Source organism: Maylandia zebra, linkage group LG18 (assembly GCF_041146795.1).
Source record: "Maylandia zebra isolate NMK-2024a linkage group LG18, Mzebra_GT3a, whole genome shotgun sequence".
Classification (NCBI taxonomy): Eukaryota; Metazoa; Chordata; class Actinopteri; order Cichliformes; family Cichlidae; genus Maylandia; species Maylandia zebra.
Genome location: NC_135184.1, coordinates 22,528,057 through 22,672,235, shown reverse-complemented (window position 1 = coordinate 22,672,235; position 144,179 = coordinate 22,528,057). Strand labels below are relative to the sequence as shown.

General features: G+C 41.6%; 1 protein-coding gene across 2 annotated transcripts; it reads right to left on the bottom strand.

The window, feature by feature from the left end:
• Positions 1-50,324: 50,324 nt before the first annotated feature.
• epha4b (eph receptor A4b) lies at positions 50,325-129,653 on the bottom strand. 2 transcript variants are annotated; one of them, XM_023154643.3, is made up of 19 exons: positions 129,457-129,653; positions 115,597-115,661; positions 110,121-110,321; positions 108,865-108,972; positions 108,398-108,749; positions 90,383-90,538; positions 87,728-88,063; positions 86,822-86,934; positions 85,456-85,618; positions 82,440-82,548; positions 69,422-69,489; positions 68,580-68,705; positions 68,254-68,439; positions 60,505-60,566; positions 57,710-57,919; positions 56,152-56,301; positions 55,767-55,960; positions 54,757-54,897; positions 50,325-54,576 (listed from the first exon to the last, which is right to left on the bottom strand). In XM_023154643.3, exons 1-19 carry the CDS (start codon positions 129,569-129,571, stop codon positions 54,477-54,479), a joined length of 2,955 nt encoding a protein of 984 aa, XP_023010411.1. In that variant the 5' UTR covers positions 129,572-129,653; the 3' UTR covers positions 50,325-54,476. The 2 variants fall into 2 exon arrangements, with proteins under 2 accessions (XP_023010411.1, XP_004542514.1); XM_004542457.3 differs by having other exon boundaries at positions 54,757-54,894.
• Positions 129,654-144,179: the final 14,526 nt, after the last annotated feature.

Below are 144,179 nucleotides of genomic sequence, written 5' to 3'. Positions count from 1 at the left end.
CCCAGGCCGAATTAGATTTGGGTTTCGAGGCGAGAAAAGGAAGAGACGCATGGAGGAATTTAGCTATGAGGCTCATAAATAGTTTAGCCACCCAGAGCAGATTCATCAAGTAGCGTGAGGGATAAATCATATTCCTCCCCTCCTTCCTTTACCCCTCCTTCCCCTTCCTTGGCTCCTGTCTCACCCTGAAGAGAGGCATGGAATAAAAGATGCTACATGGTAATCCTGAGACTTCCGAGCACCTAATACCTACTTGTGTTGCTCAGATCCTTGATAGGCATCTAACTGCATGCTCCAAACTGCTTAAGTTTTAGACATGTGCTTGCAAATGCACATAAATGAACAAAACTGCGCATCCACTTATGTACACATTTTTTACCAACATGTTCAGTGCACTTTCTCTTGCCTGTGTCAGGGAATCTAGCATCAGACAGTATTGACACTAATGAAAAATCATCATCTACACGTAGGTTGATATACTCTACCCATATGGAAAAGATATATATAAATCTTATAAAGTTTGTATCTGTCTTGTGTGAAACTTGTATGAAAAGCATATAAGTGTGAAAACAGATATAAGATCCCTTGAAAAATTATATAATGAAACTTGTATGTTTTGGATACTTACTAAAACAATGTATGAAAGTAATGCGAAAGTGGCCACTTTCATGAGTAAATCATAAGTTTTTACTATTTCTTTTCCGTATGGGTAGTTTCTCCTTTCTCTCTCTAAAACACACACACACACACACACCACACACACACACACACACACACACACACACACACACATTCTTTTTTTTTTTTTTTTTTTGTGCCTGTCCCGTTTGGCTCTTTTGCCATCAGAATTGTTGTCTAAAGGCAAAGAAAGATGCCCAACGGATTTACTTTACCAAATTGACCATCCCAGCCTTGCCGTAATGGTCCATTTGATTCACCTTTTATTGTTTATTTTATTTTCACTTACTGAATACGGGACAGACTTGACTGGGGGAAAGAAGGGGAGAAAGAAAGAGGGAAAGAGAAACAGCTGGAAACAGCTGAGAAGAGGGACGGGGGAGAAGTGCAAAAGACAAAAACCAACAGAACGGGCAGAAAAAAAAATGCATATATCAATCACCTGGATCACCTGTTGAGAAAGAAAAAGGAAAACAAGCAGAAGAGAACAAGAGTAATAGAATAAACAACATCACAATGATATATGGGAATATGACAGTAAATACTAAATATTAAACATTATTGTGCAGCACATAAGATCAACAGAACACAGTGTGCTTTGAGGTAGGAGCCAGAAAGGGTGTAGTTTGTGGGTGTGATCACCCGTGTGTACACCTGTGAACATGGACGCGCTTGTTTTTTTTAAAAGGTTCCTTCATGTAATGATCTGCTAGAGGGTGTGGGGGGGCCACAGCCCCGTCCTCCAGGGCATGAAGCAGGTATGGAGGAGATCAAAACTCCAGACATCCAGAGGCCCCCAGAACACAAGAGACCAAGGAAGACCAACAGAGGGGCAGCCGCGCCACTGTCCCAGAAAGAGCTGAGGAGAGTCCCTGTCATGAACCGAAGTTCCTCGCACAAGCTGGACCCAGGAGCAGAACACACACACAGAGGTACGAGAGAACAAAAAATAAACTTTATTATAACTGAGGGTGTCCCGGGAGGGTAGAAGGGAAAAAAACACACGGAACCAGAGAAACCGAGGGACCGGGAGGCGAGTCGCGCTGGAACGCCGAGAGCGGGACTGTGGGAGGCTGAAACAGAAAAAGGAAAAAGGATTATTGGGGTGCGGAGAAAACGGCAGCATACGAGGGGAGGTAGAGTACGCGTCTTACGATGATAGCGGGGCCGAGGGAACCGGAGGGAGGGGTGAGGGTCCGTGGGGAGAAGCTCCAGAAAGGTCGAGGCAGCTGGGGCTGATCGTGATCCAAATTTCCGGACGGGCAGGTGGACAGGCTGGTGGCTCAAACACGCCGAGCTGTGATCTGAGTACACAGGGCAGAGTTAGTGTTAGTTCACACGGATAGGTTTGCATAAGGGCTTTCCCGCAGGTGTACGTTACCGCTGAAGGACGACTACGGACTGGCGTGGAGCAGCAGGCTGGGCAGGATTAAATAGTCCACCTGGTGATCCCCTGGGATGGGATGCAGGTGTGGAGATAGCAGCCACGCCCACGGGAGTGGGCATCCCATCAGCACCTCGGACGCCGGGCCACGGACCATGACAGTCCCAGATGAGGGCTCACTCAGCAGCCGTGGAGCAGAAGCCAGGGCGAGTTGCAGTGACGCGCCTGTGAGCTCCGCCGGCAGCCAGCCGTGCCTGAGTGACCGAGCCCCAGGCCGAGAGGCCAGGGGCACCCCACCTCCGAAGTGGCCCGAGCGAGCCCCAGGCTCCAGGCCCCGATAAGCGGCCGCCAAGGAGTGAGTCGGTGTGTACCTGGACGCCCATCCCCAGACACAAAGAACCACCAACGCACCGATGTCTGAGGGAGTCTGCCACTGGCAGGGGAAGTGGTGGTAGAGGGAGATAGGCCTCCAAACCTTGGAGGGCCTGAGATGTCCCCAGAGAGGTGGCGCCTGACACCCAACCTGACATATAGACACAGACATACAGGCAGACACATATACAAACATCCATTCCCACCCTCATGCTCTCATATGCACTTACTCCACACTCAACCAACGTGAAGACAGACATAAAGAGACGCTGTACACACGATCACACTCCCCAAGCGTACTCTAAGAACTGGGTCTAGGTACCCTTGCCCCTGGAGGGGGGAACTGCACCCAGACCCAGGTGGTGTTACCCTTTTCCCTGCGGTGGGGGGAGGCAGACCGCCCCGACTCTGCAGCAGCAGGGAGGCCCCACACTCCAGACCGCAGTCGGACGGCCAACTCCTCCTCCTAGCCCCCCCCCCCCCCCACGCTCCAGCAGGCCGCAGAGAATGGGGGTGAGAGAAGACTCCAAACCTCCCTCCACCCGCTCATTGTAGTGTTGATGCATGTGTGTTCTAAGGTGCATTTAAAACCCAGGAGGGCATGGAGCTACCTGCCAGAGAGCAGCAGGTAAGCGCATGGTCCCTCCTGCTAGCCCTCAATGTCTACGTGTATTTAAAATTGAGAGGTGTCAGGAAATCTAGCATCAGACAGTATTGACACTAATGAAAAATCATCATCTACACGTAGGTTGATATACTCTACCCATATGGAAAAGATATATATAAAACTTATAAAGTTTGTATCTGTCTTGTGTGAAACTTGTATGAAAAGCATATAAGTGTGAAAACAGATATAAGATCCCTTGAAAAATTATATAATGAAACTTGTATGTTTTGGATACTTACTAAAACAATGTATGAAAGTAATGCGAAAGTGGCCACTTTCATGACTAATCACATATAAGTTTTTACTATTTCTTTTCCGTATGGGTAGTTTCTCCTTTCTCTCTCTAAAACACACACACACACACACACACGCACACGCACACGCACACACACACATTCATGCTGACATACCGACTTCACGCAGCAGACCTTTTCCTGTGAAGCATGTCACGTAAAACCCGAGCAGTTCAATCGATAGTGATATGTTGCTCTGGATTGTCCAGTGACGTGACAAATATCCCTGTATGCTGCTGCGAGCAACAATTTCCCCCAAATTGAAAGGCCCTGAGGCCCTCTAGGCACTGGTGTTATTTGGCTGCTGTTTTCCCCTCATGGCCATCCAAGGAGGATGAACCTCTCTATATATCATCTCTGTCTCTTTGGATAGAGCCCAAGCTCCATCACCATAGCAATGGGTGTTTAGCCTACATCCCAAGAGACATAGTCATTCCGCAGATTGCCTGAAAGAATGAGATTGTGTGTGTGGCGATGGGTTTTGAGGCTTTGAAAGTGTGTGTGCATACGACTTGTGTTCCTGCTGGTGTTGCCTCCATTTGTCGGTATGAATTATAGATCAGGGTAGCCGTGGGATTTACGATAAAGGCCGAAGAGTCTCCCAGTCACACACCTGAGCCCTGTCGTCTAATTTGAAGCAAGTGGCAACAACTTTGAGGCAACCTGTTTCATAGCAAAGTGCTGAGATGACCACATGACTTTCAAACAATGTATCCTTTTCCAGTGACTCCAGGTAGCTTGTTCTTCACCTCTGCTCTTAATGTCAAATGCATGCAAATGTATATCCATGCGTGACTCATATCCCCTGCCCCCAGTGCTCTCTAACCTGTACTATCTCCTCTCATTTCTTTAGCTCCCTGTCTGTTTCCATTCCTCTGTGCTCCAGACACACTGCTTTCTCCAAACTGCAAGCTGTTTGCTCCTTCATTACTTCATTACTTCACTCTCTCATTCCTCTTCTTCCCAGTGTCTCTCACAGGAGGACTACAGTGGGTTTTCATTACTCAGCAAGCCAATCTTAATCAGAGTGTCCTTTGTGTGCTCTCATTAGCTCAAACGCACATAGTCCCAAACAGATGAATCCAGGTGAACTGCAAGAAGAAGAAAAGAAGAAGAGTGTGTGTGTGTGTGTGTGTCTGTGTGCGTGTCTGTGTGCGTGTCTGCAGTCAGATCCCACATTTAACAGTATTTGGCCTGCTGGCTCCATGGAACAAACTACAAGATTTCTGATTGCACCAATGTATGAATAGCACAAATAATAGTCCCGTGTATTCACTGCTAGTAAGTGTACGGTGGCCCCTAGAGACAAAGCACGTACAAACTCCAAAACACATGCAAATTCCAAAACACATGCAAACTCCAAAACACTTGCAAACTAAAGAACACACGCAAACTCCAAAACACTTGCAAAATCCAAAACACTTGCAAAACCCAAAACACGTACAAACTCCAAAACACTTGCAAAACCCAAAACACTTGCAAACTAAAAAACACTTGCAAATTCCAAAACACGTACAAACTCCAAAACACTTGCAAACTAAAAAACACATGCAAATTCCAAAACACTTGCAAACTAAAAAACACGTACAAACTCCAAAACACTTGCAAAATCCAAAACACGTACAAATTCCAAAACACTTGCAAACTCAAAAACACATGCAAATTCCAAAACACAACGGAAGTGCTCCAGGACGCTAGGGGCAGTGTTGAGCTCGATTTGCAAAATAAACGGCAAGTTTGTCTGTATGGGACGGTCTAGTCTCCGTCGCGCTTCCCAGGTTGCCTAGCAACCGTGATACTAACCGCTGGAAACGTGTCATACAACTTGGTTTGACAGAAATGAGGGAGAACATATTTTGTTCATTTGTTTGTTTGTTTCTACATGAGCTTTGTGTGATTTGATAAGTATCTGAGGCTGAGACCACAGGACAGTAAAACATGATTTTTGGGCTTCATTTCTGTACTGAACAGTCATTTCAAGATTAATTAGTAAATAAGAATTAGCTGATGTTGTTCATGAGACTAAAGTCATATCACTTTGGTAATGTAAATATAATATGGCCAATATTCTAGTTATTATATTAATCATTATTAGCTATTACAGCAGTGAACATGAACTCTGTGTCAAATACTGAGCTTCAGTACAGATTCAAGTTGCAGTTATTTATATGTCTTATCACCTTAAATCTTCACTCAAAGACAAGTATCTTTGACAGTGTATATATAGGTGTATCATATATAAGAGACAAATGTTGTTCCTTCATGCTGGCATTACTAAATTTGGCTCATTGCTTACATATATTTATAAAAAGAAAATGTACAAGCTGTGATAACTGTTTCTGATAAAATGAAGAGTAGACTGATATATGAAATATTCCTTTATTGGGTGAGAAAATCAGACCATGTCATAACTGCTTTAAGTCATACAGAATAGATATCAGAGCCTTAAACAGGCTGACTTCTGCTGAATGGGTCAAACTGGGCAGAAAGTATACAAACACATAACATCCTTGTAAAATATGATGTAACACTATAGATCAACTTAGCTCAGAATATATAAAGCATATAAACAATTACAGCAATATGATGCAACAAACACAGCAGTGCTACTGATCCAAAATACTCAAAGCTTCATAGAACTGAAACAAACATTTATTTTTAGCTCCATTCTGCTGCTGATACATACTTTAGGTTTCTGAATATTACACTTGTTGCTGCCTTTCATAGTGCGTAACTTGAAGGCCCTGAGTACTTTCTCCCACACTGAAAACACTGGAATGATAAAATTATTTGAACATTACCTAATAAGACTGATTCAGGACAGACAATTAGTTATTTTAAACTTTTCTAGCAGTCCTTCACAAACAGGGAACAGTCTGTCTATTCTCTCCATCTGTCAGCTGCTGCTGGCTCTTCCTCCTCCTCTTCCTCACACACTGTTGAGTTTGTCCTGGTGGATCATCAGGGGTGCAAAGCCTCACAGATGATGTGCAGCAGTGGGTCCCTCAGTCTGTCCTCACTCTGGACACTTGCAGTCGTCACACATGGAAATCAAATGTGTGATAAGCTGCAGGATTCAAACACAAGTGTGACTTATAAACACATGTTCATATTTTTATTACACAATCAGAGAGAAAGAAACAGAGAGAGTGCAGGACAGACAGACAGGTGACAGTCTCAGGTGTATACACTGCTACAAAACAGCACAAAAGAAGGAGGATTTAGTGTTTGTGTTATTACGAAACAAGAGGAGTTCCCAGATGGTACAGTGGACACACATGTGTGACTCCTGTGATTAAAGCATCTTTCTTTCAGCTTAACGAGTGAACCGTCAGCTCATTCAAACACACGTTAAAGTCCGTTTGGCTCAACACCACCGAACAGAGGCAGCAATATAACATAGCTAACATTAACAGTGCAGTGAATCTTCCTTGTGCTGTGATATTCAGGACTGCAAACCGAGCAGCATCACTGACTTTCAGCTTGTTGTGTTTGTGGATATATGACTGACTTTAATTATCCACAAAATCATCACAATCTCTGTAAGATTAAGGTCGACTATATATATATTTTTAAAGTAAAGGCTTTAAAACCAAGTTAATTCTGAAAGTACAGACATGACTAATGTCACATAACTTTCCCGACATGTGGCCAACAATAATGGTTTAATGTTTTTCATTAAAAAAATATTTGCGCATAAATAAGTGACATAATATTCAGTACTTACTTCTGAAAGTTTACACTTCCTCCGCTCCGCTTCCACCGTTTTTTTTCGGCAAAATTATCCACACCACCACCGCACTATGAAGTCTGGGATATGTTGGGCCATGAAGGCTACACCGACCCATCCTTAAAATTCAGGGAAATTATGGACGCATTTGAGGGCCGCATTTCGAGCAGCCTTTGAATTGGGAAAGCCTTCTCTTGTCGCTGTGACGTAATCGGCCTTAAAATGCGGCCTTTAAGGCTGCAAACCCCAAATCCGGTCATTGGTACTTCCTGGCTTGTGTAGTTACTAGGTAACAAAAGCTCAACACTGCCCCTAGCGTCCTGGAGCACTTCCGTTGTGTTTTGGAATTTGCATGTGTTTTTGAGTTTGCAAGTGTTTTGGAATTTGTACGTGTTTTGGATTTTGCAAGTGTTTTGGAATTTGTACGTGTTTTGGATTTTGCAAGTGTTTTGGAATTTGTACGTGTTTTGGAATTTGCATGTGTTTTTTAGTTTGCAAGTGTTTTGGATTTTGCAAGTGTTTTGGAATTTGTACGTGTTTTGGATTTTGCAAGTGTTTTGGAATTTGTACGTGTTTTGGATTTTGCAAGTGTTTTGGAATTTGTACGTGTTTTGGATTTTGCAAGTGTTTTGGAATTTGTACGTGTTTTGGAATTTGCATGTGTTTTTTAGTTTGCAAGTGTTTTGGATTTTGCAAGTGTTTTGGAATTTGTACGTGTTTTGGAATTTGTACGTGTTTTGGAATTTGCATGTGTTTTTTAGTTTGCAAGTGTTTTGGATTTTGCATGTGTTTTGGAGTTTGTACGTGTTTTGGAGTTTGCATGTGTTTTTTAGTTTGCAAGTGTTTTGGAGTTTGCATGCGTTTTGGAATTTGCAAGTGTTTTGGAGTTTGCAAGTGTTTTGGAGTTTGTACGTGCTTTGTCTCTAGGGGCCACCGTATAAGTGGGTGTCATGTGCCCTGCTCCTTTTTCTACACAATGAAGTATTTACAATAGTGCACATCAGAATATGTGGGAAATGTCTGACAGTTGTCTGAGAAATTGTCCAAAGTTCGTGTGCGAACACACCTTAACAGGGTGGCTCATACTAGAATAAGCAGTGAGACATCGCACATATTATAATATATAATGTGGAATATGTTGTCTTTTCCCCGAAACCCATTAAGTTGTAGTTGCTATCTTGCTTATCTGCAGTGGGCCTGTGGGAGAGCAAAGCTGCCACACAGAATACCAAGTATGAGTACATGCATATTTACACTTCTCGTTGTTTTCTGTTTGCAAAGAAGCATCATTGTGGAGGCTTATAGTTGAATCAGGGAGATGATTTCAAAGGCTGTATCTTTATACACGCATTGTTTTGAGGCTGAGTTAGCTGTAGCACAGTGTCTTTGTGTTTGTGCTGTGTTTGTGTGCGTGTGTATGTGTTTATTTGATTACTTTTGTCTACTTAGCAATTAATTTGGGAGAATATAAAGTACTTTTTTTCTTGCATGTGCCTCAGAGACCTCGCTGTGTTTGATTGTCTTGAAAATGAACTCCAATGCACACACAAATACACACACACACATATGAATTTTATCTCCCCTTGTTTGGAACCTCCAGAGAAGAGACAGTCTGTAGCTGGCTACCACCTTACCACTGAGACAGAATCTTGTTTAGCATTTAGATTGGCCTGATCAACCACCAGTTAGCCACTGTGTGTGTGTGCGCGTCTATGTGTGTAGGCATCTATGAATGTGTGCACCAGTACATATGAAAATGCATAGGCTGCTCTGTTTTGTGTGCATGTGTGTGTATGTGTCAACACGTGTCTGCACACCTTTGTGCGACAACTTTTGCTTATATATTGCACAGCGGGTGATTGGTTTTTGTGTGTATGTGCACATGTGTGCATGTGTGTGATGAGCCATGCCTCACAGCACTTGGTGAGCACTCCAGGCCAAGGTTGCCAATGAGACTTAGTAAGGCAGTGAGCCGGGGTCACACAAAGTTACACATTAATCTTTTAGAGGAAAACTTGGCACCACCATCACCAGAGTGCACCACAGCTTTACCGCACAAGAAATCCCCAGCACTATCTACCTTAATCCTGCTCATACCTGCAGGTGAAAAGCTAAAATAAAATATAATAATCATAACCATAACACTGTGCAAATTAAAAGAAAACAATTTTATGTGTTTTTTAAAAACTTTTTTTCAGGGAGTACATATATGTTCGCTATGATCATCCCTTGTGTGTCTGATGTACAAGGGGAATATGGCGGTGCTTTTCTCCAATCCATAATTGATGGGGGATTTCAATAACACTCAATCACTCAGCTGTATTTAAGGGAGGAGGTTTGTAAAGGTTAATGGGATTCTGACTACAGGCATGCACATGCACACACATGCAGGGTTAAATTGAGTGTGTGTGTTCTCGGCTTGTGTACATTAAAGTTAAAACCCCATAATTTAAGATTAAAAACATCATCTGTATGTGTCCAAGCACATTGCACCAACCTGCAGTTGGCCACACACTATTTGTCATAATACCACTGGGTGTTTATGTGAGTATCTGTCCGTGCACGTGAGTGGCACTGCCTCTCACCTCTCGTCTACCCCGAGTTCAACCAGAGTTCACAGTCTCCCCTACGCCACTTAATGTGTGTGCTGAGGAAGAGAAAGGGAGACACGGAGATACTGTGTCTGCGTCTGTCTTCCGTTCATGCCTCGAGTCTCCCCAAAAGCCACTTACGTGCTCACAAAGTTATAACTGTGTGGAAAGAGACAATTAGCGTGTGTACGTGTGTTCACTGTTGTGTTTATGTCCTGCCCAGGAGTGCGTGTCGGCGTTTGTGACAGATGTCCGGTCTCTGAAGACCTGAGGTTCTGCGATATTGTTGCCCCTGAGCGTCTGTTTTATAGCTCACTATGACATTATGGTTTCAGCTCTATTTCCCTCTATTACACAGCTGACGGATGTGCGGTGTTTGACAAATTACATTAGCTTCTTTTAATACTCCTCCAGAAGAGTTCCACGTGCTTACTACAAAGCAACCGTCCAACTTCTGTCCTGTCGTTCGTGTAATGCTTTGCCACTGGGTGATTGTGAGCCAGCCAGGAAAGATGAGTATGATGCATTTACTCTGTGTGCACACATGTGTGTATCGGGCTTAAATAATTCAGCCCAGAGGTGGTGTGCTGGTAATGGTGTGCCCAAAGTGAGCCCGTCTTTCTCTTCCTTTCAGGAAAACACACATCACCACAGTCACAGCGATGTGCACCTGTTGTGGTCTGTGGGGAAGAAGGCAGTTGTGTGTTGATGTTCATGTGACGGTAGCAGTGTGCAAACAGGACGGAGAGCTAAAGCAGATTTGACAGGCTGTCCACAGCACTAACGCCACAAATGGCTGCTTGGATGGAAATATCTTCATCATCCCAAACAAATAGGCTGTCCCTCATTCCTGCAAAAACTCCTGCAGTGAATCTTGCAGGTAGACACCTTTTTTTTCTTTCTCCCAAACCATCACTTTTGTTTCCATGATCTCTGTTCCTCTAGAGTGAGAGAAACCCCACATTCTGCACATGCATGTGTGGAAAAATAAGTGTATGTGTGGGGGAGATCATAAGTGAGGCAGACACGTGGCCTTTGTTTGAAAAATGAAACCGCTCTCAGCTGTATAATATTACAGCAATAGAACGGCAATCAGACGTTAATTGAATCTGGGCTATGACTTTTCTGTGTTCTTACTCAGCTGAGCGTCTCTCCAATTTTCCCTTTCTGTCTGTCTCCCTCCCACTCTCCTCCGTTTCAGTGACTCTTATTTTCTCATTTTTCCTGTATCACCAGCTAGCTCACTTTCTAACTATCCCAAACATGTATCTCCTGCATCCTGGCCCTATCTCATTTGAACTAATATTGCAACATTAAGCGTGGTCCCCTCTGCTGTTTCACTTATACCAGTCACATTTCATTAAAAGGCCCTTTGGTGAAATGTCACCATCTCAACTACCCTTTGACGTGGGCCACTGATTTCAGAATCTGGACCGATGGGTGTCTTTGTGCATGTAAGTGTCCTCCCATGCATGTCATGGAATCTGCACACTTTCATACTGTCTGTTGCTCTGCGTCTGCATGCCTGTGTGTTCATTTATTCATTCTCACACTAAAGCTAACACTACTTATTACACGACAATATGCGTATGTGTGTGCGTGCGCGTGTGCTTCTCCTCCTTCACGAAAGCGGAGACTATCTATTCAGCCTGACCTTTTCCTTAATTGCTTAGTTTGGGTTCTGTCGCAGCTCATTTCAGGAATAGCGGTCTCCCTAAAATGACTTCTGACTCCCAATTGTCTCCGGCAAAACCTCACTTTACCTGTCGCAGGAGACATCCCAAAGACCCAGGTTTGAGCAGAGATGCAAAGGCACACATGTACACCGGGAAAACCGGGAAAGTAAGGCAATTTGTTTTTACTGTCACTCAAGGTCATTTGAAAGTATCGATCATGGAGAATGGGGTTTTATGTCATATCTGCATCCTTCTTTATGTTTCATTATGTTTCGGTAGCTAGTTCACCTTCAGTATCTATGCTTTGTCATTTGTACGTTGTCTATTTTCTTATTATCCCTCTTTCATATGCTCCTTTAAGGGGTCACCATAACAGATCCCCAGTATCTTCCTCAGTCACACCAACCCTCTGCATGACCTCCCTCACTACATCCATGAATCTTCTCTGTGGTCTTCCTGTTCTCACCCTCTTCATCATCTTGCCACCTCTGAACCTGCCTTCCTCTTCTGTTCCTTTGTCTTTGGCCAACAGTAGTAGTTTGCTACTAGTAGTAGCTTTGAAACAGATCGCTGATAATAAGCTGGATGGTCCATGTTTTCCAAATATGAGGTGATTTGATTGTTAATGATCTCGTACCACAAAATCACAGATAGTCTTCGTCTTCTTTCTCTTTTTCAGAGCTATTTTCTGGATTTAATGCATTTGAGTTACTCCTGTTTTACAACCTTTGCGGCAAAGGGTAGCTTTACAGTGCAGGTAGTCAATGCTGAATTTGCATTGGCATTGGCGATGGAATTTATAGATTCATGCATACTAAACAAAGGCAAATGAGATGTGCTTTTAAGAGTTTAATCAATGCCGGGAGAGCAACGTTAAAAATCTAATTCTAATCAGTTAGTTTAATTTAGCATCAATGCATAAAATGTAGTGCAATTAAAGGGCAGCGTAGACTAAACAGGCAAAGTTTATCTGGAGGTGATTAACTGAATGCAGTTTTTCATTATTCAAATCTTTGAGATATTTGGGTTAGTGTTCTGCTGAATCTTGCCATTTTTGCATGAGGTCTAGGAGACTTTTTTTCCCTTTGAAAAACGACTTGGAGGAGCAAGTAGTAATTTCTTTAACTGCTCAGACACTACAAGAATGAATGTGTACTCTAATAAGGACACATTTTCAGGCTAGTAGAAGAGATATTTTGAAAATGGCAGACTGATATGGGCCAAGTGCTATGGTCAGTTTAGTGAGAAGAAAAGAAGAAAAATTTGAGATTGTCTTGTTTCTCTGTGTTATTCCGTTTGCTTCAAATTGAAGAGGCAACTGTTTCCTCGATCCCATCATCTAATAAAGGGAATCTAAAACCACTGCTTCTCCTTCTTAGCGCACACGGTAGACTAATCAGCTTGCACTTTATTAACCTTGTTAGGTGCACCTGTAGCGTACTAACTCCAGCTCTTGGCACAGTTGCCAGCATTCAAACCAAAGCACTCCACAAAGCTGGGAAATAATGGCGCAGGTTGATTATAGGGTTCATCTGAAAGACATTAATCAGATGAAGTATGATCTAAATCTGTAGTTTATTTGTATAAATTGTTTAATGTTTACATTTGTGCTTAATTAACTGGTTGATTTTATTAGATATTTAAAGCTGGCCTTTAAGATTGTACTTGTAGTCTGAGCAGAATGTGTTCTCAAAGAACTACAAAGCACTATCTCGGACATATTGTCTGGGCTCTAGTTGACTTCTCTAAATGAGCATTTCGGCGCTGCCAGCCTACCTAGGCTTTCCTCACTATCTCGTCTCTTCCTTTTTCTCTGTCTAGCTGACAGTCTAATTGTCATGTGGGCAGCCTCTGCTGCATGGATTTAGTGTCGCGCTTGCCTTAATTTAATTGAAAAGCTGCGGAAAGGAAGGAGGAGGGAAAGGAGGGTGGGGATGAAAAACAGATAAATAAAAAGTGGAACCAATCTTTGCCGGGTGCGCTGGGCGGTAAAATGGCTGTGTGTGGTGAATAATGCATGGGGGAGATGGATAGGTCTGTGTGGTTAGAGCCCAGGACTGCTGGCGCTTCATTACTGAGGTGTTTGTATGCTGATGCTGTGATGCTGGTTTCTTCGCTCTGTGACAGAAAAGTGGCTGCAGAGGTGGCACCTCCCTAAGCTATTGCATATTTTGTCATTTATCCCCTCTTTAGGCTTTTTTTCCTCCCTCTTCTGTAAATTTTAACACTTCATTTCCCACAATATTCTTCACTCTTGCCTTATATGCCTTAAATATTACCTCATATGCTCAGATGGTCACACGCACGCACACACAGACACACATGTACACAAAAACAGAGCTAGTTTATGGGAAAAACAACCTCTGGGAAGAAAGAAAAGTTCTGCTTTTGACCTTTGACACATGCTGCTCCTGTTCTGTTTGTCCTACAGCTCTTCTATAACAGTCTCTATACATTATTATTTCTGCTGTAGAGGTTCAATAATGGTATGTTTGTTTTAGCTTTAACCACAAAGGGTGTGGGACATCCCGCTTTTTAACCAAAAACATGTTTATATACCTAAACGTAACCTTATTAACTTAAAAAAGCTTTGCCAGGCAGGTTTTGAAATCTTGTCTCGTGGTTGGGTTTGGTTGTAGTTTTTTTCTTCTTCACAGGAAAATTGCATTGAAGTTTGATGAGAGTGCATTAGCGAATATATGCTGAAGATTTTAGGTTCTCTAAGACCAAAGATGCTTGAAAAGGAGTAAAATGAAACAGTGATGTAGCAAAAAATATTGCTACATCAGTGTAGTATATAATAATATTGTATTATATACTAATATATACTAGTGTAGTATGTAATAAGAGTGTGTTGTCTACTTTAAAGAGAAAGAAGACAGCTGAATTGTTCTTGATAATTAGATCCACTGGAGCATTGGATTGTGGTTTTTTTCCTTTACATGATGCAATGATATTAAAGCACAAACAAAAATCAATCATCAAAAACATATTTTAACGCTCTCCGATATTAATATGAATACCACCCAGTGATTTAATTTATAGCAAACTACTGTACAAAGAAAGCAGGTGCTGTGTTCTGTTTGTACTCACTTTGTTTTCAGTACTGTGACTGTTACATTTGAGCAGGGAATGCTGCATGTTAGTCAGACAAAGTAAACACCTCACAATGCAGAAGGTACTCTGGAGATTTTTGTTGTTTTGAAAATCCAGGAGACGGGCGAGGTTGCGTTGCTGTTGTTGTCTGTCTCCCACCTTTTCTGCCTTTTTTCACATGAAAGAAAAGCAAAGATGTAAATGCAAATATAGGGGAGGATGTCACTTTACCTCAAGCTCTGATTGCAGAGATTTTGATTTTAATTATCTTGAGGCCGACAGCGCGTTACGTAGCTATCAATAGATAGAGCAAACGTGGAAAAACAAGTCGAAATTTTCCCCAGTGGTTACTCCCGGAGTAGAAAAACAGTGCAATATGATTACCCCGTACGCAATATCAACCCTTATGCACTCATGTTACTTTGACTTACAAAAAAAGAAGAAGAAAAAGAAGAAAACGAACAACTCAATTCTGTCTTGTAGCTGTGGTGGGATTTTGTGAGAACCTATTGGTATGCTATGTCGAAGCAGCAGGTATCTGTAAGGACAGGCTTATGGTGTTCCAGCATCCTGTAATGTATTCCTTTTCATTATATTCAACCTCCCAGCCTGCTCTCATCAGTGGATCAGGAGTGTGCCGTCTTGGAGGCATACTGAGATATAATTACTTTCTAACTCGTGAAGAGCAGAGAAAGAGAGTGGCAAAGAGGCAGGGGGAGGATGGAGGAATGAACAATGAAGTTTAATTATGCTTTATGGCAACAATTATGGAAAGAAAACAGTAAGTCAATAGGCAGAAACACTGTCTCATTTTCTCTGCTGAGGTGGACTGGGTTTTCCACAGGACCCGAGGCAAACCAAAATAAGAAACAGTCAAGAGGAAACAGAGAAAAGAGGGAGAACTATGCGGGATCGTATTTATTAAAGAAACAGGAGAACTGGTGCAAACTCCATCTGCAATCCCCCCACTGCTCCTCCGTACTTCCTCATGCAAACCAAGAGCACTGCTTTTGTTAATTGCACCCTTTGCAGGAAATTAGGAGACCATAGTGGACTCCACTTGTAGTCTCTCCACCTTGACACCTCGTAGGTGTGCAGTTTTGCCCTGCTCTGAGAATTCAAGGAGCTCCACATGCTGCATAAATCCTGCCACTTATTTCCAGAGCGCTGGGATCACTGGGTCACATTTGCAGTGTTGCCTACATACAAAGTCGCCCACACAAGTACACAAGCACACTGTGCGCTCACACACACAGACAAACACTCGCTCAGTCAAAGGTAGATTAATTAAAGGGAACAGTCTAATTAGTGCCAGGAATAATAGAGAGGCTTGTACATGGGGATAAGAACAGAGGCAGGCTGTCAGTGTGTTTACACACACACACACACACACACACACACACACACACACACACACACACACACGCAGACATTCTAGGACACAAATCCCCATCTCTCCTACATGACTTTTCCATTTTATTGATGCCCTTAAGAATAAATAGTGCATCAATTTGTTTGCTGGTGTTTACCTGTGTTGAATCAATAATGCACTATGTAACACATTTGAGAGGGCACAAGTCTTTTTCTTTTTCGCTCCATTGTTCACCATCGTGCCTCTTTTGTGTCGGACCAGAGCAGACAAAAGTGGACACAGCTGAATTTTTCAATTGCCCAAAAATGCCTCGTGGACTGTTGAACTCAAGCGCCAAGGAGCCAATCAGTAAGATGGTTTCCAAATGCAAATATACAGTTCAGACTGCACAAAAGTACACACGAATACATGCACACACACACACACACACACACACACACACACACACACACACACACACACACACACACACACACACACACACACACACACCTGGGGTTACAAGAGGCAAAATTTATACAAAAAGTAAGATGCCTTGTAGCAGAAAAACCTCTGAACGCCCTCCTCTTTCTTTTTCCTCCCCCTTCATACTCTCATAGAGGCAGACATGAAAAAACAGAGCGTCTCTCTCTCTCTCTCACACACACACACACACACACACTGCTGATTTTATGCTAAAGGCTGCATAAATATGAATCAGGGGTGACAATGGCGTGCAGAGTGGAGCCCTGTGCATCCTATTTTCATCATTTACCTCAGGCTAAATGGATTTGGAACACCGTTGGATGGCTCACCTCTCACATCGGTTTGCCTGCTTAAATGTGAAAAATGGTACAGTTCCAAACTCAACCTTACTTCCTTTCATTTTCCCCCCATTCTCTCACTCGCCTCCGCTCCAGCACTTACTACCACCGATTCAAGGACTCTTTGGGAAGAAAAAAAGATGACCAAAAAAAATTGCAGAGGTATTATCACTAAATTAATATGCATTCGCGCCGACGGAGGTGGTTGATGTGCACACATTTCACTTGCAAATGGAGTAGAAACGGCATTAACTGTTACAAAGTGACAAAAGTGGCTAAAAAAGTTTTTTTTTCCCTAGTTTCATGGTTACTCGTAAAAGAAAAGTTGTTTGCAGTAACACCGTATTAAAATGTTTTTTTACCTAAATTAATGAAATAATTTTTTGAGGAATGTTTTGGTTTTTGCTGATTTATTTGGAGTCTAACATGTTTGTCTCCGAGCTTCACCGCAGTGCAGTGAAGGTGACTTTAAGTTAATGTTTAGAAAAAACCTTTAACGTCTTCCTTAGTCATCTTCCCCTCACCTGCGTCTGTGGGAGTGTTTTTGTCGTTCTCACCTCCTCGTTTTCACTAACCTCTTCTATGCGCTTGTCCTTTGTTGCAACTCTTTACCCTTTCTCCCAGGTCCTCTATTTCTCTCCATGACTCCTTCTCCTTCACTCCCTGCTGATGGTAACATGTTTATCCATTATTGATATTCTGACTGGGCTCACTTCCCGCCCCCCTGTTGCCCCACTTTCCTCCAGCCTGCCCTACTTCACCAGAGTCCTCATGAGACACACACACACAAATGTGCAAGTTTGTGTGTGAGACAAAAGTTGTGATAACCTTGAGTGTTTGTTGAGGGGTGTGTGCTTGCGCGCGCCTGTGTGTGCGTTCAAGCCAGTCAGACAGAAACAGGGAGACTAAGTGAGAGTCCACAGGCAGCAAGAGCAGAGTTCCTATATTTAGGTCCATATAAGAGACTGTTCCCGGCATCCAACTGTGCATACACAAGTCTCAGTAATACATTATTCTCTCAGGTATTTCATCTGTGACCCTGCAGCTCTGTGGTGCCGTCTCCGTGTGCCTTGTGTGCACATACATGCAGTTTCACATACATTAAAAACAGCATTTTCCCCCTAAAAAAGCCTTTCACAATTTTTAAAGTTCTTTCTCCTGTTTGTTTGCTTTTTTTAAATTTATCTGTGAGATTTATGTTACGTGATGAACAAAAAATGGCTTTCAGTAGACTTTGTGAAGCTTTTGAAACATCAACACATCTTTGGGGGTTTACTGCAATTAACAGTTGGCTACCTTTTCCTTTTATACTCATGGGTCTATGTGCAAGGGCTGTGTGTGCGTGTGGATCACGGGAAAATGAGAAAAACATATGAACATACATCATGCAACACGGATATACACACATACTGACTGACGTGTGTGCGTTCATACTCACCCACTCCGAGGCCTTTGATAAGCCAGACTGTGGAGTGTATTAACTTTATGATTCTTTGAAGAGAAAACATAAAAATGTTTGTTTTGCTTGGAGCAAAAGGTTTGTTTGTAGCTGTCACTGGATTTGGCTCATTTGGGCCCTCCCAGTTGTGGGCTGTTTTTGAAGCTCTTATCAAATAAAGATTTCACAGCTTCTGCTTTTCTCTAGCAGCAGATTGGCGTTAAGCTCTATTGAATCATCTTCCACTTTTATGTACATAAGCTTTGTGGTGATGTGTTCATTCGTCTAAGTCTGGTCTCCTTGAATGTCCTCTGTAAGACTACATTTGCACTTGAGTATTTGCTGAATAGATTAGTAATATTAGTGCATGCCACACACACACACACACACACACACACACACACACACACACACACACACACACACACACACACACACACACACACACACACACGCCTCAAAAAGATCTTGTAAGTATATGCAGAAAAAAGGAAGGGGGCAAATACCTAATGTGTGTGTATAAATTTTTCCCTCATGCTGACTTTTAATTGTTCAGTGCTTCTGAGAGTGTGTGTTCAGTCCAAAGCAATTGATCTGCAGAGTAATGATTGGTGAATAGTCCGAGGTCTTCAGAATCACGGTCTGAAACTTTTTATAATTACCTCTGGGAGCACTGGCAATGATGACGGGAGTAGGAGACAGAGTGAGAGCAAATATGTGCAAAGCACACACATGTGAGGCTCATCTCATGGCAGTAAGAGGTTTCAGAGATTCTTGAGAGCAGATGGGTTTGTTGCCCATTTGTTTGTCTGACTGAAAGAATACACTGATCCCCACTGTGAAAGAAAAACTCAAAACTCAACAGGCCATCGCATGGTAAATCAATTACCTTTGAAATGTTTTAATATTCTTTCCAGTTGGGTATGGGTAAAAATATAAATATAAATAAAATTTTAATTTCTTTGAAAAAAATAAAGAAAGCATGACTTCTAAATATTCTGCAGAAGCCCTGCAACACACTGTTCAGTGTTTCTAATGACAGCTGGGATAGGCTCCAGCCCCCCACAGCCTTGAACTGGATCAGCGGTAGAAGATTGAGAAGAACAGGAAGTGCACGGTCTGTATGTCTAGAATAAAGGTAGCGAGTGTTTTTATTTTGTTTGTGCCAAGATTGGAGTTCAGGCCACTTTCTCAGAAGTTGTTAAGCTATTAAGAGGAAAGCAGCTCAGTGTGTGTAAGTTTGTGTGTGTGTGCTGCGATCCAATCAACATCTGACATCCTTGTGCAGGGTAAAGGCCAGAAACAAACACACTCACACACACGCTTCTGAGTTATCAATGCTAACAAGTACAGGGGTGCAGTGAGCTCCCAGCAGAGTTGCAGGCTTTGGAAAATTGTTTAAGGCCTCTGTCATTGTTTTCTTCTTCTTTGTGCATGTCTGCTTTAACGCGTCTTTTCCTGTCAACCGCACAACGTTCAAATTTGAACTGATCCAAATCCAATAGATAAAGGTGAGAACTGATTCAGTGTGTCTTGTGAAGTGACGATGCTCATTTCAGGGGTATTCATGCAAATGGACTTGCATACACAAGCACACAAACACATTCGCCTGCAAACACGGGGGAGATGAACATCATCAGTACCTCCAGCGGTAAAAGCAAATAGCTTTTGTGTCGTTGTTAAGGTATCATCATTTCTCTTTCTCTTTTATTTCTTATCCGTAAAGAGATTACATCGGAAAAAAGCCGGCAGATGAAACCGTGGAGCAAAAGAGCAGAGGGAAAGGGGATAGAAAGAGCGACTGTGCCGAAATGAAAATAGGAGATTACTGATCGACGGGTAACACAGGATGAATATTTGATTCAGCCTTTTGTGATGTTTTCCCATCTGGAAACACATAATGTTGTTATATTGGTGTGTTAAGAACAAGCAGCGCGGGGAGGTTCAACGCAGACGCAGAGGATTATTGTTAGATAGAACATTTAAAAATCAGCAATTTTGAATGTTGCTGGGGCACCGGAGAGGCTCTGTTGGTGGTGTCATGGTGAAATTGTGTTTCATCTAACAGAGATTTCAGTGTTTGTTCCCTTTTGAATCAAATAAAGCCTTTGGGGCTTTTGAGGCACTTAGTGCTGAACCTTCTAAACTACCACATTGTTGCTGTAGCTTCACACACACATATATAACTAGTGTCAGTGTGAGCCATACTTTAGAAGATAAACCAATGTAAACTATGGTACTGATTTAGAAGGGATTTATTACACTACGTGTGCATTACTGGGTTGAAATTACTGCAGGATAAGGATCATGTCCTTGTACTGGAGATCATCTGTAAGCAGTGGTGCATATCAGAGGGCTGATGACATATTAAACATTGATGCAACTTTGAAAATAACGTATTAGGAGTTTATTGGCTTTGAGAGGTAAACGCTGGCAGGTGTGCTTGTGTGTGTGTGTATATACAGACGTGCAGAGACACACTCACCAGACATCCCTGTCCTTGTAATTGCTCCTCTCATTGCCCCAAGGCACCGTGAGCTGGCATATAAGCTATATAATAAAGAGTATTATCCTGGCTGGTAATGTATTCCTGCCTCCTCTAGCCTGATGACAGCTGGAATTGAGCAATGCGTGCTGCAGAAGGTGATCCACACTAAATTCCTTTAGGCAGCTTAGAGGTCTGTGTCATAGTCCTGACCTTCTCCTGACAACTAGCGTAATGAGTTTTGGAATAGCAGCATCTTTCATGAATGAACAAGGTTGCTATTTAGGTTATTACTTTGAAGTCTCTACACCTAAGGCTTTGATTTCAACCGTCCAGGAAACCTCTGCCTCTCTATATCCTCTAGAGCCAAGTTCGGCTGAGACAATTGAAAAAAGCAGAAACTTCACTTCCCCTTTAACCGTACTTTCTAATCACAGAAGTTAAGCGAGATCAAGGACTTTGAAAAAAAAAAGTGCACAAACAAAAGCAGCAGCATGCCAGTCGAGTAAAGTGATGTGTCCCATTTTGCTCTGATCCGTGGCATGAAAATCAGCTCCAATCCATCTGTCAAGTTGTAAAGGGAGCTGCAAATAGAGTTTTCCTGCCACTCATTTTGTATCCACCTGTACTTGTACAGCTGTGCTTTGACACAACACGGTGCTTTTCCAGTGGAGCAAAAATGCCTGCAGTTTTGGTGATTCTTTGATCTGAGTGAAGCAAACTGTCAGCTGTGCCAGGTTGAAGTGTTTGGTAGTGTTACAACGGAGAGACAGGTGAAGTCAGTCAGAGACAGTGGAAATAAAGCCACAAATAATCCATCCTTTTACTTGGCTGTAATATGTTGCTACTCTACAGTATATAGCAGGACAGCTTTCACGGAGCTGTGACAGATGGAAATGTGACTGGTCACTGACTGTATATAAAATATGAATGCTGTGACCTTGATGCCACCCATTGGTTATTGGATTAGACTTAGAAGCCTCAAGTTTGGCCAAGATGGCAACACATATTTTGCAGCCAGAAATGACCATAAGGGGGGAACGTGCAGCATTATGAGCTAACTGGCTTAACAAGGTGCATAGATACTGTATAGATAGCATAAAACATAAATGTGGCTTCTGGGGCAGAAAAAAGTTTGTTAAACCTGCATCTAATCTGGAGACCACCAAATGGCGATAGCTGTGGTGGCAAAAGGACTTTAAAAGGTCCTGTTATAATCTATGGGAAAGCACAGACTGGAAAGCGTGTTGTTTTTTAAGTGCTCTATAAATAAAGTTGGATTGGAATTGAATTTATTGAATATTTAAAATGCTTCAGACTGCAGCAAACACTGTCAAGAGGTTCAATTCAATGGTTTGAATTAGTTAATTTTTTACAATTGTTGTATTCGGTTGCAATGTTTTGTTCACATACAACAATTACAGTAGTAATTACACTGATGTCTTAATCGCTTAAAGCTCATCTAAACTATTATCACATGCACAGCCTTTGTTAAATCTGACCCATCAGGTTAATAATTTCATAAAATGTTTGCTAGTTTGAGTCACATTTCAGTAATTTAATTATTTGCATTTGCTGTCAACAACAACTAAAGACAGCTTAGCCTCGGTTTTTGTTAGAGGTTTTTTCATCGTGTGCTTTGAATTTTAATGTCTTTTAAGCTGAGGGAAGTTTAGATGGCTGTCATCAGGAATTAATCCAGCATTCATTTCTGCTTCTTCAAAGGGACACCCAGCTGAAAGTCACATTACTGCTACATGCACCTGCTGTATGCAACTGCCTTTAAAAATGCTGTTGATAATTCCTTGTTTTGCATATATAAATATCAGCGTGGTGGTCTTCATAGTTTGGGATTTGTGTCAGCTGTTTTAATGATGGATCTAAATTCAGGTAAATGTGGTTTAGAAATATATGTATATATATATAGTAGGGGTGCAACGATATTCGTATCGATATTGAACCGTTCGATACAGTGCTTTCGGTTCGGTACGCATATGTATCGAACAATACAACATTTGTAATTTATTTTATCAATTTTCCTTCTGACGATGCTGTCTGTGTTGAGCGCTCAGTGAATCTGTGTTCGACTACTCCGCCTAGGCTGCACTGTCGAGCGCAGATCCACTGAGCGCTCAACACAGACAGCATAGTCAGAAGGAAGAGCGCAGGGCAAGCTAGCGAGACAGAAGTTAAGCTCTCCTTGCAACAGGCAAATTGAACGTCATTCAGATCTGGCGTTTGGAATTATTTTGGTTTTCATGTGACGTATGACCCTGAAGGTAAGCGAGTCATGGACTAAAGTAAAACAGTATGTTGGATGTGCCATGCAATGCTCAATTACATTGGTGTGAACTAGTGTGTTAGCGCAGTTAGCTCGTTAACGTGTTGGCCGTCTAGCCCCATGCACGGAGTGATCGGCGGTAGCTCGTTAACGGAGATTTGCCGTGTTGTGGCGTTAAGGTCATTTCAACGAGATTAACCTGAAAGCACTAGCGGGAACACAACGAATATGACTGCACATTTACGCCGACATCATCGTAGTGCAAAGACAAGTGGAAGCAGACAAAAAAAAGCAAGCATGCTACTAACTTTAGCCGAGTCATTTAGACAGCTGTTAGCACATGATTCTCCTTATGCTGCTGAGAATATAGCCCAGAAGAAGCGGATAGTATAGCTTTTATTTTGGAAAGAGACATTTCTCTGTAATAAACTCTCTTTTCCAAAGATGAGTGATTCCTCAATCAGATACAGGGCTTGCAATATCGCTAGCCCGACGTCCCGGAGCTAGCGATTTTTTCAGTCGGGCTACCAAAATCTATCTCTTCCCTGCCCGTCGGGCTATTGTAGGAAAAATATATGTCAATGCTTCTGCATTCTTTCGGAAATGTAGCTGGGTAATTATGTCATTGGCATCGGTGAGCCACTGTCAATATGTGACATATTGAAATCGCGTTTGAATTTGCGCTTGTTTTTTTGCTTTCACTTTGCAATCGTGCGAACTGTGTATAGAGAGCGACAGCACTGATCTGTGAGTGATGATAATTTGTGCACCAATTCCTCTGACATCGTCTTATTAATCGTTAGCTTACTATGCAAACATGACAAGTGAAATCTCCCGCAGCAAGCTTAAACATGTGAGAGGTTGATCACGCAGAGAATCACTGAGCTTATGTGAGTGCGTGTGTAAAAGCATTTCAGTTCTGCTGAGCCAAATAAGACAGGTCAGGGTGAAGAAGTGACAGCCAAAGAAAAGCTTACCACAAAACGGAGAAGTTATGACAAATCAGACTATAAGGCAAAAAGAAAGTGCAGCTTTATGGTTTCATGGACAAAAGAATTTCTGTGGCTGCAATATGATGAGCTAAATAACCAGGGCTGCACATACGTGGTCCGCAGGTGCGCATTCGCTGTCAAAATAAAAAACACGCACAAGGGTTAGGGTTAAATTTAAAAACTGTACTTTTGAGTTAAAATATATATTTATAATTTTAATAAATGACAAATTAAAAATGCATGAACATTTTTTTGTATCGAAAAAATATCGAACCGTGACACCAAAGTATCGAACCGAACCGAACCGTGAATTTTGTGTATCGTTGCACCCCTAATATATAGGTATAGATATAGATATAGATATAGATATATATAGATATATATAGATTGATATATTTTTGAAGTTTACATTTCATTACACAACAGGAAGTGCAATTAAATCACTTATTAAAGGAATTATTCTAGTAATGTTATCCTGTTATATGAGGCGATATGAAGTCTAAGAGTATGTTACACTTATTAATCTACTTTGACATTTAGCAAAGCATCAACAAAAAACATGAACTACTGATAAGTATCAGTGGAATCCTAAAACAGCTTATACTGTAGATGGTAAAGTCTGATAACTTGCCATTGTTTAATGCAAAATAGATGATCTCATGTAATTTACTTCTTAAATAGAACAGAAGAGAATGTTAATCACAATACAGACAGCTTCAGTGGTTAAACAAGTTTTTTTTTTCTGCAACGGGTACATCGTAATAGATGAGGTGTGTAAAAAATGATAGTGTAAAAGCGAGCGTGGCTCCTGCTGTATTCTTCAGTGGTCTGAAGGTGTATGATTCATGCACCATCGTGCTTTTTGTGTCTGTGTGGGCTAATGTTTGTGTGAGCAAACTGATACCGGTGTAAAAATGCCCCAGCGGTATACTTTCGATGTGTATAAAAGAAAAGTGCTGGGGGTTTGCGAGGAGAGAGGGGAAAATGTGAGAGAGAAAGTGTGCGCGTGTGTGAAAGAGAACAGAGGTTATTTAATGATCAGAGCAGTGTAATTACCTCCCAGTGTGTTTCAGCCTTTTAGATGGATGATTATTCAAGGGGAGAAATCTCATTTGCATCTTGTACAGTAATATGTAAAAGTGTTCATTCTACACTAAATTAAATTGCCACATTGATTTTTTCCCCTCCCCTTACTTAAAGCACTTTTTTGTCCTTTTTCAGCAGAATTATGGTTTTTAATGTAAATTTATCTGTGAGCCAAAAAAAACAAAACAAGAGAAGACTTACTACATCCATCAGTTTGTATCTCATCGTGTCTCGGGGGTTCAACTCGCAGATCATTAACAAGGTTTTATACTCTGTACTTTATGATAAGGAGCTGGGAAAAGAGACACCATGCAGGGAACCTGTGTCACGGCCTCGCTAAAACTAGGCAGGGAGTACCAGTGAGAATGAACAGTTTCTTGCCATAATTATCCAAACATCTGCAGTACTTAAAACTGCATGTCCTCCCCTTTTCACTCTCTGTAGTGTTAGATTTCACACCAGCCACCCACACATACATACACGTAGACTTACACACACCTACACCTGCTCTTACACACACACACACACACACACACCTCCCCTTGGCAAGTGCACGGTTGGCTATCAGTCTCTTCAAAGTATGAAATCAAGGACCCTACTTTCATTCACAGCACCTCCAATTACAGTGGGAATGAAATAGCACAGAGTGAGTGTAATGACAGCAATCTAAGCCGTGTGTGGGGAGTGGAGCAGCACATCTTACTGAGCTCATGTCACATTTGTTGCTGTGCCACCTGGGGACAAACGGAGAGCCAGAGGAAAAAGAAGGATTCAGGGGGTAATATAACATTAGGCTTTATTGGATTGTCAGGATAAGAATGCGTAAATAAAGGTGGAGAACAGAGAGAGGTGTGGTGAGATTAAGAAAAAAATAGAACCCCAGGATGATTGACAGCGAGCCATCTGTTGATCTTCATGCTTATTTGTGTTGCTCTGAGCCTTTCCCCTCCCAGCTAGTCCCCTGCGTGGCTGACTGGGGGTCAGCTGTGACTGATACTCTGCGCTCCTGTTTTCGGCTGACAGATGGGCGCAGGGACCGACTCTGGTGCAGCCTGAAAAAGGATTCTCCATGCCTCTGTGTGCTGCCACAGCCATTTTACGCAGCTGTCAGTCACAGACAGCATGGTTGACTTTATCAGTTGTACTGCGCTTAACGGTGGAGGTCTGCTCAGAACTGCTGCTGGGTAGGAGTCAAATGGAAAAGACAGTGAGGCTGGGAGGCGACGGAGAAGATGTAGGCACAAAGCAAATGGGTAGAAGTGGGGGGGAAAAGAAAAAGGGTGAAGGCAGGTATGAAATGGAAAATGAAGGAGAGCTATGGCATGTTAGATATGAGTGCAGAGTAATTAAAATGACATCAGACGGCGGGGCCACTAACACTGTCTCCTTCTGTAGACGCACACTTAATGAAGATGGCTTCCAAGGCCTTTGGCTCCGCACCAAGAGCAGAGGGGCTAAAGATGAAGTACAACAAGAGAATCAATTCACTCCTCCCTCCTTTCTGCTTCCACTCAGGGAGAGATTTACAAGCCAAGTTATGACAGCATACAATAACGGCAGCCATATTTTACTCCTGCTGTCTGACAACAGCATCCGTGGCCAATCAAAACTACCACAAAACCAAAGTTGTTATCACTGATGGGTGTATGCGTGCGTGCGTGTGTGTGAGCACGCATGCATGCATGTGTTTGGGTGTTGAAAACTGCTTGTCATTGCTAAATGTGATTGTGCCACACTGAGTTGATCTGCTCAATTTATTGCTGTCAGAGATAAGGGATCCTGAGGATAAGGAGACTTTTATGGGAAACACATTAGAAAAATAAACACCCATAAAAGAGCCGGTTTCAATCACTCAGAGATAAATTGAATGGAAACATGATCGGGAAATGCAGTATGCTCTTAAAAGTTCACCTAAGTCCTAAAGGGGGGGCAAGGGAGATGGAAAAAAGAAAGAAATATGAGCGCGCAAGAGAAAATACGGGATACTTTTGGAGCCTGGACAGCCAAACAGAATGAGGGGGGAAAAAGAATGAGAAGAGGAGATGCAGAGAAAAGGGAAAACAGCAACCAGAGAGTTACTTAAAGCTGGATGAAAGTGTGCATGGATCAATAGATATGGATGTGAATAGGGAGACTTTTAAATAAGGCTCTCGCTTGTGTCCTCAGATCCTGTTTCACAAAGAAACTCAAACTCTGCAGATCAATACCCAGCTCATCTCTCTGGTCTGAGTCCTGTAAAGCCTGTAGCCAGTGGCTCCTTTGTATGCCACTGTCTGTCTGTTTGTCTCTCACAGCACTTGAAACCCACTCAAACAGTCTCTTTATCTTTGCATTCCCTGGTTCCCTCAACATCCACACCACCTTTGCTCATTTGCTGCTTGTTTATCCATTTCCCAACAAAGTAACCATCTTTCGAATGACTGCCAAGCAACGATTTGCCATATTTCGATTCCATTTAAATACATGCCAGTTCTGCTCTTCTCTATGGCAATTTGGTATAACAATGGCAGTGATTCCAGTCTGTACCCAATTCAAGACAGAAAAAGGCTTTATATAATTGCTGTTTTGACATCTGGTATCGGGTAGGGCTTGGAAACCTTTAGAAGCATTTTGGTAGTTTTATAGTCCTGACAGCAGTTGGATTTGCCATGAAATTTTGTACACGCATTTAATGCCACCCCCAGGATGAAATCTAATAGCTGGCTTGTCATATAACTTTTTGCATTGAGCGCCATTATCAGATCAGATTTTTCGATTCATCCTGTAACGGCCAAAAAGAGTTAGCTTGATATGTTGATACAGATATTTGTAGATATGGTGAACTTAGAAAACAAAGCAGTGCTAGCCAGCCAGTTGCCTGCTAAAAAAATAAAAATAAAAATAAAATATGCAGCAAGGATGAGACAAAAACATAATTAAAGAAGACAGATGTCATTTAATAAAAGACTTACATTTGCAGTACAGAAGAACACACATTTTTCATTAATTCCTGACCAGCTAGTGTGAGTCATCGACAGCCCTGGGAAGTCTGTTATTGAGATGCAGAGAGACTGCCAATGGTTAGTTTAAACTGAGGCTGTGCTCCACTGCTTCACAGTAGCCTCTGGTCATGTGTGCATCGATACTCCGAATATGCTACATTACAGCTCTGTTTGACCCGAGGCTTTTTGGATTTTGCTGGGTGTATGCGTGTGTAAGCACAGGTGTGTCAGCATGCACTCCTGGTACTCAAGAAACATTTTATTAGTCACATCTGAGTCAAACAAGCAAAGACACTGTTTTTATGGACCAAAAAGGGTGTTTTGTTACACATGTGTTCGTTTCTCTGTGTGCGAACATACAGATGTAAGGCCATCTCTCTGCCCGCTTTCTTCCTTGTTTTTCTCATTAGTAAATCGTCATTATGCTGTGGCGGTCAGTTCCCACTGTGCAAATGTCACCAGAGCCCTCTCCCTGTGTCACCTCTGTCTGCTTCCTGCTGTCCACTTTGACACCTCTGGGACCCTCCATGCCCTTTCTCTGACAAGGAATCCTGATGAACATGGTATACACACACACACACACACACACACACACACACACACACACACACACACACACACACACACACACACACACACACACGTACTTTTGCACATGGGCATACAGACTCACTGATGAAAAAATATACAGATACACACACATTACCATACTAGATGACACCTACGATGTAGCGCGTTGTGCCTGTGGTAAATCTACTTCACACTCCGACAGCGAATCGCTTTGACACAACCTACCTACACAACAAATCCAGCATGGCCAAATTAACACTGTCAGATTTGATTTAAACACTACTGTCGTGTCTATATGGGTCCACACCAGAGAGTGTTAATTTAACTCTTTTTGGAGAGTTGGTATATTAGCTCTGATTTAGTGTTAAACACCAAATTTGTCTGGAGTTAATAATTTAACACTTATTAACACTAACTAGAGTTTATATATTAACTCTCATAGAGTATTTTATCTTAACTACATACGAGTTATCTTCTAATTAATTCTAAAAGGTGTAAATTTGACTGTTCTGAATTGTGTATTATTGTAGTGTCTACCTTACAATATAAAGCGCCTTGAGATGACTGTTGTTCTGATTTGGCTCTATATAAATGAAATTGAATTGAATTTATCAAAGGGTCTGACGTAGGTGAGATTGGTCAATGCAAATAACAGCATGCTCATTACTCTTTTCTTCAATACGATATGCATGTCCTCCATTAATCACTTTGTGGAACTTTAACATACTTCTGCACTCCCCCATTTTCCACCTTTGCAAGCATATACTGTGTGGAGATTCAATAAAAATTTGTTGTGCAGTAGTTAATTGCACAAATAATCTGGTAAACAACTGCAGCACAGTAAAAAAGAATCATTTTGAGCCATAACTTGTGTAAAGTATTTTCCTAAAAGATAATTCTAGATTCCAGATTTCATTGCCCATATTTAAAGGCAACATTATACCCAGAACACATTTGTTAAAATGGTGCTCTCTGAAACAATTGAAGAACACAGACAACAGTTAATGCTGAAATAAACATTATGCCAACATTTCATGATTTAAACATTGTTTTAGCTTTGAGTTTGAGTTTGACTGGATATTCATATACAAACATTTTTTTTCAACACTATAGTATTTGCCTGCATACAATAAATTTCAGCGAGCTAAAACAGATTATTATGCTATCACTGAGCAACATGGCTAATGCCTTTCACACAGCTTTACTTCAGCTCAAAAAAAGCCACAGAAGCAAAAGCTGATAATAATGATTAAAACAATCTCAGAAAAAAACAACTTAACAAGCATGACAAACAACTCAGAAATATGGAGGGTAACACGTTCTTCTTGCTTTAGCTTCAGTTGGAACCTGTGATACTGGGGGTTGCGTCTGTGAACTTACTCTGCTAGTGTTGTAGCCCCTGTAGGAGTTCAGAGTTAAGAGGTCAGGAGTTAATATTTCCATTGTAACACCTCCAGATATGATATAGAATCGCTCGTTTTTAACACGATTTTAAATAATATTATTTTGCACCTCAGAGTTTCATGAAAAGAATGTGGCTCTACTTAGAGTAAAATTGACTCTACTTTTCCACAAAGTCTATTAACACCAAAACGTTTAACACTTTTAAATTTGCTGTGTACTATACAACACAATACAACTTTATTTATATAGCACATTTAAAAGCAAAGGTACATCAAAGTGCTTCACAATAATACATCCATCCATCCATCCATTCGCTTCCGCTTATCCTTTTCAGGGTCGCGGGGGGCGCTGGAGCCTATCCCAGCTGTCATAGGGCGAAAGGCAGGGTACACCCTGGACAGGTCGCCAGTCTGTCGCAGGGCTAACACATAGGGACAGACAACCATTCACACTCACATTCACTCGCACATTCACACCTAGTGGCAATTTGGATTATCCAATTAACCTATCCCTACAAGCTGCATGTCTTTGGATGGTGGGAGGAAGCCGGAGTACCCGGAGGGAACCCACGCAAACTCCACACAGAAAGACCCCGGCCTGATGGTGGAATTGAACTCAGGACCTTCTTGCTGTGCGGCAACAGTGCTAACCACCGTGCCACCGTGCTGCCCTAGCACTAGCACCAACAGTAGCAGATGGGAAGCACTAATTAGACCAGAAGTGTGGGCTAAATAAAGTAGGTATCAGACCTCAATTCGGAGATAGGGTCAATTCATACATATAAAATATCAACTAGGAGGCTAAACAAAGATCCAATAATAGGATTAAAATAGACGAGATGAGAGCACTGGCTAGTCAGGAATGCCAGATTAAATAGGTACGTTTTCAACCGTGATTTGAAAGTTTGGATAGAGTCCGATGCATGAATAGTAGCAGGAAGGCTGTTCCAGAGGTTAGGCGCACCTGAGACAAAAGCACGATTGCCTCTGGTCCTCAGCTGAGACCAAGAGTAATTGACTTGATGATCTTAGCGCTCTAGTTGATCATTGAAGTGACCTGGAAAGTGTTATGACCGCAACAAAGATCTGACTAAAGACAAACCTAAATACTGCTTCTTATTGTAGCTGGCTATTAGCACCATGGTATTGATCTGCCATGTGATTGTGATGCTTTCAGTATCCTTCCTGTAACAGTTTACAGTACAGTCTGTTGTAAAAACATTTTATTGCCATGGAAGACTCAAGAAATGTAAACACTTCAGTTAAATTCAAATAAATACTCATGTGCAAAGTGTTAAGGCCAATGTGTGAACCACCTGCCACTGGAACACAAACAGAGAGGTAAATGTGGGTAAGAGCACTGTGTAATAACAAAAACTAACCATGTCTTTTTACTATTTTTAATTTACTTTTTATATAAATAAAAGAATTGATACAAATATGTAGCTACAATAGTAATGAGAAAAGCCCAACAATCTGACTATGAGCAAGCACTTGGCAACAGTGGGAACGAAGAACTCCTTTTTAAGAAGAAGAGATCTCCAGCAGAAGCAGGTTCAGGCCATCTGCTGTGACCAGCTGAGCAGTGAGGCGAAAGAAAAGTGAAGAAAGGAGAGACAAGGACAAAACATAAACTGTAGGAGGTGAGTGAAAACAAGGGAACAACATGAGTGGAGGAGAAATGGGAAGTCCCTCAGCAGCCTGAGCCTATTTCAGCGTAACTAAATCCAATTAAGTATTTTACTGTCGACATAAATCATATTTTTATAATAACACATAAAAAAATTAGTAATTCAGCATGATTAATAAGATTAATAAGACACATCAAAACTCAAATGATAAAACACGTTTTCTGTTAGTCGGTTTAGAAAGAAAAATGAATAGAATGTATGTTTTGTTGTTGGATAAGCCTTTCCTGCCTATATTATGCCTTCTTATTTGTGTAGCCCTTTGCTATGCTTACAGGCTCCAAGAGCTTTGCGAAAACGCCCACAGTCTGATAACAGTAAATGAAAACGACATTGCTGATGTTAGAGTGGCAGTGACAACAAGGGGAAAAACTCCCACAACAGCATCAGCAGGAAGTAATAGATCCTGTGCTCTGATCTTCATGTGCAGAGAGCTATTCAAAACTGTAAATAAAACTATATATATTTTTAGCTCTGATTATGTATTTTCATAAAGTGGTAACTCTACAAAGCAGTTATCTAGATAGTGTATCCATACCTCAACAGGGCTTTTCATTTTTGTGAAGTTATTGCATTATAATGCCTCGTGTGAATCAGTTTTTTAAAATTTAGATACGTTTAAATTTCTTTTTTGTAGCATTGTTGGCACTGAAGTAGTTTTTTGCTGCTCAAAATAATTGGGCTGAAGGAGGAGTGTGAGGCAGCTTTGACCCCCGCTGGTTGCTAAAGGGAGTTGTTTGACTCCGAGCTGACCAAGCCTGGCTGCTCGCCAGCATGCCCTTACAGCAGTCTGGCTCTTGCCTTCCATGTTGTTCATCTCTGTAGAGAAGCTGCTCCTCAGAGGAGAGTATATAAGACAAGAGAGCTGTGGGGGAAACCCCGCTGTGCAGCAGTAGACTGTAGTTCATCTGATGAGAGGATTTAGAGATCAGTAGTTAAAGCGTTGTAGGTACGTAGGCAGAAAGCTGGAAGAATCTGAGAGTTGTTGAAACAATAGCTTGTCTTAACAGCACTGTGGTGTTGAAAGATAAAGACATGGTGTTTGGCACATGTTTACTAAACCTTTTTCTTGTTGCGCTGATCCCCTATGCAACAGTTCAGTGCCCTTCCAAAATATGCCTGTCTGGAATTAGCTGATGTTTTCACAAAGCCATCAGAGATACGAAATAGTGGCATGGCTGAGAGTTACAGAGTCGACACAACATGCAACAATCTGAAGTAAATGTCGGTCCATTTGCTCTGGCAAAATCCTGCTAGATTTTCCTACAGGTTGTAAATTAACCGCTGGAGATTGATCACAGTGCATGCAAAGAGTCACACACTGATATATGCAGCCTACATTGTATGAAAAAGTTTTGCTCTCTTTCTGATTTCTTTCTGGTTTTTTGGATATTTTTTAAACTTCCATGATTCAGATCATCAAACAAATAAACAAAGACAACCTGAGTAAACACAGTTTCATTGTTTCATTCATTAAGAGGGGAAAAAAGCTAATTGGCCCTGTGTGAAAAAGCAATTCTTCACCTTTGTTGAATAGTGAATTAACTTTGATTAACCACATTTTTCGAAAAACTGAGTTTAATTTCACCAGCCATAGGCCTGTTGATTTAAGAAATCACTTAAATAGAATCTGTCTGACAAAGTGAAGCAGGTTCAAATATCTCAAAAAGCAACACATTATGCTACAATCTATTGTAAAGAAAATCAAGAAGGGTTACAAAGCTATTTCTAAGGCTGAGAGCCATCTGAGAGCCATTATCCACAAATGGAGAAAACATGGAACAGTGGTGAACCTTCCCAGGATTGGTCGACCTGCTAAAATTACTCCAACAGTGCATCAACGAGTCATGCACTGCTAACAAAAGAATCTAGAACAACATCTAAAGATCTCAGTTAAAGTCAGAGTTCATGATCCAACAATAAGAACGAGATTTTGAAGGTGAAAATCGCTTTTGGCTGAAGAGAACACAAAGGCTCGTCTCACATTTGCCAAACACATGAAGTAGTGTTTGGCAAAAGAGTGCTCAGGAGAAAAACCGAACTTTTTGGAAGGTTTGAGTCTCATTGCATCTGACATAAAACTAGCGCAGCATTTAATAAAAAGAACATTATGCCACCAGTGAAACATGGTGCTGGTAGTGTGACGGTCTGGGGCTGCTTTGCTGCTACAGAACCTGGATGACTTGCTGTAACCATGAATTCTGCTCTTGACTACTCTTGAGTGCTCAGGTTATGCAGCAGAACAGTGATACGAAACACACCAGCAAGTCCACCTCTTAATGGCCCACAAAAAACCCAAAATGAAGGTTTTGGAGTGGCCTAGTCAAAGTCTAATTGAGATGCTCGAAAACCCTCCAATGTCGCTGAATTAAAACAATTCTGCAAAGAAAAGTGGCCCAAATTGCCTTCACAATGATGTGAAAGATTTATTGCCAGTTATCACAAACACTTGATTGCAGTTCTTGCTGTTAAGGGTGTCACAACCAGTTATTAGGTGTAGAGGATATCTTTTTTTCCCTTAATAAGTCATTTAAAAACCACTTTTTTTCAGGTTGTCTTTCTTTAATATTAAAATTTGATGATCTGAAACATGTCTGTGTGTTAACTCAGGAATAGGGTGGATACTTTTTCGCAGCACCTTAGGCTATCAGTATGGTGAGCCAAAATACGATCACAACAGTTCAAAATCTGTCAAGAAGCACAAAGTGCACAAACTAAAATCAGAAATATTACTGGACTTAAATGATTGCTAAATCAGACAATCGGGCACTCAGCATGACTTTACTTAGTCGTCCTTACACAATGTAACTGCCTCCACCAACACTGGGCTTTGTTTAATAGGAAATACTAAAAAATAAAACAGAAACACACAAACACAAAACAATCCTCAAACAGAATTTCGAATGAGTTAAAAAAGAAGGAAAATAATGAGGTCAAGGACCTTAACACTAAGGAATATATTGATCTCATTCAGATGAAGATAACTAATCAGTACCTCTTCTTTTTACAGTCTTTGTATTACTGTATGTTTTTAGCCTGTGTAGTCTGTATTGTGTGTTATCTGTGACAGCACCAACCAAATCATGCCATCAGTAGCCATTGATGAATGTGCTAGAACTTTGAGCCCTACACTTAAAACATCAAAAGAAAGACTCCAGTAATTGCAGGTGGTGTGTTCAGGGTCAATTATCCATTGAAGTGAACATAAAGGAAGAGCGAGTGTTTAACTCTGTATTAAGATTGTGTATAAGTCATTTAACCTTTAGCTTTAGGCAATTATGAATTGCCCTGTCATGTTTGACCAATGCTACTGAACGCTGTTGTTAGGACTGTATTAATTGGACTCGTCAAAAGCCATAATTTGGTCACCGTGAGCCTGCATCTGCATCCCAGGAGAGGTTATCGCCAGGGATCAGAGCTGAATGGTAATGAGGCTGCATGGGCAGGAGAGATAAACCCAGAGACACGTATGTATGAGAAAGAGAGACTGTTTTGTTGTCTTTGTGGGTGCATGCGTGTTGCAGAGGTACACTGGAGGCTGTGTGTGTGTGTGTGTTTGGAATTTAAATGATGACACCACCTACTGCGGAGTACACTATTGTTCACAAGCATAATACATTCCCTTCACGTTTTCCTTTTTCCTCCCCCTCTTTGAGTGTGTTTATGTATTTGTTTTAATCCCATCATGGAAACACAAATCTGTTCACATTGTCACATTAATGATTGTTAGCGCTTACTTTGGGAGCAAAACGCTCCTCCACAAAAAATACAACTTTTTCTTTGGTCTAATCAACATAGCTATACACAGCTACGTGTAAAATATGTGAAACAGCTCGTGGTGATTAAAACACAGAGCTCCTGCTATTTTACACTGATTAATGTGTAATGCTGTTGTTCATGTGACTGGGAGCATCGGCCAGCTGTTTGCAGTGAAAAGGCACTGATAAACGAACTGTACACATGCTGTCTGGCTCCAAATGCTAAATAGTGTAGTTACAACTACCTGCTGAACATAGTGAAGGATTTAGTTGCTAAAAACCTGTAAATTTTTCTCAAGAGTTGCTGAAGACTAACTGAAAAGAAACATACGCTTAAGATGTAATTTATATCTGCCAGATGTGTAAATAGGTAACTGCTTGCTATCAATTCAAGCTTACAAAAGCTTAAAAAAGTGGATTAATTTTCTGTGCATTTTAGTACACAGGAAATTCCCATTTTTGCTCATCAGCAACCCACAATATTTAAGTGAAGACACTGAAAATAAATGTTTTACATGTTCATGGCCAGATACATAATTTGTTTTACTTATCCTTGAGCTACATCTAGAGCCTGATTGGAGTGTGATAAACTGAAATGACTGGGTGCAAATTCCAGGGAGCTTTCCATGGTGTACCAAAGAGTACACAAAGAGCAAAACTTTTTTTTGTCTTTTGTAAAGTCCACTCATTAATTGGAAATAGACAGATTTTGTACCTTTAATTACCAAAGGTCCATGAGTTCTAGAGTTGAACAAACTTAATGAATGAACAGCAAGGGCTTTATGTGGCCAAGAATCTACTGATTAATAAGACAGAGATTGTGTGCATAGGCTGAAGAACCTGCTTGAAGGACAACCATCTCAGCAGCAGACATCAATCAGGACTTTATGGTACAGTGTTCATGGATAAGTCTCTTTTGACTTCTCAGTTGATTAAAGAATTCAGAGATCACGAGAAAAAACATTCTCTTGTCTGGGGAAGATCAAACTTTGCTCTGGAGGGACTTCTGAGCAGCAGGAACAGCAAAACTGGTCAAAAAGAGTGGAGGTTGAATGCAGAGAAATACATGGAGAAAAAAGTCTGCAGATCTCATTAACCCAAGACTGGGTCAGCAGCGTACCTTTCTGTGTGTATTCACTGAAGCATAATGCCAACACTGGCTTCAGGACTGTCGTCAGCATCAGTAGAAAAACATGAACATGGCACTTCACAGATGATAATGCAATCTAATGAATCTGGAGAAGATAAACTCCACAAATTGAGGTGACTTGCGTATACTCAAGGTGGTATTATTTCCTCTCTGAATTCATTGCATTGCGGATTTAAGGGTAAGGTTAGAGTAAGTATTTATTTCAGGTCATGAGTGATGAGTTTTGGTATCAATGGGTGTGATTGGGATAAGTCAGAATCCAGGGAATGATTAAGAGCCAATAAAAATGTATCATGAGCCAAAACAACCTTGTGTCAATTGAAGAATTGCTGGGTTAGTCTTTGCATGTCATGCAAACAGTTTTGCCTTCTTGGAGACAAATCTGTTACTCCAGCTGCACACTTTGGATTAACATAAGTTACGTTATATCGAGAAACCAGAAAATAATGAAGATCACCTTATCACAAGGACTTTTAATTTCTTGCTAAATTACTTAATCATGGGTGAGTGGAATCATTAGATTGCAGTATGCTAGTATAAAGCCTTAATGTATGATGTCGGGGTAAAGCCTTAGTGCATAGAGTTTTGCTGAGTGTTGACTGTGTGAGTCTATAACATCAGCGATGCGAGGGCGGTGGGAAGGGTACATTGCTGCCACACACATTTACAATAAAAGTCAGAGGAAACATGCACACACAACGCATTGATTTGTTTGCAGCTGCTGTTTGCTGTTATGGATCGATACAACACAATGACCAAAACCTCTCTTTCTTTTTCTTTTTTTTTTTTGCTGTCATCAAATGAAACATAGCTTATAAGCTCAAAATGTATTAAATTACCTGCTTTGTGAAATAGAACGTTGATGCTTTTTTTTTACTTCAGGTTGGGCTGTTAGATGGGTTTTCAGCAGAGTCAGCTTATTCTAAATAATTTTTCTTGTTCCAAATCTGTAATCTTTCCACACAATTCATTGTCTTGATGCTTTATTCCCATTCCGTCCAACAATCATGCATACAAATAACATGCATTCCCTAAATTTGATCAGGTTTCCTCTCCAGCTTCAACTGTGTGGCCTTAAAATCGGCTCTTACCATCCATCACACTTTACAGCACATCACGCATTATAACAATCTGGGAGCACCTAAGAGAGGCAGGGAAATTCTGAAACAGCTATGGTGGGAGGGAGAGGATTAAAAGGAGCAAAACAGCAAGGGAATGTGTGTGTGTGGAGGGGTGGGTGGAGGAAAAAAAATTGAGGAGTGGGGGGGAAAAAAGCATCAACCTTTTCTAATCAATATCCATTTCCCCGGGCTGTCATGTTGTTGCGAGAGTGGCTGTTGCATTACCAAACAGAGAGCGTCTGATCCTAAATAAAATATCACCTTCAATGCAAACCATCCCATTCATCTTCATTTAACAAACGCTCAGCTTTTGGCAATACCTTTTATGCACCCTCCCTGCCACAGTTAGAATGAATATGTCAAAATGACAGTTCCTGGCACCTGCATATGGGAGCATTTCTTCACAGAACAACACTTGACTGTTGGTTTCATTATTGCATTGCAGAATTCATGCAAGCAACATGCAATTTCATTTACAGTTCATGACTTATGAGCATATGAGCAGCATATTACATTACAATAGTTTTGCTTTTTTATAATGAATTACTATGCAGCAAATCCAAATAGGTTTTTTTGTGTCTGCAGGGCGTTCAATTCAGTTCAGTTCTTTTAGCGCCCAATCCCAACAACAGTTAAGTTATATTGTAAGGTAAAAACCAAGTAATATTCTGGATAAAACCCCAACCATCAAACGATCCCCTGTGAGCAAGCACTTTGCGACAGTGGAAAGGAAAAACTCCCTTTTAACAGGAAGAATCTAGCAGAAGCAGGCTCAGGGAGGGGCGGCCATCTGCTTCGATTGGTTGGGGAAAGAGAAAAGAAGAAATGGAAGAGAGAAAAAGATCGCAAAGGGAGTCAGGACAAAACACAGACTAAGGGAGAGAGAGAAGAGAGTGAGAGTATGCGGTCATTATTTGCTTTATTGGTAAATTCAGTAAAACACTGTATAACATGCACTTTGTGTCTGTGTGTGTGGGTATGTGCTATAAGTGTCCTAATGACGCAACATCAGTTTAAAAAAAAAAACAGTTTGTGCGTATAGCTGCGTATGTGTCTGCTTGTGCATATCGACTCCTTTAAATACATCTCGACTGACAGCTGACCTTATCAGCAGAAAGCAGGACCTAATTTGTGTGATGATAAGTCTGAGAAAAATATCTGAAGGCACAAATTGGCTGTCCCCTCTCTCTCTTTTCCCCTCCTGGTTTTCCCTCTTTTTCTCTCCTTTCTTCCTCCGCTCTCTGTCCATCCTGAGTATGAGGACGGTATTATGTAAATCATCTGACTGTGTATCAAAAAAAAAAAGAAGAAGAGCATAATGTCATTACTGACATGCTTCCGTGATTCTCATGGCTCTCTATCAATAGGGTCTCTGTAGAGGAGAAGAAAAAGAGAGACTCCTTTGGACTGGTTCGTCTCTCTGCTACTGCTCTTGAGTTTAATGCGAATGAGAAGAAAATTGAGTTTTTCGGATGCTGTGCAGCAATTCTGCTCATGTCGCTTGCAGCCTTTCTCTGATTAGTCATCGCAAATGCCAATATCACTGATCAAATTCAGCTGTTATCATTGTACGCATTAAGATTTCGTTTCTAACAGCAATTTAGCTGATGTCTATCTGCAACTGCACAAGGTTAAAAACTAGCAGTTGCAGCATGGGAATATGCTGAATGTTGCATCTCTAATGAGATTTTGCACACCTGCAGAGCATTTAGTTTGCACAGGGTCCCTAAACCATTCCTGTGTATACCTTCCTGCTCTCCTCATTTGCTCAGTACCTTTCTTCACAAGTAGGCTTAGCACATATTTTTAACAATGTGAAGAAAAGAGCCTCTTCTGGTGGAATTAAAAAAAGAAAACAACTCCCAAAACATTGGTTTGGGTGCATGAAATCAGTTCTGGAAGTCACGTTGAGAATGCAGTGCAGCTGCTCCAAGTGGGATTACGACATGATTTTAATGTTTGTTCAGTATTCCAAGAACAAAACCGCACAGCAGAACCAAATCAGAGTTTGGCTGTAGTTGTAGCAACAGTAACAAAGGACACAATGGAGGCTTAACCGGTTAACGTTAACACAGATTTCAGTTGGGATAAACACTGTGGTCGGGCATCCTGACAGGGGAAGAGTTTAGCTGTTGTTACTCGTGTTTATGTTTACTTAACCTTTTTATCATCAGTTTTCAGTGCAGATCGAGGTGACTAGAATTTTTTTTTTTTAAATGTGTGGACACATGAGGTCTAAACTGTTTTTAAGATAAACTGCAGACATGAAAAAGAAAGCAAAAGAGCCCTTCATGTATGAAAGCACTCATTTGTCCATCTTTGTGCTGTCCTCTGCACTCTGATCTGTGGAGCAGAGACAGGACCCTGATCCTCAGAGCTGCATCTCCACTTCAAGTGCTGAGGCAAATGACCCGCTATGGGGCAGGAGGGTAGGACAGAGGATTATATGCATGCAAGCACATGCAGGCACACTTGCGCATAAAACTATAAGAGGGCTTGCGAGGTCTTAACTCATCCTTGGGGTCTGCCCCGAGATGTCATCTCCTCCAGCAGGCAGTTGCTAAGCAGTCCATTTCAGCCTCTAACCCTGCCTGGGGCCAACACCTTTGAATAGAGTACTAATGATGCCTTCTTTATGTCTACGTTTTACTCCCTCTATTTCTCACTGCCTTTATTACTATTTATCTATCATATTTACCCCTCATACTATACTGTACAGTTTTTGCTTTTTCATAGCATTTGTTTATAACACTGCCCGTCGCTGGCCGCACCTGTTCAATATTCCTGTTTGTGAGCATGTCTGTAATTATGTGCACAGCCTCCCATTTGCAGCTGAACACATCTTTGTAAACCTCAGTGTCCATTAACATTGCATTTACTGTCTCTGTATCATTAAGGACCACAGACGTGTGTCCTAGTAAAAGACTAGGACATAAACTGAAGTGATGTAGCCACGGTCAGACTCACATTATTCTCTGTTCTATTTCCATGGCTGCCTGGGAGCCTAAAAGCCTTCATAAATTACACTGTTATTTGGGTCAAACCTCTGTTAGTAAGCACGTGGCAGATTTAGAGCCTCAACTGCCTACCCTTAGCTGAAAATTTGAGCTGCATGTGTGTATAACCATGTTACTACACACACACACATGCATGCACAAAAAATGCACTGTTGTAATGATATAAACAATGAACATTCATTCATGTCACACACAGTTCAACAGCAAGAAACAGACGGGGAGAACAGTTTAAATGTTTTTTTGTTTTTGTGAGCAGACCACAAGAGGAGTTGGAGTCAGCAGTTGCACAATGTTTTAGGAACCCATCTTGTGTGGTCAAACATCAACTATCCCAGCGTGTGAGCTCAGTCCATGTGGTTATGGATGGTGTGTGTGTGTGCGCGCATATGTTGGTGGGCCTCCAAAGTCGCTGTTAGTTTTCCATGACATTTTACAAACCCCATGCTTGTGGTTTTACACTTCAAAAACCCACCGAGAGTTATTCCTCTCTCAAACTTATAATTTGACTGTCCTGCTGTTTTTTTTCTTTATACCTCATTTTCTTCAATTCTACTCAAGCTGCTCTGTGATTGTGTGCGTACTACTATGAAATGAATGGGATGATTTAACTGAATAGGTTGTCTGAAAGCTACATTGGTTTATAACTTAAACATTGTTAGTCACTATCTATTAAAAAAAAACGTAACCAGAAGGCTGTTAACATCATGTTGCCATAGCTGCAGTACACAGACAGCTTTCGGGTGCAGCACTGAGTTGTAGGATGTCAGAGAGCAATACATAGTAGGGGTAAAATGTGCATTTTAAAATGACTTTTTGGATACAGGAAATTATTTTGCCACCTGTGTGTACAGGTAAATTCATTAGTATATCTTACTGATTTTAACATTAAGGTTGGAACATGTTCATGAGTGCGGGTTTTTACCAGGTATAATGTTTGTAATATTAATCGCTAGTTTGCCATGTTAATAATTAGCCCTAAACAAAAGGTTAGCATGTCTTCTTTTCTGTTGACCGCTCCTATTAAGAGTCACCACAGGATCATCAACCTCCATCTCACCCTATCCCTTGCAACTTTTTCTGTCACACCATTTCTCTACATGTCCTCCTTCACAACATCCATAAATCTTCTCTGTGGTCTTCCTCTTTTCCTCCTGCCTGGCAGCTCCATCTTCAACACCCTTTGTCCTTTATGTGCACTATCCCTCCTCCGCTCATATCCAAACCGTCTCAGCCTTGTCTCTCTAACTTTGTCTCTAAATCAACCAACCCGAGCTGTCCCTTTGATATACCGGCTTCTAATCCCGTCTATTCTGGTCGTTTCCAATAAAGGTTAGCAGGTATTTACCAAAGTATTCAAAATTTTGACCTGACTGTGGCAGAACCAGAGCAGTAGATCTGGGGCCAGCTAAAAATTTGGATTCTCACCTGAGACAGGAAAACTTAAAACCAGCAAGATGCCAGTGTGTAGATGTTATGTTGTTTTAACAGTTTCCTTCTTCATCCAACCTGTAATCATTTTATATGCAAGAATCTGAAGATTTAAATTCTACTTAGGTTTAATGCTTGCAATAGCTACTTTGCGACAAGTGACATTTTAAAAAAAGTTATAATATAAACAAATAAATGAATAAAACTTTTTTTTTTTTAAATTCCTTTATTTATGTATTTTTTTTTTTTTTTGCAGGGAAGTCAGTTTAGGTACTTTTTATACTCAAAATTTACATTTCCAACACCATTTTGATGAGCTCTGATTAGCAGCACCTCTCAGCCATGCTTTCCTTTTAAGACACTTCGCAAATTCCCAGAGCCATCACCAATCAATCAAAAAGTAGACATGCCCACCTGTCAGTGATGGCCGTTATGTTGATGACAAACTGTAGGGAGTAGGAAGAAGAGGAGATATGAAAGAGGAAAACAACCAAATCAAGGTAGTGATTTATATAAAGAAAAAAATGCATCCATACATCCCAAAACTTCACCAAATCCTTCATGTAATCAATCATAGCTCCTGACAGAGTAAGAATAATACCACAGCATGGAGACAATTGTGTAACAAAGGCAGCTTTCCCAACCTAATGATGTCTCTCAGCTTCAAATGTTTCCAAACTGACAGTAAAATGTTGAGAGCGTTCCATTTAAAACTTTGGAAAATTTGACAGACCACTCCACATGTCTGGAATATCATATTGTGGTAGCTACCCAACGTTCTTCAAAGGATCACAACTGTTACAAAGAAGTACTTTATGTTGGCTCTGATACTTTATTTAATTGGGATTCTGGTGTGCTATGACACAATCGAAAGCAAAACAGTAACGCTGCAACAGCTGCTTCTGCAACACCGTTACTCCATAATCATTCCAGATGGGAAAAAAAAAATGATTGTAGCAGTTGATGAAGATGAAACAATAAAATAAAAGCAGCGTGTATATCCAGGCTAATGCACAGAACACAACCATATTGTTTTAATGCCTATTTTGCTGTTAAGACATTACAGAGGGCCGCAGATAACCTTGTTTAATGGGCTACAGAAATGCAAATAGTCATTTGTTGGCCCCACAGGTTCTGCAAATCCATTTAATTTAGAAAACAATACCTTTGGATGCTCCAGCAGTAAAACTGCTTCCCCTGGCCCAGCCCCAGCACAAGGAGGGGGTTGCTCCTCCCTGTAACACCAAAGCTTGATTGATGGCACTTGAAGAGCTGTGTTTGATTATACGGGATAGGAGAAACACATAAATACGTGGTGTGTACAAAAGAACTCTAATGTCTCTGCACCTCACAAACACATGTACACATGCAGGCATCAGACGTAGGAAATCATGCAATGTACTGCAATCAGCCGTCAGACAGACACACACACACACACACACACACACACACACACACACACAGTTTACGAAATGATTTTGCAGGAAGGCAGAAGCAGGCTTGTGCATTTCTGAGTAGGAAGATGTTAGACGTATGTTTATGTTTAAATAAATAAGGCCTCTAGAAACACCATCACCCCGCATGAGTCACTGGATCACTCCATGGTTCGTGTGTGTTTATATTTCATAGATCAGAACATGTCATCTTGCTACACTAGGATTAAATTGCGATTTTCATCATTTTTCTGTGTCGATAGAGAGCACGGTCTGAGCGAGAACAAGCTCACCTTTGGTTCGACTCCTATTTGAGTCAGCCAACAGCAGTTCAGCATGTCAGATCTGCCATGCATTAAACAGTGATTTCCACATCTGTAAAGGATTATGTGGTCAATATTATCTCAGTCCTTCCAAACCCCTCCAAGTTTTTCTTCACCTTTTTTCTTTTCCCAAACTCAAATGTTATTTATTTATATCTGCCTCTGCTCCATTTCGAAATCTGTTACTGATTTGGAGAAAGGGGTTCAATAAGGCAGAATTCGTGCTGATTTTGTGTTTCTTGTTAGCTGTTTGGCTTGAGTCAAAATAAACAGCATTAGAAAATTCTTCAGTTTTTTTGTTTTATTTGTGATAATCATGGATAGATTACAAGGCGGTCAACTCCACTGCACGGTCTCTCTTCTTAGGGGGTAGTGTCTTGTCACCATCGTTATGCCTTTTTGCCTTTTTATTCATTTAGATCTTGCTATATTACAGTATTGCAATATTTAAGTTTTGCAGGTAAGTGTGATGCAGGCTTTTCTAGGAGGTTTTCTGGGTAGTAAAAGGACACAAACAGGTAAGAACACGGCTGATGAACACTGATCAAACAGGTAAGCAAAGTAAAAGGCTTGAGCTACACTACCACATGAGCAGGATAACAATCTGTGGTGGATTGGTGGAGACTGGGTTTAAATACTGCATCGACTGATGATGGAAAACAGGTGAACCTGGCAGGGGTTTCCTGAGACCACACCCACTACTACAAGAGATCGATTGTTCACACCTAAATTCACAGAGACAGGAGACAAAAAGAGGGGGAGAAGACTGAGAGTGGCCACGACAAGTCTGTCACTGCAGAGCCTTTGCCTCCGTGTAGTTTTTATCTCAGTGTTTCTCTGTTAAATGATTTTCATTGCTTTATCAGTGAAACTCTACTATTTGCTGAAGGAAAAAAGCTGAAATCACAGCCCTGGCAGCATCCATTTTCTTGTTCTACTGCATTCACAAGAACTTGTACACACACTCAGACCATGACGCAGACATACACCCGGGGTGGCGTCTCGTTCCTGTGGCTGATGAGAGCAGGCATGATGGGAGTGAGGCATGTAATGAGATTTATAGAGCCGGGCTCACTTTTCAAATTCAATCAGGAACTTTGATTACTGATGAAAATTTGAGACAGGAAATCGCTTTGATAGCAAACTAAAACCTCATGAGACAGAAGAGCACTGATGTGTGCATGTGTGTTCAGACCCGGGGAATACTGAGCCTGTCTGAACTTGGCCATATTTGATTAGAGCGAACACACGCAATGCAATCAAGAGCTGCAAAGCAGGAACTTCTGTGATTTTTGCCAATGACTGATGAAATCTTCCTCGTGGATCAGATTTTATCTACTTCTCTCATTTTGGCTGCACAAACTCAAATACTCAAAGTAAATAAATAATGTTAAATGAAATTCCGTAAAAAGTCTAATAACTATACTGAATATTTTTAGTTCCTGTGAGAGTTTTTATTGTTTGAGTTAATCTAACCACCTTTTAAAATAAAATAAAATAAAAATGTGGCCCATTTTGTGGAACAGAATAATATTTTTCCACTTATTTCTGCCATATGTCTGCTAAAATCTGCTCTTGCCCTTTGTTTTTTTGTAGCATCCTGAGTAGGCGTATTGGGGAAGTTCTGGATTTGCAGGAGCAAATTAAGGACGGTGGCAAATATTATGCTCATGTTGCAATAATGACGCGTTCTGCTTTTGTGCCATTATGGTTGAATCTCAGTTGCTCAATTTGAGCTTTATTTCACTTCACATTATAGCAGAGCTGTGACACTATTACTTCAGTGGGTTGATGAGAATCGTGTTAGCACAGAATTTGACATGTGCAGAATAAAAAATTTGCTTTTTGGAAAAGAAAAGCTCGACAAGGCATTGTTAAAGAATGACTTAGTCCCATTGGTGAAGTCACAAAAAAGTCTTATAACTGATAATATTATATATAAAATTGATCTCTTTGCCTGACCCTTGGCCGAGGTGGTGGATCTATCGATGTTTGCTCCTCTGTGTTATATTAATGGCTGCTGTTGCACATGAGGGGACACTAACCCACACCTGACATCATGACAGAGGAGCCCAATTACCATTCACAGGGGAATGTGTTTCCATGTGTTCATGTGTGTCTGTGGATCACAAAAAAAAGACAGAGAGGGAGAGGGACAGAAACAAAGGCAAAGACTGGAGATGAGAGATAGAGTGCTTGTGCATGTATGTGATACAAATATGACAGGCTCATCAGTCACCAATGGCCTTTTAAAGTGTTCTCCATAGGGACATCTGACCTTTTCACATGATGCCAATAGCAGCTGCATGATGAATCAATCCTGTAAACCTTTGGCTCCTGGTAGCCTCTGTTATCCAGAGCAAATATGTGAGATGACATTCCGCCTGCAGAGACACCTGGAGACTAAAGCCCAAAGTTATGGATCTGCCTTCAATGGTGAGAGGAAACCCATGGTGATAGCAATAAGACAGAAAGAGGCAATGAACCTCAAAGAGAGAGCTCCATGTGGAGAAAAGTTTTGGATGGATGAGTGGTTGTATAGATGGATGGAGGTGAGGGGAATTAAAAAGCTATGAGAAAAGGGAAAAAGCAAGGAGAGGAAGATAATGGGGTAGTCGAGGTCAGAGAACTGGCCACAACCTTTCCGTCTGTCTGCACAGGATGGATTGGAAGGGGGAGGAAAAAATGGGGATGCACAAGGGCAGCAGGAAGATTAAGAAGAGGGCAGTGGGAGGAGATAGATACTGAGGAAATGGCGAACAGGGCCTGCATTTTTTGCATGTCACGCCTTGTGTGAGTGTGTGTGTGTGTGTGTGTGTGTGTCCGTGTGTGTAGTGATGGTTGAAAGAGGGAGACGGAGTGAGCGAGCGATAGGGGAATATGGAGCCCAATATGATGGGCTAAATGAGGTGTAATGGTGGTAACATAGAGTGACAGCAACTGGGCCAGTGCATTAAGGGGTTAACCAAGGCCAGAAGTCACTGACCTTCCCTTTCCCCTGAGACAGAATTATCTCTCAGTAAGGAACACACACACAGCACACACACATTGATAATGAAGATGTGGTTGCTGGGCTGCTTTATATTGCCATTCAAGAATGTTATGATGGGAATTTCACCAGCGCTATCACCATTAGAGCAGAGCTAGGGACAAAAAAAAAACAAAATAAAACACCTTTGGATTTGCCAGCCATGCATGGATTTTATGGTAGGCTGATACTCACCAAAACAAAATTTTGTACTGCACCCTTTGGTACACATACAGAAAAATGATTTTAAACTGTTATATTAAATGTGATTTAGGCAAAGATTGTTAAAAAAAAAATCTGCAGGTAATGTATATAAGTCCCCCAAGACAACATCATCAGTAATCATGTGTTAGAAACCAATAATCAAATATTCAAAATGAACAATAATGAGATAATGAGTTGTAGGTTACATCTGAATATAACATATAAAAACTTCACCTCATCACTGTGGCTTTGGCTCAGGTGGTAGAGTGAGTTGTCCACTAATCAGTACTGGAGGTTTAATCCCTGAGCCAAATCTTTTGGCCAGACAGTGAAACCACTGAACCCAAAGTGTCTCCCAGTGGCAGGCAAGCACCTTCCCTCGAAGCTACCATTGCTCTCGCTCTCGCTGCGGCTGTGTGTGTGTGTGTGTGTGTTTGAGAGAGAGTGAGAAAGAGAATGGGCAAAAACACTGTAGAGCACTCAGGCTGTTATGGTAAAAACGTGATATAAGCGCAGTGCATTTACTACTAATTGAGAATTTAATTAAAATGGATATATGGAAAACATACTTTGCCATGTTAGTTTATCCAAACAATACACTTATTATTATAAATCATACTTGTATTAGTATGATTCATAAAACATGACTTAATGTTTTATGAATCATACTATGAGAACTGATGAGATACCAGTAGAAATATTGCTTCAAGTTTGTTTTTAATTGATGTTTGTTTTGAAATTTTACTAACAAGCACTGCTTGCCTTGGTTGTTCTCACAGAATGCATTTTATATAAAAAGCTCTCTCTCGTCCCCTCTGGGGTAATATATGTTTGTTCTTCAAGCTTGGGTCCTCAACCTGAGGCCTCAGCGTTTGAGGGTTCTGTGCAGTATCTTAGCTTTTCCTATGATTGCACGCTTCTGGACAGAAACCTCTGACTGGCCTGGAGCTGTTGGAGTCACTCTTATAGTTTTGACAATTTTTCTGGCTTTTGTGGTTGCCATTCCCATGTCTATCACAAATGCAGTTTTCTGCTTCTTATTGCCCAAGACTATTTCTTGTTGGCTGGCCAGCAGTTGCTTGTCTGTCTGGAACTCACCAGGGGTGTTTGGGGACATCTAGTCTGTATGTGGCACCAATGTTCCTGTACACTATGCCACCTGCTTGGTTGTGCCTCTCAGTGTATGCTTTCCCAACTAGCTTCTTACATGTTGCTACTATGTGGTGGGTTTTTTCTTGTACCTGCCTCTATGGGTCTGATGTTTAAGGCCTATTCTTGTGCTGCCATGATCAGAGCCTCTGTACTATCCTTTACATTGGCTTTTTCTAGCTACTTGTAGGATTTCTTGACATCAGCCACTTCTTCCGTCTGTCAATGCTACATCCCATGCAGGGGCTTGGTCATCCATGATAGTTCCTCCTCCTGTTGCTCACCGTCAGTCTTCAGCTGTTTGAGGCTTTCTTCAAACCGCTCATATCAGGGGGCCATCTTAATGATGTGTTTGGGGATGCTCAGTGTTTCATCCTGGATTGTGGCTCTTACTTTTTACCATTCAACTGGTTTCTCAGCCCCTTCTGGAAGTATTTGGCTATGGATAAGATTTGTGCATCTTTATCATGGTACCTGTTGTGGGAAGCCTAAGTACTTGACGTCGTCTTATATGTTTGCTATTGTACCTCCTGGTAATTCCACCCTTTCAGTCCAGATCACCTTCCCTATCTTGCCAAACATTTGTCCACACCTATGAGCCCAAATGACATCCCGATGACCTTGCTGTAGATCCTGGTGAGGTGAATCAGTCAATATCTTGTTCACTCCCAGCATACAGTTCGATGTCATTCATGTATAGAAGGTGGCTGATGGTCGCATCACTCCTGAATCTGTTTATGTAATAGTGGGGACAGTGCATCACCTTCATTTGTCTTCATTTGTTGATGATTTGTGCAGTTGCCTTGGAATTGGCATCCAGTCCTTAGGAGTCCAATTGGGTTTCTGATGAATGCTATTAGTGCACTATTAGCCTTGTATAATGCCAAGTACTCCAATATCCATGTCTGTCATATAGTCTAAGGAGCTTGGAGAGAAAAGTGTCTGGACTTCTTTAAGTTGATTCAAGCAATTTAAAGAAGCAACTTAAAGAAGTCCAAACACTTTTCTCTCAAGGCTCCTTAGACTACCATGACCTGGATGACTGAGACCCTTCACAGACATACTGTCTGTCATATACTTTTGTGTAGTCAATCTAGGCGGGGGTCAAGTTGTTCCAATTGATCTTAGAGCCCTGTTGTACTGCTTTATCAACCAGGATCTGGCTTGGTGTTATTTCCAATATCTGAGAGGAGCTTCTATGTTGTTGTGAGGGAGGTAATCGGCTGCCGTGATCAGGATTGTTTTGCCCTGTGTTAACCAGTCTGGCTGAGTAGCTGCTGTTAGTAGTTTCCTTATTTGTGGTGCTAGGTGACCACTGACTTCTGTTAACTACTTTAGCCAGTAGACATGAATCATGTTAGGTCCCGGTGCTGTCCAGACCTTCATTACGGAGACTCATTGTTGGATGTCTGCCTTTTTAATGTCACTCCGACTCATGGAAGGTGCTGTGATTGGATCTTAGGTCCACCAGCCACTTGGCGCTGGTGTTGTTTGCCATCACTGTTGTAGATATTTTATTGTCCTTCCTTTTCATCCAGGACCTGTCTCTCATGTGCCCATCTTCTTCCTTAATAGTGGCTTCCAGCCTTCTTCTCCATGGGGAACTTTCTCTACATGCATGCTTTATATTATATCCAAGTGCCACAGTAATCCAAGGATTACTGTGGCAATATATATGAGCTCATTGGTTTCAGTGTTACTGACAGTGGGGATGGTGTGTAGAGCAGTGTTCACATCAGCAAGCATCTACTGTAATGGGACTCACTATCAGTATATATATCAGCCTCGATAGTGTAGTGATAGCAACATTACTGTCATTACTGTCAACACATACAAGGCCAAGGCTGAGAATATGGAATTAATGGAATACCAGCCGACCCAATGAGATGCGTTTTATGCGATACGTGACAACTATAAATGAACCGAAAGCCATCATCTACACCTGCCCAGAAGCACCTAGTAGCTCAGTTCAATAAGTAAAATAAAACGTTAGATGAATGCTGGGACTATATTTTTTTTGTATATATAATATTTGTAAGTTTTTTTCAATCTTCTCTGGGATCTTCTCTCTGAGGGAGCAAGACAAGCAGGAAATGTGTTGAAGAAAAAGACACTGCAGGCTTCAGGTGAGAAATTAGAAATATTAGCATATTTATTACAGCGACATGAAAGACATTAAAATGCCTACACCCTTTACAACAAGCAACGCAGAGGAAATTGGCATGGGGACAAATAAGCCTTGTATGATGGCCAAACAAAGAGAGAGAGGAGGACAAAGAGGGAGATAGAGTGCTAAAAGTCTCAGATGAGAATCACTCATTAACATTTACGATACAGACTTTGTGGAGAATGGATACAAACACTGTATTTAAGTTCAAGCAAACCAGCCCACATAGCTAACCTTGACATGGTGAAAAGTGATAAAAACCAGGGAGTTCAGAGTAGAAACCAAAATGGTTTCTTCTAAAGTGAGAGTGCTGATGAATAAGTGGGTCAAAAAGAGGACAATGTCAACAATTCACCATTATTTTGCAGGCAGTAACATAATGTTAAAAATGCAAGAGGAATTTGGCACTTATAAAGAAAAGAACTGAAAGCCAATCATATTCATAATTTGCAAATAAATAACAACACTGTGATTTTCCCCGTCCACTTTTACAGGTCTGCATGTGTGACGGTTCTTATAGTATCTACTTAAAGGTATGGAAGTTATGATGGTACAGTTTGAGGGGGCCTCTGGGATGTTATAAAACCAGGGTGTTAATGTGAGGTTACCTTAAGAACACAGATAAATACACTTTACTCTCAATATCCCCTGTATAGGGCAACAAAACAGAAAAATAGCTCAGAAAATAAGGCATCTAAAAGGCCAGCGGTCACGGGTAGTGCGCTAGAGTGAAATCATAGAGTTAGCAAGAGTAGAATGAACAGTTTCAAACTCTGAATTTGCATCTGCGGCTTATGCTGAAAAAAGCAGAACAGTTTGTCACGCCTCTATTTTACTAGTACTAAAACATTGGGGCCGAACAACACAATTAAAAAAGCAACTTTTCACTGGCAGCAGAGTGGCTCAGATTTTATAACTATCAGGCCTGTCTGGATTTCCCTTCTAGCATGGTGCATGTTACTAATTATATTTTTGAAACGTTAGACAAACGTAGGTTTCTACTTCAGAATAACAATATGCTAAATTACAACCACCAGGGGCACATTTTATCTGTTGTAGATAACTAATCAAGTAAATTTACAGGTTTAGTCAGAGGCGGTACAAAAAATGAAGATAGCTTCTGGGTCCGAAAAGGACTTTAAATCTACATTCTATTTATTGGCCACTGGGGTTGATACTGGTGGTTGCAAAAACACTTCCAGTCTTGTAGGAGTTGATAGAAAAATGTCACTCTGCTCTAACCTCAGGGGACAGTTTCCTCAGTATGAGGAACGGTGACTCATTTGAAGGCATACTGAATACAATGAATAGCATAATTCATTATTATTATTCAGAATATGATCACTGGCTAATGACATGTGATTGACAAGCCATTAGCAAATGAGAGTGTGGTTTTCCCTCATTAAATCCAGTTTAAAAATGCCAAGATGATGATGAGGTAAACACACACCTTGGGGCTTCAAAGCAGAACTTCACACACAAAAGTATGTAAGCACATTGGCTACGTCCATCTTTTATACCGTCTATCGCCTTAGCTAAGGTCTCTCTTGGCTAACTGAGTTTCCAGGTGACTTCCAAAGCCACATGTACTGATTGGACATATACATGTACTGGATTTAAAATACCCTGTAACTCCAGAAAATAAAGAAATTTAGTAAGTAAAAGATGTACTTCTTAGCCTTTGAAGTAAAGTCTTGTTACAAAGCTAATAGATAAGCTAACAGTCACAGCTCACTTACATTAGTTCCGACAAACATGCTGCAGAAACCATTTCTTACACTTTTACTCTTTTGCTCTTGACTTTAGGGAAGCAGCATTACCCTTCATACTCTTCACCCTCTAAAAATACTCTTATACCATGCAAACTACTGCAGCATGTATAGAAATGCAATGCTTGACAAGTCTGCTAAGCTCAGCTATCATTTCTAGGGTAAGGAGAGAGCAAATGTTCAATCTGTGATATCAGATCCAAGTTTAAATGGAGGATTTTTCGTGTTAGACTTTTCGTCCTTCCCTCTCCTGAACAAGCATCTTTTTAAAATTGTGTTGTATGCAGTCCAAGGTCAAAAAAGTGCATGTAACGACTCTTTAAGGTGGATATGCAAATGAAGCCAGTGTATCAATAAAGAAAGTCCATTCTACTCATCCTAACGCTATAGTAGAAACTGCAGTCACTCTCACCTGTCAATAAAAGCTGAAGCTTTGCACCATGCTACATTCCTTTGTTCAGACCAACGTATCACCTTCACCTCTGTATGACCCACCCCTGAACGAGAACTTCAGAAATCTCTTTTTCACAATAAAAGTACATCATAGTCATCATCATTGTTATCATTACAAACATTCTAACATTGGAAATCAACACTGTACATATTTTACACTATGATACAATCATATATTCTGTACTTTATGCCACTGTTGGTCCTATGGAGTACCACAAATATTAAAACTGGGTGCAGAAATACACTAAAAGCGGGTTCAGTGCCATTATTACAGTGTACACAAAGAGGATCCCTTCATATATTACTGTATAATTATTGTGATAGTTATTGTGATAAGCTGCAGTTTCCTTCTAATACAGAAAAAAAATGCTTCTTTAGGTTATGGGTATTTCTTTTTAAATAAGGGTGTTCAAAATGACAGATACCAGGGAAGTGATAGAATACAACACGCACAAATCATCTTTCTTTTTTTTAAAGTCAAATTTACCCTCTTGTGGTGGCACCGCTGAAAGTCAACACTGCTTCTATTTCATTTTGCTGAAAAAGGGTCCAATGCTTCTTTTCATCAAGCAGACTATTTGGAAAACACAAACCACTGTAATTATTCTAACTGGCCTTGTGTAACCATCCAGCCACGGGAACTGATGAAAGAAAACCATAGAGTTGGAATGGTGGGTCGTTATTTAGATGAACATTTCAAAGTTACTGTACATGGCACAACACTGGAAAAACAAGTCATACGTCCTTAACAGTGTCAAGTCTGTCACGACATCTGTCCTGACATCTGTCTGCATCAACTTTGCTCTTCACAAAACACTATAAACCTCTTAACATACCTGAAATACTGGAAGGCAAACTTCTGGGCTGAAGTGTTTGCAACAACACCATACTATAACACCTGTGATAGACTGCTGTTTGGAAAAGACGACGGAAGAGTAACATTTTCTCTGTGCTAACTGCACCGTAGCTGTTTCTGCTGTATTCTCTGCTGTTAGTTAGGTTGTACTGTAAATGCAAGAGTACTTGCAAACATGCACTGGGTATAGTTTTTATGGAAGTGTGTCTGGGAGCAGTCACTAAGGAAGCCCTGGTCTTGGTCCAATACACTATTTAAAAACGAATCATAGTTCCATCCTATGTGAGCTAGCAAATCTATATCCCTCTCTATCCCTAAAGGTCCAGTTTTTCAGTTCCCCTCTCCCCAAACCCAAACATTCATTTCATTCAAAATCTTGGCTCATTCACTGGCTTTCTGTGTACAGAGAGCAATGCAAGGGGCCACACGCGTACTAAGTAATTACGTCTGTTAAGGTTGAGCCTATAAACCTCACCAACAATACAAACTTTAGGTCCATCTCTATGGTTGTGAGACACACAGCCCATATAAACATATATCTACACATGTACATACCATCTGACCCTTTTTAAACTCTTCAAGGTGAAAACTCAAAGCCAACAAAATGACAGAAAAAACAACTGTACACCTAACAGACAGTGATATTATATTCTAATTTGTTTTTTTGTCATTTCTTTTGTTTAAAGTCTTTTCCCCTCCTGTTTTGTTGAGTTGACACGGTGTGAAATGATCAGGGATGCTTCAGGTGCAGCCTTGCAGTTGGAAATGTGTCTCTTTGATGCTCCATAATGGTGACCGTATTGCTGGGACTCTGAGAGCTAAAGCCAGAAGTGCCCACCAAGGATGGTACAAATGGGGAAACTGCGAGAAGGTGAAGGAGGCAAACGTCCATGTCGTCTCCATCTTAATGTGTCTCAAAATCCAAGAAGGCCCAAGCACAGAGCTTACATCACAACTCTGTTGCTGTGGGGAAACTCTTAACAGGGGCATCCAGTTTGACTTTGTCTCCTCGTGTTTCTCTAATGTTGAAAGTGTTATACTTGGACGTGCGTCCCCTGGGTCTGCAGGCTCTGCACACTGGACAAAATCTTCTTCTGGTGGCCAGCCAGGGACACTCCCATCTTAGCCAGTTCACTAGATGGAAAACACAAAAAAATACAGGCAAAGTATTACGAAGCTATTTTGTTACGAAGAAAATGCATCTGTTTTACATTTAAAATACCAAGTTTCATGTCCAATTCACTGTCTTCACATTCAAATGACACCAAAGTAGATTGTGTTATTACTCATGCTGAAAATCCTGTAAGTCTGCACCTGACACTGATGTAAAGGATAGAGTCCAAGCTGACATATCCAGCACTGGAAAAGTTCTCCTTGTAGTGGCCCATCTTGATAGCATCTAACCACTCATCCACTGTATTAACACTGAACTCTGGCGTGGACGGGTCCTCCCTGCTGGGATTTAAAAAAAAAACACAAATACAAATTCAATGAAGCTTTGGCCGGTTTATGGCTAGAAAAACAGTTTGTTGTCACTGCCGAAGTCAATAATTTGTGCGTAAAAATAAAAACTATTCGCATCAGTCTTGGTTCTGCCGACAGAATCATTATAATTCTGCAATGACCGCAGCACGACAGCCTCAAATCCCCGCTGAAAAGAAAAACATAAACTTTAAACCCAACCATTAGCGGGTAAGTATGATTAATGCTGCCCTCACCCCAGAGCAAGCTTGTGTGGTATTACTTATAAAACCCTTGACTTGTTTGCTTGCTTTTTTTTCTTATAAATTGTTAGAAATGATCTATTTGTCATTGCACACTCAAAGGTAACACAATCTTTTTTGCTAAAAGAACTTACAATATTCACTTACATAGTGCAGTATATGCTTTTGTGTAAGCCCGTGTAAGTCTTTTCGTCTTGTTACATAGTTCTCTGAGTCTGCTGTGTTCTGCATTTGTTTTTTTCTGTTGAGTATGTCGGAGTGGAAAGGGATTGGAACGTCTGCATGCTGTTTTCATTCTGAGGGTTAGCTAAATGCCTGAAGTTACAAAATGCAAATGCACAAATAATTATATTCAGTGGATGAGTGCAATATAACTGGGGATTAGGGGCATCTACACTGAATGTGAAACAAGCACGCGAGTCTGTATCAATACATTTCCATTTCATAAATACGGCTTTGTTTATAAAAGATAATAATGTTCTTTCATGTCACCTCATTTACTGCTTTGCACTTTGTACCTCTACTCTACAATTTAATCCAGGCGTGCCAAGATTTATCAGTGAAATTTGCAGTCATAATTCACATCTTTCTCTCACTGACCATGCTGAGCTGTTTGCCAGCTCTCTGAGACTGGCTGGGTTTCTGATGAGCTTGTCCAGGATTGTGACAATCTGTGCAAACTTTGGCCTGTCGCTTCGCCCCTTCTCCCAGCAATCCAGCATGAGCTGGTGCAACACCACAGGACAATCCATAGGAGCAGGAAGACGGTAGCCTTCGTCTATTGCTTTGATCACCTGCAGGGAGAGAGGTATCGAGTTCTGTGATCAGTACTATACAGGAAAAATGTAAAATGTGCAAACTTGTTGTTATAGATAGGAATTTTACTGAAGACTGAAAAAGTAGCTCTTTATTGCTGGCAGCACTGTGTAAGTGCACTAATTTGATTAACATCGAACCGGAGACCGTGTGTTTATGTGTGACTCACATCCTGGTTGGACATCTCCCAGTAGGGTCTCTCTCCATATGAAATCACCTCCCACATGACAATGCCGTAACTCCACACATCACTTGCTGAGGTAAACTTCCTGTAGGCTATTGCCTCTGGAGCTGTCCATCTGATGGGGATCTTCCCTCCCTGTAAATGGTCCCAGAGGCAGTCAGCATTTATTCACATACTGAATATCAGCCGCTCTGGGCCCACTGCATCGTGCTGCCAATAATAGAGTGAATACTTCAAGGCTGTTGTATTAGCGCTGTAATAAATCAAGATACAGCAGAGTACTGTAGAGGAGAGAAAACAAATTATAAAATGGTTGCTGCAAAGAAGCCTGGTGCAGTGCTGTTTTTAGGAACAGAGCAGGAGAGGTTATACACTAAGCAGCGCTCTGCTTTAATATGACAACAGGGGTTAATGTTTGCTCCAGTGTTTGTTCTTATACTTGTCTTTCTTCTGTTATCTTTTTTTCCCTGCACCACCGCCCCTGCCTTTGTCGTCAATCCTCAGATCAAAAGGATTCATATAGCCCACTGTATACACACAATAGGCAGCAAGAGCTCTCGCTCTCTTTCACTCTGACACACACACACACAGACACATTGTACCTCTATAGGCTCCGTTCAGCTTTTTAACATGCGGCAGCTGCCTCTGCACCACCTAGCATCCCCCATCTCTGCTCGGTCAAAGTCAAATAAAAGGCAAAGCTTCCAAGTCACTCTGCACTGTACTTTTGTTTCCTCCACCTCTGTACACACCTACCGCACCCCTTTATCTCCCCCCTCCTAACTACGCTTACTCCATCCTTCTGCCACCTTCCCCCCTTTCTCTCGCTCTCTGTTCTCTTCCTGAATCATCTTCGTTTTCGGGCTCTACAACCCCCACCTACTCCCCCCTGCACCCCTCAGTGCCTGCAGCTCTCCATCTACGTCTCCTGACATCAGTAGGAGTTTGTGTGTGATTTCAATAGAGCAGTCAGCGGCTGATACACTCCTCCCAGGGCAATGCTAATGCCATATTAAAAATAACATCCAACCCTTCCTATGAATATGAATAATGTCATCTCCTTGTGGACATTTTAGATGAGTTACTACGCAGTGGTTTAACTTACTGACATTTAAGTTTCTCCATTCTCTCCGAGCTCAGTGAGAGGATGCTCTCGTTGCCAAAGACTGCTGTGATTTGACTTGACAGCATGGGTTTATGGTATTGGCTGTGAAAGCCTTTGTAGAACAATGTTCAAAACACACTTGCCCAATGCAGTATAGTGTGAAACCGTACATTCAAGACATTGTCTTTTTTCTTACTTATTAAAGCTTGAGCTTGCATCCTTGAAGAAAAGGGCCAGTGAGGTCACTGCTGAGAATACTGGGAATGTGGAGAGGCAGAGTGCCCACTTTGCATCTAAGACTGTATTCCGGTTGCACACCGTGCAGTAAAACTAATTTGAACTTCCTGAAAGTGGAAATCTCAATAGTGACGAGTGCATGAAAGCTTTCCGTCTACAGTGTTTTGCCTTAGCTGGCTCCACTGTGAGAGTGTGTCTTACCCTTGTAGTGTAGGCGGCCTCTGGGTCGTCCTCCAGAACTCGGCTCAGACCAAAGTCGGACACCTTACACACCAGGTTGCTGTTCACCAGGATGTTTCGAGCTGCCAGGTCTCTGTGCACGTAGCTCATGTCTGACAGGTACTTCATACCTGAAGCGATACCACGGAGCATGCCGACGAGTTGGATCACCGTGAACTGGCCGTCATGTTTCTGGAAGGAAGACCAAAGAGAAAGGTTGATTGAATTGTGCCCAGTTCTAGTATTTCTGTCCTGGGACTCCACTAGAGAATCTTTACACGAGTCGCAGTTCAGCGTATCTTTATTCATCCTTGGTTTTCTTTTACTGGCCATTTATGCAACCATCAGTTTATCCACTGTTTTAGCTCTTAATGCCTTTAAAAGCCCACTTTCTTCTGATTGGTAGGCTTTGCTGAAACATTTGTTTTGGGGCAGCAGAAAACTGGTAGATCCATAATACTTGGATAATATTCCCAAAAGTAAAATTTAACACAATTTGTCAAACTTTGACAAATGGCAACTTTTTAATATCCATCCCTTCATGTTTAAATAATACACCGTATTCATAATACAAGCAATGTGTTCAGTAAATTCCATTGCTTACCTGCTCATTGTAAATCATGACAGCCCCACACAGGCTTAAATGTCAACTGAAGTGGAAAACGTCTGCCGTCAGATTATATGAGTAAAATGTTATTCTGTGGTCACCAAATGACCAGTAAGTCCCAGGATTTGAGCTTCCGCAGTGTCAGCAATACACACTTAGCAAATGTCCTGGTGTAAGGCTGTGAATCTCTTTTAGATCCAGCTAACCCCACAGTTTAACCTCCCTTTGGAGCATGGCAAGCAAAAGATGGATGTCGCCTTCCAGGGATCAATGGAGGATCACATAGAAATCCAACTTGCAGAGGATTGGACCTGACAGAGGAGACAAAAGTTTCCTCTCAAACGCTGACCGCGTGCCCATGCAGAGCTCACTGGATTTCAGATTTGAGCTGTCTTTGGCAGAGAGTGGAGGCCGTTGATCGATGATGGTCCAGCTCACCTTCCTGTGCCAATTATTTCTGCCCTGGGCCAATGGTCCCCGTTAAAAAACCATTCATGTTATCAGTCACCCTCTCTCCTTTATATCAACTCTCCTTCCTCTGTCTCTTTGTTCTCTCCATCCATCTTTGTCTCTCCTCAAGACTGTGTCTCAGAGAGGGAGAAACTCTGTAATACTTTGACTCAGTCTCGATCTCTCCATCCATCTTCCTTCATCTTTCTGCATCTGTGCCTCCCCTACACCCTCTTCCTCTATCGTTTCTTTTCTCTCTCTCTCTCACTCCCTCCCTCGGCAGCTGTGGACTAAGTTAATTAGCTGGTGGTTTTGTGAGATGCTGATTGATTGGACTGTCTAACAAACCTACAGACTTCCTCTATCAATCTGCCCACCACGTTGCATTGCCAGTAAAGAGGAGGAAGAGTGGAGAGGACAGGGAAAGAGAGATGAGACAAATGCAGGCCAGAGAGGCTGACAATGAGATGAATGAAAGAGATGAGAGAAGCAAGAAGCGGGAATATTAGGCTAATTTGGGCATGTTATTTTATAATAATATATATTTTTTGTTACCTCAAAAAACAGAACAAAAAAATTAGGAACTTAATGGACCGTAAACTATAACCAACTATAAAGATGACTCCATGTTTATACTGCTCCCTGTGGACACGTTTAGGACCCTCGCTACAGTACATGCTCTCACACAAAACGTGTGGCTGTGTGTGGCAGTCACACTGTGCCTGAGCCATTTTTTTTTTGCTTTTACTGTGTTTTGCTTCAGTTTGCTACCAGGATTGGTGTCTATTAAGCAATGGGTCTATCATCACAGCCTTAATGGCTCTGAGCACTGCAGTGAATTTACTGCCTGACAAACGACACTGAATCTAAATCTGTTCAGCTCGGTGTATGGAAACCGTGATTCAGCTAATTTACACAATCTTTACTACTTCTACTATATTTCTATTTTGTGCTTGTAGATATCACAATTTTAACATTTTCATAATGCTATCTTTGCCGTCTGAGTAGTTCATTAAAGTATTCAGTTGATTAAATAAAAATATTCACATAGAAATCTGTTACTTAAAGTTAAAACAGAAGCCACCGCTACAGTTTCATTGTTGTTTTTAATATATATCCTGACAGAGCAAAATGCACAAAAAGCAATATACTTTCTTTGTTTTATTGCCTACCAGTCAGCATTCGGATGCAGTTTTCCCCCCTGGAATATGGACTCTAAGTGCATTTCATTGACCGATTATCAAAAACTGTGTGAGGAAAACATTACCCATCTAAATGTTTCTGTTTGCTTTGCTTTTCCCCCCGAAATTGTTTGTGTTCGTGCTCATAACATGACTACAAACCCTTCTTAAATTCTCTATATATTGTAACCATGACGACAGTGATATTATCCTCCTTTAACTGTACCATTAAGTGAAAATGTGTCTTTTTTATTTAAAAAAATGTCAGGTGTTTCCCACCTTTTACCCGATAATAAAGAACATAATAATTTTAGATTCTGTACAACAAAAGCCTTTATAGATATTTTGTTGAAAACTACTTAAAATAATTCCACCAAAGTGTTGGTGGAATGAATTCTTCAGCTTTAAGAGATGAACAACAACTTAAAATTTCAATGTCTCTTCAGCTGGGACATCATTTTCTTTGTGGCATCTGTAAAGACTCGTGGCCCTGACCTTGGAAGAAAAGATGTATTCCTTCCAGCTGAGCCGTGACTCACCTTGAGGAAAGTGTCCAGAGATCCATTTTCCATGAACTCCGTTATGATCATCACTGGCTTACCTACAGAGGAACATTACAAGACAGCTGTTAGTAAGGCTGAGTTACAAGGAAGAAATACACAAACTATAAAGAGCCGAGGACAGAGAGGAGGCAGAGTCCACAGCTGTGACCAGCCGTTCCCTCCATCTCCGTCTCTCTCTAGGGGATAGCATGGCATGTCGTCATCAGTCACACTGACAGCTTCTAATCAGCCCTCTCCATAAACGCCAGGAGATAATTAGAATAGACCAATCCACCAGAATATGTGTGTGTGTGTGTGAGTGAGTTTAAGGGGGCCTCCTGAGATCTCATGAATACTAATCAGCCTCAAGGGAAGGGGGTTGTGTTGTTGGATCGCTGTGCACCTGCACCTGCATGAGTGTGTATGTGTGATGAAGGCGTGGGTTGACTGACAGGCCCTGTGCACTATGGTCCCCTGCATGGCATCTGGTGCGGCTTACAAATGATTAACAAAGTACCTGCAATCACATACACACCCATGCACGCACACACGAATACCAAAAACTGCAGTTGTCCGTGCTTTAAGGGGGTTCTCCCTTGGTACCACCCCCTACAGCCGAGCTTTGCCAATCACAAACAAACATACAATGTGCAGTTACAAATGACTGTGCGTATGTGTATGTAGGTGGGTGTGTGAGTAGCTTGTAAACATGATGAATAGGTCACGTTTCCCAAATCAGGCCTCAGAGATGTTGGGAAAAAAACCTAAGGGAAAGATAAATGAGGGAAAAAGTATTTTAAAAAGAGTCTTTCTTGCTTGTATGCATCGAAGTACTTAGCTCAAGTAAGCTCAAGAAAGACAAAAACCATTGGATCAGAGAAGATGGGGAATGATGGAAGGGTGGGGTCTGAAAGCAATGAGGAGACAGGAGGAAAAAGGAGGAAAGGAAAGTATGGATGAGCGAGAGAAGAGAACGATAAAGAAGAAGAAAGGGAAAGCAGGGGAGAAGAGACGAGAGGAGAGGCGGAGGGATGGTGGGAGGATGGGTCAAAAGCATGTCGTGAAAAGGCAGGAACAACACCACCGAGGCCTACAGTAAGATTGTAGGTAAAGACAGCAATACATCACCTTAAATGAATTCAGTATCTCACCACAGCAAACACACACACACACAAACAGAGTCGGCCGGTCTCTGGTGGTGGTGTCTTCTTTGACAGTAACATTAGTCTCAGGGATAAAAGTGAAAGAGAATTGGATTTTCTTCTGCTGGGGGTGAGGACTGCTGGTCACATTTATCTCCACACGGGGCCTGTGTTGTGTGTGGCCTGTCGCTGTGCTTGTGTGTGTGCGTGGGTGTGTGTGTGAGAGAGAGAGACAGAGAAAAGGAGAACTGAACTCAGGGGTGAGACAACTCAATGATGACTGTTTGATTTCAGCTCAGATCATAGGTGGAGAACGTATGCGTGCGTCTGCGCATGTAAACGCAGCACTGGCAATAATCTGATCCTGAATGATGACTGAAAGAAGCGCTGACTCTTCATACCGTTTTGTTTACCTGCACGAGATGTGTTTGTTTCAGTTTTTGCGAATACTTAATTGCACTTTGTGGACTCCATAAACGTGAATGCATGTATGTAATTCTGCGACAAGCATCTGTGCATATGGTATTCTACAAAGCAGACAGCCATGAAATGGAAAAGAGCTGTAAAAAACTAACCCTAAAAACCAATTATGTGTTTGAGTGTGTGTGTGTTACATGGGTGTCAGCAGCATGTATGTATGCTACAAGTGAAGACTGCCCTCAGGTTTGCAGTGTTGGAAGCGGTCAAGAGTGAAGCACAATGAAACACATTCATCCTTTTGTCTCTGCCTTGTGGGCCGTGTTAGTCTGGCATGTACTCACACACACACACACACACACACACACACACACACACACACACACACACACACACACACACACACACTGCTATCACTAGCCATCATCTGTACACCTGCCATACAGAATTACCCCTCCAACTCTAAAAGATAACAGAGGTTACCAATGAAACGGCCACACACACACACACACACACACACACACACACACACACACACACACACACACACACACACACACACGCACTCATGTTATATATTAGCTCATTTCATCTATTTTTTGTCAGGTGCTCATGCAAACACACACGTGCACACATACACACACTCAACGGTACAATGAATCCCTTTTACTTCTTGCAGCAACTTCATCACATGCCATTCACACTTCACTTCAGCTCGTCATGGAGCTCTCTCAGCCAAATCTTCGCAGGCGCTCCTCAATTTCCTCCTGAAAGCACATAATTAACTAATCACATTCATATTCATTCGAATTTATTGCCTTTCATTGGCTTCAGAATTAACACATCCGTTTGCAGAGCCGAAAGCGTCTCCCACTGTATGCACTTACGTGTATGTGTATTTTAGTGCAGACTGCAGATTGGGTCTTGATGTTTTGTGTGCTTTAGTGTGTTATGAAATGGATCAGAAAGGAGTTTGCTCTTATTTTACATCACTTTATTAAGTGAAAGAAGAAAGTGTTGTCTCTTCTCTCTCTGGGATAAAGGTGGGATCATTTAGGCATTGCACGCATGTGCGTGTGTGTGTAGATGCGTGTGTTTGTGTGAATCTGTGAATTGCCGTGTATATATGAAAGTGATAGAGACAACATATATACACTCTATCTGGCAAATTACATTATGAGAGGCTGTTTCTGTGCGTGTTGGTGCGAGCGTAAACGAAAGTGATAGACTCTGTGTGTGCGCCAGTGGGCCGCATTACCGCATTATTGAATGAGGCGGCCCAAGGTACAAACGAGAAAATGAAATAACTGCTGTATTGATTAATGTTAAGGGTCTGAACTAAATTATACAATGCTTTTAACACAGGACAGATCTCTGTTCTGGGAAGAGCCACGCGAGGTTGTGGGGGAGCGGAGCAACAGAAAGACAGAAACTCAATAACCTTATCTCCTCTCTTCACCTCTCCTCCTCCCTCTTTGCTTTCTCATCTCCTCTCATTTCCTCACGTTTGTCTCCTCTCCATCTCTCCTCTCCTCTATCTGCTCCCTCCTTTCCTCAAATCTCTTTGCACATCTTCCCCCATCACCCTCATTTATTCCCAAGCCCCATCCTCTTTCATTTCCTCCCTCTTGTATCCTCTCTCATCCATCCATGCCCCCTGCTTCCCCACATCCCGTTGTCACCTTTTCTCCCGCTTCCCCGTGTCGTTGTCTGTGCAGTCCAATCTACAAAGCTACATGCATATTCAGAATACTTTCAAAGAGTCTGACAGGAAATATTGAAACACCTATTGTTCAGCGCACAAAGGTACACAGTTAAAACTAATCACTAGTTTCTTCAAACAGAAGACGAGAGGAAAATGTGGTTTTGCAGGGTTTAACAGCACCTTTGTAGAGCAGCCTTTTTAATGTTTGTGCGTGTGCGTGCGTGTGTGTGTGTGTGTCAGATGAGAAGGACTTCGGTAATTGAGGGTTTTCCAAATGGGCCAATTGTTGCAGCGATTGTAAAACGCATAGAGGATGGATGGATAAAATGAGGGACGGTGGAGATAAAAAGGAGATAAGGAGATGGAGAGGGGCAGGGAGGAGGGGATGATGGGATGGGGGTAGATTGTTGCACTTTTCTGATGTGCAGTGAGACAGACAGAAAAAAAGAGCATTTTTTCCCCTTCCTTTTCTGCATGTGGCCCTCTAATTAGCATGACAATAGCAGCAATCAGGTGATAGACAGCAGAGCAGGTTATTAGTGTGACACATAGGAGCGGATGAAGGCTTATGCGGTTTTAAGCAGTGAACACAGACACACATACACTCACACTGATAGTCAGAATATTGTGCCAGAACTGTGCCAGATTTGTTACTACTACCACAACTTTGGTTGAATCAGCCACACTTTTACTAAAGATACTTATAGTACTTTTACTATTGGCACATCACAGCCATTTAGATAATTAGTACAACAAAGGCTCCTATTGTACTTCATGTAACAACAAGATTAAGAGCCCCAATGCCGCCAACAGTTAACATTACTCCTGTCTGCACTGTTGAAACAAGTAATCCATTATCCAATTAAAGATCAAAAGAAAATTATGCTGCAGTTATTAAGATAATTTAGTGACTTCTCAAGAAAAATATTACATCATAGCAAAATAGTGTTTGAATTCCGGACTACTTGCAAAAATATGATTTTAGCCTTGAAAATGGAAATACTTATTATCAGGAGTTCTGCTGCAGTGCATTCTGTCATTTGTATAAGAAAGTATTGTGCAGTACAACACGACTCCCTTCAAGTTTGAGCTTCTCCGTAATTACACCTACCTACCTACTCCTACTCAAACCAATACTCCGCCTTCTACTTGTAAGTCTGCTACTGTTTACACCAACACCTGAGTCTAGATCAGCTGGAGTCAGCCTGTCTGATTAGACTGAGGGTGGTGTAAAAGGACCAGCTGGGGCCGCAGAAAAGGGCCTGAAGGAATTATTGACCCCTCTCAACTCTCACCCCCTCGCCCGCACATGCACACCCGGGGCTGTGACCTGTGAAATTACTGCTTTGCTCGTGAGATTTGTTTCTGAGGGGCTCTATCAGCTTCTCAATGTGCCGTGAAGACAGGTGAGAAGGCAGACACAAAGTAATACGTGTAGAAGAAGGCGAGCGCTCATTAAATACACTTGCTAAAAGCACGCCAAAGCGCACAAACGTATTTTTACATTCAAAGAACATTACGAAGTAATGAGTACTTGATTATGTTAAAGCAAATCACTTGTCAAGTCGTTGCTCAGCTCTTTAACCGTCTCCTGTGTCAACCCCGCTGATGTCCTCTGACCCAAAACGTCAAGGATTTGGCAGTAATTCTTCAATTAATTCTGTTTTTTTAAAACAGAATAGTGGCAGTTACTGGAAAAAAAAGAGTGCTATAATTACACGTTTACATGTTACATGTCTCTCATGTCTGAAAGATCAAGAGAGATAGACACAGACAGAGCGAGAGAGAGACAAAGAGAGTGACAGCACAAGAAGAAATTAATAAGAAATGCAGTGAAGTCTCATTTGTAATATGCATGCTGTTGAATATTCATGGAGCCAAATACACATCCAATTAACTTTATGAATTATTAATAATTGCAATAAAAGGTCGTGTATATGCACTTGCTCTTTGTTGGCCTGAGTTGCACTGAACAGCTTGGTGTGATGGACTGAAAATCTTTGTTTGTGTCACTAAGCAGGAAGAGGAGGGAGTCAGATTAGGGGAAAAGCCGAGGCTTATTTTGGTGCCTGTATCTTTATAAATATGACGATTCTCTCTCTTATTTGCTTGTCTATAGACCGCCCTCAAATATCTGTCAGATCAGAAGAAGCTTTCAGATTGAACCTATACTGTGCTGTAATGCAGGCGAGCTAATTGTTAGGGTTGACATATTTTCAGTATTTGTAACTGGGCATCTTAACCATTATAACGTGACTGTTATGCAGTGCTGCACAGCCAAGAGAAATATTTCTGTAAATAGCTCTTAATTTGTAAATTAACAGTTAATTAAATATGTAATAATCCATAAAGTTAATTAAACATGAGTAATTCATGTTACTTTGTCGTGTAATTAAAAATCATTTATTTTAAAAACGTTATGTTGTACTATATGTTAAGTAGCAATCAAATTCTGATGACATCAGCACACATAAAATGATATTCTTTAGTCATTATTATCATTTTGTTGTAAAAAAGTGTTTTATTCCCATAGGAGGGTCAATAGGCCACAAGCAAGCAGCATCCGAGAGAGATGGACAATGTGATGAGAATAGTGAGATGGGTGTCAGTCATCATTGATCTTCATTTATATAATGATGCTTGGGCTCTTAAAATCACATTTTAACACAGTGGTAACCTAAGTGTCATTTCTCATCCCACAGGGTCATGTTTGTGAATGGGCCTATTTTGTAAGTGAAAGAAACAAGCAGGGAATAAGCTGTACAATTATTTTTAACTTTAGCGATCCAAATACTGTTTATAGATGCATTACACTGTATTTATTAACAATTTCCAAGGTGCTTTAAACATTAGTTGCAGTTTTACAATAATATCTGATTCATTATAGATGATTTACAAACTAATTATTAACTAATTTGATTACGATGAATAAGAATTAGTTCATTGTTTGTTAACATCCAGATATTAACTGAAGCTGAATCAGCTATAAATGTGCAATTGTTGAGAAATGAAAAATCTTCTTAACTTTAATGCCTCCAGCCACTAACAAGCGTGTATGATACTTATTGTAAAATAGTTTTGCAGAAATCGAAAAGTTGAAATTATGATGGGACCACTGACGCAAACAAAATATTGTAGATTACTCAGGCTACAGTCTCAAAGAGCTAGAGACAAGGAAAAATGTACATTTCCCAACTGTTTGGCAAGTAGTTTCTGGAAAATCGGCGGCTAAAGCCCAGTTACACAGGTCTAGAGATTGATCTGTCAGTCCAGTGCAGCTCCATATACCAACCAGTGCAACCAGTTACCCACAGTGACCGCCAGCAACCTACTGTAACCACTTCCAACAGTTAGAGAATATGTATTTTTCCCTAGCAACCTGTGGTTGCCAGGGGGTCGCTGATTGATCGCAATGCCTGCATGACTGGGCTGCGCAACAGATTTCATAGTGAAAGCTAGAAACCTCCAGTAACTACTTACCAACTAGTTAGGGAATATGCATTTTTCCCAAGCCTGTGGTTTTCAGGAATTTAACCTGTAAGCCTGAGCGATTGAAACCATAGTACAAAAAAACAGAAAAGATCCTTTTTTTTCTAAAATTAAAAATTGTGACATAAAATCAATAAAATTAATAATTATCTGTTGGCTGTCTGCTCATAGTCACATGTATATTTGACATTTTCCTTTATGGATTTTGGTTGTTAACCTGTCATAAGGGCAGACATATCCAGACATAGCAAGAATCAGGATTTCCTTCGAATTGCTTTGATGAATCCTTGCACTTCTTTCAATCTTTGGGCTCAAAGGCATTACGTCGATAGAGATAGTCAGCTGGAGGTGTCCGTGTAGTATTTTCACATTTATCTGGGTAAACGTAGCAGTTACGTTGTCAGACATGGAGTGAGAATGACAAAGAGAGTGAGAGAAAGAGAGTGCTAGAGGGTGAGGAGATGAGACTGGGATTAAGTGAATGAGACAGACAGCGAGAATGGAATAGAGCGAACCAGGGGAGCCACTGAAAGAGAGGGATGGACACTGACTGAGAGAGAAAGCAGCAGCGCGAGATAGAGGTCTGAGACAAGAGCCGAATAGATTTCGAGAAAGATGGAGTGAATGATCAAGAGAGCGTGGCTCAGTGATAACCAATCAACTGTTGTACCAGCACTGCCTTATCTAACACGAACACACGCACTCATTCTAATTTGCCTAAAAACAATCCTGTGAAGTAAACAAATGGTCATTTAAGAGGAGGATGGTTACATCACATGCACACTGCCATGCGTCACCGCTGTGTTACCATGGTAATGGAGCTTTTATCTGATCCAGGGTCAGCTTCGATTTACATCACTGACAGCTCTGCTAAGTCTCAAACAGGTGTGCGACACACAGAGATCGACACAAGAGAAGGGAGAGGGGAGCGAAGGACTCCTTAAAAAGATCGTCGTAGTGTAAAGGCTTCGTCACACTGTTGCCTTCACTTACATCTCGTGACGACGCCCTCCAACCTGATGATGTTCGCGTGGTCAAACTGTCCCATAATGGAGGCCTCAGACAGGAAGTCCCGCCTCTGTTTGTCAGAGTATCCTGCTTTCAAACTCTTGATGGCAACGTAGATCTCTCTTTTCCCCTGCATACGCAGCCGGCCACTGCACACCTCGCCAAACTCTCCTACACGTGTGCACAGACACATACATTGAGTTTAACATGGTCTTTTATTGACTCCTTTTAATCCTTAAAATTAAGAAATCATTTAATCCCTTTTTCCTTTATTAAAGTAGTCTACTGCTGGGTTTGTTATGCCAACTCACCAGCTCCGATGACTCTCTCTATGCGAATATTGGAAGCATCTATCTCTTTGGCAAAGTCTCTGACAGCCTGGTTGGGGTCTTCATAGGTGTGAGGATGGATGTAAGTCCTGCTGCCTGGAAGCTTGACTGCACAAGTGGAAAAGTGAGGAAATGGGCACAGAATTTAATTTGCTTACAGCTTAAAAACATGCACTGTAAGAAAATCCGGCCATGTTGGAGATATGGTCTGGAATATTAGGAAAGTTCATGGAATCTTTATGGTCATTTGGAAACACTTTCCTCAACACTGACTTAGTGTCTAAGCAGATATTTGTACAGCGTAAATTCGTGTTGAGACGGGAGCTTGAGCGCTTTGTCTGAGTGACATTACAAATTATTACATAATAATAAACACATATCTACTTTGCTAGCAGTGGTGTGAAAATGACTCAGAATTTTAACAGGAACCCATAAGGCGCTTCGCTTTGCCAGCAAACATTTATGCAAGAAACTGTGAAACAATGTGGTTTATTCGGTTAGGATGTGAAAAAATTAAAGATTTCTGTTCTGGCTCCAACTGTTAAAGTTCTCATTGTACATTTCATTTACAAACAAAGCCCGACTGCATTACATGCATGTGAAAAAATAAGGGGTTAATTCTGAGGACGTTGTCACATTAGTGCTTGCCTTTGTTCATTTACTGAAAAATATTCCACCATCTGTTTGTTGTTTACAGCCATAAATACACGCAGTGATATGATTCATAACATGTGGGTGGCAAGTCTGGTTTTAAGACAAATGACATGCAGATAATATTTATCTAATATAATATTATCTGGATCTGCACATGCTCGTGTCTTTACCTCGCCCATGTTGGAACTGCATCTTTTCTTCATCGGGGTCTTGCTTGGCTTTGATATATCCACAGTGCCTGAAAAAGAGATCATTTTTATTCTAATGCTGTACAATAAGCAGCTCTAAGCTCACAGTAGTGACTATTCTTCCACCACAGTAACGCCACCATCTTCTACACCAGGGGTGTCAAACTCAAATACACAGTGGGCCAAAATTCAAAACTGGAACAAGGTCGCGGGCTAACATTAATATTTACTGAAAAAAAAAATCTTCCTCCAGATTTAAGAATGAATCTCTTCTTATGGACTCAAACAGGTTTTGCTGAAAAACTGAATATGGAACAAGCAAAGCTTAATACTAAACAATATATATATATTAGCTGTATAATACCAGTAGGCCAGCTCTAATAATAATTTAGTATTGGCTTCGCGGACCAAATGTAATTAGGGCCAAATTTGGCCCGCGGGCCAGAGTTTGACACCTATGTTCTACATCAACGAAGGGCATGCACACTCACTGGCCACTTTGTTAGGTACACCTGTTCAGCTTCTTGTTAATGCAAATATGCAATAAGATAATCACATGGCAGCAACTCAGTGCATCTTTGGAACATCATGATGACCTGGGGTACTTTAAATGTAGCATCAAAATAGGGAAGAAAGGTAACAATGAACTGAGCAGGAATGGACTGACTACTCATGGTGAAAATGTCTTATAATGCCACTGGTTAGAAGAGAATGGTCTGCTTTGAGTTAACTGGAAAGCAACAGTAACTCAAATATTCACTCACTACAACCAAGCCATGCAGAAGAGCATCTCGAATGCACAACACGTGGAAGAAATATGTGGAGGTGCCACAGATGTCAGAGGACACCTAGATTTTGAGGCAGTTTTGAAGGAAAAAGCGGGTCCAATCCAGTACTAGTAAGGTGTACCTACTAAAGTGGACTGTGCAGTATGTATGTAATTTGCACATATCTGTTTGCTATTTTAAATCAATGTTATTTTCAGGGAAATCTCTCCACACACTGAATAAAAGAAGGCTGGAGAAAAAAATAAAAACAACCATTTTTATATTTCTCTGCTTCCAGCGTTCATTGCAGTCCTCCTCGCTGAGCTCTTATGCCCGAGGTTAGAGAATTAATGTGTTTGTATATGTATATGGCAGAGATCAATGCACTAATGCACTCCTCTGTACCTTCCCTTGGACCCTTCTGGCCATCAAGCACCGCTTTTAACGGTAGCCACACACACCCACATTTATGCCCTTTCCCCAGCCCCCTCTGGGCACCCTGCAGCAAGGGTCAGCCCAATGATCAAGACAAAATATTGACAAATTGATCAGCTCAATCTTGCACTGCAGCTGTGTGGAAGTGTTAACTTTTTCTGTCTTACAGACCTCGCGGGGGAGGATTTGTGCTTCTGTGTGTGTTTGTGTGTTCCTGACAGAACGGTGTATTTTCTCTTCACTTTGTTGGTCGTTTGCCTCAAACAGTGTTTAAGAGCTATAATCAACCATAACACTGTCTCTGAGATTTACCGCACCTTTAAATTTAGATCAAAACTTCAGGACAAAAACATAAAATGTAAAAGCAGTATCATATAATGGTTCACTAACCACAACATAAATACCACATGGTTTCTACTTTTCTCTCCTCCTCTTTCATTTCAAGGTAATTTACAATAAGTGAATTTGTGGATGTTTATTTATTTGTTTTTTCTTTGCTTTGTATTCTTTAGTTTATTACTATAATCTAAGAGGACTGCTAAAGGTCATAGGTCTCCCCTCCTTTCCTCCCTTTTATCACATTCTCCTTGAGTCTTGTACAGGTAAAGGAGGACTTAGCCAGTATGTCTGTCCATCATGAAGACAAATTGATTTGGGCTCAGGGCCAGGAGTAAGAAATCTGAAGCATAGACAGCGCGCGATTTAAGAAAGCAGTGGAGAGGAGGACGAAAGAGAAACAGAGACTGAAAGAAACAGCGGGCCAAGATTTGATAAAGCAAAGGAGAGGAGAAATGAGATAAAGACAAAAATAATAAAAGAGAGGACTACTGAGGGAAAAAGAAATATGATGTGCTCTGACTAAGAATGAAGCACACGGCAACAGAAATGCAGAAAGGTGGGGTTCCACTAGGCTCAGAAAATCTCAGTCATTTGGTGTTTAATCCTTGTGTTGATTTTACACAGCTGAATGCATGGCATAACCCAGACATCAATAGGCTGTTTTGGGAATACACACAAACACACACACACTTAACGGCAGAGACTGGTTACTGGTATTTGAGGATAAAGAGGAGGGGGGCATAATGTTCTTATGAAATGGGAGGTGGGGCCCACCTGGTTATCAGCTGAGCTCAAGCTAGCTGAGCACCAAGGGACTATCATTACCCCCTTGACTCACACTCCCACACACAAAGAGCTTTGGGGCATGCGTTTAAAACATATGGGGAATGGGTACATGGGTCACACCTCGACTCTAGCTGTGATAATCTCGTGGGGATGCGTACACACACACACGCAAACACATACGTGTGTATATGATCAGCAAAACACCAAACCCAATGGTTGAAACACCTCCGGATCACTCTTTTAGTTTGTAACCATGGGTGCATGCTGCTTATCTGTGAGTGTGTGTGTGTCTGATGGGAAATGAACACATTTCCATAGTAATTACAGAGCAACTCATTTCTCCTCTCCAGTTAGAAGTGTCATGAATCATTAGCGCTGCAGTTTTAAACACGGTGCAAAACCTGACATGGCTGTGGCTTTTGTTTTCCCCTGACAGCTGTATCTATGTGTGTGCGTCTAAAACAGATATTTAATATCTCCAATTAAATGCAGCTGACCTGTGATTGCTCGACTAAAGACGCTGGAATAAGACCTTTCCATTTCTTTACTTGCTAATTTTAGTGATTTTTCACGTTTCATTTTTAAACGAAAATTTACGAATAGTAATAGAAAAATTGCACAGCTGAAAACAAGCATTGCACTGTCGATACTTTGCCATGTTTAAACAGTTTAAACAGTTCATCTGCTCCTCCAGTCGAAGGTCATTTTTTCCCCCATACAGTCTAATCTGTTCCATCCATTGATCACAGCTAGTGATGTGGTGTGGTTAAAGTCGAGAAGATTTACAAAAATCTTAACCAAACAGTATCTGTTTTAACAACCTTCCCCCCGTCTGTTTGCTCTCAGCGTGTTGGGTTTGGCGTCCCAGTTCAAGAGCTAATAAGCAGAGCAGTGAAAGACATCGCAGAATAGCACAGCTTGGGGTGCTTTAGTGGCTTCACAACTTAAGATAATTTTGTTTCTCCTTCCAGGCATCAACACAGTGGTGCACAGTTTCAATGATTTATCCACACACTGCATCCACCCGCCTTTCTGGCTTAAATTATTCATTTCCATTTTGGAATCCATGTTCTTGTCATTCACTCGGGATTAATTAACCAAATCTTAGAATATCAGTCTCAGATACTGTGCGCTGTAGGTTAAGATACCCTTCTTTCTCTTTACAAGTGATACAGGAGTCAAGGAGATGATATAATTGTGTTATGTTATATAATTATATATACACTGACCAAAAACCGACTGAGTGCAACTGCTTAAAACACTGTGTTGCCCGTGACTTACCCTTGTTCAATTACTAGTTTCTTGCCGCATGGATTTACCATACGTTATGAACACTCATAGAGTCTGGTGCAGGAACAGACTTTATAATGAGGAAGTCCTCCTGGATTTCCACTAGCGGATCCTCGATCATGCTGTACTGCACTGTGACGTGAACGGTCCTGGGCTATACTTTGCTGCGTCTGATTTAAAGTACACCCACCAATCACGCAAAAACACACATTAATGGACTTCTGTATCAGTATCAAAGCCGGGCTCTCACCTTTCTCTCTGCCTCACTGTTCCACTTCAGTGAGGACAACAGGCTATCCCTGTCCTCCAAAGCCACACACTCCACATTTGCATATCAATTTGCTTTTTAATATAATACTCTGTCACTCGAGACCCATTTGTCATTCGGCGAGAAAGCTTCTACCCTCGCAGAACTCCATCCATATATTATTTTCGTCGTGGCCCCTCCCCGTTTTCTTCCCTCTTCCTTTCCCCCGCTGCACTTTATCTCTCTGAGGTGTTAAATTCTTCCCTAATTCTGCCTTTAAGTGTCTGACTGCCAACATGTCCTCTCTTTCTTCTTTTTGTTGCAATCCATTCATCCTCTCTGAACAGGCCCTGACTTGTGCTCTTTATGTAGTTGTGCTGCTTTCTTTGTCAGAGAGCAAGATTCACCACTAGGAGCTGGAAGGGGGGGGATAAAGAAAGATATAGGGAGAAGGAAAGGGAGATTGAGAACGAGAGTGCTGACAGGCAAGAATGCACAATAGGGGTCCAAGCCTGCATACCAACTAACAAGCAATCAGATGGAGGGGAAGAGTAAGGCGAGACAGGAAGGCAGCCGTAGGAATAGAAACTCCAAGGTTAACATAAGTGATGTGGACAGAGAGCGGGAGAGCAGGGGCAGCGTTTGTGCTGCAGCAATCTGAGCTGAAGCACAAGCAGAAGAGAAAGAAGAGATGCAAACAAAAGGGGGAAAAGTTAAACAGATAAAGCAGCAAGGAGAAGTAAAATCTGGAAACAATCCAGTGTAGGCTATCCCCAGTTCATATATGAACTGGGGATACAAGGAGACAAGCATAACGGGATCAGCAAACTGCTGTTCACCCCTTAAGGAAAGAGAAGAAAGAGAGAAAGAATAAAAGACTTGATAGACAGATTGAGAGCAGATGACAAAAAGAAGAGTGTCAGGCACCAGTTTGGCTGCAGGACATGTCCTGAGAAAGAAATGTTATGTGTCTTGGCTAAACCACAAGGTAATAGGAAAAAAGAAGATCAGAAGAACTGGAGAAATTAAGGAGTCGATTGGACAAATAACAGATGTGTTTACTTCATCTTATACATACATATATATACATCATATTCACTCAGTTTTTATTCATCCACGCATTCCTGCTCTAAATTAAAGGAAGCCAGATCATTTCATATTGTTATCATTGCAGATTACTGCAGTGTGTGATGGCAAGAACACACCAAAAAACCTGGCCAGGTTTCCAGTTCATTACAAGACAAGCAGAAGATATATCCACACTGAAATGTACTCAAACAGACACTTTGGGGTAGTCGGCCCACTTGACTCTGGGAGGGTAACAGAGCACACAGAGGTTAACTCACATGGACACGAGGTGAATGCTCGATATCAGACTGTGCCGTTGACACTAATGTGGGCTAAAATATCAGACCTTCCGATGCATGCATCCGTCTTTACTATTAAAGGTTAAGTGATACGTCTCTCCTCAGGAGGTCAGGATTGTAAAACCTGTAAAATCATCTGGCCTCCTGCATGGATTTTGCTTTGCATGTGGGACATATGCACATTTTAATTTTTCTCATTCTAATTTATACTTTAACCAATTTAATTTTTGTATATAGTTAGCTATTTAATTACAATAAAATAAAATAAAATCTCAGCATTTATGTTGTTTTAGCCGTCCCTTGATCACTGAGAAAATATGGTTAAAAGTTGTTACACAGAGGTTTCTAACACATTACACACACTACACTAACCCCTGCAGCGCCCTGTTCCAATAAGTCATTTTGTCCTCGTCCTGGATATGTCTTTTTTCAGTTGTTGTCCTGTTTTGTTCATAAACAAAGTAAATTAAAAACTATTTTTAATCTTCATCAGTATTTCACAGTAGCCCAAATATAGATGCCACATGTGTATGAGTGCAGGAAGTGTGAAAAAGCAAGCCCCGTCTTTCTCTGATATTGTCAGTGTTATGCCAAGTCTTCATTTTTTGGTCTATTAGCCTCGGGTTCCATTGCTGCTTCCCATTTTCCCCTCAGTCTGACTCCAAACTATTGAGAGAAAGCGAGTGGGAGACAACACCATCGACAGCAACGAGCTGTGCTGATTTGTGCTTCCTCTGATAATTGAATTAAGTAGTCAGTGATTCTGCTGTCATTTTATTAGACCGGGGCTGGACTAGGTTGCTAAAGCTCATCAGTGCAGTGTGGAATTAGGACAATGACCACTGTCAGATATTGATTGTGTCCTCTGGTCTGTAATATGTTGTTTCAGAGGATGCAATAGCCTGCAGCTCGTAAAAAGCTATTTTGTCAAAGAATCATTAACATCTCTCTATGCTAAACACTGAGTGTAGCATAGAGAGAAGAAAAAGAAAGCTTGGAGTTGGAAGCGCATGGAGCAGCAGAAATATGAGAGCGACGAGTTATAGCGAAAGAGTGAGAATGCAGGCAGGGTGGAGTGGGTGGAGATGAGTGTCAGGGGTGATTTGTGACAGAATAGCGGGAAGAGTGAAAGGGAAGGTTTACAAGCTGGTAGTGAGCTATGATGTATGGTTTGGAAACGGTGGCACTAACAAAAAGCCCGGAGGCGGAGTTGGAGGTGGCAGAGCCGATGATGCTAAGATTTTCATCTGAAGTGACCAGGAGGGACAGGATAAGAAAGGAGTATATCATAGGCACAGTTCAGGTTGAGCAGTTTGGAGACAAAGTTAAAGATTCAAGGCTGAGATGGTTGAAAGAAAAAGTGGAGAGTGGAGAACAGTGCCACTTGAGAAAGAACCAGACAGGGACGCAAACAGGCTGATCAAACGAAAGGAAACTTTGGCCGGACAGTATGAGGAGATCGATTTTTCACAAAAGGCAGAGAGAGTTCGAAGGGATGAGAGCGATGCAAATACAGATGGTGGAATAACCTTGAAACTGAGCAGGACAGAGGCCACTCTTTGAAAAAGTATAAAGAGAAGGTCCAAAGACATAAACAAAGCAGCAATGTGAGGCAAAGAGAAGAAGCCAAAGATGTAACCTTCGACTAGTTTTAGCTTGAACTTGAATGTTCTGGGGGGTAATGACCAGCCATCTTTTATAAGAAGTTAGAAGTCGGCTGTCGACTAAAAAATGGATACACTCGAAGGTACGGAAGAGTCCAAAGAGGATCATTCATGTAAAAACTGCATTCATTTCCTTTCCTCTCTTCTCCTCCTCATCTCCTCGCCTGTCACCTCCTCTCTTCCCTCTCGTCACCTCTCATCTCCTCTCCTCTCCTCTTTCATTTCCTGTCTCTCCACATTATTTTCCCACTGCTAATCAGAATGACTAGAAAAATGAAATCAGTAAATCATTAGTCACCCCTCCAGCATGACACAATGAAATGACACATCTATCCACACACATAAATAAAAACACCCTGCTGTGGGCATCTGCTCTCGTCATTACTCGTGATAATGGTGATTCCATTTAATATCAAGCTATTAAATAAAAAATAATTACTGGGAATGAAATCAATGGATTAAATTCACTCTCATTATTTTCGCAGCAAAACCGAAAACCTGAAAGCTTGAGCGGCGACAAACACTGAGGTGATTGTGGATAATTAATTGAGTCAAAGCAGCATGGAATCAAAAAAACAAACAAACAAACAAAGACAGACTGATTTTTAAAAGTTACTGAGCGTCGATGAACAGAACGAGCGAGTACGATTTCTTCTTCTGGCTCTTTTCACTCTCCATCTTGGCTGCGTCTGGCACCAGCTCAGCACTCTCTGACCACAGTGTAAAAAGATTTACTCAGCTCGGGCTAATTATTAGGAAGGGGAAATGATTAGCTGAAGAGTTATGACTAATAAATCTGTCTATGTTTCATTAACACCCTGTTTGGAAACATTTCATTCCGGTGTCTCTCATTAAAGAGAGTGGAGTCGAAGAAGGAAAGGAAAAAGAAGGTAGGGGAAAGAAAAGGTAGGACGTGAGGGAATCCTAGCAGTGTGGTCTGAAGCCGTGCTTTGGTAATGGGTGTAATGTAGAAGAATCTTTAACAGCACGGTGAAAGGTCAAATTGTACAGGATGCAAAAAGAGAGGGAGAAGCATGTCATCTGTATCATTAAGTGAAGTGCATTTTGTATTTGCAGCGAGATCCGTGTGAAACTAATTTCCCTAATGATGTTACTACACCGACGCAACTTGATTAGGTCATGTTCGTAATATGTGCGCTTATATAAGTGTGTGTGTAGTGGATAAAAGCTTTTAAATGCACCATAAAACCCTGGATGAAAACAGTTTTTGAGGTTTTTCAGATGTTTATAGGGCATTTGATCTGTCCCACTGCAACATCTGCTCATTTGCATAGATCCTGCCTGATACATTCTTGCACCTGCGGCAACTAGCTGCTGTTATTGCACTGTTTGCACGCTACTTTCTAGGCATTCTGCAGACAAAGCTGTATTTGGCTACACCCTACAGCTTAGCTGCATTCGCTGACAGCGCCGCCATCCAAGCAATACGTACAAATGACACCCTTGCATATGTCTACACGTGTGTCGCCAAACCTGGCCTGTTTTAGATTTTTACACAGAACCTTCTGGCTAACAAACCATTATTAATGTTATTATTGAGCAAACAGACCAACAGCACCCACAGGGGAAGCTGCATTGGCTGATTTTAACCTCAATCAAATTCACCGTTTGGAAATAGCAGGTGTGTTGCTTATGCCCTTATTTTTTTTTTCTATTTCCTGGGGTGGGGGGGTTCTAATCTTTTTCATTTTTTCGAAATACAAACTGAATATCTTTTTCTCACGGCATCTTTGAAATACAAAAACAGCCCCCACCCCCAACACGCTTATACATTTTCGAGCTGTTTTACACTCAGCGTTGTAGATCTTCAGCCTCCTTCTCTCAATGCGTCTTCACTCTGCTCTCTCCTCTCTCAGCAGCGTGTTTTCATTAGCACATGCCTCACGTTTTTTTCATCCTTCCTCTCCTCTTTTGTGTCATTAAGTTTTTAAGAATAACCCTGGGCTCCACAACAGATGCTGTGGTGGTAAAAGAGCTTACACGCACAGACACGATTGCACATCAACAGGATATGCTATTGTGTTTGCGAGGTAGAGCTGTTACCGCTCTCTGTTAGTGAGACTGAAAAGTCTTTCTCCTACTATGACAGCTTACTTTCCTTTGTGTTTCTTTCTCGCCGCCTTTCACCTTTTGTTATTCCGTACTCCGCTTTAAAAAAAAAGTTTCCTTTCTCAGAAATAAGAATAATACATAACAATGAAGATGATAAGATTCGAAACACTGCAAGATGGCGATCAGCAGATTTCTATTAGATCCCAATTCAATGGAAAAATAACAAAAAACACAGCTTTGGTAAATAGTAGTACGTCTTATTTTGAAGTAAGATTCGAGTTGGTTTCTTTTTTTCATATTTCTTTTGACGTTTGCTTTAACAGATTGTGACCCTTGACTCCCTGCCGGATATCTACAGCTCTGACAACAGATGTGCTCCACGCATGGACAGACTACAGACGAACCAACTTAAAAAAAACGGGCATGACATAGATGGAACAACTTCACGCAAACTTCTCGCCAAAACTCCTACTTTAAAAACACGAAAACAGAAAGAAAGAGAAAAAAAGGCATTCAGGAACCTGGCATGTAACCAAAATCTACGGCTGTTTGGAAAAGGAGACGGTTGTGAGGCCGAAGGATCATTAGACTGCAAACAAAGCAGAAGCACAAACACACACACACACGCACACCGATGCTGAGAGGCAGAAGCTGTAACATGTTTAACAAGAAGAACGAGAGAAAGTGAGGAACAGCGGAGAGAGCGTTTTCTGCGTGAAAGGCCATCTGCTGAATCCATGGCTATGCCAGTCGCTTTCTAGCTCCCCATCGTTCGCACCTGCCAGCACGCCAAAGCACCCTCAGGAGGACAAAAGCACCTTCGCATTTTGCACGCTTTCGCACACAAACACACACCGTAACGCGTGTACTCGCCTCGCAATAATGGCACGCACACAGCAATAGCGGGTGTGATTTGTCAGCGCAGCGCTGTGTCTGAGGAGCTTTCGATGTTTTTCCATGTTTTCCCTCCTGCGGTAACAATAACATAACCGCACTTTAATAAACGAGAGCAGGACAGAATAGAATAGCTGCAAATCAAACCGTTTATGAGGCTGAGCTGTTCAGCGTGCAGCCAGGAAAGGCTACAGTAAGCCTGTATGTGCTTCTGTGGCTGTGAAAGTTATATTATAGTTGAGCGATAGGAAGCGCTGATCACATTGTTCAAAATGTTGTTAGCATTCTGGACTTAGTAAGACCCTTTTTACACATGGTTTTAAAATGTATTGCTAGCAATAAGTTTAGAAGTGTCCAGTTAGGAAATAGTGCCGTTTGCACCTGTGTCATCATGATCCTCCAAGGACTTCCTTACTGTATATGTCAAAGAGCCCCTGTGCATCCCTTCATTTGCTGTCTATTGCCAGCCAAGTTCCAGGCTTGTTTAGCACGAGCTATAAAAGACAACACAATGGTTTGAGAAGAAAGGTGTGATTTATTTCAGCATCTGAGACTGCCATTTGTCAGGGCGCAGGATAAGATGAAAAACAGCCGCCACATATGGACACATTAGCATTCATACCATGTTAAGAAGTTGCATCAAAATGCATTTCTGCAGTTGCTTACATTTTGTTCTTAGCGCCGCCCACTTGCGATCTGACTGCACTTCCATTCAATTTAGTGATTACTGGGGGAAATTTTTTACACAGCGAGTAAAGGTTGGGGAGCTATGGAGAAAAACGCACCACACACGTCTCGTGGAAAATCAATCAAGAACAGAACAGGAAATGAAAACTGAGGAGCCAAAAGACGTTCAAAATAATGAGAAAAGCAGAAGCAGAGAGAGTGAAATTAGAGAAGGGAGAATCTGACTGATTGACAGATACGATGGAACGGGTGAAAAGAGAGAAGAATGGACAACACGAGGAGACATTTGAAAAAATAAAAATGTTCTCCCAATTCCTCAGAAACCTCAAGGACGACACTTTTATTGCACACAGAAGTGCAATCGCCCACCCATCAGCTCTCCTAGTCTTACTCCACGTCTCTCTCTACTCTTTCAAACTCGCTTGTAATCTGCCTTTTCATCTTTTACCCCTTGCACCTCTGCCTTCTTCCCCTGGCTCTCCTTCTCCTTCCATCTACTTTTCTCTCCTCCTCTTTAAAGCCCACCTCCTCTTTCTCTCTATCTCTCACACCATCTGAAAATGTAGCTCTCTTGTGGCTCAAACATACTTCAAATGTACTTCTCCCCCCCTTTGCTGCAGCCTGTCATTCTCACTGCCAATCTAATATGTTTATTCTCCACTTGTGTCTCTCCTTTACCTCGCTTCTGTCCATCTCTCTCCCCCCTGAGCTCTCTCTCTCCCGCTCTTGTCTCTCTAGTGATGCGGCTTTGATCCTCGCTTCCTTCCCCAGTTACAAATGCACTCCACCTATGCACGCATGCACACAAATACACACACGCGCACACACTCTTGACAGGTGTACAGATGTTGTTTAATAGAAAGCAGTAATCAACACTGCCTTCTCCCCGGCATCCACACCTCTGTGAGTAAATGAAAGAAAGACAGATACAGAGAGAGAGAATAACAGAGGAAGAGAGGGAGACCTTAAATTGATGGCAGTGCATCGACCCCTCTGTAAAACCTAGTTAACACCTCGCCAGCCTGTGAAACCCGATTAGACAAGTGGTAGTGTGTGTTTGTGTCATCACGTCGCGTTCAAAGCACAAAATGTTGCACAGGTTGTTTTTCTTTGCAGACGGACAATCCCATTACAGGCTCTTGATTAAAAAAATGTTGATGCGATCCTGTTCACGTGCCTTGAGTGCAGTGTGCGTCTGTGTTTCTTTGCTGATTACCTTCCTCTTACTCAATAGTGAATAGAGCACTCAGCTTGATAAGCAATCACCTGAATCAATACTAATCTTTTAAGCGAGTGCATGTGCATGTTTGCATGGATGCATAGTAGCAGAGTTCTTAAAATGTGGCTAATCTCCTGTAATTTGAACTCATACAGGATAAACATTTAATTACAGGTACAGTGAGTCACGAATGCCTGTCATCCCTACTTCTCTCTCCTCATCCATTTCTTCCTCTCTAAAGAGCCTTCTTTTAACTTACATCCTTTCATCTTCTAGCCTCTCAACCAATCTGCATTCTTTTACTTTCCTTTCTTCTTCTTCTCTCACGTCCTTCTCCTCTATGGCCTTCTGCGAGCCAGAGCATTACCAGCAGTCTAACCTTCAAAGAGAGTGATCATTGAAAGTCCATGCTCTTCACATACAGAATAACACGGCCTTTAGTTGGACTTTGGCGCCTGTGTAAATGTCAAAGTTGGAGGGCCTGCTTTGGCACACCCATGCGTAATCCCTCAGAGACAGACAGAGAGATATGAAGAGCGCTTAGCTTGCGTGTGCATGAATGCACATGTTCATAGGGCTCACTGAATTTAAGCTCAGTCAATTTCAGCCTAAATCTTTTTTGTTGGTGACCCAATAAAGTAGAACAACTGAGAAAATAGCTGTCTGGAGTTTAGCTCATTCGCTGTGTTAGAGTGGCCAAAAAACTGTATCCCATCAATTTAAAGGGTAAAATTTCTGATATTTTAGGTTCTTTTTATATCTTTCCTCAGGCAAGCCCACTGGTTCATACTGAACATGGGAACTGTTTAGTCAGAAATATTATATAATTTTATTTTTTTTAAATAACAAAAAAAGCATTTCTTACAACTAGCTGATTTTTTTCAACAATTGTTATTCCAAAGGAGTAAATATTGTGAAAAGAACTTGAAATTGTGGCCCATTTTCAGCTGCGTTTAAGTGCGCCTTTGAGCAGCACTGTGTGAAACTGACTCCAAATAAAGTCGCCACATTCAGTGCATCAAAAGAACGTGTCACCCACAGCAACAGTGTAGCTCATAACTGCGCTTTTTAATAGTTGTTGGACAACAATAAAGGTCTGTGGCCCAGCGAGACAGTAAGATGTACCAGGCTTTGGCTACAGGGATTATTTCCAATACATTTAAGAATGGTGACAAAATGACATAATATTAACAGGGAGGTAATTGCCAACCCCTTCTTACTGCTGGCCCTACCTTCCGCTGACAACGAAGCAAGTCACCAGGAAGATGAGGAGAACAATTCCCCCTGCGATCGACACAGCCAGAATGGTAGACTGATTAGGGTCCCCTATGGCCAAAACATCTACAAAAGAGAAAAAGTGAAGACTGTTATTTAAGCAAGCATAAATGAGATTGGGAAAAAAAAGTCAGCAATGTTTTCTACAGGGGAAAATTGACAGAAGAAAATACTAAGGAAGGCTGGGAGTTAAAAAGATAACAAGTGAGAGTGAGAAAGTGGCGGAGGAGGATAGAGATAGAATGAAATATGATAGCAATAGAAAAAGAGGTAAAAGACAGAGGCTGAGGGAGACTGAAAAAAGAGAGGGCCGCAAACGAGTAAAGGAAAGAAAGGGAGGTGGATGGAATAGTAAGTAAGGTCCTTGATGAAAAGCGCTCTCCCTCTCTACATTCCCTGCGAGGGTATGAGAGTAGACATGAAAGCTATTCCCATTCTTCTGTGCTGTCCAAATGGATATGTTAACATTGCACATAACAAGGCTACCACCGAGAACTTTCTGCAAAGATGCATCGATTTTTACGCCACACCAATCGAGCCATTACTCAAAACAAATACCTCATTTATCTGGTTTAGCTAAGCATGGGCAGACATGTGCGACTGAGTGTGTATGCACTGCATATATGTGTGTGCTTGTGTCTGTGTTGAAGAGGCAAATTAAAGCTCCAAGGTAAGTACAGATAAGCATTGATCTCCTGTTATATTTTGTGGTGCACACGTACTCACCTCTTCTTTAACAATCAATAGAATTGATCTAATTAGATTACTGAGATATTGGATTAGCTGCATAAGGCAGATCCTGTATTTTAGAACACTGAACTAGACTGTGAACCTTTATTTGAAGGCACAGCAACAGCTCTATATACTTTTGAGCATAGAAGAAGTGAGATCAGAATTTTCCGCGGATTCATCAGCTGACATTCTATAAACCACGGAGTATTTTGGTGACAGCCAAGAAAAGATAATTTACACCTTGTTGTATTCATTAAAATTTGATACTAGGAATTGAAACCATAAACTCAATAGCACACAGATTTAAAGAGGATACAAATTAATTTAACTGTAGGTATATTTTCCTGTAGACTTGTATAAACTCTAATTTCTTTTTGCCCTCTACTGTCAACCTTAAAGAATGCATAATTTGCACAACTTACGTAATTATTCTCATTTTTTGTGTTTTATATAAACGCTCTAAATATTGAGATGTATATGTTGCATTAGTAGGAGCAATTTAAAGGCATTTGTTGCAGGACCAAGTTTATAATTACTTTAATTGATTACTGAAATCTGAGGCCATGGTTCTCAGCCGGAAAAGGGTGGAGTGCCCACTCCGGGTCGGGGATGAGTTCCTGCCCCAAGTGGAGGAGTTCAAGTATCTCGGGGTCTTGTTCTCGAGTGATGGGAGAAGGGAGCCGGAGATCGACAGACGGATTGGGGCTGCAGCTGCAGTAATGCGGACGCTGCACCGGTCCGTCGTGGTGAAGAGGGAGCTGAGTGTAAAAGCGAAGCTCTCAATTTACCGGTCGATCTACGTCCCTACCCTCACCTATGGCCACGAGCTGTGGGTAGTGACCGAAAGAACGAGATCGCGGATACAAGCGGCAGAAATGAGCTTCCTCCGAAGGGTGGCTGGCCTCTCCCTTAGAGATAGGGTGAGAAGTTCGGCCATCCGGGAGGGGCTCAGAGTAGAGCAGCTGCTGCTCCACATCGAAAGGAGCCAGCTGAGGTGGTTCGGGCATCTGACAAGGATGCCCCGTGGGCGCCTCTTGGGTGAGGTGTTCCAGGCATGTCCCACCGGGAGGAGGCCCCGGGGCAGACCCAGGACACGCTGGAGAGATTATATCTCTCGGCTGGCCTGGGAACGCCTTGGTATTCCCCCGGATAAGCTGGAGGAGGTGGCTGGGGAGAGGGAGGTCTGGGCCTCTTTGCTTAGGCTGCTGCCCCCGCGACCCGGCCCCGGACAAAGCGGATGAAGATGGATGGATGGATGGATGATTACTGAATTACTTGAACTGTCATCCGTATGTATGCTATTCGTATGCCTTCCAGACAGCGTATAGTGCAGTTCCAACCATTTACACATGTATCCCCCTCTACTTTCCTCCACTTTGTCTTGGAATCATTGATCATGTTGAAGAACACATTACGCAACCTCTAAAGTAGAAAATCCTAGCACGCACAATAAGGTGATAATGAAAATGAATGACCCCAACCTTAACATCAACAACAACAATAAAAAGAATGGATGAACACGGGGAATTTGGAAACAACATGACAGAGAAGCAACACAAAGCTGTTTATGAGGCCTGAACAACCCCGCTGAACTTAACCAGGCATGGATTTGCCTTTGGTATAAATTCCTAGTATATTAAAATCTAAGTATAAGGCATGTATGTCATGTATTAAGCTTTTGCCTTTAATGATGACTGGATATATATCTCCAGTGTTCTGTGCAAATCAAGATTTTCAATCCAACGGCACATCCTTCCTTGTGAAACTGGCTTGTCTCCCTTTCACCTGATAAGTATTCCACAAAACTTTCGAGCCACTGGTTCAGATACATAGATGACAACCTATGAGACTGCCAAGGTGTCTCTGTCTGACAGCAGAACTGAAGAAGCTGTTCGGATGAAAGTAAGATATTCCATAACCATACAGTCGATTGATTTAAACAGCAGGGATGACTTCAAATCTTAGTACACTTGATATAATATGGATGTACATTTTTTACCAGCACTTTTAGATTTCTAATATTGAGAATGCATACTGCATTTGAAGAACAGGCATGTATTAAACATGGACTGGCTGCTATTCCAATTTTCAGCTGACCACATGGAAATTTAGTAGGAGGAAAAGAGATGAAAAAGAAACAAATCAACTGGACAAAGTGGGACAAAACAGCTGGGAGGAAAACTGAAATATCCGATTCCCTATAAGTAAACAAAAAATCTATTATTCCTTGTTTTACTGTACCTTCGTGACTTGTTTCTAGCTCAATCTCTCCACCATAGCTCCCATACCCCCCATCAGTCCGAGCCCGGACCCTGAACACATAAGTGGTCCCAGGTTTGAGCCCTTCCACTGTCATCATGTTGGAGCGAGTCTTCAGAACTGTATAGTTCTGTTCTCGTTGGTTCTGGAGCAGAAAAAAAGAGTGAAACAGTGAGTGAAAAAGGAGAGAAACTTAAAATAGATGATATTAAGTGTCCAAGAAATTAAATGAGTCTGGATTTTAAAAAATGGTTGAATATACAAAAACCTCTAAAGAGGTTTATACAGAGCAAATAATAATATATAATATAATAAACAAAAATAGTCTGAAAATAATAAAAATCTCAAATTGTTGAATTTAAATGTCTCCAGGGTCCAAATACACCTCACTAAGTTTTCATTTGTTCATCGCTGGACCATTGGGTGGCATTTATACATGAGCATCTGTCAACTCTCAAATCTTTTCCTCTCCACACTCCAAAGCATTATGCGGTTACTAGCGCCGCTTCACTTCCTTCCTCAACTACCTTGTGGGTGTGTGTGCACTTATATACATGTGTGCAGGAGGATGAATAAAGAATAAGTGTGTCTGTCAGTAAGCTGATTCCCTGCAGAGAGGCTGATACTCTACCTAATGGAAGACACTTTACAACACGGATTAACACTGTTTTACTGGTAATGCCTGCCAGCCCACACACACTCATGATCAGATAGCGTGCACGCACACAGACACACAATCTTGTTCCATCGTCCACACGAGGACACTCATTAATCTAATGCAATCCCAAGCCACTTACCCTGACTTAGAACATCAAATTTCAATGCTTTTTCCTAATCCCAAACTATTTCTCAACCCTTTTTCTAAAATAAAGTTTTAACCCTAAAAAAAGCACCTATGGGGACTTGTTTGAATGCTTGTCCTTACTGTGACGCAAGTCCCCATACGTTGGTAAGTATTTAGGCTTAAGTCCCCGCCGGAATATAAAAACAAGCTCAAAACCCCCACACTCAATTTCATCATCTCATCCAGGTTTTACGAGGTTTGTTCAACAGATGTTTGGTTAATTAGCTTGGCATGAACAGTAAAGGAGACGTTAGTGATAAGGCAGTGAAAACATAGAAAGGGAGAAACTGAAAAAAGGCATTGTAGATGTTTGTAATGAACAAGTCATTAGTGATATACCCAAAGGCTGCAGTACAAACAACAAGAAGATTAGAAAATATGTAGTGTTACGGGGTACTCAAGATATTTTCAGCTGTGCATAATGACCTTTTGGGAGAAATACTTATTTAGGTAAGACAGTTTATCCCACTTGTGCATTTTAGTGTATGTGTAGGTCTTTATCACCTTCTCATAGTAGATAACCTCATATTCCACGATCACTCCGTTGGGTCTCTCTGGGCCCTGCCAGGCCAAAGTCACACTGTCCTTGCTCCGCCTTTCCTTCAACACTACGCTGACTATAGAAAATAGAAAAAACAAAGGGAGAAAGTGTGAGTAAAAGAGAAAGTAGAGCTCTGCAAGACAGGCTGGTGCAGGACCATGACACGAGAAGACCCATACTGCAATATGTCAGACATTTTATTGTGTTAATGAAACAGCTTACAAGATGTGTGACACTCATGTTATCATGTTATCTGCTCATGTGATCAGTGCAAACCCCAAACCCTACGACTTCCGATCCATTCACACATCGGAGCAGATGCTTGTGCGGTTTGAAAGTGTGTTTGCTTGTGCATGTGTGTGTGTGTGTGTGTGTATGTGTGTGCATAGTTGAGAGCGACAATCAAGGCATGTGGGGATTTTAATGAGGTTAACAACCTCCCACACCCCTTTCACCTTCCTCCCACCTCTCATACACAGTAGTGTGAGACCTGAAAGAGATCGTCACCTTGCTACACTTCTGTTACGCAGTCCCTGCATGTGAGATATGCAAATATGATTGCACATGCAGGCAAGGGTGCAAAGATGTCATTTAGAGTCAGAGTGTTAGAGATGCTTCAAATCAATGTTTATAGTTCTCACATAAGCATGATGCTATTTATAAACAGAAAATGTTCAGGCCACATAATATGTTGCTTTTTATATATATTTTTTTATATTTAGATATTTTTTATAAGTATTTACTGCATATTTAATCCCCAAATGTCTTGAAACATAATAAATAATACTGTGAAAGAGCTTCCCGGCATCAACAAATACATTCATATGCAAATTGGGATCTCTTTGTTTAGGACGTGCACATGTTCTCACCTGTCTGCGATGTTGTGACATTTATCACGACTTTTCCCTTGGGTGTTGGACTTAAGGCCGACACTCCATTCTCACTCTCAATTGTGAAGCTGTAGTTGGAGTCTGGCTCCAAGTCGGTAACCAACACGGTTGTTGATGACAGACCAAAGTTCCTGGGAACAAAATGGACGTTGCTACCGCATTTTGTGCACTTCTTGCCATCACCAGAGCACTTTGTGCAATTGAGGTTGTAGATGATGTCTCCTCTGCCTCCGGTGTCTCTGGGTGGTGCCCACTCCAAGGTGACGCAGGTTTCATTCACAGTTGAGATGGGATTCTCAGGAGCAGATGGAGGACCTGAGAGAATACAAAGGCTCTGATCAGTTTCTGTATCTTTTTACTATTCATTATTTATTTATTACATTTTTTTAAAGTTCCTTTTAAACTGCTTTAACAACACTAAATCTAGTGTAAAGGTTTCTAAATGGAAACCTTGGTGAAACTGTGCACAGCATTGGTTAACCATCATTGTCACTGCCTTCAAATGTTGCTTAAAAAGGACTACAAACGCCCAAAATCTCACAGGTTACAACTGGATTTAATAATGCACATCCAAATATATAGTCATCTATAAAATAGTATTACAATACATGTGGCACCCTGCTAATTAATCCAAGCTATTCTAGCTTTTAATTGGTGAGAAGCATGGCATAAAACTGTCTTTATCAGAGCCCCTCCTTGAAATACAGACAAATATTATTTTTTGAAATATCCAGTCTTTCAGTGTGCATCGTCTTCATGCTCATTACCAAATGAATTGCGATTTCTATAAAGAACAGACATCACGCTGATTAAATTACAAATTTAATAATTGACTTCAACCACGAGGTGCATATTTTTCCAGTCTGTTAATTAGCTTTGAAATCGACAGTGATTGAAAGAGTTTGGCAGATTGTCACATCGAAGAATACTGTATGATATTGCACTTTCCAATTTCAATCTTAAAGCTTTAAAGAGAATTCATATAATATTAAATAGCCGATACTTGACTGCACAAAGATTTTTTACCATGTGAAATTAACTCACACCCTGAGAGTGCTCTGCAGATAATAAATAGTAAGAGGACAATGATCTATGGAAAGTGCCCAAAGTAATTCTCAAAAGTCAGTTGCATTTTATGATTTAAGTGGTTAAAATCACTCTGAGCTTCAGCTGAAATAATTAGTTTATCAATTTATTTATTATGTCAGTAATCATTCTCAAGGAACCAAAGAAAGTTACACGCAAATGCCCTCCAATATACCTTTAGATGCAGTGCATTCTTCTTGAAAGACAGATTAATATAATATCCAGTGTTTAACATTCAGAACACCAAACTTAGGAAAATATATTTTATATTTCATTAAACTCTTTTATAACCACGGATATATCAGTGGAAAGGTCAGTTCTGAATCTGAAGAATCCTTGAAACACAAACACATCATCAAGGTAAGCTATTCCTGTAGCATGAGAACCACTCATATAGAAACCCCCGACTGTGGATACCCACAGCACAGCAAGGTGCCAGTATTTCAACCATATGGAATTTGGCAGCACATTCCATGCTGACATCTCATCAGGGTCCTGGCTGAGCCGTGAGCCCCAGGAGGGGACCAGCAGAGCTTGAGACTTTCTTGACTGGCCCTCCCAGTGCTGAGACCCGGCAGCATGCGACGGAGCCCCTACTACGTATAATTGAGGCCGTTGGTTATAAATCTTCTAAGAGAGTGTGCTGACTTATTCTAATTCTGTCTTTTTTTTCTTTTCTCCATCCTCACTTCCCTTGGCTGCACTTAACTGTCCATCATCACCGTTGGTACTGATCGGTCTTTTATGACACTTAGATTATATGCCTCTGATACTCAACGATTTCCCCCACTGTTCTATTCTTTTCTTATGTCTCGAGTGTCACTCTCCATCTTTCCATGACTAACTCTCTCACCATTTCTCCTTATTTTCTCATTTTCCTTCCTCAATCCTCCATAGTGCTCTTCACCATTCAAGAGAGATGGCGTGCGCGTGTCTGCCCATACATATTTGAACAAACCGTTACTCATTTCCAGCTGATAACACCTGTCACATCTCACCTGCTACAACGATTAATGAGTGTAATCTACCATAACCTGATAATGGGTTTGAGTATGCGTGTGCATGCTTGTGTGTGTGTGTGTGTGTGTGTGTGTGTGTGTGTGTGTGTGTGTGTGTGTGTGCACGCGTTCCTCAATATTTCTCAAGTTCCGTCTCTCTCCTCTGCCATGACAATGTCCTTTCCTGCCTCCACTTCCCTCCGTCTATCTTAATCTATCTGTTTCTGTTTCTCCTGCACACTCAATCATCCCCCATCTTTTTGCGTCCTCTCTGTGTCTTTCCATGACTATGTAGCCCAAACTCTCTGGCTGTATGTGTGTGTGTGTGTGTGTGTGTGTCTACGCGTAAGAGAGAACTGAAACCGAAAGAGAGAGCATTTGAACCACGTATCTGTGTGCTGTTCTTGCAGCAATTGTATCCATGGCAAACTGATTAAATGAAAAGTAACTAAATAATTTCATAGCCCAACAATAATTTCACTATAGTGAACTGTAGTGAATATTGTGACTGTGATGGCTTGAACTTTCTGACAGTGTTTGAATCACTCACGTGTGCAAGCCATTGAGCGAGGGTCGTTCTCAGCACGGTAGAAACCTTTCTCACAAATGCACTCTGTGGCTTGTTCCTGTGGGGAGGAGCTGTGAGGGGGGCATTTGGTGCAGTAGGCATCTGTAGCTGAAGCTTTGTAGGTGCCAGGTCTGCATGCTGGAGCGAGGAAAGAAGATGAATATGGAATAAGAAGTTGTACCATTGCAACAAACACAATACACAGTCAGCATTTATTAACCATAAAGAAAAGTGTTGCCAAACACTTTTGTTGCGAACACTTAAACACCAATTTACTATATTGTTGTTTGTAATGTGATGATAAAAGCTAGTAGTTGCAATTGCAGCAGAAATCCCTGCCTTGCTACAATGTGATTGTCTAAATTTGGCTGATTTGGACATAATACTGTCACTTACTGTGACATTGTACAGGCCAAAGAAACTGCTGAGCTCTTAGAACAAAGCTGTGTTGCTAGAGAAACAAGAAATACACACAATCAGATGACTACTTTTGTTTTTATCTCTCGATCAAAAAAACCCAAACAATCTGAATTTATGTCTGCACGTGTCTCATCTGTCATGACGTTTTGTTGTCAAGTCCCCAAATCTTACTTTTAAGTTAATATTGCTATCATAATTTAAAAACATAAATAATACAGAAAGTATACAGAATTATACTTGAAGCCTGCACATAATAAAGAGAAGTCAGAGAAAAACTTACAAGTGTCCTACCCTTCTCCAAAAATGGTTATTTTTTGTCTAAGTTCTTATTTTGACTCTTAGTTATTATGTTTTAAACATAAGGATGGTCAAGTGTGTAACTGCAAAGTAACATGTGTGCTGGTGTTGCCACTCTTAACTAAAACTACATTCTGCTTCCTAACATAGACCAAATGAACACAAATCACATTTTTTTCCTCTCAACCAAGTAATTGCTTTGCCTAAATGTAACCAAGCAGTTTCAGTGTCAGTGCAAAAACATGTGAAAATAAAAGCAAATGGTACGATTGGAGCTTAAAAACGATCTCTTTGAGACTTCTTAATACATACTTTTTTGGCCTTTTGCAGTAGAAATTGTCTTATATCTCATTTAAAGATCAATATAATTGCTCGTTCAGATAAGATGGTTACAATTCTATAACACGTACCAAAAAATACAAACAATGCAGTAAAAGATTTTTCTTTTCTTCTTTGTTTTTTGCAAAAGATAGATACTACAGATACAGGTGGGTCACAGAATGTGCCATGCAGCGCTCGTGGCAAAGAACAGGAAAACAAAGTCTGATTTAATATGTTGTGACAATAGGTCTACGTGAGCGCCTTTCACATGAGGCCAAAAGACTGGTGTAACAACAGAGTTGTACGATACAATAACACAGTTCAACAGCAGATCAACTGTCATTCCTGTTATATAAGCATTAGATCTTCGGGCAACCGAGGGCTCAAAAATATATACAGCCGCAGTCACAGCAATAGTTACAATAATATAATATGACTACTGGTAGAGCTGTTACAGTAGCTGCACATTAGTCATTATGTGGAGTCATAAAACTGGGGAGGGAAAACCGTGATACCGCTCAACAGGAGCAACCTACTGTAATAGACTGGGGACGTGAATGATTTCCCTTTTGCATCCTAGGCAGGAAAATAGAATTCCTGACTTTCCCTTTGGTAATCTGAATATAGATTACGCATGTATTTATTTATACATTCATAGTCCTGGTATTCCCGTTATTGTGAGGCTTTTTCTGCCACGGTGGTAAATAGTATTACAGTGTACAAAACTCTATGTAAGGAAAATGAGGGTGTCTCAAATGCAATTTGATAGGCGCCTGGCGTGTGTATGTGCACATTTGTGTGGATATGTATACATGCAGCTATGAACAGGTTGGATCAATGATGCGACCGATTCCACCAGGTGCTGATTGCACCAAGCGCTCCTGTGTGAGAAGGTGTTAAGTATGCAGCGTGTGTGTGTGTGCGAACGCATGTGTTCGCCTGCTGATTGCTTGTGCTGCTGGTGAAGGTCATGGATTTAATCAAGCTACGCGTCACTTGTCCCAGAAAGGCTGTATATTACCACGCTAACACACACACGCACGCATATTCAATGCCGCGGTTAACCTGCAGACAGCGGAATAGAAAAGTGGCCTAAAAGTAGTTTGATTTCTCACTGTGCAGGTAAGTTCCTCCACCTGGATGCTGTGTGCTCACATACAGACAGTATTTTTAGGTAAATCATTCATCATAGGGGAGCAAAGTCCACTGGCACAATCCCCAAAAGACCTGAGAGAACACTGAGAGAAAAAAAAGGGGATGTGGGTGTGTAGGTGTAAAAATGAGAGAAAGAAAACGAGAAAGAAATGAAAGGAAAATAAAGGGAGTAGTAATTCTCAGAGGGTTTCTGCTCTCTTTCCTCCTTCCTGTCAGCTTTTAAGGTAATGGGTGCCTATGTGCTGTGCTGGTGACTGTGTGTGTTCCTGTTGGCTGGGCCGTAGGAGCACGGTGGAAAAGCGTCTTTTCTCCTGGGGGGACGCTGCATCCGGAGAGTCCTGGCTACAGGCGCTAGCCAGCCACAGAGGCACAAAGGGCCTCAGCGGTAAAGGACAGACAGGGCACCCTATGCCAGCCTTGGCACACATACAACTGCCTGATCAAAAACTTTGTTCAAGAATGGTGACTTGGCCAGTATGAGTAGAGCTTCCTCATGTGCTGCTTTCTACTCCCCTTTTCCACCTCTTTTACTTTCTTAGTAACCCTTTTCCTTCTCTCTCTCTCCTTCCTCTCTCTCTCTGCTTCTCTCGCTACTTTTCTCAAGCTACTCCCAGAGTCTGCCCCATGGGAAATATGGTACTTGAGTTGGTTCCCTTATGATTAATGATTTACCACAGATATAAAAAAAAAAAAGGGACAAGAAGCCTGAAGCAGTAAGACAGTGATCGCATAAACATACACACAAAGCAGACACACACAAGAGCAAAAGTTTAGACACAAAAACTATGTCGTAGAACTATGAGCTAACTCCAAATTAACATTTTCCTCAGCTGACGGTGTTGTGTGTGTGTGCGCGCGTGTTTTTCAGATCTGTGTATGCATTTCTGCGTATGATAAAGAGTGGCCTCAGATCCAGCGTCCTATTAATTATTCATGTGGTCACTAGAGAGAGTCGGTGTATTTATGCCAATCGATAGCTCTTAGATATGATATAGTACTGCTACTCAAGACACACCCTCAGTCACCATGCACTGATTGAGATGGGAACAGCACAACTTCTTCCTTTGGGAAAAACACTGTACACAAGAGATGATTGAGTTCTGTTCCACTCCACATCTTATTGTTTTATAGGACCACAAAAACTGATTAGTTCTATAAATCTATTACAAAATGCCAGAAGAAAATAAAATAAACATATTGCAGTTTCCCAGGGCCCTTTGAAGTCCTGTGTGTACACAAACTCCATAGAAAAGCTATTCTTAGCTGCCAGGTCTGAAAAGAGTTGCCACTGCTGAAGTGCTCTAAACCTGCAATTATGCACAGGAAGTGACTCCCTTCCAGTTGTAGAGAAGTCTATGACAAAATGACTTTACGTCTTCAGATTTAATACCTTAGTACTTTTATAGTTTTTTTTGTGGTCCCAGTACCCAGTTTCAAATCTTATGGAATATACACAGTGTTCATTTTGTATATACACAGTGATGGAACCCTTCGAGTACCCCTCAAGTGCCCAAGAATAAAATAGGTGATTAAACAGGGTGTGTTTTGTGGGATGGCAACCTTGCAATCGATAAGCCGTTGTGTGTGTGAATGGGTGGATGACTGGTTGTGTAAAGCGCTTTGGGGTCCTTAGGGACTAGAAAAGCGCTATATAAATACAGGCCATTTACCATTTACCATTTATCATCTGAGCTTGTGGTGTCATCAGTTTCTCAGTCAGAGCCACTTCTTCTCTTAACTTACAGCTTCACAAACTATAGCCAAAGCTCAAAACTTCAGACTTGAAACGCAGGAGTCAATAAACAAACAGGTCCATCATCTATATGGTGTTTATAGGCACTCAGCAAAATATATATTCATCATCAAAGAATTTTCATCCTCTGAGTTTTTTAGTATCTATTAACTCATGGTTTAGGTTTATTTTCCTCACAGTCTGACAGTTCTGGTTCACTCCCAGCACCCATCAGCCTTACTTTCAGCCCAAGGAGACAGTTGTTTTCAGTTAAAAGGTAGTGCGAGGTAGTGTATAACAATGGGGTTTTATAAACCCATTGCTCAACACCAAATGACAGACAGTTAGCAGCTAAAAAAGCCAGTAAAGCATTTAGCAGATGAAATAGCGAACACCTGCCTCAGGAATCGCTGGAGGGAAAAGAAACGCAAATGTTCGGCTACAAGAGTTCATCAGGTGATCAGATTCTTGAATTATTTTTTCTTGTGTTTGCATTCAGCATATGTGACTCTTTTCATACAGATTTTCGAGGTTTAATGATTAAACCTGAGCAAACGCTCCTTGAATCTCATAAGAAAAAAGGAAAACTGCTAATGTTCACATGCCAGAAGCTGTGACAGTTTGTGACCATTTTTTTTCTTGACAAATGACTCAAATCGTCACCAAAATAGCAGTTAACGTCCTCTTTACTGACAAATTACATGCGCGTTTATTCCCAGTCACTTTCAGTAGGCATAAAACCAACGTGCTGTGTTAGAACAGTGGTTCACAGCCTTTTTATTCCTTCCCTCGAGGATGAATATATTACAATCTCATCCTACACTTCTGCACACGTAGCCTTTACAGTCAATTTAAATTATCCTGTTCAAGGGTCACGTATATATGGAGCTGGTTGACTTTGTCTGTGGGCAAAGCTCTGACCTATGCCGTGATTAATGATTCCTGGCAGCTTTGATGACCCCTCGAGCCAGTTCAGGATACATTCTAACATGTTAGCTGTGTTTCTCTATGAACCGCTACGCTTCAGCAGTGATTAAATGCTTACACGAAAAACAGAAGCTGCTGACTGCAATAGTTCAGGAAATGTGTTCCATTAATGTTCAATAGGGCCTTTACAGATTTAGACGCAAGTGTACGCACAGGAACGCGAGCCCGATATCTCACCGTCAGAATCATTACACGCTAATTGCATTCAACCAGGCGCCTCTGAACGTATGCAAAATCACCTCCGCTGCATTATTCTGACACAAACACTTCCTCTGGATGACGGTGAGCGCTCTCCTCCTCTTCACTTCCCTTACAAAAGTTTAAGAGCTAATTGCTCCGTTCTTTTGCTTACTGTCGCGCTCGGTTCAAGTCAAATATTGGCTCTCGGCCGGATTTACCATAAAGGGCAGAAAAGAGGAGAAAATTGTGCGTGTGTTTGTGCATAGGTGGGGGGTACACTGTGTGTGTGAAAGGCCATGTTCAGCTGGGAGGAAAGTTGTGTAAAGCTTGCTGGCCCATGGGAGATGAGCGCCATAATTGTCACCATGGCAACAGCCTTTCAAGATGGAACCCTTCGAGTACCCCTCAAGTGCCACAGCTCCCGGAGCACAGAGCAGTCTGTGTTCGAGTGAGAGTGTGTGTCTGTGTGTAAGTGCGTGTGTATATATACACATCCCCGAGTTGAAGCCAGCTACTTAAAAATTGATACATCAAGCGTCAGTGGAGAAATCTGACGAGATTGAAAGTGGCGTCCTTTATGGCCACCGGGGTCACATCTGTAGGTGGGTTTGTTTGTGTTCATGCGTACATGCCTGTGAAACGTGTTTTCAGTCCAACTGACATTGTTGTCACACAAAACAAACCTCAGAAAGATGGTCAAAAATAGCATACGTGAAAAAAATTATGTGCAATAAAAAGAAATGAATAAAAATGGCGGCCATCGAGCCAGGTTTACACCAAACGTGTGATACACAGAACAAAATACACAGTTCCATTACACGCTTAATGGTGCTTCACTATATAAACACATCATTTTGATTAATTGATTAACTGGAGCACAGCAAAGAGTGTGTACCTTTTAACAGCGGCAGAGGAGCATAACCCATGTGACTTTATTAACTGAAAATGTGCCGGTGACGTAAGTGATTTCAAATGTTAATAAGTGGAAGTAGCGTATGAGGTGTTGTGTGCGGTGTAGAGTTCTGTTTATAGAGACCCAAGTAAAGTGTGTGTGGAGCTCTGTGTATGTGTGTGTAGTAATGAGGAGATCTGTGTGAGATAGAGATGTCAGCATCCAGAGTCCAGCCCCCTGCTGAGATCCTCTAATCCTTAATCGGAGTTCATAACAACATTTAACACCATAATATTCCCCATTACTACTAATCCTGCCCCACACATGCACGCTCACACAAACACACAATTCCCATGGAAGCATTCTGGGTTAAGAAATATCCCAAAGAAAGAAGGTATGTGCCTTATTTTAAAGTCAAGTTTGACACAAATCTATATGAAATTATTGGCAAAACTGTCACCTGCAAGCACAAGCTGCATTGCAGAGTGCATAGGCTCATTTGCAAACACACTAAAGCTGACAGCAATGCTAATGTAAATGTTTGTTCACTAGCATGCTGGGATTCAGTGCGCTAAAAAAATACATTTTAATGACTCATTCGAATATTTGTAGACTCTGATTTTTTAACATCAGAAAGATTTACTTGTTCTAGCAGGAAAGGCTACTGAAAAAAAACCAATATATTGCAAATAGGAAACAAACAGAACAGACGTTGCCAGTATCAAGGGATATTTGCTGTACATGCATTTAGCTGCATAATTACAATAAATGAAGAAATGCCATATGAGATGAAAATCTATGTGTATAGACAGTCCATCCCACCATAGAAAAGGTGTTAAAATACACTGCCAAGATGTTTATGATAGAATCCATTTATTTACAAATGTAGGACTACGAGGGATATGGCTTATAGAAAAACACCTCATAATTAATCAGAAGCATATCTGTTCTCTGTGAGTGACAGTTCTGGAAATGCTCTGCTGTTAAAGACACGGGCCTTGAGGTTTTAGTGTACAGTGAGTTTACATTACTGACACCCAGTTCAGCTGCTACTGCTCAACACATGTGAGTGAAGCTCACAGTGGGGTTATTCTTGAAAGTCTGATGTTTTCTTTGGAAGCACATGATGTATAGCAGCAGTTGCTTTTAACAGACTCTGGCAAGTTAGGATCACATGTTTGCAGAGGGGGCATGAGCCGTGACCACATGGAAGCCATAGACCTCTATGATTGATGCCTCTGGACAGACCCTTACTCTATTTATGGCGTCTTACAACTTCTCTGACACGCGTGCGCATAAAGGCACAAGACCACTGTGGATATGAAATGGTTTGTGATGTCCAGTACATGAAGCACATGAGTACACCCAGGCTGATTTCTGATCTACTCTCTGTCCCTTGGACATCAGCCAATTACTGAGAGCGGCCAAGGGGAACTACAGGATGAAGCCCTCTCTCTCTTCCTAATTCTCTCCATATCTGTCTTTTCTATGCCTTTCTTTGTTTCTGTTTTTCTCTAACTTTCTGTGTCCCCTACTGTCTGTCTACTTATGTTTTACTTCCATTCTCACCATCTCTATTTGATTCTCATTATGCATATATGTGTGTGTGTGTGTGTGTGTGTGTGTGTGTGTGTGTGTGTGTCAGAGAGAGAGTGAGAGAGCAAAAGAAAGACTGCGTATGTATGTGTGTCTTTATTTCCCAGTGGGCTGTCTGTCATACTTTGACCCTGACCTTCTCCAGAGCTCTTGCACAAATATTTACTCTCTCGCTGACAGGCACACACACATACACAAACTGCTCAAAAAAAAAAAAAGAAAAAAGAAAAAAAAATCAGGGAAAGAGAGCGAAACAGAGAGAGCTCAATTTCAGTACAATTAAAGCAAACCACATCTACACAGAAACGCACTTTTCTAGTGGTAACCCAAGATGATGGCACGCTAATTTTGAGTCTGGGTGATTATCTTGCTGTCTAAAAACAGATAAAATAGATCCCAGGTGCATGTGTGTTTCTGTGTGAGCGGGGTCATGGGCGAGGGACGGAAAGAAAGGGAGGGAGAAAGCATGACAGGCCAATAGAAGTCTGCTGGGAGTTTGACTCACAGTCTGAATAACTTATTCTTCTGTCTGTTTTGCCATCAAGATAAAAGGCTGTAGGAACACAGCATCTCCTTTTGAACAAAGCCCACCAGACCGACACAAAAACACACGCAAAGAACAAACTTTTACTATTAACACACAACTTTTTGCCTCAGTAGCCACGTGCAGCTTAAATATCTTCATTAAAACATTACACACACACACACACGGCAGTAAACGTGCCCACATCGGCCGGCCCCGTGACCAGAAGAGTGTGTGTAGGAGGGGCAGTGAGCCTCCTTTACTCATCCACGTTATTTTCAGTTCATCACTCTCAATAATTCATTTTCTGAGGCAGGCAAGGAAAGGAGAGCCCTGTGGCTGTTTCTCTGTGTCAGTCATAAACACACTCTGCCAGATGTACCTGTCATGTGGGACGCCATATTTTCACTGCCTTTAATCTGTGTGTGGGCAGTGGATGACTTTGTCAGCCAAACTCGCAGCAAATCGAATTGAGATAGCACAAATTTGCACTTGTATGTTTCAATCTCTTTCAAAGTTGAAGACCGCAACATGGTTAGGATTTAGAAAGAGCTAACACTAAAGCAGCAGAAAAACAATGTTTAAGCTTCCTGCCTTCCTCAAGGTCACACTGGATCAAAAAAGTTTTTATTGTTAGTTTCTAAGTGTGTGCTTATTTATGATACCTCTATTTCTCTCTGTGTGTCTGTGCTTCAATCTATATCTGAGAGATAAAGAGTTGCCTGGTTAAGAGTAAAGTGTTCCATAAATACATCCCCTTACTATATGTATGCCCCTTACTCAAGGTAAAGCAAGTCAAGGTTGTCACGGGAAAAATACCAATGCATGTTTTACATTTAAAAAAATGCTCAATTCAGTCCTGCAGAAGCTTTTTATCTGAATAAATATCGACAAAACAATTAGATCTCCGGCCAGATCAACAAATGAAGCAGCCTTGAAAGCTAATGACACCCGTAGACCTAAATGATGTCCTTTTAGCATGGGAATGCAGCTGGGTGGCAAGAAGCCATAAGGAGAGGACTGTGCCATTCATGCTGCTATTTTCAGCCTAATTTAAATGATTTAGACTCAAATTGTATGTTTGCAGTTTGTTTGTTTGGAGATGTTAGTCTCTTGTTCTTCAACAACAATTCTTTATAACCTATAATACATTCACGAGTACAACGAAACAGTGTCCTTGGGTTGTCCTTGTTGCTCTTGGAAAATAAAATAGACAAACAGACACCATTAGAAGTTTAGCATAGCAAGCAATGTGCACACGATATACTGAAGTTTTTCAAAACTTGATCAGCTAAAATATCGACAAAAACATTTAGGTGTGATTATTAGGTAAGTTCTAGAGGTTTATGGAGGATCTATCACGTAGCGTTCTCATTTAGTCACACAGAAAATTACAATATTAGAAAGAAACTCCAATGATCACATGACCCCCTATGAGCAAGTGCATGGCGACAGAGGGAAGGAAAAACTCCATTTTAACAGAAAAAAGATTGTGGAAGGACCAGACTCAGGGACGGACGCCCATTTGCTGTTGGGTGTGACCAGAAGGAGACAGGATAATAGACACACTATGGGAGGGAGTGTTTAAACACAGTAATAAACACACACCTCTAGTGCAGCCTAAACCTTTTGCAGGGATGTTCAGGTCACCGGATCCAGCCCTAACTATCACGATAAGGAATGTATTACTAAATATAGTTTTATGCCTAATCTTAAAAGTAAAGTGTCTCTTTCAGGAGGGTGGCCTGATAGCTGAAGGCTCTACTTCTTATTTGACTTTTAGAAACTCCAGTAAATGGTATAAGACAGTAATGTCTTTGTATCCAGTTTTGCCAAGACTCCATGAAAAAGTATTTTTTTCATAATGTTGACAAGCAGGCAAAAAATACCGAGTTCTCCTTTTCAGACCACTGACATTCACCTCTGTCTGCAAATTCTTTGCCTCGCATCTCTTCCCAGAAAAAGGCAAATCATTTCCAGTAAACAGTTTTTACTACCTAGACAAGGCGTCCTTCAAGCCAACAGGCATCGCTGAAAATTTCTACCTATACCACTACAGCAGCTGGTCTGGAAAGCAATATTTATAACAAAGAGAAAATTAATGATGTAACTATGCGCTTTGTTCTTGCTCTTTGTTCCGTCTAATGCTGCAGCTGAAAAGTCCTTTGGAATCTTTGTGAACGTTACCTTCTGGCTGTGAAACAATAGTACAGCTGTAATAAATAGAAAAGCAGCAGCGAATTGAACTACATCTGTACAATGAAGCTGAACAACCAGGCCTGTGCAGTGCCAGACCTATCAACCTGACAGGCTGATCGTACATCTGGAAGTAATCCATAAACTAGAAAGAGAAAGAGGGAGGGATGAGGGGAAAGGGTCAATGGCCGCCTTCCTGTTCTTGTGCTTCCTGTTCAACAAACCCACTGGCTACATGCAGGCGCCTTTGATTTTAAACTGAGAAAACTGGAGACTGATTCAAGACCATAGAAATGTGAAAATTATGAGCTTTCCCATGAGTGCGCACATGTTTATCCCTAACTGGAACTCAACGGCATATGGAAGATGCCAATTAATGGGAACTGTACCCAAAGGAAACACACTCTCCCCTCTATACCTCTCCTCTCTCTCTCACTGCTTCCGTCTGTGGGGAATAGTGCTAAATAAGGACGTGAAGAGTTGAAACATGCGTTAACAGTTTCTCAGTCCTTGGCCTGCTTTTTCTCTTTTCCTCTTAGGGTTTGTTCACACGGTTCAACCCACTGCACCAGACTCAGCTATACAATGTCCCGTCACTTCAAAGCCACCTTTGTGTCCTCTGGTTTTGTTGCTTCAAAAGGCACAAACGCCACCTTGGTGTTAAGGTGGCATTTGGCAGCTCGTCTTATGTGTGGCGAGTGATCAGCCATCGCAGACGAAGCGCTTTGCGACTGTGCATGAATAGACATTATCTGGGTCAGTGTTGTGTGGGTATGTAGATGGGGACTACGTGTGTATGGAGGATATAGCGAGAGCCTAAGCCTTTGTGATTTCATGTCATTTATTCAAACACAAAAGAGAGGAGATGAGAAAGAGGGAGAGGGGAAAAGGGATGGAGTTAAGGAGGGACATGTGAGAGAGAGGAGATAAAGGAGAATAAAGGAGTAATGAAGGAAAATGTGGCTGTCATTAACCAAATAAATGAACAGGGAAGTCAGACAGCCAGTGCAGCAGAAAGGCACGCACTCGCACAGACAGGTAGAAGGACAGAAAACTGGCCTCCACTTGGCACATGTATCCGTTTGTCCTTTAAGAACATCTGGATCGTAATAACACCCTGCTTCCTAACACTTCAGTAGCTTGCTGCCCCCGTGCCTGCAGCAGCGTGCACACGTACACTTCATATACTGTATGCACACAAAAATCTTCTGACTAGCTGTCTAAATCCTTCTGTTAGCCGCCCACTACCTTCCTATCCACACCTACATGCTCTCAAGCTCCCTGAGCTGCCAGCATGAGAACAGCAATGAAATAAGAGGTGTGTGTTTGTGTGTGTACATGTGTGTGAGACATAACATACAGTAGGGAGCTCTTGACCTTCAAAAGTCTGTATCTGATCAAAATAAAATGCTTGCTTTACCCACTGCTTCAACTGTCCACATTAGCCATTCACACATGCACACACACCCACTCTTCTGCTGTTGAGGGTAGAGGGAATAAAAAAAAGAGGTAGGTTTCCTACTGAGCTTTCAGCATACACATGCGCACACACACAAAAGCTCAGTCTCTTTCATAGGTGTGAAGATTAGCCTTTCCCTGTGTCTGCTCCCTCTTTAGACCTTTCATTATGAAGGGAGGACTGAAATCCTCTTATGAGATATAAAGTGTAAAATTCTATTGTAAATATGCTTCTGAGCATTATGCATTTTCCTGATACTTTTGCATGTCCAAAAGTCTTGGAATATCTCCATGTTTCCCCAAACATCTGATTTGTCTGATTCACTGAACGCCTGAGTCGGGGGGATTTTTATTTCTACGTTGACTGACTTTTGTACACTATGTATGAAAGGACAAATTTGTCATTGGATCAACAACAATTTGTCTTTATTACAAGCACTTCAAAAAAGCTTTCGTTTGTAGGATTCAGTCGAGCAAAGATTTCGGTTTTGCTCTCTTTGCATCCTCAGTGATACCAAACATGGTTACCTCCATTCAAAAATGCCCCAACAACAAACATCTTTGCATATAACCACCTACATAACACTCTGTATGTTTCACTATTTTATTTATGCAATGATTGTAAGAAATCCATCCATCCATCCATCCATCCATCCACTGTAACCCCCAGGACACCTGGGAAAGGCTGTCACCTCACTTCTCTAGACGTTGAAGTGGTTATTTGTTGAGTTTGAGAAGCTCGTGTAGGGGGATTTTATTAACTTTGATTAAGTTTCAGTCTTTATGCTAAGTTAAACAGTTTATACTCTTTTATTAATGAGTCTAACTATTAAAATATTCTGTGTAGCAACCCAGTGTCTCTGTAGTGATAAGCGATCAGATAATTCACACCACATCAGATGCACATTGGTCTCGTTCCTCAGTATTTCGCGCTTTGGTTTCGATCCAATTGGAGAAGTGAAAAGAACAGCAGGAGAGCTGAGTGGAATCAGTATGAGGAATGTGGTGTTACTTTGAAAAGTTCCTCTTGTAAACTACTTCATGGCAGCATCAAAAAAGCAAACGAATAAGAAAAAGGGGAAAAAAGACTATCAGACAAGTGGACGGACAGACGTGTGATGCTGACCCATATTATTTTCAGCTCAGAAAGAAGGAGAGAAGAGGAAGGGAGGAAAACTTGTGTTGAGGTGACATGTGTCTGCCCTCCTTCAATTCGTCTCCTCCGTCTCTTCACATCTGAGGCAGTAATTGGTGCTGTCAGACCCACAGAGAAGGACAGAACACACGAGCGCACACGTAGGTGACACAGCTACATACATACACACCCACACACGCTCCTGCCCTTCAGCATGTACCCCTAGGGCTTAAAGCAGGAGAGGTTTGAGAGGAGTATTCACTACATCCCCTAATAGCTATGAAAGACAGAGACAACAGGAGAGGGCAAGGGAGTATGCAGTGAAAATAGAGGGGATAGAAGAAAACAGTGGCAGACAGAAACAGAGAGGGCGAGCAGGACTAGAATGCACAAGAGACAAAGGCACATAGAATAAAGAAAGCAGGAGAAGGAAAGAGGAGGGAGTGGAGGAGCGGGGCTTTGGCTACGCAGACAGAGGCTTCTGCATGGGGTGGAGAGAGACGGAGTTGAACTGACAAGGTAGTGCAAAAGCTACACAGAGGGAGAGAAGGAGAGAGAGGGTGATTATGCAACTTCAGTAGTGACAAAGCAGATGAGTATGATTTCTTGAGACTGAGCAAAGGAGTTAAAGGCCATTGCAGTAACACTGCTTTTAGTGCATGGCTGAAAACACAACTAATGGCATTACCAGAGTGCATCTACTGCCATAGCCAGGAACCTGAATCAAAATTTTTTAATGAAGGTGATCCAGGTCAGTACTAAAGGTTAGTCAGTTCCTTCTTGGTAGATGGTCCTTTCTGTTTTTAAACTTTATATTAAAAGCCCCATAAGTTTCTTATTAAAAAAAAAAATAGAGGGGGTATAAGACAGCATCTTCAAGAATGAACAATCAAGAATAAACTTTAATTCATCATATTGGTTATCACAATATAGAATATTTTAGTCTATGAACCAAAAAATGTTCCAGGGTCTTTTGAAAGAAACTCCTTTGAAAGGTTGATACCTCTAAAAGTATTGTTTCTTGGGTCTTTCTCAGAAATAGAAGGTGAAGGTACCGAATTAAACAGTTTACTTCCAGGAAATCTCAGAAGAAATTATTCGACCTGTAAAAGTAAAGCAAATAAATCTTTGTCCCTGATTTTAATGACTGTCTTTAATAGGACTGGATAAGAGTGAGTGCCACAGGCAAGTTAGCAAAAGCCAAAAAGCATTACCGTTAATTTGTTTTGGTCCTTTAATGAGATTTCCAGGCAATAAGAAGAACATGGAGTCATATATCATCACTGTCGCATTAATTATGATAACTCAGTAAAAATATATCAAGATGACAGAAGACTGTTTACATCTCAACCTCGTGGTTTGTTTTTGCTTATGTTATTCAAAATTAAGACCACATTTCTCATGAATACCACTGTATCCTATTCCACAGTCTGTTGATATGTGTGCTGTTTATCCTGGACAATGTATTTCCCCTTATATGTCATGAAACAACCCGCCGGATTAAATCTAGCACAGTGCCCTCGGTTAACAAGATCAAAACACACATATCCATACATTTAAACACACTTAGTTTCACACTCTCTCCAGGGAACGGGAAGCATTGGGTTGGAAAAGGGAAGACGAGAAAGATGAACCCATGATCTATAAATGTTTAACAAGTGCAGACAGAGGAGATAAGGGCTGCTAGGAGGAGAAGTGAGACAGAAAGAAGAATGGTGAGGTGGAAAAAAAAAAGAAGACAATGGCAGAGGAGGCGGGTGGGGAGCAAAATGGGTGGCTTGTCGAAAACGAGAGGTGGAGAACAGTCCCATAATAGAAGGAGACATCACAAAAAAGGTTAGAAAATCGACAAGGGGAGGGGAAAGAGACAGAAATTGTGAAAAAAAAGCTGTAATTGGAGGTGCCTGGTGGTTGTCTAACACAGAGGGGCTAGTAATGATTCCATTAGCGCTTTGCACCGTGAGAAAGAAAAGACAGAAAAACAGAGAGAAAGGAAGGCAGAGGGAAAGAATGACAGAGAGAGAGAAAGAGAAGCCAAAGACAAGGAAAAGATTCACAGAGAACACAGGACGATAACGGTGAATGTCAAAGGTGCTAAATGGTAGAAAAGAAAAAAAAACAAGCACAGAAAAGGAACAAGAAGGAAGGAGAGAATTGAAGACATCCATTAAATGGCTCGCTCACTTGTGCTACAATGACAATTACAAAATGCCCTCCTGAAGCTCTCCCCCCGAACCTCACCTCTTCATCTCTTTGTGTGACAGCAAACGTGAGCGGATGATTTAAATGCATTAGCAGAGTGTGTTTTCCCTATGGAAGACCTCCAGACCTCCAGACTGTTTCAGGCCAGGAACCTTTTGTTTGGAGCTGATGCAGAGCGCTGAGAGGACCCTTTAAAAGCCTGGCTGTTGTTCTCTCAGGAACACATTAAAGTGCAACGTACTGAGTTGATGTATTTTTTTTTTGTTGTGTGTCCTCTCATGTCTTTTGTGAATCCGCTTGCTAAAATGAGGCTGATTACGGATGCAGCTGCATTAGCTGGCTAAGTGAATTCTGACAAGGTAAGGTGATAGTATGAAAATAGAAGCATGTTCATGCAAACGCAGCACAGGCACAAAGTTATTTAAAACAAAAGAAAGACGGTTTCCAGGGAGTGAATTTTTGGCATTATTATGTTTGGCTGATATGTTTGGCTGACACTGGTGGGACAGCGAATTCTCCTGCTGTATGAGGAAATTTCATTGCTATGCAAATCCTTCCCATGATCCTACAAAAAATGTTTTTCCTAATACCGAGTAGGTGGCGCAGACATCCCTGCGGGAGGGAAGATCCAATTCACCACAAAGGAATTAAAATCTATTGAAAATGTTTATTTATTTGTTTATTTTTGTTCCCAGAATAACTATTACATATGAACTGAATACAGAAACCTGGCTTTCCTTCCCATGTTGAACGCAGTGGACACCTGTTTTCCCTGCAGCTCTGGTGACCCTAACCTATTAGACATGGGCCGTATATATATTCCTGACATGTGACCTCAGACTGTCAATAAGACTCCATCATTACCTTTGCACGCAACTGCAGCACACACACATACGTGCGCACACAAAAGCTAGACTGTTTAGATTTTAGAGTTTAAGCCAGCTTGTTAAATGCTCCTTTATTACTCTATTTATTCTCTCTGGAGTGAGAAGAGTCAAGAATCTGGCCGACGAGGTCATGGAGATCACTGAGGTCAAGCACCCTGCTGTGTCAGACTGACTTTAAATAGTTTTTAGTACTGTGACAAAGACCTGCGTAGTGTAAACATCTGCCAGCTAGCTCACCTGTCAAATAACTACAGTGTGTACGTTTACAAGACAGGCATGTAGCTCAACAGTCTGCGTTTCATGATTGAGATGCAGCTCGAGTTCTGCCACAATCTGCGCACATTACCAGTCTGCAAACTGCAGAGTACAGCTTGTTCTTATTCACTTGTCTCTAAGGCCCAACTGCCAAGTTTTCTGGGCGTCTTGGCTGCTGCTTCTCCCAAACAACTGAAATTGCATTATGCGCACCGATTTCAAGTCTGCAGTGATGAATATCTACGATTCCATTTTCTTTTCGGCGAGGAAGTGAGCCCGTAGGGACAGGTGACAGCATAAGCTTAATACAGCTTGCTCACTCAAACGCATGCATGCACAGTATGTACACACAAACTCACACATGCTGCACACACCATCTGGGGAGTTTTACAACTCAATAATCTGCTTCCTAAGGCATACCTTTTCCTCCCCTCCTGCAACACAACACACATCAATAAGCAGTTTCTCACACACACTCATACTGCTCGCCTCTACTTGAGAAGGGAAAATGAGACGTTCAGCTCTGTCAGACACACACACTCACACACACACACAAAAGAGGAGATGCCTTAAAGCAACTTCTACTCTTTCCTCTACAAAAGCTGTTTTCACTGTACTGGGAGGGATGACACACACACACACGCAGTTAAAAAAAACCCACATTCACACAGAGTGTGTCCCTAACCTAAATACATAGAGTCATTGTCATTCCATCCTCTGTGTCACTGCAAAATTCACTACAGTGTATCTGCACGCAGAGGCAGCCACATAGATATGTACACACTTTTATACACAACACCACTTCCAAAAAAGTGGGGACACTGTGAAAAATGTGAATCAAAACAATAAAATAAACTGTAAATCTTTTAAAACTGCTCACAGTACAACCTTTGAAAGTGAGATACTTCAGTGTTTTGGGAAAAACATGAGCTTATTTTGAATTTGATGGCAGCAGCGTGTCTCAAAAAAGTTGGTACTGAAAGTAGCAGCAAAATGGTGCAGCGAGAGTGCAGACAGGGACTAGAAAGAGAGCATATTTCTACCAAACTGGCTTTTCTTTATCGACTCTCTTTTAAATTTAGAATTCTCATTGTTTACAAGGTTTTGAATAATCAGGTCCCATCTTATCTTAAAGACCTCATAGTACCGTATCACCCCCATCAGAGCACTTCACTCATAGACTGCAGGCTTACTTGTTGTTCCTAGAGTATTTAAAAGTAGAACGGGAGGCAGAGCCTTCAGCTTTCAGGCTCCTCTTCTGTGGAACAGCTCCCAGTTTGGATTCGGGAGACAGACACATCTCTCTGCATTTAATCATTAGTTATTATTAATCTCTGTCTGTCTTCCACAGTGTGTCTTTGTCCTGTCTTCCTCCACTCACAGCCAATGGCAGAGGTGCCCCTCCATGAGGCTGGTTCAGCTGGAAGTGTCTTTCTGCTAAAAGGGAGTTTTTTTTTCATTCCCTCTGTCGCCAAAGCGCTTGCACATAGAGGTCATCTGAGTGTCGGGGTGTTCTTTGTATTATTGTATGGTCTTGTACTTTACAATATAAAGCACCCTAAGGAAACTTTGTCGTGATTTGCTGCTATATAAATAAAAATTACTTGAATTGAACTGAATTGAATTAATCACCAAAACATGTCAGCACCTCACTTTTTCCTCATTTGTCCTGTCTCTGTCTGTCTCTCCCACACAAATGCACAAACACTTGCACGCTTACATTCTGTCCCCTACATGCCTGAGGACCCCAGCCCCACTCACGTTGGCACATGTCCTTGTTCTCTTCGAAGCCTGGTTTGCACACACACCTCCCGATGGGAACCAGCCATCCGCCGTCTGCACTGCAGTACATCTTGGGAGGCTCAAACTCCTCAGAGGCGTTCACACACACACCGTGCACCTCAACCAGTGCCGTTTCTCCACCCGTTATTGTGTCAGGAAACTGGGCCAAATTTAGCACAGTGAGTGGACATTTCTTGTAGAAGACCCTCACGGAGACCAGAGCAATGCAGGCGCCCAGGTCCTGGAAGGCCAAGTAGAAACCCTTTTTACTCAAGTTGTTGATGGTCCGCACTTCCGTGTTTAGCTTCATGACACGGTCGCCAACGTCCACCTGTGAACAAAAGATATATTTTACATGTGAGTTTGGTGAATGGGATAATGCAATCTTTAGCAAACTGAAAGCAATTGAAAGTGTTCTTATGCTCTCTCTGTGCGAGTATCCATACCTGTGTAAAGCTCTCATCTGCAGCAATAGTGTCAATTTTGATGTACTGACTTTCCTTGATAAACCACAGGTTTGCATTGTTGGACTCATAGTAGTACATGTTGAATGTCTGCAAAAACAAACAGCATCCATCAGAACGACGCACAGTTAACCGAGACAGATAAAAAGTATGAGCGGGTCCATCCAATGTGAAATTTTAACAAGCCATCCACTGTTCTGCAGCTCTTCAGCAGCTTGTCTCCGTATCTCAGTGCATCTGTCTGGATTGAAAGTCAGCAACGCTGTCTGCAGCTTCATGAGAGCGCAGCTCTAAACTGTCACATTAAGCCCATTATTTATTCTGGAGATGTAGTAAGACTGAAAGGCATATAAGGGACAGACGAATTGAAATGTATACAGAACAGAGCAGTGTTATAAGAGAGTGGAGGGCGGGAAAAAGATTAATAAAAAGAACAAAAAAAGCCTGTAGAATAAACTTTGATTTATTCTCCAGCTATTGCTTCGTGTTATTTTTCTGTGTTTCCCTGTTTGTGTTTAGTATTCTGACTGGAAACGGATGAAAAATAAGTTATTTTGTATTTTTTAACTACATTACAGTAACTAGATTACACACACCTCCTTTTGACAGACCTGTTGATAATACACATGTTAACAACCTTCATATAAGAACAGGAAACACACAGAATGGTGAGGCGATGGTCTTAAATATGCCTTAAATGTGCTTCCATTCATACAATTCACAGCACAGCAATAAATAAACTGCATTTAATGTGTCTAATTTGTAAATGATCTACTTAGTGGTCTAATTAAGATGTATCTACTAAGTCACACATTTGAGGAGTTAAAGAAGATGCTGCAAAAGCTGCCGAGCACAGTGGATAGTCAGAGAATATTCTGCGGGAGTGCAAACAACTGCAAACAAAAAACCACTCAACTTGAAATATAACTTACCCGTGTGCTATTGATCTAAAAAAAAAAAAAAAAAAAACACTAAGGAAATGTATTCTTTTTTCTTCTTACTTCACACCAAAAATATTTCAAAGAGCAGACAGCTACACAGCAGAAGCCACGGAGCCTATCAACACTCAATGTTTTGCTCAGGACGAGTGGGCAAACGAGCGGAATAAATGCAACAGGAGGCCTTAAACACAAACACACACACCAGCTGCATCGGCATTTGTTATCTAACCGAAAAGCCCACATGCTGATCATGTGTTTATGAAGCTTGCTTGTGCATTATGTTTGTGTGATGCAAACCTCTTTGCAGGTACCAGGGACCCCGGGTAGACTGTTACAGTCTCTTAGGGTGAATTTGATCTCAATGTGGACGCGCTGCGCTTCTTCCCGGCTGATGTGGCGCGTTCTCAGCCAGTTGTTTTGGTTGGCTTCCATGACGTTACACACCTGGTAGGTCCTCATCGGGGTATTCCTCTCATCCATGACACTGATCTCCTCCCACTGAGAATAAGAAACAGGAGGTAAATAGAGATGATTTATAATGATGTTTTCATTTGCTAGTTTAGCTTTTTCAAGCATATTTGGGACATTGCATATTAAAATAATTCCATTATTTAGCTTGGGGGCAAAGAAAGAATTAGGGTAAAAGGAGAAAGATTGCATGAAGCTGCAAAGAAGAGGGAGGGAAGAAAAAAGGAAGAGAGAGTGAAAGGGGGAGTAAGTGGATGAGTGATGAGGGGATGGAGGAAGGAAAAGAGAAGTGATGAGGGCTGCTGAGAAGTATTTGTGTTAAAGGGGAAATCTCTTTAACTAAAACATAAATTTCAAATCAAAGAGCAAGGGAATGTGAAACTGAGTCAGGGTGACGCTCAGCGGCACTGGGCCCAGGCTGACAACAGCACCACTCCCTTTCATCGTTAGCGCGTGGACAAAGAGGATCTCAGTTTTAAATACTGGTTACAGGGAAACTGGGTCTAAGTTCAATGAACTGTGGTTTAGTGCAAAGCAACACTGCTCTGCAAGTTCTGTTTTCATGTATGGGTGACTATGAGTGATGATGTGTGTCAAGATCACTGAAGGACTGTCTTTGTCTATGCTGCACGTGTTCGCAAAGTGGGTATGTTTTTCCTGAAGTGAACGGGCGATTTAATGCTTAAGAGGTAGACGTGTGTGTGAGACGTGCAGAGAGAGAGAGAGAGAAAGACAGAGAAGGAGAGAAAGAAGGAGTAGGTAGGACAGAGCTACTTTGTCTCCCATCATCCACTACCATCTGTTTCCACTTCTGACTACGGCTGTAATTGAGAACACTTCTCGCATGAGCAGGAAAACATTTCTATCTACTCACACATAGACAAGCACCCACATGCGTATACCACTCTCAGACAGACACACAAAGAAAAAGAACATTTTTATTCCTTAAAGAAAAGGAAAATAAACCAATGTGGTTTCAGTGTCTCAAGATATCTGATCCAATCAAGAGGACGCTAACTCAATTTTCTTTGACACACACACACACACACACACACACACACACACACACACACACACACACACACACACACACACACACACACAGGATAGGCTCTAGTTTGTGGCTAGGACTGAAGAGACCACCATCTTTGTTCTGAGCTCCTGTCATCATCTTAAGGCTGAAGCCTTTAAGCTCCAGAGTGACGAGCACAGAGTTACTTACATGTTCTCGTTACCCACCGTACTACAGTATACACAAATACGCTAACCTGTGCAAAATCAAACAACAGTGGACCCAGACCACGACCCACCAAGGTAAACACCAATTATCTCTGACATGTCCCAAAAGTCCAGAGAAATAAAGAAGAGACGGGCAAGGAAAGAGCCGAGTAAGCAGCAAAAATGCAGAGAGAAACTTTCAGACAAGCGAAGTCCAAGCTGAGGTTGAATTCTTGAGGTTAATCTGATGTGACAGCCCAACAACCCGGCAAAAGCCTGACGCATTTCACCTCAAAGTCCTGAGCACTAAAACAGAGCCACATAAAAACACACATTCTCACACACATTTGCGCTCACTCGCCAGCTCTCCTGTGCGCTCAGATGCTTTTAATCTCCACAGCCTCTTCTACTGTGTATGAATTGGAGCTTGAACAAAACCAGCTCTCTCTTGATCCTGACCTTAACAGTACTTCAACAGACAGAGAAATTCGAAGAAGAAGAAGAAAACAAGAGAATAAGAAGAAAAAGAAGAAGCAGAGGATTATTTAAGATGCTACAGTCAGCTGACACAAATGTCCCTGACAGGCAGTTAAGAGTTGGAGATTATACACAGCATAAAGGACGTATTACAGCTCGACGATTTTACAAACGCAGCGGCTGAGACTCGTTGTGATCAGCTGCACTCGATTCAACTGAAAGAACAAAAACGTAAGACCGAGGGAGGAAAAAAAATGAAGAAACACAGTGAGAGAAAGAGAGAGAGAGAGGAATGAATGTTGGTAAATAACAGGCACGACTGGCAGCTAAATAGATCCATCTGTGCAGAGCGGAGACCAGTCGGACATCACAGGACGGTCACACATACCCACCCACACAAATACACAAAGCTGAGTCCCCGGGGAGGGGTGATTAAAGCATTTATGGGAATAGTCATTGAGGGATAAAAAGGGCTTTATAATGTCTTTGTTTATTTCTTTGTAGGCAGAGATTGGAGTGGCTGGATTGCTGCCACTTCCTGTTGAGCAACTTATTTCCCTGCTCGCAAAGTCTGCTCGTTGTCACTTCTGCCGGGTGTGAGACGCAGGTGTGCTTAGGAAGTTGAGAACAACCGGGCTTTGCTAATTTGCTAATGATACAGATACGTCACACAACTGAGAGAAAGTCTCCTAAAAATACAACTGAGGAAACGTTGGGATAGGCTCAAGGGCTTCAGCTTTCTTGTTTAAGACGCAAGTGCACAAACACAAACACACATGCACACACAACTTATAACTATTGCCAGGGCTTTGTTGGCTCAAATTGAAACCCTCCTCCCTGAACTCTTAATCACCTCGGCCAATCAGCGCAGAGCCAGCTTGATTGCTTTGAAGTGAAGCAGAGACGTCGGCTCAGCGTTTAGATTCAAGCATTCACCGGCTTAACATAACATCCCTCCTTCTGCAATCATCTGATGGGTACACCTATGAGGACATAATTGGCCGCCAAACTCTGGAACAAGCTCTGGCTTAGCGAGGGGGAGAAAAAAAAAAGAAAGACAAATGACAGGGTAGGGGATAAAAAGTTGAGAATTTATGTCAGGGGACCAGTGAGGGCTGGGGAGCCTCTGGGGAAGCCGAGAGGCAGTTGGGCCTCCCATTTTCAAACATCATTAAGACATATCTGTTTTGTGTCCCTCACTGCTTTGTGGTGACATAAATGGGTCGCTCCACTCAGTCTCAGCCACATCCGGCCCTGCACGGCTCGGATTAAGCGTGACCCGTGAGGGTCAAGTGTGATTTTGGACTAATTCAGGTAGACATTGGCCTGATATTGGTGGGAATTGCCTCTCACTGAGAATAATCCTCAGGTTTAAAGCTTAAAGGTCAACTAGATAATCCCCCTGATATAAAACACAAGGCATTCTCACCACCCTAACACATTTTCTCTCCTCTCTGAGTCTCTTATCGCTCTATTACTTCTCTTCTACACAAGTTAGTAAATCTTTACGACATTCATTTTTAGACATATGCAGAATCATCATAAACAAACAGCACTTTTGCCAGCACGATTGGCAGCCCTTGTTGGTCTCTATACTGTTTTTTTTTTATGTTGAATGCCACCAGCTGAAAATTAAATAGATAGTTTGCAGTTTTACAAATAGAGATACAGTCCATGACTTGAATTGTGCAGAAATTGCAAGCAGTAAGCTCTTGTGAAATTTTTAGCTTTATTGGATCTTGTAAGAATAAACTTCCAGTAGAAGGCCAAACTGTGCCAGGAGCTACTGTGAAGACTTAAACAGTGCTGGCGTATTGGTTTCCCTGAGGATAGGTGGCAAGGTAAATGCATTTTTTACTCCAAGGACCATCACAATGAAATAGAAAAGTAAAGATTCAGCAACTGTAAAACTTTGGACTAAAAGGTTTAAAGTAGTAATTTTGCCCATGGCCTGCCTTAAAAGTTTTTCTCAACCAAACAAATTAAGAAAAAACAGAAAACCGATTAAAAGAAGTAACAAAAAACAAAATCATAAAGAGCTGATATGAGTTATGCTTCAAGCTCATTTGCTTAGTGCTTAAGCGGATAAGTACAAAGTGGGATGAAAAGTAATGTGAGGCAGAGGCTTCAAATAAAATTACTTTTATCAATTATAAAAGTTTGCCACAACTAAACTGTTGAATTTCGGGTGATTTATAGTGGTTACGCTTTGCAAGTCTCAAGTTTTTTAATTTTTGAGGAGTCCTTCAGTTGCACTCCCTTTTATTTGCTTTGTACCTGATTACCCTCAAACGTCAATAAAGAATCGATTTTTATTTTTGTGGCAACATCATAGCTCACTGTAGAAACTTGTATATTTTCTTAAATTACCAGATGAAAAAGAGCGATCCAGGTGGGAGATAACGTCGGCTCTGTGTATCAAACGACAGCATGAGATGGGCAATGAAAGCAAAAGATTTTACAAACTAATTTCCGTGATCTGATTAAAGAAGCAGATAAAAAGTAAAGACTCTAAACACTTTTATTTTTGCAAAGTCTCGGGTGGATAAAAGGAGGCTATATTTATAGTATTTATTTCACAGAGGTATTGTGTGGAGACCAGCGTCTCCCCATCTGACAGTCCATGAAAAAAAGATATTCAGGATGGGGTACGCTTCACTTTCCAGCCAACACATTTCTTTGAGGGTAAACTAACAACACGTGTTCACCCCAACCTGAACTACATATTCAATAAAAGTAACTTAAATTAGATTGACCTGCTTAGTTTAGCCACAGATGGAACACATTCTGCTCTTTCTGCAGGGACCGCAGAAAAAATAAAAACATTCACAAACATCTACAATATGACCGCACAATAAGAGCATTTCAATTAAGCGAACTCGATACCCTTGATTGCCTGAGAAAACAACTTTGCCTGGCTCTGCACACATCAGCTGCCTCTCCACTTCACACTACCATGAAACCGCGTGTGGCATCCTGCAATTTAACACACTGATGCTGAATAGTGGAGAGGGAAGACGAGCGAGAGAGAAGTGTGACTCAAGAGGAAATAGAATTAATTCAGTGCCATTCAACAGCCCCTGCACTACAGTGACATACAGAATCCGCTCTATTGAATGCACTTCTTCATTCTTCCTCTATATGCTCTTCCTCTTCTCACTGCTCTGATTCATGATAGCTGCACTCCAAACTCCCGTGGTCCCCCATGACCAAGAAAGTCTAGTTATGCAACACACCCACCCTGCAAGCACATGTACACAATGCAGAAACACTAGGATGCATATGCCATCTTCTCTTATGTAGGAATATTTACTCCCCCCATCGTGTCCCTTCACTCCATCCCAAAAATTGCAGCCTGTAATAAATGCAGGCTCCAGCACCACAGCAATTTCAGCGTAGCAGAAATAATTTGTAAATTCCCACTGAAAACTCCCGATTTAGCAAGGACTGCTTATGAACCCAGTGCTCTCTAAAACACACACTCCAGTCCTCCTGCTAGCTTTGAGTCCTTACCTCTTCCCCTGAAATAATGCAAGCCAACATAACATCTTATTTTGTGCCAGATCATATATATCTATGTGTGTGTGTGTTGCACACTGCAGGTACTCACCCCCTCATTAGGATAAGCCTCCCAGCCCAGGTCGGCCAAAGCTGACATTGAGTCCAGCAAAGTAACTGTGACAACACAAGGAAGATAAAAAAAAAAAAAAGAGAAAATGTTAACAGACACATACAGGACATTTTTGTGGCATTTGTTGATCCCTGCCTCTTTAAAGAACGACTGATGTTTTCCAGACATGGTGCGGCATGTTTCTCTCTTGAATGTATAACATAACATTATGTCGCATTGTAAGTTTTCCACAAAGACACTTTCAAAATGTGTTCCACAAGGGCATCTTTTGTTGTGTTGGAGTACACCAGCAATGGAATCAGAAGCACTGGTGAACCTATAATTTTAACTCCAAGATTACTGTGGTTGCGCTGCAGCTGTTCCAGTTCAAGGGGACACAAAGTCATTCAATGAAGCCGTAAGAAAGACTGTATTTACAGTTGAAATTGGCTTCAGACAATATAGTGAGTAGTCAGACGAAAATGCTGGTTACATGTTATATATATTTTTTAAGGCTCACTTCAGTTCAGTCGGTGGCTAGAAGGAGATTATTGTGCTGTTAAGTGCAGGAATAGTACAATAATAATCTGTTTGCCTTTTGATGCATTATTTTAAGTACATTTGTTGTTGATTGAAGACGTGTGCATGTCTGGTTTACTCTGAATTCAACGTGCTGTTTCCAGTGTGTGGTCTCTGCATAACAAGAGGAAGTAGAGGGGGGATGCAGGAAGGTGAGAGTGAAAAGTGAGAAGACGCTGTGGCAGGCTGACCTATGGGAGGCACAATGAAAACCTGTTTAGATTGCACAGCACGGTTCTGCACCTGTGTGTGTTTATCACTTGTTAGTAGAGCCTGAGCGATATAGGACTTTTAAGGCTCATACTGATATTTAATTATTTCAAAGTCTGATACATTTTTATCATATCTTTGTTTCTTCTAGACACGTTCCTGCAGATTTCCCCGACATTTGTAATGTGCAGTTGTTTAGGAGTTCCTGTTAAGAAAATATGGCACAACATTTCATGGATTGCTCTTTTATGCGGTGCCAAACTCTTCCAGACTTGCAGAGAAGTTGCAGCATGCCCTCTTGCAGGCAAAGTATGCAACATCAATGCTCATAACATGGTTGAAGGGTGTCTCTTCTTTATGTTTTTAATTTTCATTTATCAGCTGTTATAAATGCTGATACTGGCTGATACCAATGTATCGCCAAATTGCTAATACCACAGATATATGGTCGTGGTACTTGTTAGTGCATTTATAGATGAGCGGCACTGTTCATTCTTGGCTCACTCAGGTCCTAATCAAGCCTTCAACACTGCTGACCATCAATATTTAATCAGTATCCATCTGCAGAGACTTCTGCTTTGCTCTTTCTTCTCTCTCTCTCATATTGTGTGTGCTTCACAGGTTATCCTTCCTTTGTGAAAAGGTTTGAATGTATGCTTTCAATCCACAGATCCAAGATCAGCTGTGTGAGTCGCTGATGTGACACAATTTAAACAAGAAGCATCCCTCTTAAGCAGCGCACTTTCATATTCACTCCAATTTTTATAAGGTAGGGGCAGTGACCTGGAAAAACTATTTACCGCTACTGTAAAGTTTGCTCTCTTGAATGCAAATGAGGCTAATCGCTCAATTGAAAAGGGCTGAACGTGTCTGTTTACAAGGCCTCTGTGTATCCATACTGCTAGTAGGTATAACAAAGGGACTGTAAAATTGGTCCAGCCTCCTCTTTTCCTTCCCTTCTCTTCTTCTTGTGCTCATGCTGCTCATCAGCTCTAACTGAAACCCAGCCATTCCCCTCAGCTCAGCACACTGTGTGACAGCAGGGAGGCGTGTCATGCTGTAATAATGCGTGTATATATATGTGCACTGTGCTCGTGTCATAGCACACATATCTGCGTGTGTCTGCTTGCACTTGCACAAAGCGGTATGCGAGTGAGAAAACAGCCACAAAGAAAGTAGCGCGCATGGTATAATGAAGCAGAGAGAGGCGCTGCACAGTGGAGCCGGGGTGAGAGAGAGATAGATTAAATGAGAGGGATGAGACAGAAACAGTGGTGGAGAGGTGCTGCGCAGCGAAAGGTCAGACGGAGCCTCCAGCCCATGGTGTATTTAGAGGAACTAAAGACCATTTAGACTGCTTTGCTCAGTTCATGGGCTTTGGAGTGGCACAGAGAAATGGGACATAATAGTATAATAATATATGATTTCAGAATCCAACAAAGAGGCACACATCCACGCACACACACACACACACGTTATTTTCCCCCACACTCTCATATCTCTGCGCGAAGATAAAAGCTTCCTATCAACAAGGAATTTAGCAAAATTGCCTGTTTCAAATACAAGCAATTATGAATTATGTGATATTCTCTGTGATTCACTTCTTTTAGTACCGTTTTATGTATTTCACAGAGAGTATAACTGAGTACCTTTGACAGTTATAAAGGGTCAATTCACCCAAATTACAAAAAAGACCATTCATCTCCACAACACAGTGCAGATGATTGGAAGATTAAAACTTTAAATTAACTCAGCTGAAATTCTGAATCACCGTGTCTGTCTATAAATAAGTTACTTTGTCTGGATAAAATACAGGTCACTTTGTATTAATTTTCTTTCTCAACTGCTTTCGACCAAAGGAACTGTCTGAATAAAAAACGTTGATAATATTTTGTGGAATATATACCTGAAATTTGTGGAATTTGACAGCCAAACTGTCCTGTAAAAGCTCCCTAGTCTAAAACTTGATTCTGCCACAGATAAGTTAAAGTTCATGTCATTATCCAAATTTTGAGTTTTTTTCTTAAAAGTTAGCATTATTAAGTCAAACTTTTGAGATATGTAGTTTGAAATTGTGAGATAATGACCCTTGAATAATAGTTTTAAAGGTTGAAGCAAACTTCCATAACCTGGTGACCTTGAAAAAGGCAGCAGGTTTAAGACACTTTTATTATTCTAGTGTATGGAATTAGCCTAGCCTAGCAAACAGCTAAATGCTAAAACTTACCAGTTAACATCTTAGGGGCCAGATTTATATAGCATATAAGCACAATATCCAAACAGTGCTCATAGTGTTGGTTCGTTTTACAGGCAACTTAAAACGAACAAGTTGCACTATTTTCTAAACACAGCCAGAATCTGTTTATTTCAAGCACAAAAAATGATATGCATTTTTGGTATTAGCAGTTAGCATTAAATTGCAGGTAGCAAACATCATTAAATCCAACTTCTTGAAATGTTCTGTCTTTGTAAATATCCGAAGTAACTAATCCTTTTTTATGTCCAATTTAGATTTTGTCTCAAACATGTGAATTTTTTTAAAATTTTGTTTGTTTTTTGTACTTGCTGCTTTTTTCTCATTATAGCAAAATATGTCTTATTGTTGTCTAGTCAGCTAAAGCATTACTAGGTCAATACATAGACCTACTTTAAAGCCATTTTGCAGCCCACTGGGAAAACACAACCACATGAACCTACAGATCAACACTTTTTCTTTTCTCCCAACACCTGTCAATACCTCTTATCACTTGTAATCATTGACTGGACACATCAATAATGTATTAGGTATAGTTTCCTGGCTGCTGACACAGCCAGCATGTACAGACTATACTGTATGCATGGCTGTGTATCTGTACGTGACATGTGTCAAAGACAAAGATGCAGAGAAATTATGTAAATACATTCCAGTCTTCCCCAAACAAACACAAGGCCACACCTCAGTCTATCTAAACACTTTCATCATGTCTCATTTTATCTCTTCTTCCCCTTCTCAGGGGAAATTGCCTGAATTGTGTGTGAGTGTGAAATCTAAGCCTGGTCAAGACCTGCCTTGGCCCAGAATAAAAACTCAAAGCTCATCACTCAGTCACTCAGACCAGGTTCATATTTGATCTAATGACTGGTCTCTCTCACACACACACACACAAACATACACACACAAACATGCACAGGCAATCTTCAGGCCGTGAGCATCTAAACATGACAGCTGAACATCTTCCAAGTGTGGAGAGACCATGTGAAAGCAAAGAGACATCTACTAAGAAGGTTTTTCCCAACCTTTCTGGCTAACAATACGCCTTCCGGGGGACCCAACAATTTCGCTCACGGACACCCAAACATTACTTTAATTGCCTGAGGCCTTTGTCAGAGGACACAAGTGCACAGATCCGTAGTTGTGCACATGTGACCCGATTACTGTGAGAGTTGTTTTGTTACAGAGAAACAAGCTGTCGTATTGATTTTCAACACCAGACTGTGAGGTTTACATTCTGAGAGTGAAAGATGAGGAGGAGGTGGGGGTGGAGGGTGTGAATTTGTGAATTAGAAATTCCTGTACAAAAGCAGTAAAACACTGAAACTGCAACTACTTATAGAACAATGCGGAGAATGTGCAAAACTTTTTTTTTCTGTTTCTTTGTCTCTTCATCGCCTTCTGTGTCTGTCTATTTTTCCTTCACACTCCCGCTTCCTCCCTCTGTGGTGTCTGTCTCTCTCTGTCTTCCTCTCTCTTTCTTATCCGCTGTCTTTTTAGGTCTCTCGACCGCTCGTTCACTGGATGGTATCCACCGCTTCAGCTGGGCTGCAAGAAGCTGTGATCCACCTGCCAAGAATCAAACAGCACTGCCAACAGCCAGACTGGTGCACAAAGAGACCAGGATGCTTACACACACACACACATACCTTAAGACTGTGCCAGTGCCACAAAGAGAGGGACTGCACAATAAGACCACCACACAGACTCAATCTACAGGACAATATGTGACTACATAATGAGTTTATAAGATCCTTTTCATCTCAGAACACATCATATTAAACTGAAACGAGTAGGCTTAGTGGATCCTGAAGAGTCCTGCTGACACTACATTAAATATGCTGTCTTCTCCTTCTATAAATATAAAACCCCGGCTTTTATGCTTCTGTTTTGTGTTACAATAAAAATGTTAATCACAACTTGCAAATTCAAACATACCTGATAAATTCAATTGCAAATTCAGAAAAAATCTAAAGGGAGATAAATGAGATGCTGCGAAGCTTAAGCAAGCAGCGGCTGCACTTGAATGAAGTTTTTAGAATTTTGCATAAAATCAGCCAGTTCCAATATGATCATCACAGGCTTAAAAAACAAGCAATCAAACAAACAGTATGGTCCTAGCACCAACAGTAAACTGACTAATTCCATCTTTTATATATAGTCTGCCTTAGCTATTTCCCACATGACTGAATGATAGTGTTTTCGCAGGTAGAAAACTTCCATAATCAGTAGTCGTGTAGCTATATTATAAAGGGGTAATAACTGTTACCTTAGCGCAACAAAAATTGTGGAAACAGGGAAACAGCTAGCCAAGAATGTAGGACCATTCCTTTGAGTTCAACAAAATGTCAATAGGCTTTAAGAATACAGGACAAATTTCTCAACACATAAAACAGCTAAAAAAAAAAAGAGCATGCACACAAAACACACACCTTTATCCACGCTCCACTCCACTGAGGGTGCAGTTCAACGAGTAAGAGCGTTGTCAGGGCAACAAATGAGCTGATGGAGAGCAGGATGAAGGAGTGGGAAGACTTGAGCCCTGAACTTTAGGAATACACTGGCGTCACACCAAGACTGCTACACTTGCTGTCTTTTCATCAGCCCTCTCTCCAGTCATTCACCAACCACTAGGGGTTCTCAATCAGCCCTGTGCTTTTCTCTCTCCATCTGCTCTCTCATCCTTGCGCTCATGCCATTTTATTAAAACTGAGCGATACAGTATATCCTTTGTATCCTTATCTCCAGTGACTTCCCGGCATTTTGTTATACACAACATCCCTTTCCCCTGTTTTTATGTTTCCATTGAATGCCACACGGAGGCAACGGTGAATAGAGTCAAGTATTTAGGTTTATTTGTACTGAGCACCCTGGATGCAGAGCATGTTAAGATAAAAGTTGGAGCTGTGAGGGCAGCACTCTGTTGTGGTGGATGCCGTTCGAAATATCTCTATTATATAATCAGCAATGACAAGACATTAAGTCACTCGACGTTCACTATAAATTTTTAATGGATTACCTCATAGCTTCGATGGTCTGTTTTAACCTTATGAGCTAAAAGCAGTTTTCCTTTTATAACTCAGACACATGAACATCATTATGTCACATATGGAAAAGTTTTTACTACATTTCAGGCAATATTATGTGCCCTTTATGGATGTGGCGTTTAATTATTTCTTTTATGAAAGAATCCTAAGAAGAAGAATGTTATATTTTCTTTATAACTGTCTGCAAACCGAATGGATCTATGAATAATTCAGCTGATTTGATTTAAATTCTAATCCCGATCCTTCATTAAGTCAGTTCTGTTTCTTGCTGCTTTCCCACTATGCATCTGTTCAAATAACTTATGTTGGTTTACTACACTTCAACGGGCGCAAAATTAAGTCAGCTTTAATCAAAGCCATGTCGTCAAAAGCATTCATTCGCTCTGTCTTTATCGTGAAGCTGCAACAATTTCTCTATTAAAGTGATTCAGCAAAATCAAACACAGAGGCTTGTTTCATTCAAATCAAGCCATCTGCACAAAAACAAACCTGACAAAGGACAGAAAACCTACATCATTTGTAGGGAGAACTTTTCATAATACAGAATCACCTTTTGCCAAGTAAAAATGTATTCATTTAAATGTAATTTTATTTATATAGCTTCAATTCACAACAACAGTTGCCTCAAGGTGCTTTATATTGCAAAGTAAAGACTCTACAATATTAGACAGAAAATCCAACAATCACATGACCCTCCGATCAGCAAGCACTTGGCGACAGTAAGAAGGAAAAACTCTCTTTTAACAGGAAGAAACGTCCAGCAGAACCAGGCTCAGGAAGGGACAAACATCTGCCACGACCTGCTGGGAGTGATGGGAGGGAGAAAAGAGAAGAGAGACGGGATAAAAAGCAAACTATGGGAGGAAGAGCCAAATTTTACAAACTGTTAATTATAAATATAGTAGTAGTGTATAAATACACAAGGAATGAAAAGAAAAGAGTGAAGAAGAAACACTTAGTGCATCATGGGAAGCCCCTCGCAGCCTAAGCCTATTGCAACATAACCAAAGGAGGCTTCAGGGTCACCCGATCCAGCACTAACTATACGCTTTATGAAAAGGAAAGTTGTAAGCCTAATCTTAAAAGTAGCGAAGGTGTCTGTCTCCTGAATCTAAACTAGGAGCTGGTTCCACACGACGGGCCTGAAACCTGAAGGCTCTGCCTCCTGTTCTACTTTTGAAAAATTCTGGGAAACATAAGTGAGTCAGCAGGTTGAGATGACAGCCATGAGATACATTTTATGAGGAGGTCAGGAATAAGGTCAAACAATGTTTTAGAAAACCCAATTCAATGCAATGACTTTTGTGAAGTTTTTTTAAATTTATTTTTAAAAAGGGGAGATTTGAATGGGAAAAAAAGCTCCAGCAACCTAAAAGGCATATCATGCAAAATCCCCCCAAAATATTAAAATATTCAAGTATGTGATAAACTTCGGCTTGTTCAGCTTGCACTTTTGGAATTACATTGTAGCAGAGGGCAGATTAGCCTACTCTGCTATTTCACAAACTGGAAACAGTAGCAGGACAGAAACAATGATATTCTGACAGACTATGACAGGAGCACTGCCCTAGTTTGTCGCTTGAAGAGGCTCTGGAGTGCGAGCGTGAGGGCACGGCTTCGTCTGTGCAAGCTCGTCGAATGCTTACGGGGTTGAAGTGTGACACCCAGTCAGATCCAGACACTTGTTTTCTTTAATAAGCTTCTTCCACCAGTATGCCAACAACTCATCAAGGGCAAGGAACGGCAAACACACAGACACACACACACAGTGATGTGCACACACAAACAAACGTAAACCAGAGACCCTGAAAATTCAGAAATAACCTGCACAACCACACATGCTGTATGCCTCCACATGTGTCTCACACACACTGACACTGTGGCACGGATTTAAAAATGCTTTTTTTCTTCTGTTTTGTTGTTGATAAAATACAACATCTGCAAACACTTCCATGCTTATTTCTCTCCTTTTTTTGCTTTTCTGCTTCTTGTTGATCTTTTTTTTTTGTGCCCTGTTAGTTCTTAAAGACATTCCTGTTGATCAGACAAGAGGACAAACACACACATTCACACACACAGAGACAGGCAGCTGTCACACAGTGGTTGGTCACAGGAGGGCAAATTGGCCCGGAATCTCTGGAGTGATCCTCAGCAGTCGAGACAGAGGAAATCACATGTCAGATTAAAGCGTGCTCACCCAGGTTTTCTACTGATGTTGCACCCGGCCAACTATCAGCACATGCACACACATCACTGTTTGTCTTTACCACACGCACAGTAGATGCCTAGCAGATTGCGTATCTGTTACAGCGCCTTCATGTGACAAACAGAAAAATCAGATGGAGCTAAAAAACGACTGAAGTTAAAATGCTTCAGCAAATGCTGTTTGACGTTTAAAACAGGGAAAGACACTGTAACTACATTTGATCCATTTCAAATTCAAGGGTAGCTGTCAGTATTTTCTGGAAGCATTCCAGGTGTTTTGCTCTCAGCCGCTCCTCTGCACAAAAAAGAAAAAAAAAGGAGAAAAGTCTGAAGCACTGGCCAGTAAAGATGTTGCATCAACGACTGAAACAAATGCTAAGATGTTTGCTTGCAAAGCTGGTTAACGTAGGCTTTCACAGCCGCAGCAACAACCACAAAAAAGACCGAATATGAGAGAGAGAGAAAGGAGTGAGGAGACACGGAAAAAACCTAATTCAATTTAGCCAAAAATAAATAAATAAGCAAAAACTAACATATCCGGGACGAAGGACGCCAGGGGTGTGCTGTGTGTGTGAGTGAGGAAGGACAGTTAGAGGGAAAAGAAGGAGAGCTTGAGGGTGGTGGGTAGATGGTAGTCAAGGCCCAGTGATCAGTAATTTGACCAGCAGTTAAGGGCTTGTTCATATCAGAGAGGGGGAAGGGGTCAGCAGATGTGGTGGTGGCAGAAAATGGGGGAGGGGCCACATAGCCAAACTTCACTGCAGCCATCACACATCGCAAGCCAAGGAAGGTTTCCTTTGACATTAATGAACTCGACATCCGAAGGGAATCATTCAAGCCTAAAAACTGTTCATGTTCAAGCCTCAGCTGGTTGAGACTTGCACATATTCATCCCCGTGGTGGGAACTGAGATAAAAATAATCTCCTGTCTCACAACACTTCTGAATATAAAATACAAAAACAGCCCATATCGTTTCCAAAAGTGAAAGTAAACATATGGATACACAGGAAATATGCATATGGCATTCATAATTTAGATCCTTATCTTGTCTTTTTTTTAAGAGCTGCTTGAAAGATCTATATCTTGTTTCTCATACATGAATAAACCCGAGTGCTAAAAGAAGGTATGGCTGTTTTGGGGGGAGTGATAATGTTCTGAATTGTAACATGAATGGAAACTTAATATATACTTAAAATTATTTTTCTGTCTTTAAAGGAATAGATTGAAGAACATCTGCCACAGTCACATCTGTACAACACACATAAATCCCAGTAAATAAAAATGATGGTGGACTACATGTTGGCAGTGACCTAACTAAGAGACCGAGATCATCAGCGACACTACTGTACCATGCATAGCCATTTTTAGACTTTACACACACAGACAAAATAAACAAAATAAATACAGACAGACATAATGCATTAATTTGGGGGGTTTAGGGGGTCAGACCAGAGTGGAGTTAAGCTAAGCTGGCTAGCTTCTGGCTTGGGCTTCATGCCTGGCACAGAGACATGACACTGATTTCAGTCTTCTCGTCAGACTCTCATCAAAAAAGCAACTCCACGAAACTCCACGATAATATTTTAAAAAAACTACTAGGTTAAGTGTAATACAAACCCTCTTAGCCACCGATGACTAAGTATGACTAAGTATAACACAACACAAAGGCTCTTGTGGGTGCTGTTATGGATGCTCTGCTCAGTAGGGCTCAGAGATATGGTTGAGCTCTTCAGCTGTTTTTTTTTTTAACTACATTCCCCCATCTGTCTTTCTTCTTGTTCTCCTTATGCATTTTGCTTTGTCTCACACTTTTTAAAAAATCCCAGTCTCTCAGCCTTTCTCTCACTCACGTACACACTTAAACACACACACTTAAACACACACAGCCTCACACACAATGAGTCCATGAGGTGAAGCGCGCACAGCAGAATCATTCTCTGTCACTGAGTTGTATTTATAACCCCATCTATCAGCCAGCCCCCGGAATATGTGCCACTATTCTCTGGACCGAGACCACCAAACTGCCCCCCAGCCATGCATTAAGATAGGATAAGTGTGGGAGAGTGTGTGCACGCGTGTGTGTGTGCACGAGTGCGCACACATCCATTCGCGCTCGCGTGTGAGCCTTTGTTAAGCAGTTGTAGGAGCTCCACCTGATTACAGAAAGCGTACGGGAGCTCCCACCTTACTGTTACACTGGAGGTCAGAGAAATAGAGAAGGAAGAGGAGAAGAAAACAAAAGATAAAAACAATCAGGGACAAAGAGATGGAGGCCACGAGGGAGGCTGATAGAAAGGAGAGAAGGGCAGATATAAAAGACCGGGATTAGAGCGAGCTCGGAGTGGAGGCAGAAAAGAAAAACAGGAGGGTGCTCGCACTTGCTGCTTTCCTCTGCTGCTCTCTGATGAGAAAGGAGATCTATATCCTCTTCTGTCCAAGGTCATGGCTGTTACATGGGAGCAGAACAATCTCATGGACTCTCGCGTGCACACACACACACATACGCGTGCGCGGCGGCGGCACATCGTGAGGTATGGTTCTGCCGATAACTACAAGCAGCCATTATAGATTAAAGCAATTAAACCAGATGAGACCTTTGACCCAACATTATACCACAGTCAGGATCTTGTGTGAATCATAATGTGAATGTGTGTGTGTGTGGAAACAGAGGGCATGCTTTACATATGCTTGCCTCTGCACTAACTGCTCACCTCCGTGTTAACCTTAAGAAGCAATACAGCAATCTCTCGCAGCACCCTAAGGTCAATTCAATTTTTAAAAAAAGATTCAAGTGCGTTCCCATGAGCAATTACAGATTACAGTAAACCTCGAGACTAAAAAAAACCCCTCGGTTAATTCATCTGTACGTCCACTTGCACAGGGATTTACGCTTTAATATGAAATTAAATCAACATCCAGAGTTGGAATGGAAAGAAGCACGGGGTTCCTTATTTTCTAGGAGTGAGGAGGTAAATTTAGAGGCAGAGAGGAAAGACACAAAAATAGAAAGGTGTGATAGTCTGCTCCTTTCCCCAGCACGATTCGGCACAAGAAGGATGAGAGAGAGAAAAAAAATCGCAGGGAGAACTAGGTGCAAAGCAACAGAGAAAAGAAACAAGACATGTTGTACCTCTGCATAAGAGAGGATACAGACTGAGAGCAAAGAAGGGTGGGAGATGGTACGGCAACCAAGGGGGGAAACCTGTGAGCATCCACCCTGCTGTTACATCAGTATGCCCTCGGGGTCCAGACAGAGGGAATGGAGGGCTCCCTCTGCTGGTGCGCAATAACTCACAAAGTCCTTTTCCTCCGTTCACTGGTGATAACAAAGACCTTCAGACCAGTTTTCTCACTCTTTATCTCACAATTTATGAATGAACCCATTTCTGCAGAGTCTTATGGGCCCGATGGAGATGCAATTACAGCAACAATTTCAAGCGGTTCTTTCAATTTTACCAAAGCCCTCTGTTACGACAACCGAGTTTCTTGTAAATGCCAACCAATTTTGGAGCGGATCAATAGCTCTGGTGGTAAACTAAGCTTTGTGACAGCTTAACACTATTTTTCCTGCTAACGCTATCATGTCTATCAAAGGGATTGTGTTCTTAATTGAGCCCTGAGAGCTGTATCTCTCCTTTTATGACAGCCTCGCTTCTAGTACGAGACAGACTCAGAGGGAAGATTTCCTGGAATAACACGACTACCGAGAGGCGTGGGTGGAGAGTATGCACACTTATAGGCAAACACAGGGTACACACACACGCACACACACGCACACACATAGACACACACACTGGCACAAAGAAGCACAATCCCTTAGCTAAGCACGTGCGGTCACAGCAGGAAAACTGGCAGGCCAAAAGGTAAAAGCGAGCCACAGAGTAGCTGACAAAAGTGGCTTCATTGGATTACTGTCCCACTGGTGAATGTATACACACACACAGACCAGACACCACACACATGGAGCAGTGGGCTTAAAGGTGCCAATTAGGCCAACAGTCTGAAACAGCAGGAACTGGCTGGAGGATGACTAACTTGTAGCACATTATTTAAAAAGTGCATTTAGAAGTAATGAAAACCCTCTGACCCGTCAGTCACCCCACATGAACATGATCCACATGTGCCTGCAAACATTCACAGCGGCTCACATGCTTCTGTGTTTATTTATCGAAATCAACAGGAGTTTCCTTTGGCTTCCAGATGGTTTCATCATTCGTGCTCTCTCCACTGAATATTTCAGCAGTGTGTTAGTGTCTCCTTCACATCCATTGTCTCCTGCAGTTAAAAAACCCTCCTGCTCCTCCACTCCATCTCTACTCTCCCTCTCGTCCGCTGCCTTTCTGTCCTTCAAAACCTTTGTTCTGCGTGAACTCCTCCGGGCTGTGACATACATTTAGCAGCAATGTATGTACACGCAGCTTATACTGTTAAGTCAGCCGGAGACAGGAGATCCCATTTAACCTCAGTGGGGCCTGTCATTGTATGAGTGTCCCAGAGCTCACTGTTTAATCTATGTAAGCCTGGAGTTGAGGTCTCTCCGTATCTGTGTATGTGTGTGATAGTGATTGAGAAAACACAGAGAAAAATAATATAAATGAAAGGCAACTCATAGTGACAGAAAAGCTTTGTTGAGCTTCAAAACAAGACTCAGTGGAGCTTTTGGGGGAACACTGAACAAAATGATTCACAGGATGACAAGTCACAGCTGTATCATCTCCAGCCAGACTGTCTGACAGCCAACAAGCAAAACAACACCACAGACTTCCAATTTAATCCAAATAACCTGCTTCATAAACTAATAATTGTTTTGTTTTTTGTTTTTCTGGCTATGACTTTAGCACATTGATCTGCTGTTTTCTCCATTTAGTGCAAGTTCAACTTCCCTTTAAACAAGTCAGCCCCCATGTTTCAACCCAGCAAGCAGTCAGGAGTAGTTAGTAAGTAAATACATTGGCTAATTTCAGGCTGAGCATCGATGTTAATACAATAACCGAGAGAGGCTCAGCAGCAGCGTGTGACAAATTTAATGTAATTGCTGCTCCTCATTTGCAGACTGAGGCAGTGGCAACAGTCCACGGCAGAGAAGAAAACATTTATCAGTCTGTAATAATAATGAAGATATCTATAATTAAGAGGAATTTTGACAGAGATGCCAATGCTGCTTTGGCATAATCATTATAAGTTAGTATTCTTTGACGCAGGGAAAAATAGTCCACTGATTAATAAAATGTCACAAAGTGACAAGTCGACCTCAGCATTCTCTGGATGATACACGACAGGTTTGCCTGCGCTTATATGTCATAAAAATTTCATGTCAGCATGCTCGGAAAAGAAAAAAACGTGACGAACACTATTTTTGTCTCTCTTACTCCCTCTCTCCGCTTTCCTTTATGCATGATTTATAAGCAGCACTTAACGGGAGTCTCCGCCGCTGCGCTCCGCTCCTTCGCCGGCGAGTGGAGAGCCGCGGGATGGGGCTCCCCATCCAACAACTCAGCGCACGACCAAGTCATCTAAACTCACTCGACTTTAAAGCTCCACGAAACACGTCGGGGGCAAAAACCCACCTTCATTCTCCGGGTAATTCCGTAAGGCTCGGCATGGCGGAAAAGCGTGGAAAAGAAGCAGAGAGGACAGGAGGGAAAGGGACGGATAGATCCACAGTACGCGTGGTGATGCCATTTTTCAGGCTGCGCTGCGCCCTCGCTGCATCCCTGTTCGCCGTGTCGAGTCGGTGAGCGCAGCCTCGCAATTGAGGCAGGGAGAGAGAGCAGAGGAGAGGACGGGAGAGCAGAGAGAGAGAGGAGGAGACGCTGGGAAGGAGGGTCCACAGTCAGCCAAGTTCTGTCAATCAGCCGCCTGGCTTTTTGGGTGATGTAAAAGGCCTGTGGAGACTCTGTATTACACTGCAAAAAATCAACATATGATAATGTGATTTGGCTTCATGTTGACTTTTATGAAAAAACATTACAAGCGGCCGAGTGACAGAGTAAAATTTCAAAGCTAACTGAGCGCAGTAGCCTTCATAGTTGCTCTTGAAGAATAATTATTGGCTGAAATGTCACAGCAAAACCAAACGTCATTCATTTCTGTAAATCCAACTTCGTAGATCTTGAACATTTCAAAGATTATGTATTTATAGCAAAGATACTTTTATCTAGCTCACTGTTTAGCTCATTTATATTAATAGCAATGCATAATTTGACATTTGTCACCGGTTATGTTGGTAATGAGAACTGTAAGCACTGAAAAATAGAAGCAAATTGGCAAACCCCAAAGAGGCCTCGTTTAAGGGGTGAATTATGCCTATTAAAAATGATGCCAGATCATTCTCTTATGGAAAATGCCAGAACAATAGTCCTTGGCAGAGCAAACTATTACAAAGCCAGTCATCTCATTACTGTTTGGGTAACATTGTAGGAAATGCTGTCAACTATTTTGTTAAGAGTCGTGGCCTCACAGTGATTACTGTACAGGTATCAGCTCGGCCTCTTTCTCTCCATGTGCCTTTGCCCAGTTCCTGGTATTGTTGCTTTGGAAGCAACCAGCAGTAAACAGCATTGGCATGCACAACAGATCTCCTTATGGAGATTTATTCAGCCCATATTACATGTATGTGTGGGCTGGGTATATGTGTTGGTAAGTCTTGAGCAAGCTGTCCTTAAACATGAATAAATAATGTGTTTGTCCTGTCATATGAAACCTGAGGAAGAGCTGAGAGTCTGCAAGGTCGACCTTTCTATCTTCCACTTTTTAGCACGTCCCACTGTCAGAGCTGGTGGGACGTGCCCCTGAAGTTAAAAAAAATGTGACATTTCACCTCCTGAGAGTGTCCATTTATGTTTGTATTCATATACAGAATCTGAATCATGGTTTTAAATTATTTCCCTGAAAACCAGACATCATTTCACGAGAATATGGCACATATAAAGCTAAAGTTACTAACAGTTAAATGAGACCTGTGATTATTCTGAGCCATTCAATTCATATTATTAGCAATAGGGCCTAATTGGAACTACTAAATGCAGTATCCCAAGAAAAATGCTTATTTACTTTATTGCTAAGAGGTATAAGAATGATGGCACTCTCAATTACATCAACCTAACTTTGTTATGTGAGCTTTCAGAATATAAAACTTCCTAATAATTATGGATTCGAGTCAGACAGAGAAAGGCTAGAGTTTTTCCTTACATTTGGGCTTTGTGCTGAACTAGTGCGGTTGGTTACATTTCAGAAAGGAGAGTGGCATCGGTATTCTCATGTAACCCTTTTACGAAGAAAGCAGATTACCGCACTTCCCCCAAAACAGACTAACTATTCCTTAAATAGCATATCTGTGTACATATTCTTGGCACGTTTCCCTCTGTGAATTCCCAGTGAGAAAAACTAAAGCAATCTCAGGTGACTTGTAGGTCACCTGATGCGCTCGGATTTTTTCCCCCTTGTGGAGCCTCCAGGCAAATGTGATGTAACCATCCCCTGATTTATTGAAGGACCATGACCACAATTATATTTGCCACGGGTAACGTTCTTCTATCACGCTTCTATCCCAAATGAGGCTCCTGAAAGAGCTATAAAACTGTCAAACATACCCTGATTTATGCTGAAATTCTGCTTTACCTCCTCCCAGCCATGTGCGCCGTTTTGCATTTGTGTTTTGGCTTTTGTGTTTTTCTCTCGTTCGTGTGTATGTATGTGTGTGAATCCACCACCTCCACACATTTGTTAAGGCTCCAATTATGATGATGATTTGTTCCTTGCAATGGTTTTACTTGGATGACCTAATTTCCTTATTGAGTGTGGGAAGAAGAAGAAGAAGAAGAAGAAAAAATCTTCCCTTCCTTCTACTCACTCCATCCCCGCGCGTTTCTTCCACTTCTCCTGCTTCTTCTGCTGCCATGATGCTGCAGCCATCCATGCGCTGATAAAAAAAACAGTGCTGTCATGACTTCCCGCAGCGATGGAGTGACACAGCCCCTCAAACTCGTGTCACCCCCTCCACCACAGACATGCACACATGCATGCACCCAAACACACACCCATTTTCCATGCTTTGTGGAAGACTCTGGTTTTGCATAATGACACGCCGAGGACACAGACACACATAGACACACGCTAACACATGCGGTGACAATCCACTGACAGAGCTGACACTAGTCTAACAAATGTTTGAAATGTTGTCATGTGTTTCTTTATGCCTTTATGCTCATGTCTCTATCTGCATCTCCATGTTCTGACACCTTTTCACCCTCCTAACTTCACATGCATTTCCACAAGGAAATACGGATTTCTTTGCAACCTGTAATTTATTTGCAGACGGATTCTTCTTTCATTCATTTTCCTTTCTCTTTTGACCTCTAGATTCTGACCCTTCACCCTGATTAGCCTGACTGGGTCAGCGATTCACTACAGTGGTCCACTAACCAGCCAACTTATTTCTGTGCCGTTTCCTTACAAACAAATAAACACATTGTTGGAGCCCTCCCTTTCTAATAAAACCGAGAGAAGTTACAGACTCGGACTAGCACAAAAGGAAGTGAAGCAGGAGTGCGTGCTGCATGCATGTGTCATTGGCGGCGATTGCTTGTTTGACAAGGGGGCAGAGGTGATGGCAGGGTCGTCTGCCTTGCCAGGAGCTCCCCCGCTCACCCTCCACACTCTCTATATACACACACACACCCTTAGCCTTATTCAAAGCCACTCACTCATGTGGTAATGTCTCTATTGTGACACCCTGAACGCTTTTTGGGCAACAGCTTGGTGCTGGCATTTGGGCAGAGGCATGTGTGCGCATATGAGCATGTGCATGTGTGGCTGCGTCTGGCTCATGCACTGAGGAATCTGCCCATGCAGAGCTTGAAGCATTGAGTTTTCTGCCTCACCCTGGTGACAAACTGAGGGAGATTTGGGGGACAAGGGATGGGAAATGTTGGCAGCTTCAGGTACTGAGATTAAAGGACACCCCTCCAACCCACCCACCCACACACACACACACACACACACACACACACACACACCTATATATCTGCACGCACACATCAATTCATCTCACTCCATTCTTACTTTCTGATACCGCCACCATCTCAGTGAAGAAGGCAAAGCGATTCGTCATGTCAGAGAGCCCTGGTGTTGCCATACAACAAAAGGTGAAAGGGAGTGTGGGAAAGGGCTGGTGCACAAAGCCCTCCCTGCCCCTGTCTGTCGCCCTGTCTCGGTTGCATACGCGAAGCTGAGAGCCCCTTCAGCATCCCCCACCTTGTAGCACATGAGGCCCCTATCTGCAAAAACACATCCAATCTCCCTAAACTAGGATATATACACTTCCATATCTCAAGCTTGCTTCTGCTGTGGTATCCCCTAGTTGAGGCATTAACACTAACACAGCCAGGAGGGATTTCTATTCTGGCCACTAAGCCTAAATATATATGTTCATAGATAGTGTGCCAAAATATCTCAATATCAGGTTTCAGCAACATCTAGAAAAAAAAAATCCTTTAACTCAGGCCAGACAGCCATTCAGCAAGAGAGATTGAGGAAGGGGAAGACAGTGGGACAGAGGGAGAGAGAAAGAGATAAAAACAGCTATTCAGGGAGAAAAATCTGCTGGTGTCCATCAGCTCTGCCCAGAAAAAGGGAGCAGGAAAGAGAAGGAGGATCTCCTTGAGACTGACGCCAGCTTTGCAGACAGAGAGGCAAACAAGCAGACAGACAAACAAATAGAAGGGCAGAGCGAGGAGGATACTGTTCACACTCTTCCAAATGTCTCGTCATCTGGGCTTTATTTGTACCTGATTTACTCGGGTTGCTCGCATTCAACTGTTTGGGATACAGACACACACACACCGACGAGCACACATAGAGTCGTGCTCAGTCACAGGCAAAGTGAATACTGTTTGACATATAGCTTAGAAAGTATATGTACTGTAAGCCTGCTGGGGAAAAGCAGTCCATGTCTTCCCAGCTTAATCGCGTCCTTCTCAAACAAAGGACTGATTAAACAATCAATGAAAACTGACCTTGCCTCCCTGTATCACATTCCCACTGGTGCTGACCTATTAGCCAGCGATGAGAAAACATGCAGATTTGCCAGCAGACGTGAGCAAAAATTGAAATAACATTTGGAATCAAAACAATGTTTCCTCCAAAACATTTTCTCACTGAATAAAAGAAAACCTGTCTTCATGTCGTCTACATTATCTTGAATACGACAAAAAACAAAAGGGAATGAGCCAGAGTGCTTATGTTACCGGCTTCAGCCAATGCCACATCATTTTAATAGTGCTAATGGAAAGGGAAATGAATGGATAAAAGGTAGAATGGAGTCAGCATGATGCATTGGAGCGTCCCCAAACAGTGACAGTGTCTTGGCAAGAGAAGAGGTAGAGATGCCCAATTCGGAGCTCCTCTTGCTCGCTTAGTGCCAGATATCAGTGCAGTGGTTGATATCACGCTGAATATGAAGAAATTTAGACTTCACGTTATATATCACTCATAAAAGCTGGCAATTGATTTCTATGCTGTGACTTTTATAGGGGCCGATCCCTCGATGAGTTACAATTTTACACACTATTGTTTAAACCAGTGAAGACATGGGCAGAGCTGCCTCTGACGGTAAGATTTTATTCCCTTGACCATAAAGATTCTGGAGTCATAAACAGCAGATGTATTTCACTCTCATGTTTTGCTACACTTTTTTTTCTTGTGGCTACCACTCGGACAGTTATGACACAGTTGTTTGTGTGCATGGAGACACTGTGTGTACTTAATATCATGTTTTTGCAACAAGCTCTTTTGATTATGTTTTTAAACATCACATGAAGTAGAATTACCTGAACCTTCTTGCCCAAGTTTCCATGGTCTTTTCGCAAAAAAACAAAACATGTAAATGAAGAGTCGTTGTTTTGTTTGTTAGCATTTCTATGCTTGTAATCATATTAAGAAGTTCTTCAGTCAGGAACTGTCCTTGGCACAGCAATGTGTGACAGGAATGTTGGAGAAATGTGTTAGTTTGTGTGTTAACAAACATTATTATTTCATTATCACAAAAACTAAATAAAGTAAAATACAAGTAAACATAGTGATTTATTTGGACCTAACAAACTGATATGGGTAAGTTAATGTAACGCGATTAAAAACAACTGATTACTGACTATGTTTTCCAGCTTCCCTTCTTGCCCCCTCACTTTCACTATGTCAGCTTTGACGTAAACAGGGAGGCTTTTACTTGTGATAAGATACCAAGCTGTTGTCAAGTGAACTGAAATGATTTAATTTCACCCACCCGAGTCTGTTCCACTCCATGTTTGAGGAGGAACACAGGGCATGAAAAATTTCTGCTGTGACAAAGACCTTTTGCATCATCACTTTTCATTATGAATTATGAAATCATTTGTTTATGGGTGTTGATAGGTTTGTAGCTTGAACCCATCCGCTGGAACGTTGAAGACAATATAATTACACTGCTAAGCAAGACGCAAGTAGGCAAACTTCTTCATGGTACTCGTGCACGGGAGAGACTGGACAGAGCGCCGTCCCTTCGCTTTACCCCAGTAGCTCTCGTCCGTCCTCCCATACACTGTCCTTTTATTGAGGTTACATGAATATGCATAGGTTCATTAACATATAACGTCTACATACACAAAGAGTACCTTGTGTGTGTGTGTGTGTGTGTGTGTGTGTGTGTGTGTGTGTGTGTGTGTGTGTACTGCTGATCAAAGGGTCAAACATCCTTGGTCAGGAAGAGGGTAGCCTCCCCCTCCCCCTAGATGGTTCATCCTAGATAACATGGTGAGGAAGTCCTGCAGTTCATCTAAACAAAGAGCACTTAGACTAGAACAGACGCAACTACGTTAATCCTACCATAAAACAATAAGACACGGTATGACCTCTCATGCTCCCAAAGTGCTGTCTAATACACACAAAGTTTGCAGACTATCAAGGATCAAAACCTCTACCAATCTACAACTAATTACAAAACTCTAAGCATATATAAGTAAATATTTCTAAGCATAAATGACAATCAACAATACAAATCTAACATTTCCCCCCTTTTTGACCTTTATGCTTGAAAAGTTCCCAGGTATGAATACCTCATGTCTGACAGTTTCAATGCAAACATTTTTATACTCAGCATACGTCAAATCACCCTAAATTACTGAAAAGGTACACAGTTCAACAAATGTATTAGCAGTTATCCCATTCCTCATTGATCTCATCTCATGGCAAACTGCATCCTATGAGCAAACAAAGAAATTGTTAATTTAATAGTGAAAATAAGAAGATAACATTTTCAAAAACATCTCAGCTTGGTGGTGCTTCCTCCGGGTGTGCACATCACATGTCTCTCTGCAGAGTGGTTTAAGCTCTGCAGGGCGTCATGAATGTCTCTTCCAGTTGTTTCCATCACTGTCCATAGGACCAGAGTCCAAATGTATGTAGAATAGACATTCAAACATACCAGTTGGTTTTGTTGTTCGTCAACATGGGTCTCAGCTATTTCCAAGCTGCAGACTTCTCAGCACTCTAGTTTTATGGCCTCTTACCAGCCCCCATCACCTGACTTCAGACCTTCGTCTTGTGAGGGGGATATTTATGACTCCTTAATTGTCCACGCTCTGCAGAAAAGCTCTCTGTGGAAAGGGTGCTGGGTTCCGTCATCTTACTGCTGTTATGATCCCAGCAGCCTTCAGAGTGTCATCGTATGCACAGTACAGTGGCACAGCATTAGATGATGTTCATAGGAAATTGCTGTCATCACCACCATAGCTTCTGGTTCCTGTGCTTTTCACAGAATCATGATGTCATCCTCGAACTCCTTCTGCGCTGTCGATGGAGCCCTCATCCCTCGAGTTTTCATATCCCAACGCTGCTGAAGATTTAAGGCAGAGCACGTCGTACACCTTAATTGTCTTTCTCAGCGTCAATATTGAATGTTTCATTTTATTTAACATCTTGCTGTGGGAAGTCTCCTCTTGATCTCCTGGAAGCTCAGTAGCACAGCTCTCTGTGTGATGTCTGCTGTGCTGAAGATGATCTCTGATCCTCCTGAAGTCTCTCTCCTGGCCTCAGCTCCCATCCTGTGGACGATCCTCTCAGGCACTCCTTCTCGTAATGCATAGTCCTGATTTTGGGCCTGCTGGATCTGTCTCTCTTAGGTGAGAGTTGTCATGTGTCCATCTCCTCTGCCTTCCTCCTGGTTCAGCTGTTTCCGGCACCAGCTGGGGTCCTATAAGGATGAGCGTCGTAGTCAAGGTAACCAAGAGGGTCCTGGTCGCACACAGGTCCGTCACGCCTCGCACTTGGTTGCCCTAGAGTTGATCAGAGGCTGGAGGTTGAAGTGCGAGCTTACCCTACGGGGGCTCAATCAGCACTCCCCCCTCACCACTGAAACAACCAAGTGTGAGATTTCTCTATTGTGCTGTCTTGAGGGTGCCGGGGTTTCCTGGGCCCTCGACCTCTTGCAGTGGCTCTGATAAATCCAGGAGGGTCTCTCGCTATTTTGCAGGCAGTTAAAATGGTCCTTGCTGTGGCTCCAAGGTCTGATCTCATGATGGGCCCCAACCAGCTTGACCTTTGACCTCAACCACTGCCTGGTCCTGTCAGCTATGCGCTTCTCACTGGGCCTCTGAAGATTTCTCAGGAGATTACTGCTGCACCTGTATTTCCTTGCTAGGAAGACAAACTATTTGGAGAGCATGTCAACAATCATCAAACCACATTCTTTAGTTCAGTGAACTTCACTTATAGGCCATCAAAGCCTCATCTGAACATGGGTGCACCACTTGCATAGGTTTAATATTTGTAAATAAAACGGCTAATCACACAAATCACTGCAACAATAATAGTAAACATTGCTTAATGTTACTCCTTGGACCCCACCTCTTGACGCATGGACACACCCATGCGCCAACACACCAAACCTGGATTCCTGTCTTAAAGAAAAAGATTAGCTAGATCATATCCCAGGCAACATCAGGGCATCTCCTCCCCTGGAGCAGCACCACCCTGGACCTACAATCCTGCAATAAAAATGTTAGTGTGTTTTGCATATTAAGTATGCTTAACACCGGGCTCTCCCAGGAGCCTGCATACACACCATCATGGCCTGGAAAGCAAAATCTGGAAGTAAAATCAAACTTCATACCTGTAAACAATTGTATCATAAGAACAATAAGCATTCAACACTAGCAAGACAAGTGTCATATGCAGGTTTTCTCAAATCAGTAAACTACAATTATTACCATAATTTGCCTCAGACATGGATCATCCCATGTACTCAGTCAACAGTAATGTAATCAGTGACTTCTCGTAAGCAAAGTCACTCCACTCATATATTATTTATGGGCTCAAGAGTGGCCAGCAAATGAGCCCATATTAACTATTCCATAACACCACATCTCTTATTTGTTTGTCTCATGTCACTTGTCCGCTTCTGCTGAATCTTGTACATGCAGTCTCAAAAAACAAACATTAGCAACACACATTGATTATCCTGGTGGGCAGGCGTCGGCCATCCACATTCCAGAGGTGCCATAAAAACACCATAAAGTTAGCCATCCCTAGCTGTAGAAAGAATGTCATACACATATAAACCCAGAAATCCTATAGTAAAAAAAACATTAACTAATCCTCTTATAAATCACATGATCAAACACATGAAAAACTGCAATGCTGTAGAAAAGAAAATGCAAATGTTAGCGCTTGCGCAGGCGTATTGCATACTTTGTCACCATTACCTCTGTAAGCAACACAAGGTAGTGAATAACACACACATAGTAAATTCACAGACAGAGAAAATGGCATTTAAAAGATTAAATCATCATGCAACCTCGAATGTTGCTGTCATCTTTCTGCTCCTGTAACAAAAACACATAAAATCATCCACCCTTTTGTCCTGTCTAGGTGGAGGTTAAACTTGAGTCGTGGTCAAGTCCTGTCAGCTTTTACCAGTCAGTCAGTTTGTTTTTATTCTATTTCCATTCATTCATTCATTCATTCTTTCTTTCTTTGCTGATAGTGGAACCTATCGTCGCATTTAGTTTCCACTCTCAGCAAAATGACGTCATTTCAAAAAGAAAAAGAAGTTTAGATAGGATTACATCGCTGAATCCTTTTTAGGACAGGGACTCTCATTTAATATTGTCCCAATAAGTAGCTTTCTCCTGAGCCCATTTCAACGTGGAGAAAACTCACTTGTAACAGCTTTCTCGACAGGTCGTATAGCACTTTTAATTCCCGACGTGCAGATCTGCTTAAAGAAAAGAAATAGACAAACAAAATCAGTGCCTGTTCAAAAAATAAAAATGAAAAATAACAGAGATTATCAAACCAAACTTTCAGTGCACTGTGAAAGTATCAAAATAAAAAAGGCCTTGCTAAGTCATGACACAAACTCCTCATCAACTTCACAACAGGAGAAGAATCATCAGCTAGATTCACTCCAAACCAACCATCAGCTGCACCACTCACAACATAAGCCTAATGTCTTCTTTAACTTATGAGTTTAATCACCAGGTCTGTGTTCTTCACTCATTTAGGCCACAGATCTATTTTATTCAGTTTTCCTTTTTTCCCTTCATCATAAAACATGTGACATGCTGTCATGCACTTCACAAAAGAAGTTTGTTCTGACGTATTCAGAGTTGTGTATCTAAATACAGGATTCACTCGCACATCAAAACAGGAAACTCAGTGTTTTAGAGTCTCCACTCAACACACAACAAACTCCAACACATCTCATTCACTCGTGCTAGAATTCAATCACCTTTCATTAATCTAAAACCGATCAACTAATTTGCATATCAGCTATTAACCCACTAAGTTGACAGGACGACAGAAAAGCATGTTCAAAATAGTATCACAAAAGACAATTTCCCTCATACAGTAAATTACATGTGCTGCCTCAATCAAGCAGGAAGCTTCTCCCAATTTACCATTTTAACAACTAAATTTATTGTCTGATCACTGGTTGGTCAAACCAGGATCTTTTTTCCCACAAAAGTTAAACTGTTGTCCTGCAACCTGGAGAGTCAATTTTTTGCATTGGATAAATTCAGTATTTAATAACAAGTGTCTGCTAAATTGACACTATTTTAACACTGATGAAAGATAACAAGATAATTTTCATTGCATGGGTGTTTGTGCCTTTCCTACACATTTCTCTGCTATTATTTAATCATTTCTTAACTAATGTGCTATGAGTCCACTGGTCTTTGCATCACACTAAGTGACTTGGACAAGATGATAAACAGACTCACATGCTGAAGATGTTGTCTAATCTTCATGAGCTCTCTTGTGTTTGTGTTAGTAGGGTTAATGCATGTTCTGCTTGTGTGTGTGATTTTGTATATGATGTATATGTTTTTTATATTTGCATATATCCAGACTCCTTCTCAATTTTCCAACTTAAGCAGTCAGTTTTCTTTTCCCCAGGTTTGCTAACCCAAATTTTGATTTCCCACATTAAATAACAGCATTCCTCTGTGTTCTCACCTAGTCTTCTCACTCTGTTGTCCTCTCACTTTTTTGTCCTCTCCCACTTCAACAGTCCAAACAGCCGGCAGTTCTCCTTCAGCTTTGTCCTGTGTTCCACTGTCTCTTCTTGCCATTTTACTCCACAGGTGGCAAATGTCAAACTCCAACTGTTCAGTTCTCCTCAAACGTTTTCTTCACATGCACAGTGAAGTCACAGCCTGTTGTAAACACAGTGCCATCCATCCGATCAGTCAGGATGATGGGTTTGCTCTTCTTCTCTGATACTGTTTGTCCACATTGCTGCTGCTTTGCTGGGACTCTTTGCTCAGGACTTGCTGCTGTCTCTTTATCATGTTATTGCTTTGGAGCTGCATTCCTTGTCTTCAGGGAGGGGTGAGAGCTTGCTTGCTTGTGAGGTTGAGAGACACATGGCGCTGTAAATAAGTCAGCCAGAAACTTGGCCTGCATGTTTCCAATGATGTTAAACTATAACTTTCTTCCGACTGCTGCATGTGGAAAATTGATTCAGGTCTGCTTTTCACCTGAAAGTGACAAACTAAGACATTTCATTATTATCATCACTGCTTAATCAACACACATCTCTCTCTCTCTGTGTGTTTTTGTGAACAGTCTTTTCTTAAAAGCAGAAAATGAAATTGTAGTTGTTTTTGGCTGATCAACACAAAACCTTTTTCCTATGATTTTTCTTTTTCACTCTTTTTTTTCTTTTTTTTTCGTTACAATAGCTGGTGACCTGCAGAATCACCGCTCTCACTCACAATCAAAGGCAATTACTTTTACACAGCGCACAAAAACACTGTGATGTCAGACACATTCACACTCACTTTTTCATCTGCATAAATAAACCATATGGCTGGAGATATGTGCCATGGTGATCCATAAGCATGATCACCAGTTTATTTAATTATTTTTAATCCAACAAAACAAATAAACAAAAACATGATGCTGATGCTACACACACACACACGAGTCAAGGTGCAGAAAAACTGCTCATGGAAACGCTGCACACTCTCTGTTTCCCTCTCTTTGAGTAGTTCTCAGACAGCTCTTGATCTGATAATGTGTAGCTTGCTCATCAGCTCAAAAAACAAAAACAAAACTGCAACGCGACATCACACAGTAGTTGCATGCTCTGCCCACAGTGGCAAAGTCTTACACTTACATATTCAACACAGCTTCTCCATCATGCATTTTCAGATGTTTCATACAGGGTTGAGCATATTAGTTGTTTTCACAGGTGTGCTGTATATCTCAACAATGGTTCATAATAAGACGACAGTCTTCCACACAGGTCAAGTGCCTCTATGCACTTCATGAGTTTAAATATTTACCTATATCACTTCTCCTCACATGTCATTGTACTGAATTTAAGCAACCACAAGTTTAATGTAGGTTACTTTTAACAACTATCCACCTCAATGGTTTGGCACACAGGCTGTTAACATTTTGTGTCAGGAAGGGGTGGGGGGAAAGCCACCCACCAGAGCACAGCTGCTGATGTGGGCTGGCCTTTTCCACACACTCTTCAAGGCTGGTGTGTTTTCTGAAAACTTCTAACATTTGAATCTCTTCCATTTATAAGCCTGCGATTAACCGCACGGCTCAGGTCCGCGTGAAACCCGCGCGACCGCATTCGCGTGCACCCACGCAGCTGTGGAGCCTTCGCTCTCTCTCTTTTATACATAAATACTTTGTGCTGCCAGGAGCAAAGTCCAGCACAAACGTCTTTCTCCCTCTAACTCACTCTTGGTTGCTTAGAAACCCATAATAACAACAACAGTCGGTGTTACAGACCACGTGTTCTGCTCCGCACACACTCACACAACAACAACAACAACAAAAACGACGACGACGACAACAATGACAACAACACAAAATAGGCCTACTCCGGACTCACACCGGACCGCTCGGGACCCTGACCCAGTTGTGGGACGCTCACCCACTCGCGCGACAAAACCCAATGAAGGGACGCTCGGGACACACACCCAGGGCGATTTCAAAACCGGACACTCACCGGACGCTTGGGACCCTTGGGCGATTTAACCAAAACTTCTTTTTCGGGACACTAACCCAGTTATCGCTCCACAAAGCAGCGAACTTCTCAACGCCTCACAAAATGGCGGAGACTGCACAACGACACGGTTATAGAGTCGGCCTCTTTAAACTTACTTGGCGTTGCTTAGCGTGTAATATCAGCCTGAATCCCGCCGATCGCCATTCATCGAGGAGAAAGACAGACAGCGAATCCACAGGAACTTCCTGGCTGACGTCAGTCTTTCAGCGTGCCTCCCCCCCCTCGGTGAATGCGATCCCAGGGAGCCGGCATCGAAGGACCAATTAATGATAGGTTTGTAGCTTGAACCCATCCGCTGGAACGTTGAAGACAATATAATTACACTGCAAGCAAGACGCAAGTAGGCAAACTTCTTCATGGTACTCGTGCACGGGAGAGACTGGACAGAGCGCCGTCCCTTCGCTTGACCCCAGTAGCTCTCGTCCGTCCTCCCATACACTGTCCTTTTATTGAGGTTACATGAATATGCATAGGTTCATTAACATATAACGTCTACATACACAAAGAGTACCTTGTGTGTGTGTGTGTGTGTGTGTGTGTGTGTGTGTGTGTGTGTGTGTGTGTGTGTGTGTGTGTGGACTGCTGATCAAAGGGTCAAACATCCTTGGTCAGGAAGAGGGTAGCCTCCCCCTCCCCCTAGATGGTTCATCCTAGATAACATGGTGAGGAAGTCCTGCAGTTCATCTAAACAAAGAGCACTTAGACTAGAACAGACGCAACTACGTTAATCCTACCATAAAACAATAAGACACGGTATGACCTCTCATGCTCCCAAAGTGCTGTCTAATACACACAAAGTTTGCAGACTATCAAGGATCAAAACCTCTACCAATCTACAACTAATTACAAAACTCTAAGCATATATAAGTAAATATTTCTAAGCATAAATGACAATCAACAATACAAATCTAACAGGTGTTGTTGTAGGTTGTAACTGGTCTTATTATGCTTATTCCTCATTCCGTATTTTTGTTCTTGAAAGTAGCTTCACATGATTGGCGTTGATAATTATACACTGGGCTTTTTAATCAGAATATAAGGTCAAGTCAGTTAAACTTCTGCAATATTCATTTGATCCGTTGAGTAGGAGAAGTGATGTTGATCAGTTTCTGCTGAAATTACCAGCACGTGCAGTGAGACAGCCTCCAAAACAAGGATGGTTTTAGAGGCGGAGACCACTGACATTTTACACTCATCATCGTTTCTGACAGCTTTTTTCACTGGTGTTGCATTTGGCTGGGGTTGCTACTTGGAGATAAATTATTTGAATTTCAGGAGTGGGATTACACCTCCAAACACGCCCCTTCTGGGTCTTATCTATATATGACCTCCCCCAGTTCTACAAACTGCTCATTCTCGGTTTCATGCCCGTTTCTCCGTACCCTTTTTTCAATTCTTTCTTTACTTCTCATTAGTACATCTGCCAGGCCTGGGAGCTGCCGCCAGTCCCTATCGAGGCCTTCCCCAAACTGCAGCTCAATTCTTGGTCAATCCATTCATCTTTATCTACTAAAAACTGCCGCCAAACCTAGAATGAGGATGTGGGCCTACAGACCCTACAGAGGTTGCATAGGTAGTCTAACTCCAAAAATCTGAAACATGAGGGTGGCCCGAGGGCCCAACATCCTCTAGTGGTCCCTGTGCTCACTGCCCAGTACCATGAAGCCCGATTAGTATTTGCCATAGGATACCAGAATTGGCAAGTCTGCCACTAGTGCCCTG

Excerpts from the sequence above, each read along its gene's own strand:
- epha4b (XM_023154643.3), bottom strand. The coding sequence starts at position 129,571 with ATGGCATCACCACGCGTACTGTGGATCTATCCGTCCCTTTCCCTCCTG. Across the intron at positions 108,973-110,120 it reads TCCCTGGTACCTGCAAAGAG|ACATTCAACATGTACTACTA; the intron begins GTTTGCATCACA and ends TTGTTTTTGCAG. Across the intron at positions 55,961-56,151 it reads GGGAGATGTCCAACCAGGAT|GTGATCAAAGCAATAGACGA; the intron begins GTGAGTCACACA and ends CTCTCCCTGCAG.